This window comes from Loxodonta africana, chromosome 6 (assembly GCF_030014295.1).
Source record: "Loxodonta africana isolate mLoxAfr1 chromosome 6, mLoxAfr1.hap2, whole genome shotgun sequence".
Classification (NCBI taxonomy): domain Eukaryota; kingdom Metazoa; phylum Chordata; class Mammalia; order Proboscidea; family Elephantidae; genus Loxodonta; species Loxodonta africana.
This window is the reverse complement of record NC_087347.1, coordinates 118,014,780-118,158,958: the sequence shown is the minus strand read 5'-3', so window position 1 is coordinate 118,158,958 and position 144,179 is coordinate 118,014,780. Positions and strand designations below refer to the sequence as shown.

Genomic DNA, 144,179 nt, shown 5'->3' with positions numbered 1-144,179 from the left:
GGCTGTGCTATCCAGCCTACAAGCAGACCTGGCTCAGTGCATCCTTCAGGAGCACTGATCTTTAGTCTAGGGCTCGGGACAAAATCAATAACCCCACAATTGCGAATCTCAGAGAATCCTCCTAGTGGTTTCTGAGAGTTTGAGACTATGCTCTGCTGAAAGAGAAAATCCTTGTTGTTGGCTCTTAAAATGGCATTTACCTCAAGTTTTTTCTGCCCTGCATCTGAGGAAGGCCCAGGAAGCCCTGCAGACCCCTCATCACCACTCTGTTCCCTCTGGAAGTGACCAAACCTCCTCCTCACACTTTAGGGGCGTCTCAGAATGGCTTACGCACCTCTCTGCCCTGGCTCTAGTCAACGACACCATCACCTCCTGAGCAAACCAAGGCAATCGCCTCCTTCTAGTGTCTCTGCTCCCAATACTGCTCTCCTCCCCACTCCTTTCCCTACACTGTCAATAGGGAAGTTTTTCTAAACACTGGTCTGAACCAAGCATAAAAAGTCCAACTCCTTGTGTTGGCATTCATGACCCTCCCTGCTGTGGCTGTCACCTCCTTCCACTGTACCTCTGCATGCTCACCACAGCAAACCAGCCAACCAGATTCCAGCTCGTGGCACCCCACGTGTGTTAGAGTCAAACTGTGCTCCTTAGGGTTTCCAGTGGCTGATATTTCAGAAGTAGATCGCCAGGCCTTTCTTCTAAGATGCCTCTGGGTGGACTCAAAGGACCAACCTTTCAGTTAGCAGCTGAGCACATTAACTGTTTGCACCACCCAGGGACTCCTAGTTCCTCCCATGATTGGCCCCCTGCTTTCCAGCCATATTGTCACTCATTCCCAGCCTGTAATACCTTCTCTCCAAAGCCTCCTGTCAAAAACCCACTGGCCTTTCAGGATTGATCAAATGCCAATTTCTATCCAAAGCTGACCCCAATTCCCCCAGTGAGAATTAACCCCTCTCTTTATGCATGCCCGTAGGTTCCTGGGCAGTGCACAGTTTACGCTCGACTATCAACTTAAAGACTAGCAGTTCAAACTCACCCAGCAGCACTATAAAGGAAAGGCCCAGCAATCTGCTTCCATAAAGATTTCAGCCAAGAAAACACTACGGAGCAGTTGTACTCTGTAATACATGGTGTTGCTAAAAGTTGGAATTGGATCAACAGCAATGGGTTGGGTTTTTTATTTGTGTTTTGTATGTGCCCATAGTGCTTCTGTTTTTTCTCTCATAAAATCTTTCACAAGATTATCTGGTATTGGAGCTAATTCCATAGGAGTTTGTAAAAGCAGCCCCATTGCATTACAGTCTTGTTTCACAAGTCATGGTTAAGGTCCTCTGTTAAATAACAATACACCATAAGCAGCACACCAGTGGGTTATTCCCATGTTCTTTGCAACCTAAGAGTTTCTGTATTTAATGACCCTAATTAAAGCTCTTAGTATATCAAAGGAATTTTTTAGAAAAAAAATAACTAGCTTTGGAAAGCTATTATTTCGCCAAGCTTCAGTCATGTCACTAGGGAGGTGTGGAGGTGCAGGAGGGGTACACACCGCCCTGCCTGACATTGTCAGAGGGGTTGACACCAAAATGACCCCAGGGTCTGTGGCTGTGGCTGGAGTGGGCATGCAGATAACCGAGGGGAGGGGCCACCAAGGCAGTGGCATCACTAGGGTTGGTGTCACCGTTCACCCAGTGTGGTAACTCCTCACCACCCCACCCTACCCCCACCCCCCCACCCGCCAGCCACTAAGGTTGGTGTCACCCAGTGCCATAACTCGTCACCACTATCAGTCAGGATGTGGGCAGTAGGGCTGTGGCACCAGCCACTGGGCAGAGAGGAGGGTCTCTGTCTTGGCCAAAGGGGGGGGTAGCTGTAGGGGGCTGCAAGGGGGTACAACTGGGGGTCTCGGGGCTGGGGCCACAGAAGCCAGGGCTGCAGGGGTTGGGGCCATAGGAGAGAGTGTCGTGAGTGGAGTGGGGGGGCGGGAGGGGCAGGGCTACACAGCCCTGCTCCAGGGTAGGTTGGACTGGGCTGCTGCCTCACCAGAGGGAGGTTCTATGGCCAGCCTGCCCATGAGTGGAGGGAGGGGTGATGCCATGAAGTCCCACACTGGATGACACCAAGCTCAGTAAACACTGTGGGGTTTTTTCTACATAAAGTCTTCTTGGGAAAGCTTTGAAATCCTGAACCTTCCCCTGTAGTGAGTAGAAATGGCATGGGTAATGGTTTTCAAGCTCTTCTCTCTTTCTTTCCTCCTCCCCTCGCAAGTGAGAGTCGGTCTAGATGGTCTTCAAGGGTGGCCAGCTAAAGAACTTTGCCTCTTCATTTGTCTTCTCTCATTCATCAATCGTTCCCTCTCTCCTGGACAATTCTTCTTAGCTTATAAGCGTATGATAGAATATGCAAATTTAATAGCTTTCTCTTAATCTAATTTCCCCCCCTCCAGCAATAGAACCAACAAAACTTCATGGAGAGGGGTTGTCTATATACTCACTGTCGACTCCGTATCTCTCTTTCCTCACCTCTTATTCTCTATTTTTTATTAAATATACATTTATATTGCATTAGAAGTTTGGCAGGCAGCCCTCCTCCACAAAGTTATTCTTGGATCAAAGCTCACATTGGCTTTGCCAGTTTTAAAACATGGTTTCAAAGGTTGCTCTGGTCTTTGCCTTTCAGGAAGAGGGAAGGGTGGAGAGGAATGTGCATGGGGAGTTTTATGGACCAGGTCAGGAAGTAGAAAATGTCAGTACCACTCCTTCATTAATGGGTAGAGACGATGATGTGTCTTGCTTACCAGCGGAATGGAAGTGTTCACCTTTCCCTGCAGGGAGGCTGGGAAATGTAGATTAACCATGGAGTTAGCAGTTTCCCCATGTGGGTACCTTGAATTATCTCTTAGCTTATCTGTGTTTTTCAATTTTCTACAATAAACTTTTATTTCTAATGCAACCCACTCTAATCAGTTCTCCATCCTTACCTCTCTATGGAAAGCCCTATTGTCCAAGTCATCAATGGCCTTCACCTTGTCAGGTCCAAAAGATCTGTCCTCCTCTTAATCAGCCTTTCAAAATAATTCAGCACAGTTTAGTATTCCCTTTTGTAGAAATACCTGATTTATTCCATGACAAGAAATCTCTATTACCCTACAATCCATTTCCCACAATCTCTTGTAAATGCTGAACAGACACATCACTCTCCTGCTTAAAACTCAGTAAAGGTTCTCCTCACACTTTGAATGAATCCAGTTTCTTTGGCATGGCTCTCAAGGCACCACATCATCTGTCCATGCCTGCCTGCCCCTCCAACTCATCTCTGACCACTCTCTGTGTACTCACTATGCCCCAGCCACACCAGCCTTCTTCCTGTGGCTCAAACTTACCCCGCTTGGTCCCCTCCAGGGTGTCTTCACTTATATTCTTCTCCTCCAGATCTTTCTAAGACTGGCTTCTTCTCATTATTCAGTTCTCAGCCTCAATGTCACCTTCTCACCCAATCCAAACATGCATTTGCGCTACCGTTACCGCTGACATATCTGTTGTATCAACCTGTTCTGTTGCCAACATGACATTTATCATGTGATATCATCTTGCTTATTCTTTATTTAACTTCTATCTGGAATTTCCCACAAGAATGGAAGCCCCACAAGGACCAAAGGAGTTCTCTGCTTTGGTCACAAGTGCCATCAGACAGTGCCTGACACAAAGAGAATCCTTGATAAGTATTCACTGAATGAATAGATGACGTGGTTCAACAGTCAGGTGCTAAGCTTTCTGTAGAGACCTTTGTAATACTACTCAGTGAAGGATCTGTTTTCAGCTCAGACCACTACCCTGGATGGATCTCTTCCCACCAGAAAAGATTTAAAATGCCCTCTGACCACCATGGTACCCAGGACTGCTCATCACCTCACAGAGCACAGATGAGGCACCTCTCAGGGCCAGTTCTCATCCGTAGTAAAGCATGCAGCTAGCAAGCGATAAAATCTTCCCCAAAAAATTAGTTAAGAAAATTTGGATCCCTTAAAATAGGACTTTGGACAAGTGCACAAATAAATTCTAAGAACTCAGCACAGATGAGTTTAGCATATCTAGAAGAACATCCAAAATATCTAAAGGAGAGACTGTTTCCTTGGCCCTACTAATTATGGTTTCTAGCCAGTTTCTTGGTGTGAATTTACTATCAGAATTTGCTGTAAAGCTTTTCACATTTGTGTTCTACAAATATGCATGGTAAACTATATATAGGTTTCATTAAAATGGTGAAGGATTAGTCACTCTCAACAAATCCTGACTTAAAGAATATCTTAGGTATTTCATATAGACAGTAAAATAACAGGTGGGCCCTAACTGTACTTTCTTAAAAATGCAAATACTCTTTGACCCCACAATTCTTCCTTTAGGATGTTAACCTAAGGAACTAGGTAAGAATGTGAATTGATTTTTGGCTATAAGGATATTCACCACAATGTTATTTATAAAAGCAACCTAAATCCATAACGATAGGAGGTTGGTTATAGTCATTAAAAAAATTATTCAGTTGATAAATATTTATTGGCATGGAATGAGTTCATTAGGATGAAAAAGCAGGTTACAAGGCAATATGATCCTATTGTATTTATTATCTTAATACATATGTATGGCTAGATATGTATTAGGCAAATCGGTTGCAAAAAAAACCTCTTTAAAATCTTGAAAAGCAAGGATGTCACCTTGAGGACTAAGGTGCCTCTGACCCAAGCTATGGTATTTTCGGTCACCTCATATGCATGCAAAAGCTGGGCAATGAATAAGGAAGACCGAAGAAGAATTGAGGCCTTTGAATTGTGTAGGTGAAGAATATTGAATATACCATGGGCTGCTAAAAGAACGAACAAATCTGTCTTGGAAGAAGTACAACCAGAATGCTCCTTAGAAGCAAGGACGTCTCACATACTTTGGACATGTTGTCAGGGGCGATCAGTCCCCGGAGAAGGACTTCATGTTTAGTAAAATAGAGGGTCAGTGAAAAAGAGAAAGACCCTCAACAAGATGGATTGACACAGTGGCTACAACAGTGGGCTCAAGCATAGCAACAACTGTGAGGATGGCACAGGACTGGGCAGTGTTTACTTCTGTTGTGCATAGTATCACTATGACTTGGAAATGACTTGACCCTGACTTGACAGCACCTAACAACAACAACAATAGATATGTATCTATTCATTACATTTGTGTGTGTGTTTGACAGAAAGAGAGAGAATTTGGAAAACGGCAAGAAAGTCCACACACTGAACTGAGATTTTCCAGTGCAGTTTCTCTGGGTAATAAGATTATGGAAAGAATATTTCATCTGTGTTTTGTTTTCCTTTGTCCTGATATGAATTTTCTTTTTTCCTAAAGTGAGTATTTACCACTATTGTAATATTTGAAAAAGCTATATATTTTTTAATTAAAAATATGGTAGTGATCAGAGTGAGCACAATCACTTAAAAAAGACCCTTTATGATGTATTTCTTAATCCATTTATTCCACCTGAAGTGTCACACATCATACATACCTGAACTATGCACAAACCTTTAAGCTCAAAAGAGATTGGTAGAGTCCAATGAATGCCTTCAGTTCCAATCTTTTTTGACGCAGTCAGATGGCCGTTTCTTCTTAGCCTTTCATCTCCAGGAAGCCACACTCCCCTGGCTCTCCCCTCAGCTCTCTTGTTAGTATCTTCATTCTTTTTGCTGGGTTCTTCTTCTTCTGATTAAATATGAATGCTCCCAGGGCTCTGTCTTTGAGGCACTAACATGCTCCGTCACTTACACAGATCTATGGTTTCTACCACATCCTTTGTTCCATCGTAACGGCCCAGAGAAACCCAAACTCCAACTTCAGACCTAAATCTCCCCCAAGTCCTACAAATAACTCAAACTCACATGCCCTAATATTTCTTCCCTTTTCTAATTTTAATTCTTCTTTGATATTCACTACTACAGCCAATGAATGGTACAACTTGAGCCAGAAACCAAGAGACGTCCTAGACTTGCCTTTAATCCCTAGCCACTAACACTTGTTTTTTATGATAAGCCTTGGCCATTCCTACCCACAGAAAACTATTAAGCAGATAAGAAACATCTAGAACCTACAGCACAGGCAGAGGAAAGGGGAAATTGCTCAATCTAGGATTCAGACAATAGCCTGAGGGGTGTGACCTACCTTGTATGGTACTATCAGTGGTTCCAGGTGGTGATGGAGTCAGGGCTATAAAATTCCACAGTCCTTGGCCACTGTGGCCTAGTGGACATCTCACTTAAAATGAACTGACATCTTCAGAAGCCAGGGCACCTCTAGAAGCAAGGGAGGCAATGGGAGGCCCTTTATCCTTATCTCAAATATGGCATTTCATCTGCTTTCTTGAGGCTTCGCAAGTAAACCACAGTAAAAGCAGCGTTGAGTCAAGCTGAAGCCCTCGTTCTTATCAGACTTCGGCCTAACTCATTTTGGTCCTAGATCCCTAGACCCTGTCTCAAATCCTCCATCGTTAGCTCCTGCTCTGTCATTTCTTTCCTTGATAGTGCTCAGTTTCCAGTCTTCGCCCTCACTGGAACTCTCCCCACCTCCTCCCATTCTCCATGCTGCCCCAGGAGTGGACTTTCCAAAATGTAAATCAGATGCATTTCATCCACTGAAAATCTAGGTAGCTTCCTTTTATCCAGAGACCCTGGATGGTGCAAATGGTTAACAAGCTCAGCGACTAACCAAAAGGTTGGAGGTTTGGGTCCACCCAGAGGCGTCCTGGTGATCTACTTCTGGAAAATGAGACATTAAAAACCTTATGGAGCATTGAAAGCCCAGAATTCTACTCTGACACAGATGGGGTCACCATGAGTCAGAGTCGACTCTACAGCAAACTTTTTTTTCCCCCTTATACCCACAGGAACATGAGATCCTTTCCAGCCTGGCTCCTGCCTGTCTGCCCGCACCTCCACACCTTTATCCTGAGCACACCATGTTCTCTCTGTCACCTCCACTCCCTTGAACTGCTTCCCCCAACACCCAACACCCATACCTGCTTGAGGACTTCCCCCTCCCTGACACCACTTCTCCCCTAAAAGTTTCAGAGTTCCTCTCTACTTGCTCCTGTTGTACTTCATATCCCCTCCAGGGTGGCCAGATCACGCCATATACGCCATATTTTGCAGCAGATGTTTGTTGACCTCTCTATCCGCCATACGGTGATACAGTGAACAGTTACCAAGGATTCTGAGAAGATCCTTGGTAATTGTCATGGAGTCTTTTCCCCTTTCTCTGACATCTAACTGAGGGCTTAAATGTACATGTTCAATACATACACTTGAAGGATGAGTTTATGAAATAACGAACAAACAAAAGAATTACTAAAGGACACCAGTGAAAATAGACACTACCTCCAGGGTTAAAATTTGCTTCAAAAGTGCTCAGGAACCCTTGCGGCCTTGGATATGAATGGAATTGGGGGACCAAAAAGGCTAGAGAAGTAATTTGTGTTACACAGAAATCAAGAGAGTTGGGGTGATCCAGCAATGAAAAAGTATAAAACGCTGGACTGAGGAGATTTCCCAGTTTCTGTAATATTGATTTGGTGGTTTTCCAGCAGCCGTAAGAGGGAGACACTGCAGCTCAAACCTACCTTTTCTTAACAAATAAGGTCTAAAAGATGACCCAGAGAAAGCAAACGCCATTGAAAGTAACCTTCTACTAATCGGGGGCTCTGAGATGTGACCTGCCCAGGCAGCTATTGGGCTTCTTCTGCCATTTTATATTTTCTCTTTAATCAAGTCCCTGGATGCTACAGTTTTCAACTTGCAGAGATTTAAAAGGCTTTTTGATTAATGGACTTGATCAGTGTCGGTTCTTGTTTAACCACAGTGTTCTCCTCCATGTTTCACATTTCACACCCACATCACACCATTCCCCTTTTATTACAGGAACTGAAGAATGTGATGGCCTGCCAGACAGCAGAGTAATTTATGAAAAATATATTTTTAAAGAGAGAGTGTATTAAGCCTGAAAAGAACTCAGGAACTGTTGCTATTTTAATTTTAAACAGGCTATGCAAATAATTAAACGTCAGGTCATATTGACACCATCAAATTTAAGAAGAGTATATAGATGGATGATATAAGGAGCCCCGGTGGTGCTGTGGTTAAGCACTTGGCTGCTAACTGCACAGTCAGTGGTTCGAACCCACTGGCCGCTCCACAGGAGAAAGACATGACAGTCTGCTTCCATAATGATTACAGCCTTGGAAACCCTATGGGGCAGTTCTACTCAGTCCTATAGAGTCACTAGGAGTCGAAATTGACTCTATGGCAACGGGTATAGGTGGTACACAACCCCAGAGTCCCAGGGAATATTAAATCAGATTTATCAAGGCACTGAATCATATTTTGCTTTTGACATGAAACAACAGTATCGATTGGGTTTAAAATGAGCCAATTTCCAAAAATCCTCTATCTGCCATAAATGTTTCATATATACCTCAATTCTTTAAAAAGAGATAAAGAGAAATTGAGACAAGCTTGTAAATATATTTAAGCACTAAATCCCTCTTCAGTCTTTTATTTTTCTCAAGCTTCTCCTGCCTCACGCTTGCCTATTTCAAATATCGACTTCAAGCAGAAAGATAGATGGAAACAGCCAATATTCAGGGCTAAGCAAATGGATGCTGCTCTCCCTACTTTAGAATAGTTTAATTTGGACATTTACCTGAACTTCACTTGTAGGTTTGTACACTTGACCCTTAATTAGTCACACCACTGGGCACTATGTACCTTGTACTACGATGCAGCTTATTCCAAGTTAGCAGGCAACTCAAAAATCCCAAATGCATGAAAGGTCAGTAAATAAATATTTACTGTGCACCTATTATGTGCTAGGAATTGTGCTATGTCATCGAGGTTTCAAGATTAATAAGACAAAACAAGAAGGAGACTTCAACTTGCTTACTTTGGACACGTCATTGAGAAAGACCAATCACTAGAAAAGGACATCATGTTTGGTAAAATAGAGGGTCAGCGAAAACGAGGAAAAGCCTCAGTGAGATGGATTGATACAATAGCAGCAACAACAGCTCAAGCATAGCAAACAAAGATCATGAGAGTGGCACACAACCAGGCAACGTTTTCTTCTGTTATCCATAAGGTTGCCAAGAGTCAGGGTCAACTTGATAGCAACTAATAACAACGATATGCTTTTGAGGAGACACCGGTACAAAATGTGCCTTTCTCCTTTTATGTTGCTTAATTGATGGTTAAGGGAAATTCCTGTTTCCAGAGTACCTAATAACTAATCCTTAGGAGATGGCCAAGAATCAAGCTGGATGTAAGGAGGAAGCCAGTTTGGGATCCAGGATTGTTTGTCCAACAAATATTTGCAGACTAAATGGTTAAATGTAGTGTTTGATTAGTGATATCTGCCATGGGTATTGGAAGGAATAACAACCAATTTGGGATGAAAAAACCTTAGCACTCACTCCATGGCTTGTCCCTCCAATACTCATGGCAGACATCACCAATCAAACACAGCTTTTGACCATTTAGTCCACAAATATTTCTCAAATGTTTCCTACATGTCTACATTCTAATAAGCACTTGAGACTGCAGTGGGCGAAATAAACTAAGTTCCTGCCTTTCTTGGAATTTGCATTCTATACGGGGAAGAAGTCGATACACAAGAAAGATAATTTCGGATAATGAGAAGTTCTAGGAAGCAAGGAAAGAGGATAGCATATGGCTGAGGGCATGAAGGAGGAAGAGCATTTTAGGCAGCATGGTCAGTTCTCTCTGAAGAGGTCATATCTGGGGAGAGAGAGTAGAACCGCCGCATATGGTTTCTAAGGAGCAGCTGGTGGATTCAAGCTGCTGACCTTTTGGTTAGCAGCCATAGCTCTTAACCATTGTGCCACCAGGGCTCCTCATCAATGAGAAAGGGGCAGCCATATGAAGTCACTGACTCCTCCTTAAAACACAACTCCAGGCAGCCATTACCAGTCAACAGCTAATTGGCCATTTCCATGCTATGCGTGAGCCCTGTGCTAACTAAACATGCTGGGTCATGTAGCAGAATCTAAGAAAAAATGCATTCAGTGTAGGAATGGAGACACATTTAATAACATCAAACATCATACAATTCTGAAACTGAGCATCAAAGGAAGACTTGGAACACCTTTTGGGATCTGAGATTTCTCATCGGTAAAATAAGAGGGTGTCCAAGTTCCTTCGAAACCTAATGGTCAATAATTCTAATTACAAAGTGAAGTAGGGTTTTAAAAAATTGGAGAGAGAGGGTAGATTACACAGAGAAATCTTTCTGGAAAGGGGTCATTTGAACAGACAGAGGAAAAGGTAAGATGTAGCTGTGGCTTCTTGGAGGCTTCTTGGTGACAGAAAGAACCACAATCAGCTCCTGGTTTTACAAACAGCTTCAAAGCCCCCATCCAAAGCAGTTTTCACCTTTGGATTCTGAGTGAAACTCAATTGGTGTGGTATCCTCAGATATCCACGTACACAAAGTCAGCAACATTCAACCCTGCTGTCTGGTTATGTCAGAACATAGAGGGCTACGCACTGCAAACAAGAATGCTGTGAGATAAAGAGGTTTATTACAGATTTCTCAGAAAACTCTGGCTTTCACTGCTGCCAGCACGCTCAGAAGAGCCATAGGAGAGAGTCTAGGTGGCCTGGATCAGGACTCAGGTGTGTATTTAGACACATATATGATCTTACTTCACAATAACCTTAAAACCAGGACTCAAGTATATGAAAATGTGCCCTTTTTTTACAGGAAATAGTTCAAGTTTGGCTCTTCAGCCATAACCCTGATACTTATATGTTCCTGAGGTATTGTGAGTTTGGATGATAAATTATTGAAATTCACTTTGTGGATACAAAGTGCTTCATAAATATTTAATCTCCAGAGTGACTTCAACTTTGAATTTCTGACTCCATTTGGACTTCTCTTTAGCCGAGTCACACAGGGTCCCTGTTCTGCATGTACATATTTAATGTTCCACACTAGGCTCTCCACAGCTCCCCCTGCAACTGGTGGGTGTGGGCTTGGGTCTTTTACTGGGGCAGGGAGACCTGGACAAGGTAAGAACGGCATTGGGAGTGACTTAGGATTCAAGCACAGTCCCACCTATTTACCGTTTTTCCAATTTTCTATGCTCTGGAGCAAAGATAGAACGTCGCTCTCTGACCTATGCCAGATGACTGGGATAGATCCGGCTAAGGTTTCACGGTAGGGTGTTCTCTTCAGCAAAAAGTTCATGATACTAACCCAGCACTTCCCACCCACAAACTGTTCATCAGCCTAATCATGGCCACCACACCTAGGCCAGGAGCAAATCAGAAGGGTGACCAAGGCCAAAACATGTTCCCTGAGAACATTTACGTTATGGTCTCCTCTATAGCCTCCATAATGGCCATGTAGCATTAGGAAAAAATAAACCTTTGTTATTTCAAGCCACAGAGATTTGGGGGCTGTTCGTTAGTGCCAAATAACTTAGCCTCTGCTGACTTAACTATTTCCCATGTTTGATGAGAAAGTGTTTTATAAGTCCTGACAAATCTCAAAGAACATTGGTAGTTCCAATATTTAAAAGGAAGTAGGCAGCTCCTTTGCATAATAAAAGGGAAAACTGAGAGTTCTGGGATAGAATTTGAGGAAGAAGGTTGGGTAGAAATGCGTTAAAACACAGCCTCAAATGGAATACCAGTCAGCCATAAAGACCAACGACGTTCCGATACATGCTACCACACGGATGAAACTTGAAAATGCCAACTGAAGTAAGTCAGTCACAAAATGACAAATATTATATGATCTCACGTTTATGAAATATCTCCAATTTGGCAAATGTGTAGAGACCAAAGTTTATTAGTGGTTACTAGGGACCAGGGGGAGAGGAGAAGGAGGAGCCGTTTCCTAGGGGACAATAAGCATCTGAGAAGAAAACATTTGGAGATTTTGGGCGTCCAAAATTTCAGTGATGGTTGCACAACGTGATAAATGTAATTAATGTCACTGAATTGTACACGTAAAAAATGTTGAAAAGGCAAATGTTATTACACATAAACACTGTTTTATTGTTAGCTGCTGTTGGGTTAATTCCAGTTCATGACAACAAATTTTAAATTAATTTAATTAAAAAATTCCAACTCATGGCGACCCCTGTGTGTCAGAGTAGAACTGCTCTACAGAGTTTTCAAGGTTGTGGAAGCAGATCACAGGCCCTTCTTCCGAGGTGCCTCTGGGTAGGTTCGGACCACCAACCTTTCAGCTAGTAGTCAAGCATTTAACTGTTTGTACCACCCAAGGACTCCTATATGTACTTTACCACAAAAATAATTTTAAAAAAAGTCTCAGACTCAGCCATCAAAGATTTTCTCATTTACTTGGAAAGTAAATAAGGAAAAATGATGCTCAGTATCCTGAGGGCATAGAGGCCACTCTGGGTTTGGAGTAGGCATGGAAGAACTTCATGGGAAAAGTAGGGCTTGCCCAACCTAGGGATAGTCAAATAAGAAGGATCTAGATTATTCCAGGAATTCCTGGGTGGCACAAAGTGTTAATGCACTCAGCTGCTAACTGAAAGGCTGGAGGCTAGAGTTTACCCAGAGGAACCTCAGAAGAAATGCCTGGAGATCTACTTCCCAAAAATCAGCCACTGAAAACCCTATGGAGCACAGTTCTACTCTGACACACAGAAGGTCACCATTAGTCACGGTACTGGCTGCCAAGGGTGGAGAGAGTACACTCTGGGGAAACAGCATGATTAGGTTTGGTCTGCACTATCATTTTCCATTTTTGTCAGAGTCTCTGGCCCAGGGTTCCCTGCAGGCCAGCTGGACCCAAGTCAATAAGACTCTTCCGATGCTGAGGGATTGCACTGCAAGATGTGGACATTGGGGCCCCTCTTGGACCTCAGATGGGCAAGAAGTACGTGGCGAGGTGCAGTGAAAGCACTACAGAGTGGAAGGTCAGACACTTCAAAGCACAAACCCAAACTTTTTTTTTATATTGTGCTTTAGGTGAAAGTTTACAGCTCAAGTTAATTTCTCATACAAAAATTTACACCCATATTGTTATGTGACACTAGCTGCAATCCCCACCATATGACAGCACACCTCCTTCCCGCCTTAGGTTTCCCGTGTCCACCCAACGAGCTCCTGTCCCTTCCTGCCTTCTCATCTCGCCTCTGGACAGGAGCTACCCATTTGGTCTCCTGTATCTGCTTGGACTAAGAGACACACTGTTCAAGAGTATTATTTTATGTTTTATATTCCTGTCTAATCTTTGTCTGAAGAGTGGGCTTCGGGAATGGTTTTAGTTCTGGGTTAACAGGGCATCTGGGCGCCCTAACTTCGAGGTTTACTCCAGTCTCTGTCAGACCATTAAGTCTTGTCTTTTTACGTGAATTTGAATTCTGCTCCACACTTTTCTCCTGCGCCGTCAGGGACTCTCTGTTGTGTTCCCTCAGGGCGGTCATTGGTGGTAACCAGGAACCATGTAGTTCTTCTGGTCTCAGGCTGGTAGAGTCTCTGGTTTATGTGGCCCCTTTGTCTCTTGGGCTAATATTTTCCTTGTGTCTTTGGTGTCCTTTTCTCCAAGCGAATTGGGATTAATTGATGCATGTTACATGGCTGCTCACAAGATTTCAATACCTCACTCACCAAGGTGAAACCCAAACCTTTTTGCCAGTTTTGTTTGAGCCATCAGTGTTATGGTAAAAGCTCCTTGACAGAAAGGACCTGGCTCTAATCATCTTCACGTCCTTCCATCCCACATGGGCCAGCCCTGTGCTTAGCACATGGTGCTCTCGTCTGCTGTCAAGTCAATTCTGACTTGAGCAACCCTATAGGACAGGGTAGAGCTGCTGCATAGGATTTCCAAAGCTGTAGGGTCTCTATGAGTTGGAATCAACTCAACGGCAATGCATTTGGTTTTAATCTTTACAGAAGTGGACTCCCACATCTTTCTCCCATGGAGCAGCTGATGGGTTTGAACCACCAAACTTTCAGTTAGCAGCTAAGCACTTTAACCACTGTGCCACCGGGGATCCTGGCACATGGTCCATATACAATAAATATAGAATGTAATCATTGGGGCAAAGAAGTATTGTGAAACCCTTTCAGCCACTATAGCAACTCCTTTTGGCCACCAGGGGGCAGCATGAGTTCTTAAACTGTAATCTGTGGCCAGCGCCTTTGGAGTCAGGGTGGAACCAAGATTCCCAAAAAACAGTAGGTGCCAGGATGCCAGTCTCTGCCAACATTTTCATGGGACCATACCAATGAGGCAAAGTAGTAAAAAATTTTTGCATAAAACTATATTCATGTAATTAAACAGTTATCCTTTATGCAGAGATTGTCTTTTCTACCTTTTCATTATTTAAACATCCTTTTTTGTAATGTAGTGATGGTGATTGTATGTAATAGGGAGCCCTGGTGGTCCAGCGGTTAGGAGCTATGACGAGCTACGACTTCCAATGAAAAGGGCAACAATTCAAATCCACCAGCCGCTCCTTGGAAACCCTATGGGGCAGTTCTACTCTGTCCTATAGAGTTGCTGTGAGTTGCAATCAACTCGACTGCAACGAGGTTTTTTTTTTTAATATGTAATCGGGTTTTCATTTTATTGATCGTTAATTTCCTTATTTGATCAAATAAATAACAAGAAACTTTTGATGTTCCAGAGAGTTGTAAGAAAAATCACTTTTTAGGCTTGTGAAATCAAAAGTCCAAGAGCCCTTACTGTAGATTGTCCGATCAGAAAGAACATGAGGGGTGGGAAAAAAGGGGTACAGATCAACTTCACCTGTGGTTACCCCAGGTGGTGGGATGGTTTGCACTCAGCTTCTAATCTAACAGTTCAAACCCACCCAGCTGCACCACAGAAGAAAGGTCTGGTGATCTGGTCTGACTAAGATTCCCATTGCCATGGAGTCAATCCTGACTCATAGCTGGAATCATAGCAACCCTACAGGACAGAGTAGGACCATCCCATAGGGTTTCCAAGGAGCGGCTGGTGGATTCCAACTGCTGACGTTTTGGTTGGCAGCTGAACTCTTTACCACTGTGCCACTAGGGCTCCATCCATTAAGATTATAACCAAGAAAACTCTATGGAGCACAGTTCTACTCTGAAACACATGAGGTCACCAGGAGTCAGAGCTGACTCAATGGCAACGGGTTTGGTTTGCCTTTTTTTTTTTCTTCCTGCCACCCATTGCTTCTTCCTTTCTCCCTTGGTCAACTGGGCAGCTCAGCGTCCTTCTGCCCTTTCCCTGTCCTACCTCCTCCTCCTAGCTGAAACTTCTTCTCAGAAAAGACTCTGCTACCAGCCACTTACACCTCAGTGAGAATTTCTCCTCCCAGGAAAACTCATCTTCCAAACCTGATCTCTGACTACAGAAGGCAGGTCTGCATGGCCAGTTCAAGGGATTCCAGGCATCAGCAGACAACAGGAGGTACTAAATTTGAAGGCAGTCTGGGAGGTCTTGCTGCCTTAGGGCTTGCAGATCTCACTGCACTGGATTAGGGAGGCTGGAAGGGCCATCCCTAAAGCAGGCAAATCAGATCCTCAGATAGAGCGTCCCCAACTGCTTAGTCTTCCTTTTTCTTTCTGGAAAAACACAGGTCACTTCCACAAGCACCTGAATCTTCAGTCATAAAGTCAGAGAACCTTCTGTCTGTCAGACCAGTGCAGCCTGGGCAAGAGACAACACCCCAAATGGTAAAGGGTCTGCTTCGGTCACAAACCAAGAGATATTATCTATAAGCACATTGTGGAATACGGTGGCATTTTTAGCAATGATTATACCATACGAATCAACAGACCTGCATGAAGACCTGCCCCCAGGAAGGGCCTTGCTAGCACCCTGGTGGACACGGAAGTGCACGACACAGCACTGCCTTCCAGGAGCTTTCGCAGGTACCCCAGAGCAACTGTCCACAGTGGAAAAGCATGTTTGTCTAAACCAATAGGACTGTACAGCACAAAGAGTGAACCCTAATGTAAGCTATAGGCTTTAGTTAGTAATCTTGTATCAGCATTGGTTCATAACTGTAACACATGTACCCCAGGAATGAAAGGTGTCCCTTACAAGAAAAACAGCGGGGCAAGGAGGCATATGTGGGAACTCTATTTTCTGCATTATTTTTCTGTAAACCTACAACTGCTTTGAAAAATAAAGCTAAAACAAACAACAAAAAGAAAGATGACACCAAGCTTGGGGGACTTGGGAAGGCTCCATGAGCTGAGCCTGGAGTAGGAGTCTGCTTCTGACAGGGGAGCTCGAAAGGAAGGGCCTGCTCGGCAAAGACAGCCTGATCTAAGGAAGCATCGAGCGTGTTTAGGGTGCTGGGCCCAGTTCCATTTGTCTAAAGTATAAGACATAGGGCAGGAAAAGAGTGGGAACAATGAGGAAAGCAAGAGGACTTGGGAGCAGGAGGGAGGGGCTGGAATCCCACTTCCATCTTGGACCTCTCAGTGGCCATGGTTGACTTCCAAAGATTTGGCTTGTTGGCTGTCTAATGTGGGTAATGCCCCTATACTTCAGAGAATTCTATAAGAGAACTGGTGTGTAGCTGGTGTTACATTTCAGTGCACAAACTCAAGGGTACAAAAAATATAATGTTTATTTTTCTCTTAACTCGTTGCTGTCGAGTGGATTTCAACTCCTGAACTACCCTGCAGAGTTTCCAAGGCTGTAAATCTTTACAGAAGCAGACTGCCACATCTTTCTCCCATGGAGTGGCTGATGGGTTCGAACTGCCGACCTTTCAGTTAGCAGCTGAGCTCTTAACCATTGCATCACCAGGGCTCCTGTATTTATTATTTTTTTTTTTTTTTACTCAATTTAATTTCTGTTTCAAGCTCCCATTCTGCAGATGGTGGAAATGTAATTTCCTATAGTTCAGAACTCCCTGCCAGAGCTGCAGGAAGTTCCCATCAGAGTGGGGCCGCCAGCCCTCAGGGGTTCTCTGTCTGCACGGCATCTCCCCACAGCTGCTCTGTGGTGTCTGCAAGATGCTCCTCCATCATCCTCATTCTATACCTTCGAGTCCACGGATGTTCCCTGGTACTCACGTATCTCTCCAAGGCACCTGGGGCCATCTGTCTGCTCCCTCTTCTCTGGGGCAAGAGAACAGCCCCTTCTACTCTGGGATCTTCACATCCTTCTGTGTTCCACCCAGCAAAGGGGGCTCAGATCCCTCACTTCCACACCATACAAACCCTTCCTCCACATGGGGCTTGCCTGGAGGAAGACAAAAGTAAGGAGCCCTCCCTGGGCAGAGGCCATTGGCATCTGGCCCCTGACCATGGTCCCAGCCAGTCTCTTCTCTCTCCCCAACTTGGGCAAGTTTTATTCAATTACCCCATGTTCTCCTAAAGTCTATTGGTCTTTGCCTCTATAAGGCCTAAACTGAAATTCAAAAACCAAGAAAAGACTTCTTTGCCTCAGAACTTTGCCTTTTCCAACATGTCTCACCAAGTATATGGAGAGATAGGGGCCTGGTAAGGTAACAACAGGAAAGACTGATGAATCATTTGAAAACGTTCTCCCACCACCCAGTCACCAGCTCATTGTGTAAAGCTGTAGCATCGTCCCTGGTGTGTACACTTAAGTAACCAAGAGGCTTGCCTGGGACTGAGGGGGGGGTTTCCAGCACACAGGACTCTCCATGCTAAAGGCAGGAAAGTACCAGCCAAAACAGGACAAGCTGGTCACCCACAGTAAACACCGGTTACCTTCCCCATTCCAAGGAGGCTGAACCACAGGGGAGACTGTGGCTCAGGGCTTAGAATCTGAAGTGTTAAACAAATGCGGAAGTTTCTCCAACAAAGGCTTTCTTTCACAGGGCAGTTGGTGATAAAGTCAGGGCACTCCCACAGCGCTGGCAAACCCAAAAGGTATTTTTGGCAACTAGTGGAATAGGACAAAGGCACCACTGAGACCTCCTATAACCGGGACCGCTTGGAGCTAACCTCACAATATTTTCCTCAGATGCATGTTCCGTGACCATAGTTCCACAGGTCTAAAGTCACCCTGGAGTCCCTGGGTGGTGCAAATGGTTAATGTGCTCAGCTGCTAACCAAAAGGTTGGAGGTTCAAATCCACCCCTAGTCACCTCAGAAGAAAAGCCTGGCAATCTACTTCTGAAAAATCTGCCCTTGAAAACCCTATGAAGCACAGTTCTACTCTGACACACATGGGGTCACCACGAGCCCGAATCGACTCCACAGCACCTAGTTCCTTGTTACATGCTCCCGGCACCACAGAACAGGACCCTTCAAGCTCTGTTTCACGTACTTGAGAATAAAAATGCTGGTTTTCCCCCAACAGTCATCCTTTCAGCTTTCTTTCCTTTGGCCGTAGCCAGGGCAGGCATCTGATTCTGTTAGCTTGTTTCTGAGGTGCAAAACAGTTTGGATTTCCACAAGCTGAAACCTAATTTCTGGTCGGAAAGTACCATCTGGTGGATAGTTGTGAAACTGCTCACGTGCCGTGTTTGAACACGAGCATCTTAGGGTAGCTCACTTACGAGAACGCCAGTGGGAGTTTTACTCCAAGACTGAATGAGAGCACAGGGTTAAAATGCGGCTGTTTCCCTGAAATATTTGACTCCCCATGCAGACTCTCGTTCTTCTTAAACCAATCAGACGCATCTAGTAGCGTTTTCTCTCTTCTCTGGCCTCCTTTGTCCAGTTTACAATTAATTCAAGTTAGCTATTCATTGTCAGAGAGGCAGTGGTGCTTCCGTGGTAAAATTCTCACCTTCCATGAGGCAGACTCTAGTTCAATTCCCGGCCGATGCACTTCACACGCAGCCACCATCCATCAATGGAGGCCTGAGTGTTGCTATGATGATAAGCAGGTTTCAGTGGAACTTCTAGAACTAAGATGGACTAGGAAGAAAGGCCTGCCAATCAAATTCCAAAAATTAGCCGATGAAAATTCTGTGGATCGCAATGGTCTGATCCACAACTGATCATGGGGATGGCACAGGACTGGGCAGCATTTCTTTCCATTGTGCCTGGGGTCACCATGAGTTGGGGGCCAACTCCATACCAGCTAACAGCATTCATTTGCTTATCTTTATCATGAACATTTATCTGTGGACATTTATCATGAGAGTTGTCATATCTCATCCAAAGGCCACCTTCTTGTCCAGCAAACCCTCCATGGGCACATTCACACACTGCAGGTGATCTTTAGTCGGGGGTTATCTCCCCAGTTCGCCATCACCCCCTTTTCTGAGACACTGCACCCCTGACAGGGGCTCTTCCAGGTTTGTGCTGAGTCCCCCAGTCAGAGAAGATAGAGCAGGGATGGCATCTCACCCAGGCTGGGCAGCCATGTTCTCGCTGTCCTGCAATCTCGAACCAATATTCAGAAACCTTGAGTTAGCATGGCTAGATCTGAGGTGATGTAAGCTCCAGTACCAAGGGGCAGGCTTCTTCCACCTGGTGCCCAGGGAAGCAGCCAAAGTTGGCCTGCAGAAAGCAGACACCAGCCTGTAACAGAGCAAACTGAGGAGCCCCTTCTGCCTGTGCTCTAGAACATTCCATGTTCCGGGGCTGCCTTCTGGCCCTTGACATTCCTGTGTCATGCTGTGTCATAATGACAAACTCCCCTTTCTACTGAAGCTGACTCTGATGGTTACTCACAGATAGACAGACAGACAATATACACACGCACACACACCATGAAGAGCTGTCAGTAGAGCCCAAAGCCTGGGCTGGCAGATAGCTAAGATACCTGAGTTTCTCTTCCTGGTGGAATCAGGGACCCTTCTCCTCCAACAATCTAAGGACTTCATGTAAATGAAAAATTGCTTCCAATCAAGAAATTCCAAGGGACTCCATACTCTATATAACATCTGAGGTCAACAGTGAGATAAGTCATCCTGCCCTGGGTCTGTCTGAAGGTTCTAGCAAAGGCTGCAGCACAACTCTGCCCTTGACTGAAGAACAGGCTTTCTCCACAGGAAAGATCACCTTCCAGCCTGCAAACAGTTTGGGGAGGAAGTGACTGGAAGGAGACACTTCCCATCAGAACAACCACAGTACTAGTGGGATGAGAGAGAGATGGCGCAGTCAGATGGTTTCCTTGATTTTCCTGGGTTTCCTGGGAAGCTGATTCTGAGGAAAGTTTAGTAGACGGCAGCACACTTATTAAGTGGTACTCTTGGGGCCAGTATCTGTGGAAAGGCAGGGAAAGCAGCAGGAAGAAAGGGAGAAGCTGAGCTTTGGTGCAGGCCCCAGGTCATCCTTGGCTAACCCCACGGACAGATTTGGATTTAAATGGCCGGTCAGGTTTGCTCAAGTTGGGCTAAGATGGCCTGGCCTTTATATCCTGAATCAGTCAGGCATTGGACGTGGCCACCCCATGAAGGCCGTAACCTTGAACAAGGAAATTCTCTATAGTTGAGGCCTGTCTGTGGACAGGTCCCCTAAAAGTGGGACAACAACTCTTCTACTCAGAGTCCCCAGTCTGTGAAAACCAGCTGGGATCCTGATGTGGTCTTTACTCCTTCAGTGTTCATTCCCTGTAAGAGATGACATCTTCCTCGTTTTTTCTTTCTTACCGCTTTCAGTAGGACATTGACACTAGCACCTACCTAATGTAAATTAAACCATTTCCAATGGGCCAGGGCCTAGGGAAGAGATATTGGAGAGTCGTAAATACTTGTTCCCAGATCCTGCTTTTTGACTCTTCTCTTTACTGTACTATTCCTCCCTTTTTGTTTTATACTTTCTCTTCATTCCCTCCTTCTTCAGTCAGAGGGCTTTTGTTTTCCAGGGAAATATGCAACTGGACAGACTAATTCACACTATAGAGAGAATGGTTGCTAACTAATCATTCCTGTCCAGTGCAATCTTCTTCATTCTTGCTCCTCCATCCTCGATTCAGATGTTCACCACAACTGGATTTAAACAATTTTCTACCTGGTCTTCCTTTTTCATCTAGTCCATCGTGATCGCTGAAGCCAGATCGGTCATCCCTAATATCACTTTCCTCAAGTCACTTCCTTGTTCAGGAGACCACGGTGTCTGCCCAGTTCCTCAGATGCCCAGTACAACGCCAGGGAGCACTGAGCCAGCAGTGACAGACCCTTTGGGGCAATGTAGCTCAGAGATCAAAGCACTGCCCTGGGTCCCGTCTGCCTGGTGTGAACTACAGTTTGGCCACTTACTGGCTCTATGACTTTGGGCAAAGTACTTACCCTCTCTGGCCTCAGTTTCTCTATCCATAAAATGGAAATGAAAATAATAATCTGCTCTGAGAATTAAATTAGTTCATCTAGTTAACACATCTAAGGCATTTAGAATAGTGTCAGGCACATAGTGAGTGCTCAATGATACTAGCTAGAAGTACTATTATTAGTAGGATCCTGGTGGTGCAATGGTTAAGCTCTCAGCTGCTAACTGAAAGGTCGATGGTTCAAACCCACCCAGCAGCTCTGCAGGAGGAAGACCTGGTGATCTGCTCCCATAATATTAGAGCCTAGGAAACCCTATGGGGCAGCTCTACTCTGTCCTATAGGGTTGCTGAGTCAGAATGGACTCGTTGGCACCCAACAACAACTATTGTTAGTGCTATTACTCACTGAGCACCAAATAACCGAGGGACCTTGGACAAACTGCTTCACCTTGCTGGGAAGGGACCGCATTTTCCTCATCTTTAAATGGAAAGAATTGCCCACATCATCTCTATTGTCCCTAAGAGTGCCAGGATTCTGTTTCTCTCAGCCTCATCACACCATTCAAGGCCTACCACTGACATTCCCACACTGGGATACAATGGCAAGCAGTTTGCACTCACCCTTAGACAGGCCTTTGTTCCTACCTCTGCCCAGTCTAGAACTCGCCCTGGCTTCCCTTCATGGTTGCCAGTTTCAGTGGAGTATAGGGCAGTAAGTCTCTTTCGTCTTTGTATATACCTGGTGTCTGGAATATCTTCTTCTACATAGATGTCCAGGAGTCCCTGGGTGGTGTAAACAGTGGACATGTCTGACTGCTAACAGAAAGGCTGGAGGTTCACAATCACCCAGAGGTGCCTCAGAACTCGGCAACCGAAACCCCTATGGAGAGCGCAATTCTACCCCGACACACATGGGGTTGCCGTGAATCGGAACTGACTCCACAGCAAGTTGTAACACAGGTATTCAGGAAACCTCAAAGTGATATTGAGCGTGGAATATTTTTGGACACTTTCCTGCTATTCGTCTTCCCTGACTCTAACCCTCTGGAATCACTCTTGTAGCACAGGCACTTGAAACGCTCTGGCTTTGCAATTGCCAGTTTAATTTGCCACCATCTGTCATGGGGGCTGAGTTCCCAGAGGCCTGGAGCACATCATCCTCCAGGGTCGGTGCGGTGCCCCGGTTGGAACCCAGTCAAGGCTGTTCACGTATGAAAAAGACCAGCCGATGGTGGGCGGCTAGGAGGAAGATGAAAACTTCAAGGAGACAACCTGGTAGCCTCCACTTTCCGAACTGTCCCTTGTCAGTTTGCATGGGTAGAATTTTAGCAACAGATTTCTAAATATTTTGGAAAGTTAGAATCTTCGAGTACAGGAATATTCTAGAAAAATAGCCTCCTAAAAATTTTGTTTATTCTTTTGTACGTTATCACCTATCTCACCCACAAGTAGTTTGAGGACAGGCCATGGCAAGAGGTTGTTGATGCTGTTGTTTATTGCCATCGAGTCAGCTCTGACTCCTGGTGACCTTGTATATGACAGAAGGAAACACGGCCTGTTCCTGCACCATCTTCATGATCACTGGTATGCTCAAGTCCATTGCTTCAGTCACTGCGCATTTTGAGTGCCTTCCAACCTTGGGGGGTCATCTTCCAGCACCGTCTTCAATACTCTTTTGTGATCCATAAAGTTTTCAGAACTTTAATTTTCAGAAGTACATCGCCAGGCCTTTCTTCCTAGTCTGTCTTAGTCTGGAAGCTCCACTGAAACCTATCCACCATGGGTGACCCTGCTGGTATCTGAGATACTGGTGGCAGTTTCCAGCATCACAGCAACATGCAAGCCACCATACTATGTAAAATTGACAGACAGGTGGTGGTAAGAGAAGGAACTAACAAAAATTCTTAAGATCCACAGGTATTGGAAAACGAAGGCTGGAAAGTGCAATTTTTCTAGCAATATCAATGATAAAACCTATAATATCAAATAAGGAAGCTGCTACAATAATGACTGAGCTATATAGCCTTAGACTAGTATCCCCTACCTATCAAGTTGTTGTTATTCTTAGATGACATTGAGTCAATTCCGACTCACAGTGGCCTATAAAAAAACCGAACCAAACCCCGTGCCGTCGAGTTGGTTCCGACCTATGACAGAGTACAACTGTCCCGTAGGGTCTCCTAGTGCCGTCGAGTCGGTTCCGACCTATGACAGAGTACAACTGTCCCGTAGGGTCTCCTAGTGCCGTCGAGTCGGTTCCGACCTATGACAGAGTACAACTGTCCCGTAGGGTCTCCTAGGCTGTAATCTCCACAGGAGCAGACTGCCGGGCCTTTAACCATTACACCACCAGAGCTCCTTTCTACTAGGTTACCAGATACGTTTAAATATGCTTCAATCTGCATGTGTAGGCCTGCTACACCGGAGATACTGAGAACACTTTATGGGGTTTTCAAGGAACACAGCATCCCAGTTAAGAGACAGCTAGACTTCTAGCAACCTCAGCCCTCCAGAACACAGGCAGGACCCTTGAGGTCAGTTAAAAAACATCACAGAGTCGCCGCTACCAGGACCACCACTGGGGTGTACTCGAGTACAGAATAATTCCAGCCCGCGTAAACTATATGCTCACAAGCATCATGGCATTCATTGAGAAGCTGGTTCAATCTGGGAGTCCCTTTGTGCTACAGATACAATTCTGAAAAGGGCTTCTGAATTCAAAGCCTGGCAGTTCCCCGCTTCGCCCTGCCAACCCACTCAGCCAATGCTAATCTCAGTTAATGCCCTGGAGCTAGATCCCTGATTAATCTGATCAAAGGACCTGTGCCCAGCGTCTCCTGTCAACACATTGGAATTTGGCTTGTGCCAACCGCCACGAGTACAATAGACCAGTTAGAGATTTGACTCTTGATTGGGGGGTGATCTCTACCATCTAGCCTTGAACAGGAGGAAAGGTCACGTCTACATGTGCTGCTTTGAAATCCAATCTCCTGAACCCTAAGCCGGACATTTCATAAACCTCATGTGTTCAGAGTAAATACAGCAAAAAATCTCTTCAGGAGCCATGATGATGGCAAACTACAGCTGCAGCCACTCCCTGCTCCCCCCTGGAACGCCTCACCCATCCTCTCCCCCTCTATTCCTTTCCAAGAAGAGGACCTTCACTCTTTTCCAGAGCTAACCCACCCGCCTCTCACCCCACCTTCTCTCGCCTCCTCCGGGCACTTGCGTCAGAAACCACCCTCTCTCACCTTGCCTCCTGCACTTCAGCCCACAGGCATGCTCAGTAAACAAACCCACACAACCTGTTCTCCCTCCTTTCCCTCAGCCCTCACACAAACACTGAGCGCTTTTTCCTTCTTTAAGTTCACATTTTTTGAAAAAGGCTTTTTACAGTGATTGGCTCTGTCTCGTCTCCCTCTCTTCTTCCACAGCTCCTTGCAGTCGGCTTCAGCCCCCGTATCTCTTCTGAAGTCCATCCCTCAAAGTCACCAGTGATATTTCTGTTGAGAAATTCAGAGATTTTTTTTATTCCGTTTTCAACTTTGTCAGTTCTCTGCAGCTTGTGGCATTTCTGCCAGCTATCTCCTTAATAGCCTTTGCTTTCCTGATTCCCAAGCCTCCTCTCTCTCCAGTTCCCTTCCTGCTACAATGAATGCTCCCCTCCTGCCTTCTTCAGCTCCTCTTCCTCCTTAGGCTCCTGGCATGACGTGCTTCAAAGCCCTGTCCTTGGCTTGTATCTCTTCTTTAGCTTTCTTCCGTTCCTCAAGATGTCAACATTCACTTCTCTGTGTTTAGCTCTTAATCTTCTCGTCAGTTCTAATGATGCTGTTGACCTCGCAGTCTCTATTCCACCTGCCCTGTGAACATTTTCGCTGTTATCTTCCATTGTTGTCATCAGCTGCCATCCAGTCGGGCCCTAACAAATGTGACCTGAACAATGGAACAACACGCTGCCCTTGCCCTGAGCCATCCCCGTGGTCTTTCACAGATCAGACTGTTGTGATCCACAAGGTTTTCATTGGCTGATCTTCAGAAGTAGATCACCAGGCCTTTCTTCCTAGTCTGTCTTGGTCTGGAAGCTCCGCTGAAATCTGTTCAACATCACAGCAACGCACCAGTCTGCACTGACAGGTGGGTGGTAGCTGCACACGAGGCGTATTGGCCGCGAATTGAACCCAGGTTTCCCACACGGAAGGCGAGAATTCTACCACTCAACCACCAATACTGTATGATTTAAGAAAAAAAAAAATCCACTGCCGTCGAGTCAATTCCGACTCATATGTTATGACCCGGTAATTCCACTTCTAGGTATATACTCAAAAGAACTGACAGTAGGAACTCAGGCAGATTAGTCGTTCCCCACTGTTCATTGTAGCATTGTTCACAATAGCTAAAAGGTAGAAACCACCTAAGGGTCCATCACTAGGTAAACGGATAAACAAAATGTGGTGTATACATACACATGTGTATATATAAATATATATATATATAAGCCCATTGCCGTCAAGTCGATTCTGACACATAGTGACCCTATAGGACAGAGTAGAACTGCCCCATAGGGTTTCCGGGGAGCAGCTGGTGGGTTCGAACTGCTGACCTTTTGGTTAGGAGTCAAGCACTTAACCACTTGCACCACCAGGGCTCTGGTATAAATATCCACAGGGATATATATATACACACAGTGGAATATTTCAGTCATAAACGGAAATGAAGTCTCGATATATGCTACAACATGGATGAACCTCGAAAACATTATGCTGAGAGAAGTCAGACCCAAACCAGCAAGTACTGTATGATCCCACTTTATATAAACACTTAGAATAGGCAAATGTATAGGGGCAAAAGTTTATTCGTGGTTACCAGGGGCTGAAGCGAGAGGGTAATGGAGAAGTTATTATTTAAGGGGTACTGAGTTTCTTTTTAGGAGGAGCCCTAGTGGCACAGTGGTTAAGGAGCTCAGCTGCTAACCGAAAAATATGCAGTTCGAACCCACCAGCCGCTTTGTGGCAGAAAGATGTGACAGACTGCTTCTGTAAAGATTTATAGCCCTGGAAACTCTATGGGGCAGTTCTACTCTCTTATAGGGTCACTGTGAGTTAAAATCAACTTGATAGCAGTGGGTTTTGGGTGAGTTTCTGCTTAAACTGTTGCCATCAATTCGATTCCGAATCATAGAGATCCTATTGGACAAAGTAGAACTGCCCTATAGGGTTTCCAAGGAGTGCTTGGTGGATTTGAACTGCCAACCTTTTAGTTAGCAGCCGTAGCACTTAACCACTACGCCACGAGGGTTTCCAAGTTTAAAAAAAAAAAGGGGGGGGGGACAAAAAACACTTGAAAATGGCTAGTGGTGATGTTTGCACCATGTGGTGAATGCAATTAAAGTCAACGACAACAAAACAATAATACTAAGCAACAAAAGGAATGAACTACTGATAAGACACAATAACATGGATGAATCTCAAAGACACGGTGTTGACTGAAAGGATCTGAACACAAAAGAGCATGTGCTGAATAATATCTTTATATGAAATTTTAGAACAGGCCAACTAATCTATGGGGCTAGAACTCAGAAAAGTGGCTGCCTTGGGATAGGGAGAGGATTGACTGGCAATTGTCACAACAAAAATTTCTTGAATATTAGAAATGTTTTATATCTATAGAGTACGGGCATATGGGTAGTCCATTTGTCAAAGCACATCAAACTCTACACTAGGTCTATGAATTTCACTGAACACAGTTTAAAAAGAGATCAGAGATAGGGAAAGGGTGATGGGAACAATTAATTACCTGAGCACTACTGATGGCAGCACCCTAAAGAGGTAAACCTATTTCGGTTCAGGGAAACTCGCTCTGTCATGCCCGTAGGGAACCTGGAACGTCGTCTCCGAGGGTCCTAGCCTTAGCAAAACTTTCCATGACCTAAACCACAGGAGGTCACCAGGCTTCAAAGACGTCAGTTGCTACCATGGTGGAGTAGGTTAGGAGTCCTTCCCAAGCTTTCCAGGCACCTAGTAATCCATCCACATTCTAGCACTTTGTTGGAAAAGCGGGAGCACCAAATAATGACTGAGACTGAATTTTCCACTAGGCCAGCAAAATGGGACTTGAAACTCAACCTGAAGAAAATAAAGAAACGGGTATTTCTTGCACTCCAGACATGGACAACTGAGAGTACTACCCCCTACAAAGGTAAATACCTGTAACTTTTCTCCCAATCAATTCTTCTAACCCACTTCTAATAAAGTGATCTTTCTAGATCAGTTTTGGTCATGTCTTTCTCTGGATAAAACTTTGAATGACTCCATATTACTTTCAGAAAACCAAAATCTATATTCCTTAACCTGAAATCCAAGGGCTTCATCAATCTCTCATCAAGCTTCGCAAACTCATTAGCCAGCACTCCTAAGTAGGAAAGAGATTGAGAGAAACACTATATAGAAAATACTATTAACACCAGGCAGAAGGAATCAAGTTTTAAATACGTGTTGTCCTGTCTCAGAAAGCCACACTCTTCGAGATTATAGTTGCTTTATATACCACTTGGACAATGTTCAGAGAAAGTGAACAAATTTAATACTTATCTAACCTAAATATAATTACAAGTATAAACCTTTCAAAAGCTGGGATTTGTTCTAGTCAAGTTTTTCATAATATCCACACACAGTAAACACTTATATACATGTAAGCTTGGGGAAAAAATAAGATAAGCCAAGGTTTTAGGGTGAGACAGAACTGGATTTGAATCCTTGCTCTACTGTGTGTGTGTAGCAGACATTGTTGGTTGTGTATCCGACATGCACCCCCCTACCCTATCTGAACAGAGAGCCAGTGAGTCATCCTTTTCCACCTGGCCTTTCACTACACCAGTCACTGAAATGCCATTCAACTGACGGACAAGAGATGCAATTCTGATCATTGAAAGGCATCTTCTGGGAGACTTATGAGAGCGTTTCCTCTCTCTTCTAAAGGGCTACCCAGGAAGAGACATCTCTTACACAGCTGGATTTTACAATGTCTGGATCTGAGGCCTGGCACTGCAACAGCCATTTGCCAATTATGGGAGGGGACAGCCGGAGGACAGAGCCTCCATGCTGAGGAGGGTCCAGCAGAAAGGTGGGAGAAACTGGGTTCCTGAGGATGCCAGTGGACCACTAAATTAATCAGTCCTGGAGCTACTTGCCTATAGACTAATGCGACATGATGTTTTCAGTATTTAATTAATCCATTTGAATTAGATTTTTCTGTTACTTGCATCCAAAAGGATCTTACCGATACACCTTGGTCAAGTCTTTCATCCTTGCTAAACTTCAATTTTCTCTTCTATAAATAGGAGCCTGTTGCTGTTAGCTCCCATGGAGTGGACTCTGACTCACAGCAACCTCATGTACAACAGAACAAAACATTGCTTGAGCCAGCATCATCCTCACAATTGCCAGCATGTTCGAGTCCATCCTTGTGTCGATTTTGCCAATTCATCTAACCAAGGGTCTCTCGCCCACACTCTCCTTGGCCCTCTACTTCACCAAACACGATGTTCTCCTCCAGCAACTTAATCCCTCCTTTGATGACATGTCCAAAGCAAGTGAGCTGGACAATATTCTGGTAAATAAATACCCCGTGAACTCGGGAGCGCCACTGTGAGGAAAGAGCATGGGCTAATATTTTTTCAGCTACTCAAAAGGCTTTCTCTGTTAGTTCCTCCTTCCACTCATTTTCTGAATAGGTGAGCTCCCTGGTACCTATGTTTCAAGTAAGGGAAAGTTTTACTCTTGGTATAGGGGGAACCATGACATAGACCTCCTCCTGGCAACTGAGCACCAGAAATTTCTATTTTCCACCAATCCTCTACATAAATGTCGTGGTCCACAAGGATGTCACAGTTAGTAAACTGAGGCTGCTTTTTCTATGCTGTCTATTCAGATCTATTAATTTCTTCAGTGGTTTTCCCAAGTTATTTTTTCTTTCCTAAATTTTATTAAGTTTTTTATTGTTATTGAGAATATACACACCACAACACACACCAATTCAATAGTTCCTACAATTTAGTGACACCATTTTCTTCGAGTTGTGCAACCATTCTCACCCTCCTTTTCTGAGTTGTTCCTCCTTTATCATCATAAACTCACTGCCCCCTAAGGTTCCTATCTAATCTTTCAAGTTGCTGTTGTCAATTTGATCCCATACAGATAGTTCTTAAAGGAGCGTAACGCTCAAGGCAGACCTTTTTTTCACTAGTTAACCTAAACTACTTTTCAGTTTGAAGATGACTTCAGGGGGTATTTCTGGTTTAAAGTTTAATTAAAGATTATCTCAGGGCAATAGTTTCAGGGGAAGTCTACAGTCCATGACAATCTGAAATTCTGTTCTGCATTTTCCCTCTTTTGATCAGATTCTTCTATGGAATCTTTGATCAAAATGTTAAGTAATGATAGCAAGACACCTTCCAGTTCTTCTGGTCTCGTGGCAAAGGAGGCAGTTATTCACAGAGGCAATTAGCCACACATTCCATATCTTCCTCTTATTCCTGACTCTCTATCCTCCTCTGTTGCTCCAAGTGAATAGAGACCAATTGTTGAGACTTGGATGGCTACACGCAAGCTTTTAAGACCCCAGGCATTATCCAATGAACTAGGAGGTAGAACAGAGGCACTTAACATGTTATTAGGCCAATTGATGGGGATGTCCCATGTAACCACAACCCCAAAACTCCAAACCAAGGAACCAAACCCCATGAACTGTTTGTACATAAGCAGCCTCAGCAGCTCTTTTTTTTTTTCCCCCTTGGTCATTGTTGTAAATAATGTTCACACAAAAGTTCACACAACTTTTGCCAATTCAACTTTTTACACGTTTACAATTTCTTGAGAGCAATTACAATAATCGTCTGAGCAACCCTACCCTTAATGGGATTTTTCCATCACCATTAACCCTCCTTTATCCCCTTGCTCCCACCCCTGGTAACCACTAATAAACTTTGGTCTCTATGCATTTGCCTTTTCTTGACTTTTTATACAATCTTTGTCCTTTTGTGATAGGTTTATTTCATTCTTCCCGAGCTATTTTTAATTAATGGTTTATCTCACTGTGTCTTGATGGAAGCAGCGGATAAACAAATGTGAATGTGCAAATGTTTGAAAAGCAAATTAGGTTGGGGTGAGGAATTGAGCATTTACTTCTGCACATTTTCTACTGCAAATGACACTCTGTATTTCCTCAGAGTGGGATCTGACAGCATATCACCTCTCTGAGTTCTCGTGCATCTGTTTCATCTCTAACAATACTGGTAACTGGGGGCTTATTTGCTCTCACGGCACATTACGACAAACACATCCATCCATTGACATTTAGGTGACTGCAGACAAATGGAGCTATAAAGAGCTTCAATTGCACAGCGCCGCATTGCCTAAGGGTATTTTGTGCTTTATTAGGCAGAGGTGGGATTGTGATGAAGAGGATACCACAGACAATCTGTTAGGTTTCAAACTTGGGGAAAGTCTCGAGAAAATAACCAAGACAGGAAGCTTTTTGATTCAATATGGAAAGTAGGTATTGAACATCTACTGGGTGCCCAGTGCTAGTCCAGGCACTGAAAACGGTCAGCATTTTAAGCAGGGACTCCACTCTCCAGGAACACCTATCACTTTGTGGGAGACAAGTGATCTAAACACAAAACCATCAAAAGTGGAGGAAAAAAAGTGCAGGGATGTTATGTTACATGTACATTATGTAAATATATATGTTATATATTATATGTGTATTTATGTAAATACACCCACTGCAGCATATGGCATATATATTTATATAACATAGACATAACATACACACATACATATAATTCTAAATTGAGCTTTATCAAAAGAGAAAAAAATCAATATAGTTTACTTGGTCTTGTATCTGCAATATAAAAATAAACTGTTAAAAATAGTGAGATCTTATCAATTATTGATGCAACTGCCTCTTTGAGGGGTTCCTGACTACTCAGTTAAAATCCCTTTCTCTACCCTTTTGTGCTTTGCACTTGGAGTGTCCTTCTGTCCTTGCCCAGTCAGCCTAAGAGCTCCAGCAACAAGCATATAATCTCACAAAGTCAAGTCTACTAACCCACTGCAAGGAGGAAGGAAACCCTGGTGGCGTAGTGGTTAAGAGCTACTGCTAAACAAAAGGTCAGCAGTTTGAATCCACTTCTTGGAAACCATATAAGGCATTTCTACGCCGCAACGGGTTTGGTTTTGGTTTACAATGAGGAAGACTGCGCGAGGGAGGAACCATGGATTTGGGGGAAGGGTGGAGTTTAGGGGCAATCTAATTGAACTAGCCCTGTGATAGGCTTAGAGCAAAGCAGAGCTGCATGTAAAGGACTGAGCATCAGGTCTGTACTGCAAAGAGGACCTAGCATCCTGCTCCCTTGAAAACTATGAAGTTAAGATAGTTGTGGAATGCTGCCTCTAGGAACCCCTTGCCTGAAAGCTCTGCATCTCATTTGAAAACCACGGCTGCTTCCCTGTGTCAAAGTGCCTTAGGTAAAAGTGGGATGCTTCATCTGTACTGATACAATTTCCAACAGCAAAGTTCCAGAGTGTCTACGATTTTAGAGAACAAAGTCTCCCAGTAAGAAAGTGGTAGTCACTCAAAGAAGGGTGCTGTTAAGGACACATTGTAGCTGCACCGTGTCCTTGGGAGAAATATTGTTTCCTGTTAACTTCCTGGCTGGCTTTATCTGTGTCTGATGAAGGACCGGGAGATGTGTACTTTCTCAGTTGCGCCAATTTTTCCTTTGTCACCTCTATTAGAACATGAAGCTCACCCTGCCCTGCATTTTGGTCAGCAGTGCTCCGGACTGTCTCCACGCTGGGCTATAAATACACAGCGATCTAGCCCCGTCAAGGTCTAGCACAGCATCTCCCACATGGCAGATGCTCAGAATTATTTTTAGGACTAAATTTGACTACCCAGAAATACCAGTATTCCAGGTTTATCAAAGAGGGCACATCAAGGCCAAAAAAACCCGAAGGAGATTGTTGTTGTTGTTGTTGCTAGGTGCCATCGAGTCGATTCCGACTCATCGCAACTCTATAGAACAGAGTAGCACTGCCCCACAGTGTTTCCAAGGAGCGGTCAAGCCAAATGGCCAAGCAGGAACCTCTAGTAGTACAGCCAAAAGAGCTCCCTACCTGCTAAACTGAAGGCAGGCCAGTCTTCCTCAGTGAGAGGAAACATCATTTTAATAGAATTTCAATAAGAATTCATTCAACTAAGTTGCGGCTACAAAGGGAGCCTTCCAAGGAAACAGCTATGCACAAGGCCTTGTGTGTACACCCCGCTTACATAAACAGTATGACACTTTCAAACCAGCGTCTTTCAGATTGTGCCTTTTTTTATGGATGGTGACAGCCAGCCAGCTTTTCCTGTCTTAACCCACCCTAGGCGTACACTAATTGTTTAAAAAAGCATAGCTTACCAAGTTTTTATTGCTCAAATAATGTATGTTCAACCATCTCAGCTCAAATATACCATTAAACAATCACGCCCATTATAGAGAACAGAATGAAAGCATTTGGAGTGGACAACTGTTCTTAACCCCTCAGGACCCCCTAAGTGAGGGGCCTTTGTGTCATAGAACACTTTCCACTTCGTCTCATCATGGCATGTTAACACACTGCTAGGGGCTGTTTGTACATTGGTCTGGTGGGTGTGAATCAGAGGACAGACCGCACAAAAAGCTGTTGTTCACAAGACTGAAGGAAAGAGAAATCTCTCTATACGTTTACTAATTTTTGAATAAACTCACTGGGATCTGGGTGAAATGAGACAAAATGTCCCGTCTGACAGAGTTCTGCATTGCACTAAACTGCAAGCAACAAGTTTATCAGCCAACAGTTAGGTTACTAAATGGAAAGCATCCTTAAAGAAGTCCCTCCCGGGTGTTTGTCCGTGTCCTGGCCATCAGCCACGCCCAGGCTCACTGAGCTTCATCTCAGGGCTGACACATAAGACACACATTCAGAGCAGCTGTGATGACAAGTGCCAGCAGTGCCTCTTGATGTAAAAGACCCTTTTGTTTTTATTAATGTGTGCAGCCCCCTCTTGCGGCAGCAGCTACAACGCACATTTTACCACAGCAGGGTCCTAGAGCTTGGGGTAATTTGAGAAGCCTAAGGAAGGCTCCCTCACTCCAAATATCTGTTGTTGTTGTTAGATACCATCGAGTTGATTTTTGACTCATTGAGGCCCATGTGAGAGAGTAGAACTGCCCCATAGGGTTTCTGAGGCTGTAATCTTTACGGAAGCGGATCGCCAGGTCTTTTTCCCCCAGAGAGGCTGGTGGGTTTGAACTGCCAGCCTCTCAGTTAGCAGCCGAGCTCTTAACCTTTGTGCCACCAGGGCTCCTGAGTGTCTCTAGCCTACCTAAAAAACATGTTTGTGCTGTCAAAAACAGACAATTACTCCATTTCTCAGAACACGATTCTTTGTATGTAACCTCCGGCAGCTTTTACCTTCATCTGAAAGGCCATGCCCTAAACACACGACAGCCTGGGACGGGGGTATTCTTCAAGAGTTAGCTTTGGCAGAGAATATTTGTGCAGCATGCCCCAGGGAATGTATACATAAAATAGATATCTCATAAAATTTCTTAGTAGTTTAACTCCAAGAAATCTGTTAGAACATAAACCAACTAACAGTGTAAAACTTTACCTTGTGATTGTCCTGTCACTCTTTTACACCCCCAGACTCATGCTTGTGAAAATCCCCCTGAGACTGTGGTTAAGTACTCCCTCCCCCATTTTACTCTATAAATGATCCATCGCTCTTCCAGTGAACTGGACACACTCTGAACTTGCATTACACTATATTTCCCAGCCTGGCTGCTCTGTTTCCCAAATAAATCTCTTCGCTTTCACTTCAAAAAAAAAAAAAAAGAGTCAGCTTTAGGCTTATGATATTTTGAGTCCGTTTTGCAGGTTTTATAAGGACACTCTGGGAGAATATGACAGAACATGGAGGCAAGAAAAATGCTGGTTTTTTAAATATAAAAATGTAACTTTCTTTGCTTGCTACTTCGGCTTAAATGCCTCAACTCTCCACAGCCACTTACTTAAGGAGCTTTTTGGCACTACCTTCTGCTGTGGTTGCTCATTTCTAAGTCTGTAATGGGCCTAAGCAGGAGAGCCGCTCTGGAACAGGAAATGATCTAGCCAAGGGTGTAGGCGACCCAGAGTACACACATAATGCCTGTGGTTCTCAGAACACCAGTAATTTCGAGTTGATTCTTGATATAATTTTATATGCTGACGTTAATCAGTTTTAGAACAAAGATTTTCTGTGAGGAATAACTAACCACTCTAAATTACCATTAGAATAGAGAGGCGGGTATATCTCGAATAAGTGTATTATGAATCTAAATCTGAAATCACAATCCTCTGGCATGTTAAAGCTCACCTTATAAAGGATCTCTGGATCAGGGCGCCTATGGTTAGTTCTGTATGAAACAAAAGCAACATGGCATTATCTAGGATTCAGTTTGATACACGTAAAACACACTATACCTAGAGAAATAATTGAGTCCTGGATCATGTTACAAATCCGGAAATACTCCTAGCTGTTCTTGGTGGTAGCGAGGTTTCCCTTTCCTATTTTCTGGGATGGCTTATTTTAAGCCTAGCAAGATGGCAAAACTGATCAGTCCTCGTTAGGGGTTCCATATACCTTGTTTTCATGATCCAATCCCTCTCGAAGGTTCCATGCACCTTATTTGCATTGTTAGCAAACTGTCCAATCTCCTTGGTGGGTGACATGAACCTTATTTGCATAGTCCCACCCAATCACTTTGTAGGACCCATAAAACCATGAATGGCGAGAAGGGCCATATTAATTCACTGCACCACAACACCCATTTAAATATTCAGGTAGGAGATCAGTCTAACTTAACATTTTTTAGTTGACTTTGCAATTAACAAGGACCCTGGTGGCAAAGTGGCTAAAGTGCTCTGCTGCTAACCGAAAGGTCAGCGTCACAAACCCACCAGCTGCTCCACAGGACAAAAATGTGGCAGTCTGCTTCTGTAAAGATCTACCACCTCAGAAACCTACAGTACAGTTCTACTCTGCCCTATAGGGTCGAAATGAGTCTGAATCAACAGCAATGGGTTTTAGTTTGCAATTAACTTTACATCTGTTCAACCATCTCTATCACTGGAAAAATTGTACAGTGTCTAAACCAAAAAAAAAAAATTTCGAATGTTACCCAATCTCCTACCTTTTCTGGGTTTCCTTAAAGCAAGAACGTGAACATTTTTCTGTGGCTTGACTATCATCTTTTTAAGGTCCAAGAGGCAGGGCCCGTGTCTGTTTTGTTCACTGCTATATTCACTGCACCGGGAACCATGTTTAGCATACGGAATGTTATAGCTACTGGTCAATAAATCCCACTGTGATCATTGTTGATCTTTGTTTTTACTGAAGCCATAGGTACGTTGCTGAAAATGGCCTCCTTTAAACAAGAAAATGAAGTGTGTTATTTCTATAACCCAAATTCAATTTACTTCTGCTAGCAGCAAACTTAAATGAAATATATTCATTTATGGATAAAGGGGGAAAGAGAGACATCTAGTGGGTGGATTAAAGGACTAAGCTTAAAAGCCACTACCACCTGCCACTTCTTCTATCTCTTGCTAAGTGTCTTTGAGTAAGTCAATTGTCTAATACCTCTTCCTCTCTGTAAAACAGGTCAATGGCAAGTTATTGTTAGGTGCCACTTAGTTTGAACTCATAATTCTATGTACTACAGAACGAAACGCCGCCCGGTCCAGCACAATCCGCACAATCTTGCAGCCACTGTATCAATCCATCTCATTGAAGGTCCTCCTCTTTTGCTGACCCTCTACAAAGTATGATGTCCTTCTCCAGGGACTGGTCCCTCCTGATACCAAGTCCAAAGTACGTTAAGACAAAGTCTCACCATCCTAGCTTCTAAGGAGCATTCTGGCCGTACTTCTTTTGTTCGTTCTTTCAAGAATACTAGAATGTTGATGACTAAATGATGTCATTTCCTTCTTGAGGGCAAATAAAAGTGCTTACAACCATTTCATTCATGCTTCCAGTACCCTGAAGAATAATATACACAGAATTGCAACTTTCCATTTTATAAAGGTGAAGAAAGAGAAACCGGTAGGAAAATATAGTACTGCTCAGACCAAAGAACCATATTTCCTTTGAGATATACCAGGGTCTTGTGAATCTACACACAACTCCAATGTAACCTAAATGTGTGAGCCTTAGCAGATCCTTGATCCTGAGGCTAAAACATGCATACATGTTGGGACTGACCCACTTTTTCAATGGGCCACCTTGAGATGAATTTTGAAAAGACAACTATAAATGGATGTGTAAATGAGTTTTACATGCGGCCTATTTTAAAAACAGGTATCATCCTGCCTGTACTGTATTCTTAATTATGAGATCAAAACAGTGGGAGGACCAGAAATAACTATTTCCAAAAGTCCTTTTAGATTCAGACTTTATTCAACAAATATTTGAGCATTTGCCATGTCGCACCTTATATTTCATAACATTATCACAAGCGTCACTTTCATCTGTAGCCTAAAAATGCTTTCCCAGAATTTAAAACCAGGCTAGGTACTTCCTAACTCACAAAAGATCCAGTATGTCACTTCACAAGTCTAACTTTCAGTATTAGTGGAATCTAAACGCAAGTCTAGCATGAATTTGGCTGGCAGTACCTGGTCAGAATGTGAAAGAACTCAAACATTGTCCTTGGCCTGGACTGGGACAGTGTTAAGTCCCAATGGTTGCCCTGCATACAGTGCCCTTAAAAAAAAAAAAAAAAGGGATCACTACTTCATAAAGTCCAATCAAATAGGCTGGCTGGTTGGGTTTTAGGCTCTTGCTGTTAACTCCATATTTTAGCCTGTTAACTATGAGCATCATGTGTGATGTGGTAGACAAAGCTGTGACTGGATGCCTCTCTCTAGTAACAGCATATAGCATGGTAATGTAGTTATTAGTTCTCCCAATAAGCCAGTGTCTTAGTCGTCTAGTGCTGCTATAACAGAAATACCACAAGTGGACGGCTTTAACAAAGAGAAGTTTATTTCCTCACAGTAAAGTAGGTTAAAAGTCCAAATTGAGGGCATCAGCTCCAGGGGAAGGGTTTCTCTCTGTTGGCCTTCTCATAAATCTTCCCCCAGACTAGGAGCTTCTCTGTGAAGGGACCCTGGGTCCAAAGGAGGCGCTCTGCTCCTGGCACTGCTTTCTTGGTGGTGTGGGGTTCCTGTCCTTCTGCTGGCTTCTCTCTTTTATACCTCAAGAGATTGCCTCAAGACACAGTCCAGTCTTGTAAATTGAGTTCTGCCTCACTAACACAACTGCCATCCATCCTCCCTCACTAACATCATAGAGGCAGGATTTACAACATAAAGGAAAATCACACAATACTGGGAATCATGGCCCAGCCCAATTAATACACACATATTGGGGGGACATAATTCAATCCCTGACAGCCAGAGAGGCTAAGAAATGCTGCCAAATTTTTTGAGGGGGGAAAAAAAATTTAATAAACTATATGCTATTCAATATAAATAAAGTCTAAAAAAATCATTATTGCCAGCAAGTTCTATTCTGCCACTAATGACTTTTTGGCATGTACGAAGTTTCTCTTAAAATATTCGAGTCTGTTTCCTCATCTGTAAAATATGAGTTGAACTAGATGGCCAAACCATGAAAATTCATGCTATTGCTGTCAATTATGTTTGTGTGATTTCAACCTTGACTGCATCAATTTGTAAGTTTTTCAACAGACATCCTCCAGTCTCATCCCCCATGCTTCTCCTAACTTTATAATTGCAACATGCTCACCTCTCCCCCCAATCAGTAACTTTTATTCAAGTTTTTTTCTTCCATACCTAAAATATTTTTCCTACCTACTCTCCACGTACCAAAATTGTATTCATATTTCAAGGCCTTGGGGAAGAGAAATCAGTACATTCCAGTAGAAGCTGCCGTGTAAAGTGCCTTAGTCATCCATAAATACAAATGGCATCATCCCATCTGAGCATTAGGACATCAGAATATAAGTCTCAGATTTTCTTATTGTCCAAACCTCTGAACAGTGGATTCCTAAAGATTTGAGAAAGGCACCATGTATTTCTAATAAAAAAAATTTTTTTAACATGTATGGTTACAATTCCAATATCAACTTTCTAATAAGCCTCCAAAGAAGGTTAACAATTTACCAAGCCACTAGATCTTACTCATCAGAAATTAAGGAAAATTTTAATTAAGTCATCAGTTCTAAATTAATTGGTTTTAAAATAGGATTTAGAAAATTAAAATTGATCATTAAAGGCCAGGGCTAGAAATTAGCAGTGTTTCTACAGTTGATCTTGAATTTTATAACATTTCAGGGCATTTCAATTGTCACTATACAGCACCCTGATTTAGAGCATGACAGTAAGACATCTCAAAAGGGCCAAAAACCTGGTCCAAGAACTATGTAAGACCTACTTCAGAATATGTACGATTACCAATATTCCCCACTGTTTTATATAAAATATCGCCATTTTTAAGGCATAACCTTAGCGTGATAGATAATGTAGTACCCTGGCAAACATGGATTTTTTAAAGGAACAGTCACTAGTACAGTAGATTCTCATTACCCGCAAAGTTCCTACCTGAGGATTCCCCTACTCACGAAAATGTAACCTCACAGTCAATACTGCAGCACTTTTGTGCTCATTTGTGCATATGCGCGTGCGGAAAAACAGCAAAAATTCAAGCCTCTTGATGGGCTTGAGGTTTGAACCCACCAGCGGCTCCATGGAAGACCTGGCCAGCTATCTGCTTCTGCAAAGATTATAGCCAAGAAAACCCTACGGGGCAGCTCTACTGTCACACGGGGTCACTATCAGTTGAAAATCAAATGGACTCGATGGCACCTAACAACAATGCACAAAGGCTGTTTCAGTGTTCCCTAATTTAGTGTTCACAAGTACTTTACAAAAAAACCTTACTGTAAATAATGAGAAATCAACTGAATACTGACGTGACTCATTTTTATTTTCAAAATGAAAAATGGGTTTTATTCATTCATTCATCTGTCAAACATTTACTGAGTCACCACTATGTGTCATGCAATACATAAAGGTACTAGAAATACCAAATGAGTAAGACAGATTCTACTTTCTTCAACTGGTGTTGGGTATTAACATTTATCTTTATTTTTAAGTAAAAACTTCAGGAGCACACAAAATAACTAATTTTCAACCATAAGCCCACTTTATTTTGTAACAACTGTCATCTTACATAGCTAGATTTTTTTCCTCAAACAGTAACAATCATCTTCATAAAGAGAAGTTCTAAGCTAGTGATATCTCTCTGAAATCCATTCTGGACAAAATATTCCTCACTCCTCTGAGACTGTTTTTAGTATTACATTATCCTCTAAGCTCAGAAAGGAATGCTTCAGTAGAGTACCTAAACCACAGGAGCCGGTCAATAAATGACTCAGGGGGTTGAAGGCCCTAAATTTCATACTGTATACAGGTAACATGAGTCATAAATGTGAAACCTGATTTTGATTTTATTTTTTAATATGCAAAAAGTATGTCATCAAAAGTGCTGTGAACAACAGAAAACAGTCAAGAATAAACATTTGATGACTCAAACAGAATACTACTCTTCCTCTTTCAGGTTTTTTTTTTTTTAATTGCCACTTTTTCTAAACCATTCATTTTTATCTTTGTTCTTTTATTGCTCCTGTGACCACTGGAACATTGATACAATCCTTAACTCAAATAAATTTAATTTCAGCTCCCAAGTTCCAAATGCATCAGCTGAACTAGACCATGGCATTGAGAATACCAAAGACAACCACAGATTTTATTTTTGTTAAAATTTTAAAAAGACCAAAATTGTTGCCATCGAGTTGATTGTGACTCATGGCGATTCCGTGCGTTTCAGAGTAGAACTGCTCCACAGGGTTCTCTCTTGGCCATAATCTTTATGAAAGCGAATCAGCACACCTTTCTTCCAAAGAGCTGCTGAGTGGGTTAGAACTGATTGTAAACCACTTGCGCCACCCAGGCTCCTTGGTTTAGGTTATCAAGACGGGTTATAATACAGGGTCTGGTATACTGGAAAACAAATTATGCAGAAGAGGGTTAAGCATCTATCCAGTATTGAGGAGTTATCAACCATGAGTAGCAGAACTCCTTGTTCACTGAAGTCTAAAAATCTTCTCGGAGTCTCTAAGAGATCTATAAATTCTTGCTAAAGGTCAACTCAGATGTGGTAAGGACCTAATACAAAAAGAAAGTACTTATTTTCGGGATGTGTTGTGAAATTTTCAATAGCTTCTTGATAAAAACTCTGTCATTAGCCAACTATACATAATAAATGCTATTACACTGAAATGTTAGATTTCTATCTGAGTAGGAGAAGTTTCACTCCTACATTCTGCATGTATTTCAGTTTACAAGTATTCTAGTTAATATATTTAGTACCCAATTAACTTGATTTGGTAATCTGGGCACTAACAGTTAAAGAAGGTACTGCACCAGAGCTATAAAACATACATACGCATGGTAATTACGAACTACAAAAGATCAAGGAGTAGGGGTTACAGGAGTCAAGAAAATCAGGAAAACACTAGATTTTATTACTTACAACCCAGTATTTAGAGGAACAGCAACATTTTACAACTATATAGATAAGCTTTTAAACTGCAAATAATTTCTTCAATATTGTTATAAATACTCTGGTATATCCTTAGGTTTACCTGAGAGACAGTTTCTATTAATACAGATATAGTCACTAAAACTTTTTTTTTAAATAAGTTCAGTCACGTGCTGCGTAACATCTGTTTGGGCAACGCCTGACCGCATATACATGGTCGCAGGTTATAACAGAGTTCAGCAATTTCGATCGGAGAACGGGACGTAGCAGGCATAACCGGATGTAGTGAACACAGCAGCTTTCTGCACGTTAAGACAGTATGTCTTACACACAAAGCGACTGCACTGCCAGATATTAAATGGACAGTAGCTTGCAGAGGGACGTTATTTGTCCCAGCAAATAATATGGTGTTCACACAGCTTCCAAATCATGTAACATCTATCTCACAGAGCGTATCACGGATGTTGAGCGACACATGACTACACAGAACAAAGACTGAGATAGCCTATCATTCCGTATATTTCACAATATTACCTAAAGATATTTTTAGAAATATCTGTAAGAACAGTTAAGATCTTCCATTATTTCAATCTGAAGTAGCTTGAAAAACAAACCAAAAAATTGTACTGGGCACCTGAACACGCAACTACCTTATCTCCCATCAGAAAGGAAGATAGATCAGAAGAGCGTGATTACTTACAGAATATGCCATTTATTAAGAGTTACATTGTGAAAGCTTGCTTGCTAAAGAGAAGGCATCAAGTAAGGTAATGATCAACTATTTTAATTGTGTCCATTTATCTCTCCCAATTGATCAAAGCCCTGCCTTTTAAAAATGGACTGGTAACACTTTTACTACTACAAATGAAAAAGCTGGGTTATATTCTCACAACTCATAAAAACAGCATTGCTAATCCAGTATACACCTCTATCTTATATATAAATTGAATTAAGGCCCAGAGAGGTAAAGGAATTTCTCCAAGATTATGCAAATATACTTCCATGTTTCAACCAAAAAAGAAGGAAGGAAAAACCAAAGTTGAGGGATCTATATCACCAACTAGTAGAACCACAATAAAAATTTCAATCTCTGGCCTCAGTTTAGTGCTTTTCCAAGGTACTATGCTGCCTGGAAACCCTGGTGGCGCAGTGGTTAAGAGCTACACCTGCTAACCAAAAAGTTTGGCAGTTCGAATCTACCAAGCGCTCCTCGGAAGCCCTGTGGGGCAGTTCTACTCTGTCCTATACAGTCGCTATGAGTCAGAATAGACTTAACAAAAATGGGCTTTTTTTTTTTAATGCTGCCTGACATTGAATCAGTGTCCAAATTTGAATTCATCTTTGCCAAACTCCAACCAAGTGCACATTTACAACCACAGTTGCTGTAAGTTGAAGAAATGTTATATAATCACAGGAGAGATGTAAAGAAGCAGGAGTGCAGCTTCTACCATTTTATAGCTCACTTCTCTAAAAGTAGAGCAATAGGGATAGGGTATCAGGAACCACACAGGAAAGGCCAAGGCTTATTTCTCCAAGTAAGTGTAAGCTTAAAGTTAAGTTTTTGGCATTCACATTTTCATATTAACCAGTTAAGAATATCTTTATACACATATGCCTGAGATTGTAACCAACAGCTTTGTAAACATGTCTTGCTAGATTATTCATTTACTACTCAACCATCCTAGGTGGAAAAAAAGTATTTATAACAACACTAATAATACTTGAGGAAGCCCGAAGGATAAAATCTTCAATGCTTATCAACTTAGTTCTGTATCAAAAGATCTTTGAAAAAGCAAAGTGCAGAAGAGTATACACAGCAGTAAGCCCCTATTTATGTAAAATAAGGGAGCTGCATAGGTTTCTAAAAGCACAGAAAATTATAAGACCACATAAAGACATTTCTAATAAAACCAAAGAGTCAACAATGACGAGGAAAGGCTAGGGTGGGCAAAAAAACCTACTTTTCACCAAATACTTTTTGGTACTAGTTTGTTTACAATGTTTGTGTTAATGTTTCTTCAAGTTAAAAAAGAGATCTTTGATACAACTACTACTACTAGACACAGTCTGTTCATTACTCTCACACTCAAAGAATTGAGTCAAATAAACGATTAATAAAGTTTTAAAATCCAGATTCACTCTAAATGAAAGCTAAAGTTTACTCCCCAGTTCTATATAGTAAAAAACAACAAAAGTACTTTAATTGGTCTTTAACTTTTGGACAGAGGTATACTAATCTTATTGGTTATTTTCATGGATAGCGGAGTTCAAGTGTTCACTGATGTTACTGTTTCAGTTCTAAAAATCCTACAAAAACCAAACAGTCAACAATGAGAACGTTTAAGGGGACAGGGAAACTAGATTAATCAAAACAAACAACCAGAAAGGAAATAATGAGAATGTTCACACATTGTGAAGACTGTCATCAATGTCACTGAACAATTTGTGTAGAAATTGCTGAACGGGAACCTAAACTGCTGTGTAAACCTTCACCGAAAACACAATATTGTTTACAAAAAACCCTATATAGTATCTCCCATTTTAGTATTCTATAAATAACTGGCAAGATGTTAAGCTCACAAGAAATCTTCTGCCACGCATTATAGATTCCAGTGGATACCACTGTTCCAACAAGAATAGAAATCATCAAATACACAAACACAAAAAAGAATTACATTGCTTCAAAAAAAAAAAAAATTAGAAAAGGTAATTCAGTTTTAATTTATTTTCACCACTTTTTCTTCATGATTCAGATATTTTAAAATGCAAAGAAAATTAACTTTCCATGATATGTCAGGGACTGGCACTAAAAAAATTTTCAAACTGCAAATGACTTATACAAATGAAAATATCAAATGGAGATCCAGTTATCAAAATGAAAGCACTCAACATATTAAAATTCACAATTATTTGTATAGAGCACATAAAAAAGTCAGCTTGCTAACCAACTGTTGTGATTTTCAAGAACTACCACAGAGGGTAGAAGAAAACAGATTTATTAGTTAACTTATAAAGAGATTAAAGAGCTTGAAACAAGTATTAAAAAGAAATTTGTGCCTTTATTAGAATGGTGTTAGACTTTAAATACACCAATTTTGATAATCAAATTATTGTTTTGTTTTGTTTTTTATAAGAAATGACACTACGGAACCGCAATACTGGTCCAACAACAGTCTTATCTTTACTTTTCTTTCAGAGCAAAAAACAGAATGTGAGTAATCAAGAAGCACTAGCAGGCATCAATTAATCCAAGACACTAGCTTCTTAGTTCCAAAAGCACTTGCAACGAAAACCACTGGGGTGGACGGCGGAGGGGGATGGAAGCAACTGGTAATAACTGGAATCCCATTGAGTGTGTATGCCGAGTCTCATGAGGTTATTATTATTATTTTTTTTAATTTATCCTTTACTTGGTCACTTTTTTTTTCCTCAGATACTACAGTTTTTCTTCGACTTTTTTTCCTCAAAGTATAAAAAGTATGAAATATAAACAAGCTCTTGCACTGTACACTAAGAAGTGTACAATTCAAGCATTATAGAGCTATCTACATACTGATAAATCCCATCAAATCTTGGATAATTCAATAATATACAAAATATCAGGGCACACAAAGAACTAAAACCCACTTCTTTTTGTGACACATAAGATTCAAATATTCAATCTAAAGAAAAACACTTAATCATTTTGGCTTTCCTCTACATTCGCATGATGATACACTTATTAAAATATTCCTGTATAATTATGTTTGGTCTTATTATTTCAAGTCAGGTTTAAAACCTCAAAACCAGTCATCCAGACAAAACAGGCAATCAGAAAGATTATCTCTTCCCACCTCCCTAACCCCAATAACTATGAAGTCAGTTTTACGACATGACCCCAAACACTGGATTGTGACGACAAATGCTAGGTCCGATTTCTTCATAATCCTTTTTGGTGTGGCATACTTGGTAGAACTCAGGCTGAAAATAAAAGAACATATTTTTATAAAGGTCAAAAACCCTTAACCTTTAAAATAATTGTTTTGGTTAAATCTAAAGTATTTTTTATTAGACCACCCACTGTACTTGAACTAAGCTTATAAAATTCCAGCAACCATGACTTAAATTCAGCTATAAATCTGTATCAGAGCTGAAACGGAGCATTTAACATATGCCTCTCCTGTGCACTGCCCCCAAACACCTATTTTTCCTAGGATTATGGCATTGTGAGGAATGGAAGGTCGAGTCTCCAATGTCTAGGCTGTTCTACTACGGGTTTCCCGTGCTGTGTGCGCTGAACCAATAATCTCAAGTGACAGCATTAACCAAAGGTAGAGTAAACTACTCCTCGTCATGCTACAGAACCAACTGTGGCCTTCCTCACTCAATGTCTGGTAAAGACAGACCATTCTATGCGCTCTGTCACCTCATTTCTCAAAGGGGAAAATTACAAACTCAGCTAGGTTACATAGCACAACTGAAGATAACTACAATCACGGAACAGTATCATTTTTGCCTCCTATTCCTGAATGGTTTTAAGTTCAAGGTTATGCAGTTCTTCAGTAATTCAGATAAAAGCCGCTTCCTTTTAATACTGTGTACATTACCAGAATAAAGCACCAAAGAAGCTTTAAGTTGTTCTGATTTGGGGAGAAGGTTCTTAGTGCAATTCCCTTTACTCAATTTTAAACATCAACTTCCTATGCAATAAAACAGATAACTTTTACCTTAAAGCTTTTAAATATCTGCACAGAAAAAATAACTTGCTGATGTCTGTATTACCACAGGGTAAAAGAACTTTCCCTACAGAAAAATTTAAACCTAGTATAAAACAGTCACTCTAAAAAGATGTTTAGTAAGCTAAGAACATGAACATTAAATTCAAATTTCTACTTTTTAAAATACTGTGTGTGTATCCAATTTAAAAATTTTCCTACTCTTAATATTTAGATGAAATTTAGAAGAATCTACCTTATTCTTCTGAAGTGTCTAAGTATTGATGGATTCTGCTATTTAAAAAAATAAACTTTAAAAGTAAGCTTCATCCTACGTACCGTGGAAGCCAGCATTGATCCTCCAAACCAAACTGCATACCGCTGCATGTGGTGTGTAATGACTTGTACATCAATAGGCTTTGGCTGAAAAAGACATCAGATCACTTCAGTAGTAAATTCAACTCTCTCACCTTAAATGCACGTACACAAAAATAACATTTAAACTCAATTCACAAGATATAAGCCAGAAACAACTGACACTGGTTATCTACAGCCCAGGCAGAGCGGAAGCACTGTGGAGGGGATGGATCAGGACAGAATGGATGGAGGGGGAATCTATTTTGTACATTTCTGATTTTTAGAACCATGTTAATATTCCACAGATTCAAAAATAAATAAAATTTAAAAAGAAGGGGATGCATGGTGCAAATTGGGATATAACAGAAACAAATTACACTAGTACTATTTTAAAAAACACGCAGAATGAAGTAAAGGACTTGGAAACACAGAATCTTAACTATATACGTTCATGCTGAAGATAAAAACTAACCAAATATTGAAGTCAAATTAGTAGAGCTATTTTTCACAGTGGTATTAACAATTCTGAAACTATGTATGTATTCTCCTTGGAAACTCTATGGGACAGTTCTACTTTGTTCTATAGGGTTGCTATGAGTCGGAATTAACTTGATGGCAATCGGTTTGGTCTGGTTTATATATGCATTCTAGGACTGAGCAAAACATAAATATAGTGAATAGTGAGAGCCAGATTTCTGTCAGAGAAGAGAATTACAAATATGGAAAAACAGAAATCTGGAATAAACCCTGTGATATTTATTCTGGAACTGGAGGCAACAGATGAACTCATAGTTTTTCATTTATATAGCTAGAGAACTAGACATAGATGTGGGTACACACACACACACACATTCTAGCTGTCAGCTGAGCCGATAAGAAAACAATGAGAGCAGTACTAATGAGCACATTTAAGATACCTAAAACTTAAGTTTCTTAAGAGCATTCTCCACTAAAAGAAAACAAGCGTGGCTTGAAAAAAATGGCTGACTTTCAGGGCCTGAACAGGGAAAGCACAAGATGAGCTGTGCCAGAAAGTAAGGCAATGCTATAAGAATGATGGGGCTGCATGAAAAGGAAACAAGAGGCACTCTGAATGGCAGCCACTGGCCAAACCTGAGAAAAGTTAAGTGTCAAAATTAATGATACTAAGGGATTACAGCCCATAGAACGAGAAACCATGAGTTCAGGAATGAATGAATGAGATGGGAAAGCTCTTCCTTACAGTAAAACGAGAACTAAAAACACAGAAGGGATGGTGAAATTTGCAAAACACCATTTGGTAACTACCACAGTAATAACTATTTTAGGCAAGAATCAGCAATGGATGCTAAAACTTGTGGTTGACGAGAAACAGGATAATTACTAGTCCGACAGCATCTTCCCATAAGATTCTTATTAAATAGAAACCAAAAGACAGTAACTATAGTAACTTTATAGCAGAGAAACCTGGCAGACACATCTTTAACCAAGCGGTCGAAGTTCATCTACGGGGCAAATCACATCATATGTCCACTGCCAACAACTCACTGCAAAGGATCCAACATCACCTCTGTGGCATTACTGCCAAAAGGGCATAATCTGAAGCTAATCGTGAGGAACGCTCTACAAAATAAATGGCCTGCACCCTTCAAAAATGTTAAGGACATGAAAGTCAAAAACTACTCATTATTCCAGATTGAAGTGGCATAACTAAGTGAGACATGCAACCCTGGACTGGATCCAGAACAAGGGAAAAACCTTTTTTTCCTTTTGCTGTAAAAGACATTAGTGGGACTGCTGGTAGATTTGAATTAGATCTATAGCTAGATAAAGGCATTGTATGAAGGTTGATTTCATGATAATTATAACGTGTTGAAAGGACACGCTAAAACATATATGGGTAATGGGGTGTATTGCAACTCGCTATCAAATAGTTTAGAAAAAAATTTTGTATGTATATGTGTATATACAAGTATTCATATAAATAAAATGATAAAGCAAATGTAATAAAATGTTAATATTTGGGGAATCTAGGTGAACAGTATATGAGAATTCCTTTTACTAGTTTTGTAACTTTTCTGGAAGTATGAAATTATTTCAAAATAAAATGATTTAAAAAATTACATCTCATAAAAAAATATGGTTGTATACCAATTCTCACTGCAGCATTATATACAATAGCCAAAAGGTGGAAACAACCCAAGTGTCCATCAGCGGATGAATGGATGAACAAAATGTGGTATATTCAGCCATGAAGAGAAATGAAGTTCTGGTACGTGATACAACATGGATGAATCTTAAAAACATTATGCTAAGTGAAATAAGCCGGAAACAAAAAAGACAATATTGTATGACCCCACTTACATGATATATCCAGACATATCCAGAATATGCAAACACATAAAGACTTTATTAGTGGTTAACAGAGGCTAGGAGGAAGATGGAATGGGAAGGTTCTATTCGGAGTGATTAAAAACTTTTGGAAATATATAGTGGTCACAGCTATACAATACGATAAATATAACGAATGTTACTGAGTTCTACAATTAAAAATGGTTAAAATGGCAAATTTTTGTTATATATATATATATATATATTAGTTATATATTTACCAAATTGAAAAAATATATAAATGGCTTACTTGAAAAAAAAGAAGCTATTTTGTTGTCATTAAAAATTACAGATTTAAATACAGAATAAAGTCAGATATAGTATATAAAGGTGTACCTTAGGAAGAGCTATAAAAGTGAAGACATGTTATGAAGAGCTATAAAAACGATTATTAAATAAAATGAAAGGGAAGTGGCAGAGTCTTCCAGCACACAGTTTTTACTAAATCATTATTTATGTCAGCACAGAGTTGGTATCACTGATGGGAAAAATTCTTCATTTTTTATTTAAAAATGTACAAGAAGATTAAAAATGCGTTAAATAGTTTTTACTTTATTAAAATACCATACTAAAAAACACACATTTTTGTTTTCATTTCATGTTATCTGGAATGAATCATTAACAATTAGAGAATTACTTAGTATATCCACAACCAGACTATTAAGACAATCAACTTACTTCAACTTCATAAGTCTTCTAATAAAAATTGAGAAAACCAAAAACGTAAAATAAAAAATTGAAAAAACGACACAAGCTATGTTCACATAATCAACGTGATCAGTATGACTCTCAGCACAGAGAACTGGAAAGTGCACTGGTAAAACTCATTGACTTTTTTTAGGTAGGTGAACGAATTGGTTGGGACTGGGGCGGGGGGGTGGATCAGAAACAAAAGGTCAATATTATAAAAACACATTACATGAACAGATTGATTAAAAGTAGAAGTCATGCCAGTACAGAGACAGAGGCGCAACAATATTTCACTTTTCATCCAAAAAATATACCTTTTAACTGGAATGAGTCATTAAAAACTAAACCACTACTTAACATATCTACAACCAAACTATTAAGACAATCAATTTACTTCAACACTTAGTTCTAATAAAAACTGAAAAATGTGTAATGTGCATTAGGCTCACGTAATAAAGGACTAAGTTTATTTAAAATAAAGTTTAGATGCTGAAAACAGTTGTCATGCGATTTCTCAATACGCAGCAAACTCTAGACTGATATTCTTTACTTTTAAGTAATTCTGAATGACTGTGGTAGTTTTAGGTGGAGCCCTCATTTTTTGGTAATTTTCCAAGTTGAAACAAGTGTATTTTATTTAGCAACTTATCCTCTGTATCAATGGTTTGCTTCAACATTCTACATTTAACAAGGATAAAACATAAAATTTGCTAAAAATTTGTCTCATAAATATAGCAAGACATTTGAGAATTTAAAATTAAGAACTCTGATTTTTTGACAGCAAGCCCGAAGGTCCAGGACATGTCACAGAACGGCCACCTGGACGAACCGCTGTTTGCCCTCACAATGGGAGAAGGCGTGCTTAGCCAAAAAAACAACAGCATCTCTCCCGACTCTGCTTTCTCCTGCTTTCGTGATATTTATAATTTAGGAGATTCACAGAGAATATTATCTCTGGAGTACTGCAAAGAATCTAGTATATACAAGTTATCTGTGAGAGAGGTATCAAAAAAAATCTGACAGCTGTAACTAAGACAATTTTCCAGAAATGCAGACAATGGAGGACTCAATTCTCAAGAACACCATGGACATGGATCTACAACCACTTTTCATTAGAGTACTTGATAGGTAAGAAAGTAAGTATAAACACTGGCAAATATTCACCAGCCCTACTACAATAAACAAGGCACCCTCAACCTTCCCACCAATAATTGAGAAAACCAACCTTCAATCTACCACCACTCAATTCTTCACTTAATTTCAGCCTGGCATCTACAGTTCTTTTCAAATCTCTCTGCAAGCGACGTCCAAAATCCCTGAACATGGTTGAGCCTCCAGAGAGGACAATATTCTGTATTAGTGGAGAAGAAAAAAATAAGTATGACCTTTACTTAAAAAAGAAGAATAAATTTTAAATACTTAGTACTGAAATTCTATTATATCCTTTAAAAAAAGGTGTTTTTTTTAACTTAATATTTTAACAATGGATAGTAAGGTAAGTTTTTTTAAAAGTATGACCTTGAATAACAATTGGATTCTAACTACTGACCTTGTAGAGAGGACGTCTGACATCAATAGGACAATTCTGAATTACTTCATCTACAACTTCTGAGATAGGCTGTGTGAAGTCAGGATTAGCAAACTGAAAAACAAGTTGGGTATAAGATAGAGATTGGATCACTACTGACTTAAACATCACAACAAATTTAACAATGTTTTCAGTTCACAAAGACTTTTAGAAGCTATCAATTCTAGTCTCTGATTCAAATTAAAGAAAAATAAGGTTTCAGAAAAAATTAAAATGATGATATATACCATTCTGTAACCATCACAAGAGGCAAAAAATGTAAAGCCACACAAATACTATGAGTTGGCAAAAGTCTGGGTACATGGGAACTCTTGTACACTGCTGGTGAGAGTATATATAGACATAATCACTTTGGAGAGCAATCTGGCAATATCTGATAAAGTTAAAATGCGCACACCATTCACTTCACTTCTTAAAACTCAAGGGAACTCACACATGTGCACTGAGTTTCATAAAAGCGTATTCACTGCAGCCTTGTTTGTAAAAGCAAAAATAACACCTAAGTCTAATTAATAAGGGATGAAATAAATGTTACATAGCCATATGATGATATGTCACATAGTAACAGTTAAAACAATCTCTAAGTAGTTGACACTTGGAAGCAAAACTCATTTTTTAAAACACTAACTTCAAAAAAATGCATTTATGTACATTTTAAAAAACAATGTGTTTTATGGATACACGTACATGTAAAAATATGAACCATATATACACCAAATTCAGGACGGCAGTTATCTCAGGAGATCGATGAAGAATGAATGAAAAGAAGTAGAGAAAGGAAATTTTATTTCTTAAAAAAAAAAAATCCTTAATATGATAAATACTAATGTGTTTATTTGGGGTAGTAAATGTATGTGTTATAAAGCATGCTTCTCAGAAATTTTTTTCAAAACAGACTGGCTACACAGGCAGATGAGAGATAAAAAAAATTGTTTGACAATAAAAATCACAATGGAAATGGAAATATGAGGTTGAAAATAAATTTTAAAAACTTGATTTAATGGCCAACACTACTATACACAAAAAAGAAGCTTTATTCACAGAGAATACAAAATACTTAGGGAAGGCTTGCTTTCTTCTCCTTCATTTATTTTTATATGCATGCCTATGAGCTCTCCTAAACCATACTGTATATTTTCTGAGAAACTACATAACATAAAAACATGAACAAGTTTTCAAACGCTATCTATATCTTCAGTGTTCAACACTGGAAAGTTCAGATGCTCACACTTTTTTAATCTAACCCAAACAAAAAACAGTGAATCCTTCAAATGATACGGGAGCCGGGACACAGGAGTGTCTAAAATTATGGGGGGGGGGGATCCTAAAATGTTTTCCGCTCACTTGGGCAGTGACACAATTCATACAATACAAAAAACAGGTCTATTCTGGGAAAACATGGTGAACTGACCACACATTTCTAATTGTGCTCTCTTCCAAAGCTCTACTAAATGAAGAGTAAAGAAAACCTTTTTTAAAAGGCATAATTCCAAAAATGTGGAGAGAAGAGGAAGAAACATTAACAAAATTTGTTTAACTGGAATCTGGAAAGCAGATGGACAAGACTTTGTAGATCCTCCAAAACACTTAATAAGTCATCAGTAGGGAAAGCCAAGAACTAAGCTTTTTCATATCACAAATCCTCACCACCACCCCACCCCCACCTCAAAGACTTGATTATGCCACTGGCGTAGCTGTTAAGAGCTATGGCTGCTAACCAAAAGGTCAGCAGTTCAAATGCGCCAGGCACTCCTTGGAAACCATACAGGGCAGTTCTACTCTGTCCTATAGGGTTGCTATGTGTCAGAACCGACTCAATGGCAACAGCTTTGGTTTGGTTTTTGGTCACTCTGAAATTGAGGTAGAAGGCGGACAGGGAGGAAGGCTGGTTCAAAATCTGTCTGAAAAGCTGCTGAAGTCCCAGATCCCCTCCAAAAAAAGCAAACAACTGCTTCCTCCCCACCCCAGGAGAAAACTGGTAAATCTGTTTTCTAAAGAGAATAAAACAGAGAGTTCTAGGACTCGTCTATATAGCTGAAAAGTATTAAAAGCAGGGGAATTTTTGGTGAAGGTAATTCCGCCTGCTGCTCAAACACATGCCAGCCCTCTTTCCCTATTTGGCTTCCAGCCTTTATCCTTCCAGGCAGTAGTCTTCTCTGGGAACTGGACTGCCTGTAAAAGACCTAAAAAATTTCTCCAAAGAAAAGGCCATGGTCAATAAGCCCCACTCACAAAACTCAGATTTCCAATTAGGTTTTTAGTGTGTCCCTCTTAAAGTGGACCTGCAAGAATTATCAGATAGCTGAGAGTGTCTAGCACAAAAACATACGGATCAAAACAAAGAGAAAACTCAATTTGGAAAAAAGACTGCAGGAAGAAGAAAAGTTAAAAAAAAGAAAAAACCATGATTAATATTCTCAAAGACTTTGGCGGTGCCTCAAAAAGTTAAACACAGCATTACCATATAACCCAGGAATTCCACTCCTAGGAATACACCTAAAAAAACTGAAAGAAAAAACTCAAACAGACACTTCTACACCAAAGTTCACTGTATCAGTGCTCATAACTGTCAACAGGTGGAAACAACCCAAGTGTCCACCAACAGGTGAATGGACGATAAAATGCGGTACACACATACAATGAAATATCATTCCACTATAAAAAGGGATGAAGGTCTAACACAGGTACAACCTGGATGAACCCTGAAAACATTACGCTAAATCAAGTAAGCCAGGCACAAAAGGACAAATATATGATCCCACTTATATGAAAGATAAAGAATAAACAAATGCACAGACATAAAGTAGATCACAGTTACCAGAGAGGTTACTGGGAGGACGGGGACTGGGAAGTTATTCCTCAACTGGTACAGAGTTCCTGTCTGGGGTGATGGAAAAGTTTTGAAAATCAATACTAGTGGTGATGTTTTTACAACACTGTGAGTGTGATCAGTACCACTGGATTATACACTTACAAATGGTTAAAATGGAAAATTTTGTTATGTATATCTCACCACAAAAAAGAAATACACACACAGATACACCCTCAGAGAGCCATTAAGATATACAATCTTGAAATAAGCACAAAGTAGCATTAAAAAAAAAAAAAAAGGAATATTCAAAAGCAAGGATGGGTGAAGCTCTTGAAAATTAAGTATATTTTACCAGAAATTTAAAAAAAAAGCAATAAAAGGTTTAGAAGATAAAGTTGAATAAATCACCTGTACATTAAAACAAAAAGACAAAGAGAAATGATGACAGGAAAGTAGGCTAATATAAAAAGTCCAGTATCCCAAAAACAGGAGATTCAGAAAGACAGAACAGAGAAAATAATGAGGAAGTCATCAATTAAATAACTTAATAGTATTTTCCTAGAAAAACATGAGTTTCCAGATTCAAAGTGCCCACCACAACGGGTGAAAATAGAGCCCCATGAGGACACATCAAAAACTTTCAGAATGTTAGTGACAAAGAGGGGATCCTACAAGAATCTGGAGAGGGGGAAAAAAAGGTCTATACGTGGTGTAAGAATCAGAATATTTTTAATCTTGAGTTATAAAACTGAAAGGTAGAAAGCATTTCAGCAATGGCTTCAAGATGCTCAAGTAAAATGACTTCTAATCTAGAATTCTATACTCAAACTATCAAACAACTGTAAGGATAAAAATGAATACATTTTCAGACATGCAGGATCTTAAAAATTTTCATCCCCGTGCATCCTTTATCAGGAGCCCTATTGGTAGATGATTTCCACCAAAATACACAAGTGAAGAGGAAGACATGAGATACAGGAAAGAAGGACCCAACACAGGAGAGAAGCAAAGGATATCCCCAGAATGATGGTGAAAATACAGAACACTATATTAAGCGCAGAAGGAAACAGGCTCACACTGGAGCATATCAAAGAGGTTCTAGAAGATTAAATTGATGAAAAAATTCTATTCATGGGAATATCTTGAAAGAAAATTTATACAACTGATGGAAAGAGTCTGAAGGTGAATTAATGATAATTATTTAAAGACTAAACAAACTACTTATTAATGACTCCATGGAAAACCAAGTATAAAAGAGGAAAAGACTTCAAGGTTAACTATGTGGCTCAGATGTGAATAAAATTTTCTGGTCACAAAAATACAAGCACTGAACTTTTACTTAATTGAAATTACAATGTAACTACTAGAATGATATGAACTACGTGTGATGGAGCAGTAAGAATAGAAAAGGCAATCCTCCTCTTCAATAGCCAGAATCGACGGAAAATGACTAAAACCAAAAAAACCTGAAGTTGCAAGTATATCACTTAGCATAATGTTTTCAAGGTTATACTGCAATATAACCAAGCAATTTAGAACAATGAAGGCAATTACCAAAAGAATGAACTAAAGAGTTTGAAGTGATTACCTCTAGGAGTGGAAAATAGGGGGAGAAATATGGAGGGCACTCCAGGATTTTGTCAGAACTTGTATAAGTAGGGCTTTTTAAACTGTGCACATACACAGCAATTTTTAATAACCTTAAAAAGGGGAAAGAAATAACAGATTTCTCATAGAATAAACATTTCAGCTTCAGAGCAATTGTCCCTTAACTCAATGACCTTTAATCCACTTCTACTTCAGCCACTCACTGGTGTAACAACGCGAGAGGAAAATTTGCTCTGACTTCCAAATTACATGTGACTCTCCACCGTTCTGAATCCCCACTAAAATGACAGGAAGGGAATTAAAAATGAAAAGGAAAATGTCCAAGGACAAAAAGAGGAGACAGGCAAACAATAAAGTATTTCACTGTCTAGGAGAAAAAAATGGAATGTTACATCCTAAGTGCTACCAGAGGGGCATATTGTAAGTGAATCAATTCACTCTGTAGAACCTTCAAGAAGTAACAGGAACTGAAGGGGTAAGAAATCACACAAGGAAAGGTAAAACTGAGTTTTAAAAAAAGAAATCCTTAAAATTTTCTGTATGGAATAATGAGATCCCCAGGTTCACTTCCTGACTTTGTACAAGTAGGCAATTAATTCCAACTTCAATGAATAGACGAAAGAATGACCAGAAAAAAAAGCGAATTAAGAAACAAGGCAGAAGTTTAGGAAGAGCTATACTTTATGTGAAAAAGAAGTAGTCACATTACACCACTAGCCTCAGCAGTGAACTAGCATCACAGGTGTAATACCATAAATACTATAATACCATTGATTTACTCAGTAACTATAACCTAACACATGGACTGGCTGGGGGGAAACTGGGTCTAGAAACATTCAGCTAACCTAAAATAATGTTAGTAAATAAACTACTAATGTTGATATGTCAGAAAACAGCAATGTGACCACAGTATATAGAATCAGAAACCTGGAGATGACAGAAGAGCAATAATAGCTAAAGGAGCTGAGAGAGGTTGCTCTTGAAACACAAAGGGGGTGAAAAGCTGCAGCTTTTCTTCTAAGTCTGTCAGTTTCATCTGACATTCAAAACCATGTGCATATATTTTTTAATTAATTTTTATTTCTTAAAATACTTAACAAAGAAAATATGCCCTCTAAAATCTTAAAATAAAACTCCAGTATACCAGTCTAACCATAATTCCTTATTCTTCTGGGGTTCATTCCTTTGTTCCCAATTTATAATTACATCCCAATTCATCATAATCTCCAGTCCCTGCCTATCTTTCCACCTCTATTCAGCCTTCTGGATTTGTTGTCTCCCCAGCCCCACCCCAGCTAATGCTGCAACACTTCAAACCTCTGCCTTGTCAAAACCCTCAGCTCCTTCCCCACAGCGTCTGGACACTACTGAACAACTAAAAATTGGGGTACCTAACCTATTTTTAACCTTAGTGGATGAATGACACCTCAGCATAAAGAAAACAAAAATCCTCACAGCTGGACCAACAAGCAACAACATGATAAATGGAGAGATGACTGATGTTGTCAAGGATTTCATTTTACCTAGATCCACAACCGGCACCCATGGAAGTAGCAGTCAAGAAATCATACAATGTTGGGCATATATGCTGCAAAACACCTCTTTAAAGCATTAAAAAGCAAAGATGTCATTTTGAGAACTAAGGTGTGCCTGACTCAAGCCATGGTATTTTCAATCACCTTATAGGCATGCGAAAGCTGGACAATGAACAAAGAAGACTGAGGAAGAATTGACGCCTTTGAATTATGGTGTTGCCAAAGAATACTGGGTATATCATGGACTGCCAGAAGAATGAACAAATCTGTTTTGGAAGAAGTATAGCCAGAATGCTCCTTAGAAGTGAGGATGGCAGACTGTGTCTCGTGTCCCTTAGACATGTTATCAGGAGGGACCAGTCCCTGAGAAAGACATTATGCTTGGTAAAGTAGAGGATCAGCAAAAAAGAAGCCCCTCAAAAAGGTGGACTGATACAATGGCTGCAAGGATGGGCTGGAGCAGAGCAACGATTTTGACGATGGTGCAGAATAGGACGGTGTTTCATTCTGTTGTACACAGGGTTGCTATGAGTCACAACTGATTCAACGGCACCTAACAACAATAACCTCAGTGGTGCCTCAATGCTATTAATATCCATTCCTTAGTCACTTTCTCAATCCTTTCAATAGTGATTATAAAATGCACTATCCTCTCCAAGCCCTCCACTTTATGTTCAATCCTCCCAACACATCAGTTTGATTTTACTTCATGGAAAAAATTAAAACTGTGAACTATGACAATTAAATTCCACAACTGTCTACTTCCTTGCCCATCCTTCCCCAACTCCACATTTTCCTGCACCATACTTAACACCTTACTTCCTGTCACTGAAGTAACCCCTCTTAAAAACAAGTCTTATTATTGTAACTGACTTACTATTTCCCAGTAGCCACCACACTTTTCTTTCATAGTTACCTCTGAGAATGCTCAAACTATTTCCAATCCTTCACCTCTCACTGATTCAACATGCTGCCTCTATCATATCATTCCACTGAAATTGCTAGGATGGGTGCTAAAAACTCATGAGTACTTCCCAGTTTTCCTCTATTACCTCAAGACAGCAACTGGCATTATTTAACCTCAACTCCTTGAAACATTCGCTTCTCTCAATTTTATGACCACAATTCCTTGATTTGGCTTCTACCCCTCTGTATCCTTCAATATTCTTTGTAGATTCCTCTTACTTTGCCTATTCCTTAAGTGTTAGTCTTTGCTAAGGCCTCATTTTTCATCTTCTTCCTGCTCTACGTCCTCTCCTCTGTTCATTTCTTCCTTTGCCACATATATGGTGATGACATCACATCTGTGCTCACTCCAGGACACACAACTCATTTCGAACTGTTTTAAAAATGCAAAATAAACTCATCTCCTGTTTCTACTTTACCTACTCCTCCCATTCAAAATTCTTAATTTCAGTATCTAGTTGAAGTTACAAACCTAGGATCATCAAAGAACCTTCATATTCTTACTCCTCTCGCATCTAAGCAATCACTAAGTCCTGTTGGTTCTATTCTTTTCTTTCTTTCATTACCACCTTTTTCATTCTCATTGACCTACTTTAGATATTATTTTTTTCATCTGGAAAACTGAAATAAACTCACCTGTCTCCAAAACAATTCACATCTCTGTATCAATGGATTCAACCTAATGCTGCCAGAGTGATCTAATACTGTACATGAATCTAAGTATGTTACTTCCATGCTGAAGATTTCTGAATGACTATGTAATCCAGCAAACTCCCTTGCATAGTATATTAAGTCCTTCCTGATCATGATCCCTCATGTTCATGAACACCTATGCAGATCCATTACCTACTATTCCCTCACTTTATATTTTTATTATCCAGCTCTCTCATGTCCCAGACTTCTGCCCAATTTACCTCCTTTGCCAGAAATACACTCTCCTACCTTACCTGCTGGCAAATCCCCATTCATCCTTTAAGTCTCGGTTCAATCATTATCTCCTCTAAGAGATTTCCCTGGTTCTCCCAAGCCTACTTAGATGCTCTTTATTGCTATTCCCTCACCAAATACATTAAATTCATTAAAACCACCTATATCTGTCTATATATCCATTTCTTATTCTTTGAGCTCCATAAGAGCAAAAATATTATTTCATTTTTGAATATCTAATGTTTTAACTGATACTATGAAAACAGTATCTACTTAACATTTTGTTAACGCTAAGCGGTATTAAAAAACAATTGTTCTCAAAATTCGAGCTCATGAAAATAGACCACTGGCGAATGTTTTGCTGTGTATATTCTCAACAACAACAAAACAAAGAAACTAAAAGAAAACTATATGGAGCACAGTTCTACTCTGACACACATGGGGTCACCATGAGCTGGGGTCAACTTGATGACAACTTGTTTTTTCCTCTTCCCACCATGTTAACCTGTTTTAACAAAGGCAGTTTTCTCTTGAAAAATATGACTCTGTGGTTAAATGAGTCCCTTTATATGGCCTTTTGCCTTGGTTCTCTGGAAAAACAGCTTGAAAAAGTTTTTCCCTAGGGCAGTTACCTTTGCCCTACTTTTCTACCCCAGAGGCTTTGTTACTTTTTTCCATGTGACTGACATTTTCTAGGTAAGCTATAAACAACCTGAGGTTTGATACTTTTTGCCTGGCCCTGGGCTGCAGTCTGTATTGTGATTGGCCTATTTTACACACCTTGCAGGGATTGGTCAATATACTTATGCAAAGGAAGTGTCTGTGGCCTACTGAGAGGAGATTGGCCAGTTTGTTGCCATGGTGGGAGGGCCACGCCTTAAAACTGACCAGGAGTTTCCTTATAAACATGGTCGACCCTACAGAGGAAGCAGACTAAGAACAAAGAAGCAGGAAAGGAAAAAAAGACAAAGAGAGGAAAGAAGAGAGAAGCAGCAGAGAGAGAGGAGGCAAGGAACCTCCTAAAAGAGCTGTAACATGGGTCAAGAGCTATAACACTGGAAACCATGAGAGATCTGGAAGGGGCCCTGCAGCATAGCTGGTGGTGACACCTACAACCTGCTGCTAGGAATGCAGCTAAGAGAGCTGAACAGAGCTGCTACACTGGCTGTGAAGCGGGCCAGTCAGCAAGGGAGAGGCCAACAACAGGGAGGTCGAAGGCATGGCTGGGGGTGGGTGGGATGTACATGGCCAAGAGGAGGGCTGTCTGGAGTGGGCCAAGAGGTACCTGTCCTGATGGGGCTGAGAGGAGTCTTGCCCTGAGGGGACACGGGGGCTGAGAGGAGGCCTGCACAGCTGAAAGAGGGTGTGCACAGCCGAGAAGAGCTGAGAGAGCTGTCCTGAACTAAAGAAGGGAAGCCTTACAGACTTTGCCTACATGCCTCCTGATCCTGAGTTGTAGTCTGTTACTTCCTTATTAAACCACTTAACTGTAAGAGTAAGTATGGTCTGTGAGTTCTGTGTGGCCAGTGCAGCAAATTATCGAACCCAGCAGAGAAGTAAAGAGTGCCACGGGGAAGACAGCTGGTGTCAAAATTGGCAAAAAGGTTGGAGAGTGGAGGTATGTTTGACCTCATAGGAATCAGCTTTGTCCTGATGATAACTCTCATCATTCCCCCTTGTGAATTTAGGTATGTTCTGATGCTATGACCACGATTTCACAGACTCACTTTCAAAACAATTCTAATTCAAGAAAACTTACCTCTGGATGAAAAAAGATCTCAGGTCCCAAGAATCTTTCATAACCAACATCAATAGAAAATTCTTTCTTTGAGATAGCATTGATTCCAGTATATTGTTTAATCCACTTTGATCCATCTGTGTCATACTTGTTAAATTCTTTTACTAAATCTGGGCAGACATAACTATAGCGCTCCTAGAAAAACAAAGAAACAAAAGTAATTTTTTCCTCTTGTTTTAGGGGAAGTAAAAAAGGATTAAATATATTCAATAATCTAGAATCAAATGAAAAAATATCTACAGAATATAAATTCAAGAAATTAAGGTGAAGCACAATTTTATGTCAGGATATTATCATTATATGTGTAGTATAAATAAAAAGCTCATCTTATACACATAATTTCTGACTTCATACATCAACAGAGTAAGATCTGAGAGACTAAAATAGCTGATTTCTACTTTTTAAATATTGTTTCATGGAAACATTCATTAATGTCATCCAACATTTTATACTGTTTTAGTAAATAATGAAAGTTATATTTTAGAGAGGGAAAAGTATAAAACACACACAGACCTGAAGAATAAATAACAGTACAATCACACAAATTAATACAGACCCTTAATCCCTATCTGGAACAAAATTAATTAAGGTCTAAATAAATGAGTAATGAAAAAGGCTAAAAACATAAAAGATTCTATTTCATATTTTGTATTTGGTCATATGTACTAAGTAAAAGTTTTCACCAAAAATGCAATTCAAAATGTTACAGGTTATAACATTCTATTTGCAATTTATAAACTCCTGAGTACTAGCCTCATTTTAAAAAAACAAAAACACATTCCACAGATTTTTATGCATCAAGATAAATGCAAATATTATTACTAATTATCAAAAGAGCAGTAATAGTGACAAATGAAGGGTGGTTTGATTATGCTATATTAGGTCTTCTTTCTCCAAACGCTGGAAACTACAATTACATGGAAATGATGATCCTTAAAAGACATTAATTCAAATTAAGTATCAGTGATCACTGGAATAGATTTAAATGTCTCTTTTTTCTTTTTAACTTCACAGCTACCCCAAGGGTACTGAAAACAGCAGTCTTCATATTTTTTACATATTTAATTTTTACTCCACCAACTTGGGGTGCATTCTTGCAGCCATTTAGATCATTTCTTTATACTACCTAGGTAGTAGTTGACTTATTTTCTCTCCTTATCTTTGAAGAGTGATATAAAACTAAAAATCTACAAAGGGAAGCAAATAAATGAAGATATTCTCTGCCATGGCAGTTTTGCTTTTTTATATTCAAAACATATGTGAGAAATCCACTGCAATTTGTTAATACGTCAGCAAATGATAAATTTCAAAAGCAATGCTAAGCATTTTGATAGACTGCATGAAGCATTTATGTAATAGATTTATATAGGAGACTACTAAAATATCTTATATAGCATTCACATTTTTCTCCTATTTAACACATTGCTTGACTCTGTAGTAAAATAATTATATATTTTTACTAAAGGGGATAATCACAAATGTGTGTATAAAAGTCATCTGGTGTAAATGTTTTTATATGTTAGCTCTTTAAAATGTGAAATGAGGAGGGAATAAGCATAAGATGTTCTCCAATCATTTACATGCAAGAAATGTAGAAAAAAAAATTATATAACTAAGAATAATGATTTGTAACTAGCTAACAGAAGACACATTTTAAGCATTTTTCTTCCACTTAAGAACATTTCAGTATGTGACTTTTTTTTTATGTGTTATGTTATGTGACTTTAATTTTTAACTGAATTACACTTCCATCACTATTTTTTACCTTTACTGCCTTAGCAGTTTCCAGGGATTGTTCTGGAGGGATTCCTACTTCTCGGTCTCTCAACAGCTGCTGAATAAAATATGTTATATCTCGTCCTGCGATTGGAATGTGCTTAATACAGCTGCCAATCACATATCCTTCCGCCTAGACCAAAAAAAAAAAGAACCAAATTTATTTTCACTATTTTGAAAATTAATACAGCCTAAAAAAATGATTAAAGACCAATTTTTCAGATTAATGTAGGAATTACCCTATGAGAATTCTTCTAGACTTTATTCCTCAACTGTATTCCTCACACTTATCAATTTATAATACTGTACCAAAATTATGAACAATGGCCAGCAACTTAGATTTATTCTCTCACTGACAAGAGCTTATAACCATGAGTGAAATGACTAAACAAAATACACATAGCGAATTCGAAAAGATATGTATCAGATAGCTAACTCTGTATCGGATACACTATTATATTTAAATATATTATAATTTCAGTAAAAAGTTGATAATGCATTGTAGGAATATGATCAAAAGACTACAAAGGGGAAATTACCATAGCAGGCATCCATTTTACAAGCCTGAAGCAGTCCATGCACCATCATGACATCAAATAATTAAATGCCATAGAACTGGTTAACAGATTTATTAAAACAGATCAGAAGTACAACAAATAATGTAGCAAAATTAAATTTCACCAACAAAAAATATTAGGAATGTCCTCATCTGGCCATGCTATGCCATTACAGATTGAGATATACCCTGCTGCCTTAAAGAGAAAACTGACAGACAAGGGGCACCAAGTGGAATCCTCAGAAGGGTACTGCCTCAATAGTGGGGACAAACTAATCCTAAAGGCTGGTTTAAAAAAAAAAAACAGATTGCTCAAGTCGATTCTGACTCACAGCAAACCTATAGGACAGAGGAGAACTGCCCCATAGGGTTTCCAAGGAGCACCTGGTGGATTCAAACTACTAGCAGTTGTAGTTCTTAACCACTATGCCACCAGGGTTTCCTAAAGGCTGGTAAACGTGCTTAATCACATTTAGAAAGAGTCCTTTTAAGGATGAAACTGATTCCTAGTAACTTAACTATGTCCCAGGGAAAAGGCCTAAGACATTTAAAGGACTCCAAAAATCCAAGACCCAACAATGTAAACATAAGGTATCCAAAAAAAAAATTATCAAGCCTGCAAGGAAACAGGAAAATACAACCCCTGATCAGGAGAAAAATTAATCAGTAGAGAAGACATAAATTTCAAAGATGACAGAATTACCAGACAAGGATATTAAAACTGCTACTATAAATATAGTCCATGGTCAAAAAGGTCAACAAAAACATGAGAGAAAGGGAAGAAATAAAAAGTCCCAAATATGACTTCTAGAGAGAAAAATACAGTATCTATAATAAAATTACACCAGATGAGACAGTAGGTTACACAATTAAAAAAAAAAAAAATTAGTGAACTTGAAGACACAGAAAAAGAAACTACCCAAAATTATAAAAGAAAAAAAAAACACAAAAACTCTTTGCCATTGAGTTGATTCAGAGTTGGTCATAGTGACCCTATGGGACAGAGTAGAGCTGCCCCATAGGGTTTCCAAGGCTGTAATCTTTATGGTAGCAGACTGCCACCATCTTTCTCCCAAGGAGTGACTGTGGGTTGCAACCACTGGCCTTTCAGTTTAATTAACTGTTGCACCACCAGGGCTCTTCTCCAAAATGATACAAAGAGGAAAAAAGACGGGGGGGGGGGGGGAGGTGGGTGGGTGTGTGTATGTATATATATATATACATGAACAGAGCATCAGTGAACTATGACATGACCTCAAGCAGCCAAATATACATGTCAATGGAGCCCTCAAAGAAAGACAGGAGGGGTAGAAAAAACATTTGAAGAAATAATGGACAAAAACTTTCCAGAGCTGCAGAAAATCACAAATTCAGAAAGCAAAGATGCTCAATGAACCCCAAGGGAAAGAAACAAAGAAAATCAATTTAGGTACTGTTATGGATTGGATTGTGTCCCCCAAAAATACATGTTGTAAATCCTAACCCTATAACCTGTGATTACAATTCCATTCGGGAATGGGTTTTCTTTGTCATGTTAATAAGGCAGTATCAGTGTAGAGTGTATGTTAAATAGATCTCTTCTGAGATATAAAAAGAACAGGCCGAGCGAGCAAGCAAGCAAGCAGAGATGGGGGAAGATAAGACTTCAGGACACATGAAGATCACCAAGGAACCAAGGAGAAGCAGCTAAAAAAGACAAGGAAATTCCCCCAGAGCCAAAAGACAAAGAAAGTCTTCCCCAAGAGCCAGCGCCCTAGCCTTCTAAACTGTGAGAAAATAAATTTCCGTTTGTTAAAACCACCACTAGTGGTATTTATCTTACAGCAGTACTACATTACTAAGACAGAATTTGGTGCCAGAGTGGGGTGCTACTCCAACAAATGCTTAAAATGAGGAAGTGGTTTTGCAATTGGGTAATGAGTAGAATCTATAAGAATTCTGATGTGCTTCATAGCAGGCCCTAGACTGCCTTGAAAGGACTGTTGGTAGAATTATGGATGTCAAAGGCAATTCTGGTGACAGCTCAGAAAGAAGTGATGAGAACTATACAGTCTCTGTCATCTTGGAGAATACATATGGCACCTTAAACAGAAATGTTCCTAAAACTGTGAACATTAAATGTGCTTCTGGTAAGGCTTTAAAAGGAAATGATGAACATGTGACTGGGCAACGGAGGAAGGGCAGTGCTTTTTATGCAGTGGAAAGACTTGTCTGAATTATGTTCAAATGTTTGGTAGAATTTGTAAAACTGATGGCCTTGAATATTTGGCTGAGGAGATTTCTAAGCAAGATTTTGAAGGGCAGCATGATCTCTCCTTGCCCCTTACAGCAGAATGCTGGAGGGAAGAGATGGACTTAAAAAAATGAAGCCAGAAGTTAAAGATTTGAAAAATTCTTTTGTACAAACTAAGGACTAAAACTCTCACCAGGGACTTGATGACTCAAATTTTTTGTTAAAGAGATTAATGGATCTAACCAACTACCACAGCAGAAAATTCATCAGCTTAGCCTGAAGGGGAAAGGAAGGAAAGGGTGAAAGAAAGGAAAGCTGTCTGCCTCTCAGAATTCTACAGGTAAGAAACAGGCCAAAGGAGCTACATCCGTTGTCCTCCAAAAAAGGGACCATGCCTGAAGCAGCTCGGAGATCAGCAGAACTGTTGGAAGGAACACTGGAAGCAGGTTTTCAAGGGTGGAGCCATGACCTCCTAGGTTTCAAAGAGTGGAGCCAGAGTCTACTAGGTTTCAAAAGGTGGAGCCATAGTGTCCTACGTTTCAGAGTCAGATCCCTCTCTGGAGTGTCGGGTTGCCATTCAGGTGGGCCAAGACAATGCAGCTACCCAAAGCTGAGGAGACAAGGCTGCCATGCCCATAACCCAAGAGATGGGGTCACTACCTGTTAAGGACTGAACTGTGTCCCCCCGGAATGTGTCAACTTGACTAGGCCATGATTCTCAGTATTGTGTGGCTGTCCACCAATTTGTTATCTGATGTAATATTCCTATGTGTTGTAAATCCTAACCTCTATGATGCTAATGAGGCAGGATTAGAAGCAGTAATGTTAACGAAGCAGGCACAAACTACAGGATTAGGTGGTATTTTGAGTCAATCTCCTTTGAGATATAAAAGAAAGAAGTAGGCAGAAAGGATAAGGACCTTACACTACCAAGAAACACCAGGTGCAGAGAATGCCCTTTGGACACGGGGTCCCTGTGCTGAGAAGCTCCTAGACCAGGGGAAGATAGATGACAAGAACCTTCCCTCAGGACTGACAGAGAGAGAAAGCCTTCTCCTGGAGCTGGTGCCTGAATTCAGACTTTTAGCCTCCTAAACTGTGAGAGGATAAATTCACTTGTGGTATTTCTATTACAGCAGCACTAGATAACTAAGACACTACCCAAAGCTGAGGGGAAAGGGCTACCACACCCAAGGGGCGGGAGAATGGATCCTACCAAAGTTGAGGAAGTAACGTCAACATTCAGGTAGACTAGGACACTGGACCCCACGCAAAACCAAAGGGGCAAGATTTCCATACCAGTGGGCCTGGGAGGTGGGGACTCCACCCAGGGCCAAGGGGCCTACACCCAGAATCCAGAGAACATGGCTAACACCCAAAGTCTGGAGGGCAAGGCCATTGTCCAGATGGTTTCAGAGAAGAGAGGAATATTTTCAATCCTTGAGAGCTAATGTAATTTGTTCTGCTAGGTTTTGGACTTGCTTGGTACCCATTATCCCTTCTTTCCCTCCAATTTTTCCCATTTGTAATGGAAATGTCTGTCTTGTACCTGTTTCACCATTGTACTTTGCAAGCTGACAACTTGTATTCTAGATTTCACAGGTTCACAGATGAAGAGGAATTTTGCCCCAGAACGGAATACACCTCAAGTCTCACCCATATTTAATTTAGATGATTCAGGAGATGATTATTTTGGACTTGGAGTTGATTTAAGACTTTGGGATGGTGTAATGGGGTGAATGCGTTTTGTATGTGGGAACGACATGAATTCTATGGGGCCAAATCAAATTACTCAAAACCGGTGAACCACAAATAAAGAGAAAATTTTGAAGGAAGCAAGATAAGAAACAAAGAATGACAAACATAAGAATGACAGCAGGCTTTTTGTCAGAAACAATGTAAGCAAAAGATAGCATAGAGTGACATCTTTAAGACACTAAAAGGGGGAAAAAAGAAGTCAACCTGTAATTCTCTACCAAGCAAGGTATAATTCAAAAATGAAGGAAAAATAAAGATTCTTTCAAAGGATGTGCAAAATTTGATAGAATTCATAGCCAGAAAAACAGCACTACAATAAATATTAAAGGACATCATTCAGGCAGAATGAAAATGACATTAGAGCAAAGAGCAAATGGTATGTAGGTAAATATGAAAGAATTTTATGTTTTTTTTTTAAATCTCTTTTAAAGATAACTGCCTACTTACAATGAAACTAATTAATAACGTATTATGGGGTTTAAAATATGTAGAAGCAAAATGAATGGCAAATAGCATAAAAACTAGATGGGGGAACACGAAAAGTACACTGTTCTATAGTTCTTATTCATAAACTGGTAGAGTATTATTTGAAGTTAGATGGTGATAAGTTAAAAATATCTACTGCAGGGCTTTGAATCAGTTCAGCCTGGTTCAATCATGGTTGAGGACGCAACACCAGAACAGACCCAAATTTTTTAAACTTTTAAAATTCGGGTGAAGCAGAACAATAACTAGAATGGAAAAATTAAGAGTCACAGCCCTGCAAGAAACTTAATCCTCCTCTTAGAAAACAAAGGCAGCATATGCATTGCGTAGCAAACAAATCTCTTGCTTGTGGGATTCTGAGCAGTTGGAAACAGTGATCCTGGCTCAAAGAAGCGGCCGACCGCGCCACTTTGATTGGGTGTTGTACATTCAAATAATTCAATAGTACATTCAAATAATTCAATAATCCAATCTCCCACATCAGGCCTCTGAAAGGGCTCACCACAGCTCTTCCCAGTCTTCTATTCCAGGGCTTCAATCTGTAATTTTTTCTGTTCCGCTGGTTATCGTTTTGGTTTACCCAAATTTTAAAAATCCAGGTCTGTTCTAGTTTTGCTTTGTTAGCCATGACTTAACCAGTTCAAACTGGTTGAAAGCTCTGGATTACTATGAACCCTAGAGCGACCAATACCAAAAAAACAAACAACAAAGACATATAGCATAGCTGATAAGTCAATAAAGAAGATAAAATACAATCATAAAAATACTCCATTGATACAAAAGAAGGCAAGAAAGGAGAGAAAAGAGAACAAAGACTAAGAATACCCATTCTTAATATCCTCGCTAAAAGTCATTCTTTTTCATGTTGATAACTTCTATTTGCCAATTACCTATTCTAATATGAACCATGAAGATACTGATCTCACTGTTTAATTGTACAGATGTTAAGAAAAGACTGGGGTCAGGCTGAACCAAGTTCAAGTCCCAGTCCCATTATCCATTATCTGGTGACATTAGGCAAATCACATGTCTGCATTTTATAAACGAGGAAACTGAGGAGGATCTGAAAGTACAGTAACTGTAGATCATACATTGGTTCTAAGACTTAAATGAGAAGACACTATACTTCATTAAACCCCAAATACTATTATTTGGTGTACCACTAATAAAGAAAACTATGTTGCCAATTAAACTGTAAAAAGCCATCAAATGTTGGACACACCCTAATTTCCAGGATCTTAAATACAACCCCTCAATGGATAAATGAAATATGATACATTCATATAATGGAATATTAGGCCATAAAAAGAAATGAAGTACTGATACAGGCTACGACATGGATGAATCTTGAAAACACTATGCTAAGTGAAAGAAGCCAGTCACAAAAGATCACATACTATATAATTCCATTTATATGAAATGTCCAGAATAGGCAAATCTATAGAGATAGCAGATTAGTGATTGGCAGGGGCTGAAAGGATTTGGGGGATACAGAGTAACTGTTAATGGATACAGGGCTTCTTTTTAGAGTGATGATAAAATTGATTGTGGTGATGGGTACACACTGTAAATGTAAAAAACAATGAACTGTTGTACACCCTAAATGGGTGGACTGTATGGTATGTGAATTCTATCTCAATAAAACTGTTATTAAAAAAATGCCAGTTACTACTAATACTATTAAGACATCAGGAGGGTGGAGGAAGAGCAAGATTCTAATCCAAAGGTAGTCACTCTGAAGATGTAATCCACTGCTTGATGCATTAAAAAACAGATATGAGAATAATGAAAAAATAAAAGGTCAAAATAATTTTTCTTTAAATGGTATGCAATATAAAAATGATTTAAAAAGGTAAACCTCTATATATACCCATCTAATAATGAATGATCAGTATGAATTCTAGTAGTCATTCTGAATCTACTAAAGATCTACTAGATAAGATAAAAAACCTAACTTGTCATCAACAATTGGAAGCACAAAAGACTTCGCAGAAAAATGTCACCTGTGACAAATAATTCAATCTGATGAATTTGTTTCAGTATGCTTTACTAAACACAAACCATAAAGTATCAGCATAATCAGGGCTTTTTATTCAGTAAAATAAATCTCCAAGAGCCATTAAAGTTCATTTGCTTATAACTGCTACGTAGTTAACCTTTGTGCCCGTCTGAAATCTCCCGTTTATGAATAAGAAGGGCCATCAACTGGCTCACACACACTCAAACCAGAAAACAGATTCCACTGTCAAGATGCCATGATATATTTCCATTCCAGATACGGCAATTCATTATTTTTCTAATTGTTGTGCAAACCTACAGCAAAAGAAGCATTTTGGCATTTGTTTATAAAATCTTAATAATTTGGGCAAAATATAGCTATACAAACAAGGGGTTATATTACAGCAATTTTTTAAGGTATAGTATTTAAAGTTTTTTAAAAGTGGCATTAATTTGTGTAATTTAGCTTTGCCAGATGTATGTGATGTTCTATGCAGTAGTTTTAAAATATCCTTACCACAGGAATGACATGAGTGACACCATCTCCACTATCTATTACTGTACCAGTCAACGTCCGTTCTCCTACTTGTCTAGAGGTCCAGGACGCAGCTAAGGCAAGAACAGCCTTCAACAAAAAGAAATAAGACAGGCAAACAATAAAAACAAAGAATTAGAAAAAGTAGTTTACTGAAGTACTTTATTCAATTTCAAATGCAATTATCTGTGGAAAGAAAATACACAAAATTAATTTATATTATGCAATAAAATTGTCTATATCCTACATGTTTATTAAGAGAAACTTACAGGTTTGTATTTGATTTTAGTAGCTTATTTTTAAATTTTACGTATTTTAGTGAGAACCATTTTTCTCCTAAAACCGAAAGAAAAACATAGATGACTAACATGAAACAGTACAATACTAAGACTGCCAGGACTTAATCTATGTTTACATGGGCTGACCTGTCACAAACCAGAAAGTAAGATGAGATATGGCAGAGAAGTACATAATTACAGTAATTATTCAATTCATAAAAGGTTCTAACAATTATCACTCAATAATTTCGTATTTTCTAAATACAATATGCATTTAGGAATATGTAACAAGTTCTTCAACCACAGAAAAAGTCATTGTATAGCTTAAAAATTAAGAAATTAACATAGCTAATTCATTTTTAAGAACCCAGAGTTCTTATAATCTAAACCTCAAACAAGATACATCACTAACAATTAAAAACAGAGCTAAACCAGCTTTATTTTACCTATCTGCAACACAATAGCTGAAAGGGACCTAGAAAGATATCTAGGCCACCCTGCTATATTAACACAAGATCACACCATAATTAACGTAGGCTCAAAAAACTACACAGTATTTCTGAAGCTCTTACCATGAAAAATTCCATACTGATATTATAAAATGTAATGGTTAGACTTCACAGTGAGAGATTATCCTTCCTTTTTCGGTAAGTCCAAAACCCTCACTTTACAACCAGAAATTATCCTTTGGTCATTTTAAAAAGTCTTTTGTAAACAGCTAAGATCCCAAATTAGAATAGGTATGTATCAGCAAACCATGTTAAGAGTACTGAGCAACAAAACAAACAGAACAGACTACACGAGGACGTTAAGAGCACTCCGGATCACTAAATCACTGAGATACCAAGTTATGACTTCAGAAGAATGAAACGAAGCGCTCAGTACCATTGTTTTAAAGTAAGCTATATGTGACAATATCGTTAATTTTATACAGAGACAGGCCTCCTGTCTCTGTATAAAACGAATAGGTTTGTTATATTTAACATGAAGATAAGAAGACTCACAAATAAAAGATGAATTCCTCACAACACCTCACTTTATTCAGATTCTAAGAGCCTAAAACAGGCCTCCAACCCAAGCATACACTCCCTTCTATAAGGCACCCGATGTTCATACAATTTCTTATATATTCTCAGCAACAGAAAACTCAAAAGGCAGCTAAAGGCAGCTAATCAAATTTATGGACTGCACTGACCATTAAAAAATTCTTTGCTATCCTAAACCAAAATATTCCTCCCAGTAATTATCATTTATTGGTCCTATATACTGTGGCGTTATCTAAACTTAGTCTGATCTCAAAAAAATAAACATAGAGCTCAGCTTATATCACAGCTCACCACTTAACCTTGAACAAACTACCCTCAAATTTTAGTTTTCTGTCTCTGTAGAAAACGAAAATAAAAATACCTGTAATTAATAAGAATCATTAATTCATATGACTTATTGAGCACTTGTGATATGTCAGGTACCACATTTGCTATGGGATTAAAACAAGGAAGACGTGAGCTCTGACACTGAGAGGTGAGAAAGAACTTGTTTCATACAGATCTTTATATACCTTAAGTGCAATAAAATATTACAGGGATATATGATCGATGGTATATACAAGATACAGATATATCAAATATACTTGGTTTTTATGGGGGGAAAGGGCCACAATGAATGAGGATAAATGAGTATGTGTGTAACGTTCTTGGCACAAACATTCGATAAATATTAGTTCCCTTCTCTTTACCCTATGAAAGACCTCGAAATATCCAAAGACCATTAACTTATTTCCTTTAAAATTCTCCTTTTGCCGAATAAATACCTCCATTTCCCATAATATGGGTCCTAAATTACTGATTTAAGGCGAGAGCTATGATATCCTCTCAAGTTACGTTTAAAGACCTGGCAGAAAAAAGGGAAAAAATTATATATTTCAGGAGTAAATTAAGCTAGATCAAAATTTAAGAATCAAGCTTAAATAAATATGAACTTCCTTACCTGCACAGCAATGTACAAGCCTGGAACATTGAATGACTCAAACATTATTTCAGCAGTATATTCCCTGTTTTCTGGCGTATTCAGTGGAGGTTCGGTCTATTGAATTGAATAGGTAATATCACGTTATTTTGATAACTTTATAGGTAATTTTTAAATGAGGTGTAATTTATTTAAAACGTAATTAAAAGGCATTACACTTAAGAGATACAAAGACACACAGACCAAAGAAACTGAATTCTACTGAGAATTCAAACAGACCTACACATATAAGAAAACAATATGGTTATTCACATTTAAAAAGAAACCAAATCCTCGTAACACATTACCCATACAGATTAAACACTGAAAAGGAAAGGGTTACCAACACAACGTCCCAGGAAAGAAAGTCAAGAAAGAAAAGAAAGGTTACCGAGTCAATCTACTTTATAAATATGGTTTTATAAATGACAAATCTGCAGGCAAACACACCAATATTTGCTAGTGGGAGAATCCTCATTTATGGAATGATTTCAGCAGGACGTACTGGTCTGTCTAGGATTACGGCGAATAAGCCAAGATTCTACAGATTTATGGCATGGATTCCTGGGAAATGCTACTTAAGCCATGTGACTGTTCGAGTATAAAGTGGAGGTTTACACAGCTCTCTTGTGTGTAAATGATGTGACTGCACACATCACTTAGAAATTGCTGAAGTCAAATCTGGCCAGACATTTGCTAACAAGGCAAGAAAGGCCCTAGGGAACCGTGCTGGCAATCCTGTACTTCATGTTTTACCTATGCCTCATGATTATGCGACTCCTTTAAATTTTTAAAACTTGAAACTGGGGAAGATCTCTGATTCTTTTGACTCTAATTTAACAATCTGATCCTTTGGCTTATTTTAAATATTTAAATGTAAAAAGCAAAGGTTTTAAACTTTGCGAAATATAAAAGTGTTATCTTTTTGACCTTGAGATAAGGAATGATTCCTTAAAGAGCACAAATCATAAATGGAAAGATTGATTAAACTTTAATTAATTACAAATTAAATCATTTTTTAAATTTCCAAAGACATCATAAAGAAAAAACATAAAACCTAGTAGTAGATTTATCCCATACATAAAATCTTTAATAGCTGAACTACATCTTTCCATACATAAAGTATTTAATAGCTAATCTACTATTTAGAAAAGTTTTGGAACACTGTTCAAGAGTTTAGAGGTAATTTAGTGATGTATACATACAAAATGAAGCAAGCTAAAAAACCAAGGCATTTAAATTAAAAACTCCAGGCAAAACAAAAATTTTACCTAAAATAAAACATAATCAGGGAACCTCATAAAGGAAAATGCACAAGTAGCTAATAACCAAATCAATCCAAACCCATTGCCGTTGAGTCGATTCTGACTCACAGTGACCCTATAGGACAGAGCGGGACTACCCATAGGATTTCCAAGGTTGCTATGAGTAAGAATCGACTTGACAAAAGTGGGTTTGGGTAATCTTTATGGGAGCAGACTGTCACACAGTTCTCTCGCAAACTGGTGGGTTTGAGCAGTTGACCTTTAGGTTAGCAGCCGGGTACTTTAGTCACTGTGTCACCAGGGCTCCTCAAAGCACATTAAAAAAAAAAAAGTGCTCAACATCACAGTCATCAAGAAAAGGCAAATTAAAAACCAAATGAGAAACCTCACACCACCAGAACGGCTAAAACTAAAGACTGACAACACCAAATAATGGGTAGGATGTGGAGCTATCAGATCTCTCACAGATTGTTGGTGCATGTGTGAAAAGGTTTAACCTCTCAGAAGAAGTTTTGGAAGTTTCTAACAAAGTCAATCATACATCTACACTATGACATGGCAAGATCTATGTACTTACACATGAGAAGTGAAAACATGTCCACAAAACACTTGAACAAGAATATTCGTAACAGCCAAAATATTCGTAATAGTCAAAAACCAGAAACAGTCCAGGTAACCATTAACAGAAAAATAAGTAAAGTGAGATATATTTACACAATGAAATACTACTACCCAGCAACAAAAAGCAACAAATCACTAATAACTATAACAACATGGATGAATCTCAGCATTATGCTGAATGAAAGAAGTCTTACCACAAAAGCACATCTTGACAATTCCATTTACACGAAACTCAAATACAGACAAAATTAATCTATGGTAGAAAAAATTCAGAACAGTGGTTGCCTACAGGACACAGGGGCAAGGATTGAGTAAGTAGGAAATGACACGAGAAATCTTTCCAGGCTTATAGTAATGGTCTATATCCTGATAAGGGCTTAGGTTACACAGATACATGGATCTGTCAAAACCAGCGGTCAGCAAACTACATCCTGCATCCTATAAGCCAAATCTGGCCCGCTACTCATTTCTGTAAATAAAACTTTAATGGAACACTGCCACGTCCATTCATTTACATATTGTCTCCCTGGATGCTTTTGTGCTCTAACAGTAGAGTTGAGTAGCTGCAACAGAAACCACATGGCCCACAAAGGCAAAGTATTTGCTATCTGGCCCTTTAGTGAGGCACCTTGGTGATGCAGTCGTTAAAGCACTCTGCTGCGAACGAAAAAAGTCAGTAGTTTGAACCTACCAGCCACTCTGCAGGAGAAAGACAGTCTCACTTACTTGTTAACATCACAGGGGTAGGATTTAGAGCACATAGGATAATCACATCAGATCACAAGATGGTGGACAACCACACAATACTGGAAATCATGGCACACTCAAGTTGATATACATTTTTAGGAAAAACATTTCAATCTATAACACATACTTCAGACATGTTATCAGGAGGGACCAGTCCCTGGAGAAGGACACCACACTTGGTAAAGCACAGGGTCAACAAAAAAGAGGAGGACCCTCAACGAGATAGACTGACACAGTAGCTGCAACAATGGGCTGAAACATAGCAACGACTGTGAGGATGGCGCAGGACTGTGCAGATTTAGTTCTACTGTATATAGAGTCGTTTTGACTTGGAACCGTCTTGACAACACCTAACGACAACAAAAAGCAACTTAGTCAAACTATTCAATAAAATCTAAAACTGAAAAAAAAAAAAAACAGATTTACAGCTTTAGAAACCCTATGGGGCAGTTCTACTCTGTCCTATAGGGTAGTTATGAGTTGGAATTGACTCAACAAGAGTGGGTTTGGTTTGGTTTTTGGTCCTTTTAAGAAAGAGTTTACCAAGTCCTGGTCAAACCCACAGAATGGCAGGGTTAAGATGTGTGTATTTCATACTATATGAATTTTATAACAAAGAAATAAAAACATAAATACTAAACTCTAGTTGGTAATATTTAGAGGTGAAATGACTCCCATCTGCAACTCACTGTGAGGTAATTCAAAAAGCAAGGTACACTGATGGATGGATAAACATATGAACAGATACATCATAAAGCAATTATAGCAAAATGCTAATTATTAACTTTAGGTTGTGGCTGTATGGTTGTTCACTGTAAAATTTTTCAACTTTATGTTTAAGCCCTAGCCATAAATAATATTCACAAATTGTAATAATATATACAATAGTGATTTAACCAAAAACTGTGATGTAACTATACTGCGAGGAGGAGAAGAGAAGGATTTTGTGTTGAGGAAGGGGAGATAAAAGGCAAAGAACAAAATCCTGATCTTTCCTGCAAGGAAGTTAGTAACATAGTACCTAATATTAAAAAAAGAAAGAAATCTACTATTTAAATTTATGAGACAAACATCAGGAAGAAATCTTTAAAAAGTAATAGTTGCATCTAGGGCATACAAATCAAGGTTTGGGAGAAGTGAGAAAGGAGAGTGCTATTCTTTTTATTGAAGTCTTGTAGCATTGGATAATTTAAGCCATGAACATGCATTGCTTTGATTAAAAAAAAGGTTTAAAAAATTAAATTATATTTTTCTTATTGAGAATTACAAAAGAAATGATAATCAAGCTGTTTTAAAAAATGTTTCTATCATAAAAATTATATATTATCAAAAACACTTCTTAACTGCCTACTTTGAGCTTCAGTATACTACTATTCTATTGGAGTCCACAGCTGGATGGTCTTAAAGATGATAAAACTTTATGGCAAAGTCCTTTAGACATATGACAACTCAACAAACAATGAAGTATACCCTACTGAAAACAGGTGTGATGCAACTGCTCTCATTTAGTTTCTTCAAATATTTCCTTCATGAAACTGTAATTTATACTTACCAGAAGAAAATAATGATCTTCAGGTTCTGCCCTCAAGTATTTAAAGATCACTTGCTCCATAAACCTTTCCATCAAGTCCCAATCTTCAACTATACCATGGCGGATCGGCCACTATTTAAACAATAACAAAAAACAAATATTAACATAAAAAAGAAAACTACCAAAACAAACTCACTCAGGGAATATTAGACCACTGGTGGATATTCGACGAGGGTAGCATTTTCTCAGCTATGATAATGACACTGTGGATCATTTTAGAATATGAATACTTAAATACTTAGAGATGAATGAAATTATTTCTATAACATATTTCCAGATGGTTCAATAAAAACCATAAGGCAAATACAGCAAAATGTTAAGAATTATTAAATCTAGACGAAAGGTTATTACACCGGACTTTCTGAAATATTGTAACGATGGATAAACTTGGGCCATTAAAATTAAGCCTATGAAAATTACAGTTTATTATAATTCCCTTAGTGTTTTTAATTTTTTAGCTCACTCACAAATATTTGTTTTGTGTCTATAACAGAATGCTCTGTAAATATAGAGCTAGAATAATCATAAATCAAGTATGTAAAATTTCGTAAGAAAACTGTATATATTCTGAAACTGCGCACCAAGGCACTCCAGGGTACAACAACAAATTCAAAAGGGCACTACAAAGAAGTTTAAATTTTCCAGAGAAATACAATGATACTTGGCATCAGTTGCACACCGCAGTATCTACTAGTTCAAGGTAGTTCAGTTTCAATACTGGATCACACTGCATTCCTTTCAATAACATTTCTTTGAGCAACTGGGCTGTCAGTAGTTGCTGTGATAAAAGTCAAGTACCGACCCCTATCCCCCACCCCCCAAAAAAGAATCCACATAAAATAAGAAAGAAGGGTGGCATTCTGATTGCAGGTTGAGAAGTTGTGCAGTACCCAACAGTCACACAAATTCTAACAGTAAATAGTAATCGTGATTATTTAATAAAGAAATTAAAATATTTTCATTTCAATACAATTGTCTTACTTTTTCAAATGACTACCTAAATTGTTTTGATCTAGCTACCTACTAAGCAGAATTGTTAAGATACTTCTTTTGGTCTACATGGTGCTATGAAAAAAATTACTGAGGCACTAATACTGTGAATGACAAAGTCTGTGAACCTCTGGAATAGAATATAGTTTCATGCAGGCAGTACATATTCAACACCTAAGGTTCAAAGAATTAGTAAATGAACATATAAATATAGTCATTTACTTAGTAATTAAACCACTTATCGATTAATTCCTAATACCCACTTCTCACCCTAGCCTTCTAAATACTTTTTAGGGCACAAATAAAATGACTTCTACTACCTAGTTTGCTTTAGGGAAGGAAAAAAATGTACTTTTTTTAATCATTCACTTTACATGTTACTGGAAGTTTACAAATTTAAATGCTCTAAGTGTTGCGTATTCATTTATCAATTATTACTTTGCACCTACTGTGATCTATGGAAACAAGTGCTAAGAACATGGAAGCTCAGTCTAGTCAGAGAAACTGAAACAAATATTACATGATAGGTTATCATTTCAAAGAAAAAAAGTTTCTAAGACAGGATGACCAACTTGGCTTATGGGGAAAACAGAAACGCTTGATTGAGGAAGTCATATCTAAGCTAAGTCTTAAAGATACAACCTTTCCAGTTTTGTTTTGCTTTACAGAAGCAGTAGCACACCAACAGATGTCAAGATGCATACAAACACTAAACATACAAAGGCAAACGCTGCAGGTATTAAAGAGAAATAAATACAGGTACCAAAAAGGGCCCAGGGAAGGTTGTACAGAGTTACACCAGTTCTAGATCAAGGGGACTAGATTCTCAAAAACCGTACTTGCTTTGCATTTGAGATCCATACTATAAGAACTAGTGATTCAGAAGTTTTTAAGCAGGGGAATGACAAGAACAGCTTTAATTTTTAGGGAGATGATGATTATAAGAAGGCTGAAATGAACCTTAAGAGCCCATGCAGGAGAAAAGAACCCCAATTGTGATAGGGATGATGTAAGACAGACCAGATTCAAGATTTTCCAGACAGTAAGACCAAGGAAAAAAGTAAAAAATGTCAATAGGTTTCCAGCTTGAAAGCCAAGATGGACAGGACGCTATTAATTAAACAAAAGTTGTGTTGCATCATGTTTTGTCTTGTCTCAGAATAAGGATGGGTGGAGTATATGTAATGAATTCTGTTTGGGATATATTAAAATGAAGAGCCTGGGAGTAGGTACTTGGCAGTAGGTAGTTAGAGATACAGTTAAGAAATTAGAAATAGAGATCTAGGTTGTGGTTGTAGACAAAGGAGTGGATAAGATCACCGAAAGAAAGTCTTTAATTAAGGAGTAAAAGAGAACCAAGAACAGCACCTGGGGAATACTAACACTTGAGTAGTGGGCAAAGGAGGAGGCATCAGTAACAACAGGAAACAAACAAATAAAAAATGATAATAAACAAAAAGAACAGTCCGTATTAGGAAGAGAACCAACAGAGTAATTCTGTGAAGGCCAAAAAACAGTTCTAAAAAATAAGACAAACTAAGCAGGATAAAGGCCATTACATACAATGGGGTTTCACAAAGAACCAGTAAATGGTGAGCTTATCAGGTAATTTCAGACTAAATAAGAAAGTGGGAAATAAGACAACAGCTAAAAGGCTGAAAACACAAGGTAGGAACAGACTGAAAGAAGTTTTATCATTTTGGTTGGTTGGCTGGTTAGCTGGTTTGTAGCATTTGAAAGACTTAAAAACGACTTTAAGACAGAGAGGAAAGAGTCAGTGAAGAGAACTCTGGCCTTTCAGCTCACTGACTTCATCACCTTCAATGATTTCTATTTTCCATTTTGGCCACAGTTTAGATCTTATTGTCATATCATGCCTAAGTTCCTAAAATGCAAGCATACCTCTGCCTGATTGTAACCTCTCACCTTTCCAGCACACCCCACCACCTCACCATCCTTCTCTGATCACCGTTGAACGGCCAGTCCAGTGGCTGTTTCAGTTATCCCCTAACCATCAATCGCCCTCTACACAGTGTAGGTTTCATACCACGTCCTTTCGACAATTCACATTTCCTTTTGTCATCCCATATGCCAAAACCCAACCCACTGTGACCCTACCCTAAACTTCTCTGTACCCAGAATGCTGATGTATCGCAGACACAAACATATACGTGTTCAAAATCATAATCTAAATTCTCAAATAGACCTAACCTTGCCTGGCAAGGCTTTGTTTCTCTACTCTGTCCATCTTTACTCACCACAATGATGAATTTAAATGTTCTCCCTATCTCAGATTTGACCTTCTCCCTCCATTCCCTGAGCAAATGATGTCACCACTTATTTCAAAGAGAAAGCAGAAGCCACCAATCAGAAATTCAACTTCCCTCTACCAAATGTATAAAAATTAGTGATTCCACACTTACCCTTTTTTCTCTTTCACTTCTATTAAAATGAGATGCTCCAAGTATCAATTCGCTAATCTGTACTCTATATTCCATTCTATCAGCTTTCTCAGAGACCTTGCAATGTTGATTATGCCCCCTCTTTTGGGTTACTTTACTCTATCTCTAGCATTAGCATTTAAACATCTCTTTCACCTTAACCCCACAACCTGCCTCTCCATCTATTTCTCTCTCCCAATCACAGCCAAACCTCACTGAATAGTTCTCCTATTGCCACTTGTTCCTTGTCTACCATTCACAAACCACCCTACTTTAAATCCAGTCCCACTGCTCCTCCAAAACCATTCTCACTAAGGTTTTGAATAACCTTCCTGAGCTAAAGGCAGCAAATAATCTATGGGCTCTAGCTTACTCGATATTTTAGCAGCATTCTAAAGTTTATCATTCCTCTCTGTTTACACCTGCCTCTAATCATCCCTTCTTTGTCTCCTTTGCAGGTTTTACCTCCTCTACCAAACTTCAATAGTAGTATTACTTAGGATTTGTCTAAGGCCTTGTCTCGTGCTATACATTTCCCTATGTAATTTCACCCCTCCAGAGATAACTGGTATCTCCCAAATCTACAGCTCTGTTCTTGCTTCTGAGCGCCAAGACCCATATAGTTGGCTGTTTAACAGTGTATCAGATGTGTCAGATACTTCAAATGTTCAAAGGTCTCATGTTCAAAACTAAACTTATCCTCCCTTCATACACCACCCCAAGCCAAGTGTTTGTCCTTTAATGTTCTCAACCTCAGTCAGGAAACTATCAAGGAGGTAAGAATTACCCTCCATTACTAATTCTAGTTTTTCACTAATATCTCATTAATCACTCCATTTCTCATTAAACATCCACCTCTTTATTCTTGTTGAAAAAAGAAATCTTACATACATCTGATCAGGCCACTAGATTTAACTACCATTTTACAATAATAAAGGAAATAGAAGACCATGTTAAATGACACATTAAGGATGCAATCATTAGAATCCAAAATATGGTAAATTTTACAAGACAAATAACGAGGTTTCTTCAACAAATCATGACAAGAAAAAAATGAACAAACAAACAAAAAAATACAGGGAAGAGAATAATATATAGATAAAGAGATTTAAGAGAATTATCAACCAAATCCAATGAGTTGGCTGCTTTGGGTCTTGATTCAAACAGGGTAAGCAATACAGGAAATAATCAGGGAAAGCTGAGCACTAGCTAGATATTAGATATTAATAAACTGTATATTGCTTTTAAGTGTGATATTTATCTTTCAAAAAGTCCTTATCTTTAAAAGATAAGTATTTGCAGATGAAATTACATCTAGGATTTACTTTAAAATAATCCAGTAGGGAGGAGGGGAGTTCAGATAAAACAAGATTGGCCATAAGTTATAATTACTGGAGCTGTGTGATGGGCACAAGGGCTCATTTTATTCTTTTTTCTACTTACACATATAAAATTCTCCATAATAAACATTAAATGTGTTGTGCATGTGTATACACACACACACACACATTTCCGCTTCTCTCTAGCTCTACTGTTACCACTGTAGAACAAATCATTAATATCCCTTGCCTTAGCTATTATATTAATCAATTACCTGGTCTTCCTAGAATCATGCTTGCCTCCCCCAAATAATTTCTCTTCACTGTCACTGCAACCTGAGTAATCATTTTAAGTAATAAAACAGCCAATATGTAAGGAGCATTTGTTATGTTCAAAGCACTGTAAAAATTTCTTTATATGCACTATCTCAGTAAGCCTCACAGTAATCCTAATGTAATATCTCCATTTTACAAATGAAGAAACTGAGCCCCAGAAAGGCTAAGTCACTTGGATGATATCACAAAGCTAGAAAGCAGCAAAACCAGAATTCAAGCCCAGGCACTCTGATTTCAATATCTGTGCTTTTAATTACTAAAATTATTCCTCAGGTTAAAACCATTAATGTTAGCTATGTAACAGAATTCAAATTCTTCAGGAGAGCCTAACAACACTTTCCATGATCTTGTCCCAGCCTATCCAGCCTCCTCACTTTTTCTCCTCATTCTCTACGCTCCAGGTCTGTTGGTCTTGCAGTTCTAGGCTCCCTCATACTTTAAAGCCTTCCTACATACTGTTTCTCTGCTTAAAATAACCTGGCTTATTCACTTCACTCTGCTAACTCCTATTTTATTCTTTAGGCCTCAAGCTTAAAAGATTTTGTCCTCAAGAACTTTCCTGAATCTCCAAACTAGGTTAGCTACTCCTGTTATATATTTCCAGAGGATCCTTTTTCTAGCCCCCAACACACTTGTAATTATTTCTTCAATGTCTTCCTTTCTATCACATTATAACAATCTTAGAGTCAAGGAAGCTATCTTTCTTATTTACCACTGTACTTTCAGCACTTAAGGTTTTTTACACATGGTAATTGTTCAATAAACAATAAATTATGAGAAAAAGAGGTATAAAGAAGAAAATTGGCAAATGAGGCAAAGTCTATCTCTAAAAATAAGATGTTAAAGGTCAGAATAGTGCTTACCTTTTGGTGGGGAGGTGGTGACTGTGGGAGGAGACACAGGGAAAGCTTCAGACTTATAAGATTTGCTCTTTAACTTTTATGATCATAGTCATAAAAATTCTTCAAACTGGATACTTAAGACTTGCAAACTTTATTGTATATAAGTTATGCCTCAATAAAAAGGAAGTAGAAGAGAGAGGAGTAGGAAAAAAGAAAAGAGCAAGAGGGAAAAAAAGTAGTGCACTTCCAGGTGACATAAGCTTCAAAAAGGAGAAATGGTGTGGCCTTGAACGAAAATGGGAAAGAAATGGTCCAGGTGCGGGAGGTAGGAGAAAATCAATCCCACAACAGGCTCTGAAATCCGATGAGTGTGGAAACGTAAATATCGACCACTTTAAAAACCTAAAATTTTCCTCTTGTGGGTAAAAAGAAAAAGCAGAGTTAAAGTAAGATTGGGAGGGGGTCATCGGAAAGAAATTTCTATTGTGAAGAAGTTGAGGGTATTAAGCCTATTAACTGAGTGAAATTCCAGAGGTCACAATCACTGAACAAAACCATTTTTTTTTTTTAAAAGAAAATTTGCACTTATTTATACAAATCATAAAAACATACCTTTGTAGCATATGTAGGTTTTTCTATTGCTTCATCACCAATGAAGAAGTCTAGGTCGTCAACGCCTTTCATCACCCTCCTCTGAGCTTGGTCACCCACTTTTGCTGACTCCTTAATAGCAATACCTTTAAAACCAAAGTTATTTAGACATGTAAAAAAAATTATTTTCCTCAAATTAGACAAACTTTTAGCTTATACTTCTTTTATTACAAAGTGTTATGAAATAAAACATGACCAGTCGTATTTAAATTGTCAAACGAATGCACAAAGGCCATAAGAAAGCTGTGACAAAGTTCATTTAACACAATGAAATCTCAACTTCCATTCAGAGACAAGGCTTCAACTGTGGAAAGCTAAAAAAAGAAGTATAGCCATGAGAATGTTTTAGCTTTATTTTAAAAATCTATATGAGATCTACTGGGATTATGAGTAAAATTACACAAAATCAGAAAGGGAAAAGTGAAAAATAATGAATATAAAAAGAAAAACTGCCAATAGAATTTTTAAAAATGTCTTCATATTTTCTATCTTATTTGTACTAGCTATTATGGACTAATAATTTAAATATAAGATTGACATAGAGGTTTGTAAAAAAAAAAAAAATTTTTTTTTTTTTTTTAATACAACATAAGGTCTTAAATCATGTAGGTAAAACACACAACAATCTCCTTAAATAACACTGGAAATCCAGCATACACTTTCAGAGCTAAAACTTACTTGTTATATATTTCTTAAGTTATAAATTTCTAAGTCCTTCAAGTTAAGTAGTCTTTCATTCAAAATAATTTTTATCTTAATGCACTTAAATTGACCTGGCATTTAGCCATTACATTTTCATTTAATAACGGTTATATCCTCAATGGGATAGTAGAGAATAGTGAAAAAAAAAAAAAAGAAGTCCTACATCCAGTCAACTTGATGTTGACTCACCAGACCATAACAACAAGGTAACCTTTTAAATAAGAAAGGATTCAAATGTTCGGGGCACTTACCCGTTGCCACTGAGTCAATACCAACTCCTAAGGACCCTACAGGACAGAGGAAAACTGCCCCCACAGGGTTCCCAAGGAGCAGCTGGTGGTAAACTGCACACCTTTTGGTTAGCAGCTGTAGAATAGCTCTTAACCACTATGCCACCAGGGCTCATAGGCTATTACTGTGCCCACAGTAATAACTTTTTTAAAAATTAATAAATTTTTTAAAATTATGTTAATCTAAATTATCTCCGTATTATTCTGTGATAGTTTATTTTAATAATATTCATATTTATCCTTAACAGACTAACCATATAAGATACTATGTTAAGTTGTATACACTTAAGATAAAGAAACTTTTTTGAAATAACATACAAAAATGAAACAGAAATAGCTACATTTATTGTGAAGTTATCAACTGCTAAACACTGCTAAGCATTCTACATACATTATTTCACTGACTGCCCACAACGTATTTCAATCATGCCCATTTTTTCAAATTTAGCACCTATGTTAAAATCCCACTTTTAGTCAAAAAAATTGTTTTACATAAATTTTTTTTTTATATCCAACACCTAATATTATTTCCTTAAGAAAACAGTGCCTAAAAATAAAAATAAGGCTGTTTTAAATTATATTTAGTACCAACTAGACAAAAACCAGTTAACATCAAGTAGATTCCAACCCACAGTGACCCATGTATTTCACAGCAGAACTCTGCTCCAGAGTTTTCATGGCCTGTGGCCTTTTGGAAGCAGATCACCAGGCCTTTCTTCCAGGTGCCTCTGAGAGGGTTCAAACAGCCAACTTTTTGGTTAGTAGCCAAGCAGATTAACCATTTGCACCACCTAGTGACTACTCTCCAACCAGAGAGAGAGAGAGAGAGAGAGAGAGAGAGAGAGTGTGTGTGTGTGTGTGTGTGTGTGTGTGTGTTTGTGTAACTTTTCTTCAAAAGGCAGTTCTGGAAGAGGTAGAACAGAAAGGAAAATAGTAGCACAGAATATCCAACAGCCACTATTGTATAGCAATCAAATCTCTACACTAGCTAACCAACTATGTAACCAAGAAACCACAATGTATTTTACATTTTAACACCTAACAAACATTTTTTGGAAGGACAGAAAGAATTACTGTACATTTTTTCTCGTTAAACTTAGATGAATTTAGAACAGTAAAGCTATATCATCTTTTAAATCTTAGAAGTGCCTCTACATTCATCAGCAACAGAGCCAACATCTGTCACCAAATTCTCAAAATAGACAAGAAGCTATCAATGCACTGATACATGAATGTGGGGGAAAAAGCAAACCTGTCCTTCACTACAGACAACAAATACGCATAAATGCAGTATAAGAAAAAAGGCAATAATACCACCAAACTAAGACCATCACAAGCACATGTATGAGCTATTTCATCAGTATCATCTAAAATCCGTTCTAGGTATCGAAGCATATGATTTAGTTCTAAGTAACAGTCCAAGTTCTTATATAATCAATTCCTAAAAAAGCATGACAAAAAACCAGAAGTGCAGGTAAAATAGTTTTGTTTCCAAAGGGTAAAAAATACGTAAAATCTCTAAATACACTTCCCCTTTTCCATGAAATTTCAACAGTATATTTCTAACATCTCACACAATTTAATTTTGTTCTTCCTACACAGAAAACAAAAACAGTTGACCTGCTCATGTCCAATGAGTACCCAATGCAGTTTTTGGCATGTCTAATAATTTCTACCTTATCCTCAACTTCATGATTTTAAGACCTAAAGCTTCTTTCACTACTCTCTGCATCTTCCTTTTTCCACTTTCTTATTTTCATAAATGAAGAATACTTAATTATATTCAAATAGCTACAAGCAAGGTTATCTCAACTGCATAACACAGGTTGTTAATGAGTCTTCCTCCAATCCTGATGCCCCGTTCTTCTTCGTACAGTCCAGCTCCTCAGGTTATTTGCTCAGCATACAGACTGAACAGGTATGTCAAAAGGATACAACCCTGACGCGTACCTTTCTTGACTTTAAACCACACAGTATCCCCTGGTTCTGTCAGACTGACTGCTACTTGATCTAAGTACAGTTTCCTCACGAGCACAGTTAAGCGTTCTGGAACTCCCATTCTTTGCAATGTTTTCCATAATTTGTTATGATCCACACAGTCAAATGCCTTTGCACAAAACACAGGTAAACATCATTCTAGTATTCTCTGCTTTCAGCCAAGATCCATCCATCTGACATCAGCAATGATATTCCTCATTCCACGGCCTCTTCTGAATCCAGCTTGAAAGTCTGGCAACTTCCTGTCAATGTACTGCTGCAGCTGCTTTTGAATGATCTTCAGAAAAATTTTACTTGCATGTGATATTAGTGATTTTGTTCGATAATTTCCGCATTCAGTTCGATCACCTTTCTTGGGAACAGGCATAAATACAGACCTCTTCCAGTCAGTTGGCCAGGTAGCTGTCTTCCCAGTTTCCTGGCATAGATTACTTCACCACTTCCAGCTCTGCATCCATTTGCTGAAACATCTCAATTGGTATTCCACTGATTCCTGGTGGCTTGTTTTTCGCCAATGTCTTCAGTGCAGCTTGGGGTTTCTTCCTTTAGTACCATCGGCTCCTGATCATTTGCTACCTCCTGAAATGGCTGAACGTCGACCAATTCTCTTTGATAAGGTAATTCTGTGCGTTCCTTCCACCTTCTTTTCATGCAAGGAATATGGGATATCAGAGAATGGCTGAGGTCAACACCTCTAAAGGTGAGATGCCATCCTTATTTTAAAACATGGACATTCACCAGGGATGTCAACAAGTACTTGCTCTGCAAGCAATAACTATGTCCACAAACCAAAGGATAGTCTTTGCAGGTATGTGAAAGGGGACAGACTACTTAAGTTAGTTACAGCCATACACTGTCAAAAGCAATATCCTCAAAGCATAAAATTGTTTTTTTTTTAATTATCAGCTCACTCCTTTTTTCTTCAAGAAGAGATAATTGGGAGATTTGTTAAACAGAGAGCTGAGACGAATGATCAGGGGTTTGGGAATGGGGCCACAATTAGAATTTTGCAAACTATGTTTTTAAAGGACTTAATCTTACAGTGTCAGAACTGATCACCTTTCTTAACTATTAAGAAAAAGATCTTTCAATCAGCTCATTTTTGGTTTAAAAAAAATACTTACAGGAAGGGATGATGAACTGTGGTTCTGTATTTCCAGCATATCCTAGTTTTGTGTACCTGCAAAACAAAATCAAAAAAATTAAAGATTTTAATTTTACTAACATCTTGGCAATTATGAATTTAACTTCTAGACTTCCATTCTTAGACTGCTATGAAGAGAGATTCTGTTGTAATACACAAAATTCTAGAGTTTCAGCATATTTAAACATCTCCACTTTCAAAATTATCTTAAAATTATAAATGCTTTTTTTTTTTTTTATAGCTTTCAACCCAGAAATTCCACTTTAAGAAACTGATCCTACAGGGATAGTGATACATATACATAATGACATATATACAATGTCACTGGCCACAATCTTGATTATAACAGTAAAAGAATGGAAATACCGAAATATCCACTAAAAGATAAATTAAAAATTAGTTCAATAAACTATGGTAAATTCATGCTATGGAATAGTACGCAGCTATAAAAAGACTGGTGTACTGATATGCAACAATATAATGCATTGTTAATTGAACAAGGCAAGATATAAAAGTATAAAAGGGGTAAGAACATAAAATATATCTGGTTATATGTACAGGCACAAGGTATCTCTGGAAGGGTAAACAAGAAATAGGCCATCTGGATTGCCTCCAAGGAAGGGGACTAGGTGGGTGACGGACAAGGATGAAGAGAAAATTTTTTATGGCACATCATTTCATACCCTTTGAAAGCTTTACTAATTCAAAAGTAAATAATTTTTTAATGTTCTTCCAAGTGGATTTCAGGCTACAGTCCTTAAAATAACAGAAGAATAACGATAATGACAATGATCACAAATGCTAAAACCTGCAATTTTACACACCGCATGTTGGGGGTACGTAGAAGATAGGTGGACATTTTTTGGCTACAGGGGAAAAGCTATTAAATATAAGCAGGCTTTAAAGAGAAAGTAACAATATTTTATATTATTCCATATTCAGATCCAATGCTAAAAACTAGGAAGGTAAATTGCTGGGATAGTCTTGGATTCTAATAACATCTGCAGGAATTTTTTTCTACTTAAAAGGAAAGTAAAAATCTCTCTTTTGTGTATGTTTTAGCCCTAAAACTAACTAAATTCAAGAACTGAACATGCCAAAGAGTTCAAATCACAAAAATAAGGCGAAAACATAAACAGTTCAAAATGTGATACTGCTATACTGATGGAATCCCTTCAATGTCTCCACCACCCATGTTTTAAGAAAGAAAAAAAAAGGCTTTTGTAAAGGTACACAAAAGCCCTTAAAAAGAAAAAAAAAAGCCTTTAATATTTGGCCCCTGACAAAACTCCCTCTGCCAGCTGCCTTACCACATCAGACTCTCTAACCATAAAAACTCATTTCATTTCATGCTGCTAAGCCACTGTTAAGACATTCCTACTATGCGAGATGCTCACCTTCCACCCCTGAATGCAACTGTGAAACTCTTACCCACCTTCAAAATTCAGGTTAAGTATCACTACTTCTGTATGAAAACATTCACAACTTCCCCAGATAGTTGACTATTCTTGCCTTTATAAGTACAAGTATTAAATAATAATAATTCCTAATCCTTAATTCCATCATGTGTTTAAAAAAAAAAAAAAAAAGCTCAAGATTGTTCAGATTATTAAATAAGATAACAAGTAAAGCATTTAGCACAATACCGGTACATACTACACACTCAGTATATATAAACTCCAATTACTCTTCATATTCATCCTCTCCAAATTTTCCATTCCTCCTATAACCAGATAAAGGCCATGCAGATAACTAAACGTTGAAACTTTAAAATGCTTTTAGTTATAAGATACAAATTATCCCGACATATAAACTAATCCTTGGTAGAAGACTCTCAGATTGTAGCTTGTATCTGATAAATTTTTATCACCTTTCCACTGCCAAATATCTTTCTATTCTTCCAACCCAGAGTCGCTTGTAAATGTAAAGCCTTCAAGTGCGGGGGTGGGAGGGGGGGAGATCCAGTAGCATGTAGAGGCCAGCATGCTGCAACAGCTCACCCTCCTCTGAAGACATGAAAACTAGAACTAATTATAATTATTCAAATGCATAAAATCACCATCAAGAAGCAAGAATGATCTGGTCCCACTGAACTCACTGAAATTAACTGTAACCTAGCTGAAATAAGACAGTTTAGCATCAGTTTAAAACAGTAACCAAGAAAATACAGGATGAGAGGAATTGGGACCTACAGTATACTTCACTCCCCAGTAGACAAATGCAACTAACTGTATGTACCATGCCAAAATAAAGACTAGTTTAAAACGAGACAGTCTAAAACTGAACCACAATACCCTACTTTCTGGTCAGCACTTAGTGGAATGATTAATACCAAATTATTCCTTTGTATGATCCTTCATATTAATCCCTTCATTTTTATTCCCACTTGTCACCACAGAGGTTCAAGGAGTCATGCCCAACAATACCTTGGTTCTAATCATTTGCCACCTCTAAGGCCCCTACAAAAGATAATAAACCCCCTAAAAGCACTTCCTAACTCAAAAACCTTCAAATGATGTTCTATTACCCACAAGATTAAGTATAAATTAAGCCTAATTTTAAGTATCTCCGATCATTTGCTTTATGAATCCAGCTTAAGGCACATCTCCCCTTCACATATTATCAGTGCTTACACTACACCACTTCAGAAAAGCTCACAATTTAGGACTCCTCCATGAAGTTTTTCCTAATCGTTTTAACTATCAGTCGTCATTACCTTCAAAAAACTATCTGAACCACTCACCGAAAATGTATACAAGCCTATATTGTTATTTTCACATGTGTAAATGCCATCTCCCTGATATACTAGTAAAACAGTTAAAGGAGAGATCCTTTTACAATAGGAAATATCTTAAGAAGCCTGCATTTAACCAGCTCCTTAATGACTCAGACTGATCAACACTCCATTCTTGGCCAAAATCAAACTCCCTAGATTGAGCATATTCAGCACTATTACTTTCAAAGTGAATACCAAAAGAGGATCTACTGAACTTAATAAAATTGTTTCACACTGTCCATGAATCATCAAAACAAGTAGCCTCTTCCCTGAAATGCAAAAATGGCTCCATAAAGTTTTAGACTATATGGATGTACCATGGAAACCCTGGTGGCATAGTGGTTAAGTGCTGCTAACCAAAGGGTCAGCAGTTCGAATCCGCCAGGCGCTCCTTGGAAACTCTATCGGGCAGTTCTACTCTGTCCTATAGGGTCGCTATGAGTCGGAATCAACTCGACGGCACTGGGTTTGGTTTTTGGTTTGGGTGTACTATAACTTACTTAATTATTTCTACTATCTTTAAAGTGCCATAGCAAAATAATTCTTTAAATTTTGGGAGGACAAGAAATATAATAACTAATATTCTACTGGCTTCAATTTAAAATTTAAATAATATCTCAAAAGAACAAAATTATTTAAAGTCTGATATGGTATAAAAAGTTATACAGACCACTAAATGATGGTATTTGATAATTACCTTGAGAATAATATTTTTAAGAAGCACGAGGAGAAATGTCCCAGTTCACTTAACTTTAAAAGTTGCTTAGACTCTAAAAACAAATTTCATTCCTGGCTCAAAGAAAAATGTTTGTGGTACAGACTACATTCCAGAAAATACAGAAAGTTGTATCCTGAAATCTGCAGAGACCTGCTGAGTTAGACTCAACTGTCCCAAAGTCACACTTTCTCCAGCAGAGAGGAAAAAAGTGCTAGATAACAAAAATGAGAATTTCGCTATTTAAAAACACTCTTTATACTACCAGTAAGCTTTAAAAATGTAGAGTTCTGCTAACATTAAAAAAAAAAAAAACACAAGAAGCAAGGTTCAGAGATTAAGCATACAGGAAGTACATCACAAGAATAAAAAAATCAGAACAGGACTATAAACATCTCAGCCTTAAATGCTCTTGATAGTCACCACAGAGAAGAAACCTGGTACAGATGGCAGAAGAGTCTCTATCACTCTCACTCTGACTAAAACAAACTCCTTTCTCAGTTATTCAGAATTTGATAATCTGAACTCTTTAAATTGTAATTTAAATATGTGATCACTATTTAAACTAAAAGGTCTTTTTTCATTGACATAAAAAAGCTGAAATTTTCTGTAATAATATAAATTAATTTCAAATCAATCAAGCTTTTTTCATGTCAAATACTTCTCTAAGCATATGTGCTTGTTGCTCTCCTAGTCATAAAAATGTTTAGAATTAAAACTAATATTGACCAAACATCACAGCGAACCATTTTTAACCTTACTTTTTCTAAAGTGATTTTTTTATTTGTATCCATAAATCCTGTTAACATACTTTATTTTCCTACAACCTTTAAAATTTTCCGTAAAGTTCCTTCTGGTACTCAAAAAAAAATGATTTATATAAGCAATTTATGAAGGCAGTATCTATCAGATTATACAACAAAAAAGCATTCCCCTTTGTGTGCGCACACACACACATAGCCTTGCTAAATAACCTTTAGCAAAAACTCTGCCTTTGGACAACCAATAAACATTTTGATCTCATTTCTTTCCATTAAGTTTTTGAGATGCGATTAGATGGCTTGCATTTTTTCTAAATTTACCATTCAGATACATCATTTAGTGTAGAATTCAGCCTTGGGACAAATTCTCATATTCGTAAGTTTCTCTGTGAAATAAATCTAGAATCTTGACTCTAGAAACAAGAACGAATTCTTGATATAAAGCCTTTCAAGGTTCTATCACCATCACCACAGAAACGTAACACCTTGTGTTTCCAAAATATCTTATTTAAGTATTCATTTACCATTTTGAATTTTTTTCAATTCCAGTAGTCTGTGTTGGTGGTGGTTGCCATCGAGTAGATTCCAATTCAGTGAGACCCCACGTGTGCAGAGTAGAACTGCTCCATAGAGCTTTCAATGCTGTGACCTTTTGGAAGCAGATGGCCAGGACTTGGTACATCTTTGCAAAGCAATTAATGTTCTTGTAACCATTTTTCTTTGGGGATTCTAATTAGTGCTAGCAAGTGAGCTCAGTTACTAACATCCACAGATTCAATCCACAGTAAAAAAAATTTTGACATTTTAATGACATTCTAGATTGTTATCTTGATGTCATTTGATACCCATTGATAACAACATCCAAAACCAGCCCCTTTTCTATTTATTTTGCTTTACTGGGCTCAAAGAAAATGCAGACTGATAAAAATAAGTGATTCTGCAGCCATGAAAGTATTTTTGGCTTTAGCTATTACTCATCCAACCTTATAACTATCTTCAAGAGTTCAATCTCAAACTGAGATAGCACTTGCAAACACCTCAGTTAAATAATTTTCTGCTTAAAATAGGTGTTTTATATAAAAGTGATTAGATTACTTAGCACCACTGCTTCATTTGATCATTTCTGCAAGGAAATAACATATTTGGGCTACAGAAAAGAAGAACTGGTAAAATACACTATCTAAATTTGAGATATTCATCAATACACTACCTAACTAAAGACACTTTTATTTTAATGTTTCTTTCTTGTGAACCTTACTTCTTCTCAGTTTTACTCAAAAGTTGGTACCTGGAAAAAAAATAAAATGGGGTACAAGTCGCACACATTAAAGCAGGATAAATCTAAATGTACGAAGATTAAAAGAGAAAAAAAAATCAAACCATAACTTTTAAAAAGAAAATCTGGGGTAATTCCTTTATAACCTTCCAGTGGGGTAGGTTTTCTAACTATAACTTAAAATCCAGACACTATATAGAAAGGTTGATATTTCAACTGTGAAAATTAAAAGCTTCTTTACAAAAATACACCAAAAGTAGTCAAAAGAAAATTCATCAACAGAGAAAAATTATTTGTACTCAGAGACAAAGTTAATCTTAATATACAAAGGATACGCAGAAGTTGACAAGAAGGGAAGAAGGGAGGGAGAGAGGGAAAGAGGAAAGGAAGAAAAAAAGGCAAAGAACAGTAACCATCCACAGAAAAACAGAAATGGCGATTAAATGAAAAGATACTCAAGTCCATGGAATAAAATAAAAGCAAACTAAACGGACAGAGAGGAACTTTCATACATTCCTAGATGGAGTCCAAAATAATACGGCCACTTTAGAAACAGTTCAATGTTCACTTAACAGATGACCCAGCAATTCTACTCTCAGATATTTACTCAAGAGAAGTAAAAACATATGTCCACACAAAGATGGGTACACATATGTTCACAATAGCATTATTCATAATGTCCAAAAACTGGAAACAAATGTCCATCAACAGTAGATTAACAAGTGTGGTATATTCGTACAAAGTAAAAATAGTCCACACAGATGAACTACGAAAACGTAACCCACTCTCAAGGGAAAAGGCAATTCCAAGAAGACCCAAGTACTGGAATTACTAGATGAAGACTTGAAATCAATGTAATTCACCATATTAACAGAATGAATGAGTAAAATCAGTTCTCTGCTTTTTAAAACACCTTAATGACTGTCCACTGGTTTGATGATAAAGACTACTCCCCAACATGCTGCAAAATACTGTATTATGACCTACCTTCCCAGACTTATCTAAATATCCACTTTAACCTACATAACCCTCTACCCCAACAATCAACCTGTCATAGCTAAAGTAGAAAACATTTATAAAAGCCTTGCTAATTATAGTTATGAAGAGAAAACACAGTAAATCCTAGAATTTACCTATCTTTTCATTTTTGTGCTGTTTTGTTTTACTCTAATACTTGATATCTTACCTACAGGCCCTACAAAAATCTACCATTTTAATCACTCTTTCTGGATTCAGTTGATTTTCATTGTTATGATTCCCTGGCAGCATGAGGGGAGTCCTAAGGAATTCCAAACTGCTATTGCTTAATAAATTGTGTGGTATATTTTCAATATTGCTTTAGTTACATTTTACGTTGCCTTGAAATATTTAAAAAAAAAAAAAACAACTATGACCCCTAATCTTTTCTTTAATGTCAGCTATGAACAGGTAACTTGGGGGCGGTGGTGATTCAATGCCAGAATTCTCACCTTCCATGGGACAGACGCGGGTTCACTTTCCAGCCAATGCCCCTCATGCACAGCCACCACCTGCCTGTCAGTGGTGACTAGCATGTTGCTATGGATGCTGAACAGGTTTCACCAGAGCTTCTAGACTCAGACAGACTAGGAAGAAAGGCCTGGTTATCTACTTCTGAAAATCAGCCAATAAAAACTGTATGGATCTTAACAGTCTGACACACAACCAATCATGCAAATGGCACAGGACCCGGCAGCCCCACTGTTTATGAGGTCAGCATGAATCAGGGGCCAAGTGGTCAACAGTTAACAACACACAGGTAGTCCCTGGCTCATGACAGGTTCTGCTGCAACAACTCTGTTGTAAGTCAGTTCTGACGTAAGTAAAATACCTCATTTTTTGCAAGTTTTCATTATTACAAAAAAACAAAACCATTGCCGTGGAGTCGGTTCCGACTCATACCGACCCTATCGGACAGAGTAGAACTGCCTCACTGGGTTTCCAAGGAGCGGCTGGTAGATTCAAACTGCTGACCTTTCAGTTAGCAGCTGAACGCTTAACCACTGTGCCACCAGTACTTTATAAATCCGATCTTCATCTTTTTGAGTTGGAAACATTACATATAAACTTACAGGTAAATTTTTTATACAAGCATATATAAGAAATACACAAATCATAAAAATCTACTCCAGTGATGCAAAAAAGTTAGACCACACTGGCATTTTGTCAGCTGCAGCAATACTTCCATCTGTGGAAGGTTCTGGATCATATCGATTATCTCTGAGAATGGGGATGGCACTTCTGGTACGAAAATTAGTGAGAGTTGTCCGAATGGTCCTTTTCTTTTTTTTTTTTCTTCATACATTTCACAATAACATCTCAGTGATTATCAAATCTGCCTACCGACTTTAGCAAAACGATCAGCATTTGGGTCCTCATTTTCAAGCAACTGATGCCCCCGATTTAGTTTAGAAAAAAAAACCTCAGCTAATCCCTTCACTGTACATTTTTTTAACAACTCCTCTCCTTCCTCTTCCTCCTCATTTCTTTCTTCTTCAGCATTTCTTTCCTCTTCAAAATGCATTTCATCCTGATCTGTCAATTCCACTTCTTCGTAATCTATGACCTAGCTGTTCCACTTTGGTGATACCAAGTTCTAAATTCAGTGTTCTCGTCATATGAATGAGTTTTCCACCAATCTCTTCCATCATATTATCCTGATCAAATACGTTGAGTGCGTTCACATAACTCGGCAGTTTTGTCCATATCCCCTGCATGCATTTTCCCATAACTTCCTCCCAGGAAGATGCAATATTCCAGATACACTGAAGAATACTAAACTTTTTCCAGAAATCACATGAAGTTACCATAGCTCCACCTGTTGCAGCTACTGCCTGAACAAGTTGAGTCTGTAGGTAGTATGCCTTGAAGGTGGTGAATGTACCTTGCTCCACAGGCTGAATCACGGCTGTCAAATTGGGAGGTGGATAAGCCACTTTCAAATCTTGATTTAGGTCACCTACATGAGGAGGATGTCTTGGGGCATTATCAAGAAGCAGTACAATCTTGAAAGAAACTCATTTTTTCAAGGCAATAGGCGTGAACTTCTGGGCTGAAACAACTTAAAAATCAATCTTCGAATAACACAATTGTCATCCAGACCTGGAAGTTACTCCTGTTCTGGGCTGAGAGCTTATTTTTGTCAATGTTTTTGAATGCTTGGGGGTTTTCAGATGGTAAACAAGAAAAGGTTTTAATTTAAATCCAGAAGCCAAAAATTAAAAAATTTTGTTTATCTAGACTTTACAAAAAAAGTGAGAAGACATGCTAGCACAACTGGGAGAATATCTGCAGAAACCATATATCCAAAAAGAATCTAGTAACTAAAATGTATATAAAACTTTGACAACTTAACAAAAAGGCAAATAACTCAATCATAAAATGGGCAAAGGACTTCAGTAGACATTTCACCAAAGAGGACGTTCGAATGGTCACCAAACACACGAAAAGATGCTCAGCATCTTCAGCCAGTAGAGAAGTAAATCCAATCACGAGATGCCATTTCACTCCCACTAAAATGAGTAAGATTAAAAAAAAATAGAAAATAACAAATGTTGGCTAAGATGTGGGGAAACTGGAACCCTTACCCATTGATGGTAGGAATGCAAAATGGTACAGCCATTATGGAAAACAACATTGCAGTTTCTCAAAAAACTGTAACTAGACCTACCATAAAAAAAATTGATGGTAGGAATGCAAAATGGTACAGCCATTATGGAAAACAACATTGCAGTTTCTCAAAAAACTGTAACTAGACCTACCATATGACCCAGCAATTCCACTCCTAGGTATGTACCCAAAAGACTTGAAAGCAGAGACTCAAACAGAGACTTGTACACCAATATTCCCTATAGTACTATTCACAATAGCCAAAAGGTGAAAACAATCTAACTGTCCATCAACAGATGAAGAGATAAACAAGATGTGATACATACATACAATGGAATACTGCTCAGCCAGTAGGAGAAAGAAAGTCTTGATACTTGCTACAACATGGATGGATCTGACAGATATTATGCTGAGTGAAGTAAGTCAATCACAAAACGACAAATATTGGTTGACTTCACTTAAATTAAAAAAACAAGAAAAGGCAAATGTATAGAGAGCAAAGTTTATTAGTGGCTACCAGGGGCAGGAGGGAAGAGAAAAGGGGGTAATGGAGATGGAAAAATCATACTGACTAAGGGTAGGGTTGCACAGCCAATTAGTTTTAAATGCTACTGGTGAGTTGTATGCCTGTAAAAAGATAAACTGGCAAAAGTCGTGCCATAAACGTATTTACAACAACAACAAAAATAAAGAGTAGCTGCTGAGGCTGCTTATGTACAAACAAAACTTCATGGGATTTCGTTTCTTGGAGGTTTAGGGTCATGGTTACATGGGATATTCCAGTTAACTGACCTAATAACATGTTTAGTCCTTCTGTTCTATCTATCCCCCAGGTTGATGCATTGTGCCTGGGTTCTTATAAGCTTGCAAGCAGCCATCCAAGGCACAATTGGTCTCCGTTCGCCTGTAGCAACAAAGGAAGAAAGAGAGTCAGGAATAGGAGGAGGAAATGGAATGTGTGGCTAATTGCCTCCATAAACAACTGTCTCCTCTATCATGAGACCAGAAGAACTGGATGGTGCTTGGCTACCATTACTGAACATTTTGATCAAAGATTCTTACAACAATCCTGATTAACAGGGGGGAAAAGCAGAATGGAATGTCAAATTCTCAATGACTCCAGGCTTCCTGGGGCCTTGAAGGTTGGATGAACCCCTTAAACTACTGTCCTGAGATAAACTTTAAACCAAAACTATCCCCTTAAGTCTTCTTAAAACCAAAGAATAGTTTAGCTTAAGTAGTAAAAATGTCTACCTTGAGCATTATGCTCTTTTAAGAGCTATCTATATGGGATCAAACTGACAACAGCAACTTGAAAGATTATACAGGAACCTTATGGGGCAGTGAATTTACTTTAATGGGGGTACAACTCAGAAACAGAGGGTAAGACTGGTTGTACAACTCAAACCATGTAATCAACGTCACAAATTGGTACACGCAGAAACTGCAGAATCGGTTTATGTTTTGCTGTGTATATTCTCAAAGCCAAAAAAAATTTTTTTTTTTTTTAAATAAATCCAGCAGCATTTCCTCTAAGCAGCAGCATGATTCTATCTTCAAAAGCCTTGAAACCAGGCAACAACCTTGCCTCTTTGTGAATACAGGTCCATTCTGGCATCCTCCTATAAGAGAAGCCTGATTCTTCCACACTAAAAATCTGCTCTGATAGATACTCTTCATCTTGTATTATCTTGTCCAGCTCATCACTGAATTTTCTGCCAGCTTCAACATCAGTACTTCTTCAGTTATACTCACTTTATGTAAGCCAAACCCGCCTCTCAAGCTGTGAAACCGGCCTTTGCTGGCACTGAGGTACTTGCGGTCGTCTTTTCCTTGCTGTTACTTCAGCTTTTCACAAAGGCTATGCTTCTGTTTGTATTATCAGTAAACTCACAGGAATCTCCTTCTGGATACGGTCTTCTATACAAATAATCAACAGCTTCTCCATCTCATGGATAGGCCCTTGCCTCTTCTTTGTTAAAAATTATTGATTTTATGCCAATCGCTCCTTTAACTGCCTCCAAAATCCTATTGTTATCCTTAATGATTGTTGAAATGGTCAAATGAGACAGTTCTTCCTCACATGCTATTTCGCCAGAGTTTCTTTCCATCGACGGCACTGGGTGTTTCATAGGCCTTAATGATCTTCATATCTTTATATAGATGTCTAGAGCCTTCCTAACCTTCTTTTTGGATTAGAACTGTCAGCGGCATGACTTCTTTTGTTAGACATATCGCTGAGGGTATAAGCAGTGAAGGCGCTACAGTTAAAGAAACTTGAACAACTCGACTTCAAAGTAACAACTGATGCTTCTTATGGCAGGAAACACTGAATAAGGTCATGCTATATATTTTTTTTTTTTTATAGGCCTAGTCTACAATGAAGCTGGCATCAGTGTCATTAGCAATGAAGTCAGAGTTGTAATGGCTGTTGAGTGCCCATGCAGTTCAATTCTCACGTACTGTTTGAGTTGAACATTGCCTAACAACTTTCTACCCATCATGACTCCTGACACCGACATCAGTTCATTGCAGACCAGACAAAAGCCTGCTATATGGCAGTGTTTTGAGGAGTAAACTATAAAACTGAACATCTGAAAATGATAACATCAACAATTATGTGCTACAATACTGTAAATAGTACACATTATTAATGATAAGATATACCAAAAACAAAAAACAAATACTTGTAAATGCAGTTTGTCATAACTCGAATACTTTGTAAATCAGGGAGTACCTGTACTTAAAAAAAAAAGTGTCATTTTTTTTTTAAATGGCCTACAAAAAGCATAAAATGAAAAAGGCAAATCTATTCTAATTTTATAAAACTCATAAAACCAATATATTTTGAAAAGCTGAACAAAAAGTATTCCACTATTGCCCAGGGAAGCAAGTAAATACACAGAAAATCTCTGGGGCCTATAGCAGCAATGCAAAAAAATCTACAATGCTGATTTTGGCGGGGTTGGGGCAAACACGGGAGTACCTGGGAACTTCTTAGAGACGGCAGTGTAGTAGAGAGGAAAAGTCAAAAGCACTTTTGAGGCCTTCAAAGCCCAGATGACTAGGAGAATAGTAGTGGAAATGTAACAAGGCTAGGAGAAGAAATGACACAAGACAGATGAGCCTTATACAAGAAATGATAAGCAGTATGTCATGGTAGCCCCCGTTTGTCAGTCTGTCGTACCATGGGGCCCTGAGTGTTGCTGTAGTGCTGGAAGCTATGCCACCGGAATTCAAATACCAGCACGGTCACCTATTGTGGACAGGTTTCAGCTGAGCTTCCACACTAAGACAGGCTGCAAAAAAGGACCTGGCAGTCTATTTCTTAAGAGAATTATCCAGTGAAAACCTTATGAATAGCAGCAGAACATATGTCTGATATAGTGCCAGAAGATGAACCCCCTCAGGTTGGAAGACACTCAAATGATGACTGGGGAAGAACTGCCTCCTCGAAGTAGAGTCGGCCTTAACAATGTGGGTGGAGTCAAGCTTTCGGGACCTTTACTTACTGCTGTGGTACAACCCAAAGTGAAAAGAAATAGCTGCAAACATCCATTAATAATCAAAACGTGGAATGTATGCAGTATGAATCTAGGAAAATTGGAAACTGTCAAAAATGAAGTGGAATGCGTAAGTATTAGTATCTTGGCCATTCTGAATCGGACAATCACATGGTCTACTATGTCGAGAATGACAACTTGAAGGGGAATGGCGTTGCATTCTATCACACTCATCATCAAAAAGAACATTTCAAGGTCTATCCTGAGTATAACGCTGTCAGTGATAGGATGATACCCATGCGCTGACAAGAAGATCAGTTAATGATGAAAAATTTGAAGATTGTTAATCAAATTCTGCAGTCCAAAACATGCATATCAAACACGCAATCAGTATGCACTCATAATTACTGGTGATTGGAATGTGAACGGTCAAAACAAAGCAGGGTTGGTAGTTGGAAAATACAGCCTTGGTGATAGAATCCAGAAAATCAGGTGAATAGAAGCCAGAGATCACATGATAGAATTCTGTGAGACAAATCACTTCTTCATTGCAAATACCTTTTTTCAACAATATAAACGGTGATATACACACGGACCTCGTCAGACAGAATACACGAGAATCAAATCAACTAAATCTTTGGAAAAAGATGATGGAAAAGTTCAATATCATCCGTCAGAACAAGGGCAGGGGCCAAATGTGGAACAGACCATCAATTGCTTATATGCAAGTTCAAGTTGAAGCTGAAGAAAATTAAAACAAGTCCACTAGGGCCAAAGTACAACCTTGAGTATATCCCAACTGAATTTAGAGACCATCTCAAGAATAGACTGGATGCACTGAACACTAATGACCAAGGACCAGACAAGCTGTGGAATGACATCAAGGACAGCATACATGAAGAAAGTAAGGGGTCATTAAAAAGCCAGGAAAGGAAGAAAAGACCCAAATGGGTGTCAGAAGAGACTCTGAAACTTGCTCTTGCATGTCAAGTAGCTAAAGCAAACGGAAGAAATGATGAAGTAAAAAAGCTGAACAGAATATTTTAAAGGGCTGCCCGAGAAGACAAAGTAAAGTATCATAATGACATATGCAAAGATCTGGAGTTAGAAAACCAAAAGGGAAGTACATGCTTGGCATTACTCAAGCTGAAAGAACTGAAGAAAAAATACAAATCTCAAGTTGCAATACTGAAGGATCCTATGGGAAAAATATTAAATGACGCAGGAAGCATCAAAAGAAGACGGAAAGAATACACAGACTCACTACACCAAAAAAAAATTGGTCGACATTCAATCATTCTGGCTGTATTTCATCCAAGACAGATTTCTTCGTTCTTCTGGCAGTCCGTGATATATTCAGTACTCTTCGCCAGCACCATAATTCAAAGGCATCAGTTCTTCTTTGGTCTTCCCTATTCATTGTCCAGCTTTTGCACGCATATGAGGTGACTGAAAACATCACGGCTTGGGTCAGGCCCACCTTGGTCTTCAAGGTAACACCTTTGCTTTTTAACACATTAAGAGGTCTTCTGCAGATTTGTTGAATTAATAACGTGTACTATTTTTGTTACTATTTATAGTGTTGTAGCACATAATTTGCTGATGTTATCATTTTCATATGTTCACTCGAAGATGTTCAGTTTTATGATTTACTCTTCCAAACATGGCCATATAGCAGGCTATTGTCTAGTCTACAATGAACTGATGTCGGTGTCAGGAGTCATGATGGATAGAAAGTTGTGAGGCAATTTTCAACTCAAACAATATGCGAAAATTGAACTGCATAGGCACTCAACAGCCAGAATGCTTCTTAGAAGCAAGGATGGCAAGACTACATCTCATATACTTTGGACATGTTATCAGGAGGGATCAGTCCCTGGAGAAGCACATCATGCTTGGTAAAGGAGACAGTCAGCAAAAAAAAGGAAGACCCTCCACGAGATTAACTGACGCAGTGGCTGCAACAATGGGCTCAAGCAAAACAACAATTGTGAGAAAAGGCACAGGACCAGGGAGTGTTTTGTTCTGTTGTACACAGGATCACTATGAGTTGGAATCGACTCAATGGCACCTAACAACAACATGTCATGGTAGTAGCTGCCTCTAGGGAGAAGGAAAGTGGATATGGGGATCGTCACTGATAATGCTCTCTCGACCTTAAAAAATAAAAAGAAATACTACTCAGCCAGCAGAAGAAATGAAGTCCTGATACACGTTACAACATGGAAGGAGTTGGAAGACATTATGCTGAATGAAATATGTCAATTACAAAAGGACGACTACTGTATGAGCCCCCTTACGTAAAAAGATAAGAACGGGCAAATGCACAGAGAACAAAGTTTATTAGTGGTTACTAGGGGCAGGAGGGAGGGGGAAAAGGGGTCTTATTGCGTACAGAGTACTGAGCTCCACTGTATAGTGACAGAAAAATCACAATGATTAAGGGTAGGGCTGCACAGCCAGTTAGTGTTAAATGCTGTTGATAAGTTGCACACCTGTAAAAAAAACGAAATGGCAAAAGTTGTGATAAACATTTACAACCATGACGGAAAAAAAGAGTAGCTACTGAGTCTGCTTATGTATAACCAAACACCTCATGGGATTTGGTTCCTTGGCTTGGAGGTTTAGGGTCATGGTTTCATGGGACATCCCAGTTAAGTGGCTTCTGTTCTCCCTCTAGTTCCTTGCATAGTTCCTGGGGTCTTAAAAGGAGCCATCTAAAGCACAACAATTCATCTCTACTCACCTAAAGCAACAGAGGAGAGCCAGGAATAAGAGGAGGAAATGGAATGTGTGGCTACTTGCCTCTATGAACAACTGTATCCTTTGCCATGAGACCAGAAGAAATGGATGGTGCCCAGCTACCATTACTGAACATTTTGATCTAAGATTCTGAACGAGAATTTTGATCAATACAGGGAAAACGCAGAACAGAATTTCAAATTCTCATGGAATCCAAATTCTCATGGAGGCTGGATGAACCCCTGAAACCAAAAATTCCCCTCAAGTCTTCTTAAAACCAAACAGTAATTTAGCTTAACTGGTAAAGAATGTCTGTCTAGAGCACTGTGCTCTTTAAGATCTGTCTATGTGGGATCAAACTGACAACAGCAACTTAAAAGATTAGACAGGAACTATAAGGGACAGTAAGTTTATGACAATGGGGGAGGAACAACTCAGGAAAGGAAGGTGAGAGCAGCTGCACAACTAAAAGATGTAATCAATGTCACTGAATTATAAATGTACAAACTGTTGAACTGGTGTATGTTTTCATGTGTATATGCATACGTGTGGGCATATGTGTACTTACATAAGCATACATGTGTACAGGTATATATATTATTTGTATATATAGGTATATACATATGCATATGCATCCATGTGACTGTATGTACATATATTCAGATGTATGATAAAGCACATAGAGGGCACAGTTACGGATTGTTCTTAAAAATAAACACCTCATGAGACTGGTTTTCTGGGTTTGAATGATTAAGACCACAGTCTTCTGGAACATCTCTGTCAACTGGCATAGTACAGTTCATAAAGGTACGTTCTACATCATTGTTCGGTGGGTAGTGTCTGGGGTCTTAAAAACTTGCGAGCAGCCATGTAAGATACAACTACTGGTCTCTACTTGCTCTGAGCAAAACAGAAAGAAGAAAACCAAAGACTCAAAAAAGAACTAGTCTATAGAACAAATAGTCTACACGAACCATGGCATCATCTACCCTGGACCAGAAGAAGTAGATGGTGCCCGGCTACTACTACTGAGGATTCTAATCAAGGACACAACAGATAGACCCTGATGGGAGAAAAATGTGGAGCAGAACCTCAAATTCCAAACACAAAAAAATAATAAAAACAGATCTACTGGACTGGCTGAGACTAGAAGACCTCCCCAAGAATACTGCCCTGAGATACTCTTCAAACTTTGAACCGAAGCTAGCCCCTGAGGTCACCTTGTAGATAAATAACAAACTGGCTCACAAAATAATGAATATCACCCATCAGCACTGTGCTTATTTTAAAAAATCACCTACGTGAGACCAAGGGAGCCCTGATGGCACAGTGGTTAATGAGCTCGGCTGCTAACCAAAAGGTCAGCAGTTCGAACCCACTAGCCATTCCACAGGAGAAAGATGTGGTAGTCTGCTTCTGTAAAGATTTACAGACTTGGAAACCCTATGGGGCAGTTCTACTCTGTCCTACAGGGTCACTATGAGTTGGAATCGACTCGACGGCAGTAGGATATGAGACCAAGTGGTCAACAATTACTTTAGTACTAAGTGAGAATGTTAAGGGGCAAGGAATCTAGATTAATGGAAACGGAACCACCAGAACAGAAATAATGAAAATGCCCACGCACTGTGAAGAATGTAACCACTGTTGCTGAACAATCTGTGTAGAAATTGTTTAAAAGAAACCTAAATTGCCATATAAACCTTCACCAAAAACACAATAAAGTACTATTTAAAAAACATAACAAAAAAAATACACAGTACACTCTCTCTTCCCCATAAAATACACGCTGCTGTTGTTGTGTGCCTTCAAGTCGATTCCGAATCATGACAATCTTCACGGGAACAGATTATCACATCTTTTTCTGCAGAGCAGCTGGGTGGGTTCAAACTGCAACCTTTCAGTTAGCAGCCAAGCACTTAACTGTTGTGCCACCAAGGATCCTTATAATAAGTATATAACCACTAAGTTTTAAATGAAAATGGAGGGCTACACATGAATCCCGATACCTGCTTCCACAGTACCTCATTTTCAGCTTCATCATAGTTTTCTGCTGTTAGGAACTTTTAGAACAAAAATGTAATAGCTAATTGAAAGAGAAATTTGCCAAGTAGAATGGACAATATTAGCTATAAAGACAAATAGCAATTGTTTAAAAAGCTTTTCCAATTCTCTCCATGGTACTCAAATGTTTTTCCCACTACATGAAAGTCAATGTTTAAAGTGACACAAAAAAGACTGATAAACTGGAGAACAGGAAGAACCAGATCTCCTTATGTCAACCGAAACAACATTCTCCCCAATCCTTTTAGGTCTAAAATTTAAGAAAATCTAACTCCTTTTCACTAGCAGGGAAAAAGAACATTGACCTTAAACTCAAAATGACATGAGTAAAATGCTTATTCTACCATTTACTATCCTGTGATCTCTAAAACATAAGAAAATTATGTTCACAAGGTTTTGTCATGAGGATTAAATGAAGTAACAGTGGATGACACTAAAGTATTCAGTAAACATTTCCTTCCCCAGACCATTTTCCTTTATCCACAGATTCCTTTTATCCCTCTATCCATTCCTAAAATCATTCAAAGATTTTTGACAATGTTTTCCCAACTCTTTTACTATTCCTCCAGTCTAAACTATCACCATTAAAACACAGACAACAGCAATCAATACTTGCCCTGTGAAATCAGTCAGTACAAAAGGTCACAAACCATAAGATTTCATTCATATGAAATAGCCAGAATAGACAAACCCACAGAGGAAGTAGATTAGTAGCTGCCAAGAGTTGGGGACAGGAGAGGAGGAGACTGACTGCTAATGGATACAGAGTTTCTTTTAGGGTGATGAAAAAATTGTGATGATGGCTACAAAATCCTGTGAATATACTAAAAACCATGCAATTGTACACTTTAAGAAGGTGAATTCTGCAACTGGAAAGATTAGACAGGAAACAGGGGACAGTGCATTTGTTAATGGAGAACGAACAACTGAGAAAAGGAAGGTAAAAACGGCTGTACGACTCAAAAAAATGTAATCAATGTCACTGAATTGTACATGTAGATAATGCTGAATTTGTTTTATGTTCTGCTGCGTATATTCTCAACAAGTATAAAATATACTACAAAGGATAAACATTATAGTATGTAAACTACATCTCAGTAAGGCTGTTACAAAATAACATAAAATACTAGGCCCAGACTAATACTCCACAAATCTAACTATTATCACTCTTCCACTTAATGATCTGGAAGCCCTGATGGCGTAGTGGTTAAGACCTACAGCTGCTAACCAAAAGGCTGGCAGTTCAAAACCACCAGGTGCTCCTTGGAAACCTCTATGGGGCAGTTCTATTCTGTCCTATAGGGTCACTCTGAGTCGGAATTGACTCAACGGCAAGAGGTTTGGTTTTTCCATTTGACATAATGATATACATAACCCACTGTTCATCAAATCAATTTCAAAACATTCTGCCACATTTAAAATCTTTTTGAATAAAGACAGAATATAAACAAACTATTTCCGGTCCCACATCTGCCAAGAGATATATCTTAATTCCAGGTAGGGCAATCTCCTAATTGGCACCTCCCCCAAATATTAAGAAACTCCCTTCTGACTTCCCAGAAATCAACTTTCATCAATTAAATATTTACTGAGCATTATTAAAGACCTGCACTAGGCTAGGGGCACCTCGGAAGGCAGGCCTGGCGATCTGTTCCGAAAAGTCACAGCCTGGAACACTCCGGAGCAGTTCTGCTCTGCATACATGGGGTCACCATGAGTTGGAACTGACTCAACAGCAACTAACAAGGCTACTGAGTAAACGAAAAGACACAATTCCCGCCATCGTGGAGCTTTCAATTTCCTACACTGTTCTCTCACCTGGTACACTAGTCTTGTTCCCGCCTGTCTTAGTCATCTGGTGCTGCTGCTATAACAGAAACAACATCAAAGTGAATGGCTTTAACAAAGAGAAATTTATTCTCTCACAGTCTAGTAGACTAGAAGTCCAAATTCAGGGCATTAACTCCAAGGGAAGACTTTCTCTCTCTCTCTGTCGGCTTTGGAGGAAGGTCGTTGTCATCAATCCTCCCCTGGACTAGGAGCTTTTCAGCCCAGGGTCCCCAGTTCTAAAGAACACGCTATTCTGCTGGCATTACCTTCTTGGTGATATGAGGTCCCCAAGTCTCTCTGCTCACTTCTTAAAGAAGAGACTGGTTTAAGATACAACCTAATCTTGTAGATTGAGTTCTACCTCATTAACATAACTGCCACTAATCTCACCTCATTAACATTATAGAAGTAGGATTTACAACACACAGGAAAATCACATCAGATGACAAAATAGTGGACAATCACACAGTACTGGAATTCAGCCCAGCCAAGTTTACACACATTTTGGGTGACACAATTCAATCCATAACACTGCCTATCAATACTTTAGAAGCCCTAATGGCACACTGGTTAAAGTGCTCAGCTGCTAACCAAAAGGTTGGCAGCTCAAACCTACTAGCTAGAAAGATATGACAGTCTGCTTCTGTAAAGATTATAGCCTTGAAAACCCTACAGGACAGTCCTACTCTGTCCTACAGGGTCCCTATGAATAGGAATTGACTTCATGGCAACAGGTTTTTTTGGGTTTGGTGGCACAACAGTTAAGCGCTCGGCTGCTAAACAAAAGGTTGGTGGTTCGAAACCATGCAGCAGCTCTACGAAGAAAGACCTAGCAAACTGCTCTTACAAAGTTTAAGCTAAAAAGAAAACCTATTGCCATTGAGTCAATTCCGACTCAAAGCATCCCTACAGGACAGAACCGAAATGTCCCATAAGGTTTTCAAGGCTGTAAACTTTGCGAGAGCAAACTGTCATATTTTTCTGCTGAGGAACAGCTGGTGGGTTCAAATCAGGGACCGTTCGGTTAGCAGCCAAGTGCTTAACCACTGCGCCACCAGGACTCCTCACTGTAAAGATTACAATCTAGAAAACACTATGGGGCAGTTCTACTCTGTCAAAAATTGACTCAACAGCACCTAACAACAACAATCTACATCACAATCCTGCAAAATGGATGTTCTATCTCTGTTTACATATTGGAAAACTGGCTCAGAGTAGTAATCTCTTCAACAAAATACTGAAACTAGATTTGAATTTGGGTATCTCTCAGTCTCAAAGTCAATCTCTTTTCATCGGACCAACTGCCTCCCTTAAGCATAAGTGATTACATCCAAAATAAAACCAAAGAATTGACAGTATAGTTTCATCATGCCAGCTGTATGATCTTTGGGCAAGAAACTTATACTCTTGTCCAAGTTTCCTCAAAATGCAAAATGAGGATAATCCTAAGTACCTCACAAAGTTAGGCAATGAATAATATACATAAAGCAATCAGAATAGTTTCTGGTATACAGTATGCACAACTTAAGTGTTGCCTATTATTTTTAACGTCATATCACTATGGTGAATTCATCAAATACACTTTCCACTCTCATAAACCTGATTTACAACAGATTATTGCTTCATACTGCCTACAACATACACATCAGTATTAATATAGAAGTCAAGGACCTCTGGATGTCCATAATCTAGCTCTAGCATATCTTTCAAATTTAATTCAATTTCAGAAGCACTTACTGAACATATACCATTTATCTTTCCATATAAAACATTCCAGCTTTGGAATCAGCTAACATCAAAATTCAACCTTTATTTTGCCCACCTCACTTTCTTTCCTCCCACTGCCCTCTCACCTGGTACACTCGTCTTATTCCCACCTATCAATACTTCAGTCATCCTTAAAGGCCCATTTTGGTTATCATTTTCACCAAAAAGCCTTTTTTCATCTTCCCCAGAAAATCTAAATTTTCTTTCATCTATGAATGTTTCATTTATACCTGCCACAGCATTTACCATAGTGTCTTATAATTATTTGTGTACATGTCAGCTTCCTAAAGGCAGGCACCATTTCCTAGTCATCTTTATATTCCCCACGGGAACCAAAAGTACCTATGTGCATAGATGATGCTTACCAGATATTTATTGAGGACCAACTTCTCCAACTATAAACAAGCTGGATATATAAGCTACTTATTCCCTAATTTTATTTACATATATCTGCAGAAATAAAATACTAGGGCAGCTCAAATTCTTTTAATCATAACTCTGGCTTACCGTAAAAAAAAAAAAAATTTAAAGTCTGTGATTTCACTGCATTATCAAGTGGGGCCTACTTTCCAAAATATTCTATAATCCCAAAGTTACCTACTACACTTCTGTCCTTATGAAAAATCCCATATTATTCCTACCATCATCAATTATTCTTTAAAAAAAAAAAAACTGACCTTTCAGATGTTTGGATTTAACACCAAAAAATCACAAAAGTTTTTGCACTTTTGGAAAATAATGTTAATTTAATCCGCTAGTTAGTAATGGATCAAGCAGTTATCAAGCTAAAAAAAGGAATTTCAGGCAATATAAAGAAAAATCAGTAACATACCTCTCCATCCCCATCTTTTCTCTGGAGTAAACACTCTCAATTCTCTTTTCTGCCAGAATCTAACCCCCATTCCTATTCTGAGACCCATCATTGATTAAGTCTTGTTAGGAGGCAAAACCCCACATTCCATTATAAAAGGAAGGAAGTGATGTTCACTCCACTCCTGTCCGCTAGTATACAACACATGATCTGTGCCCAGCCAACCTGAGCTTAGGTCAGGACTTTGAATCTTGACTAAATAACTAGAAGATGAAGACACAGTTTAGAATACCTATTACTAGTGTCTAGTGGCAGCACCTTAACCAGACTTCCTGCTGCATGACTTTGGTGCTCCTTTTCCGAGTCTGGCTCTACAGCCCTTCTGTCACTTCTGTGATCTACACCATATCCTTCCAACAATTCCTTTTTCACTTATGTTAATCAAAGTTACTGGAGTCCCTGGGTGTGCAAACAGTTAAGCGCTTGGCTGTTAAATGAAAGGTTGGCAGTTCAAATCCACCCAGAGGCACCTGAGAAGAAAGGCTTGGCAGACTACTTCCAAAAACTCTGCCACCGAAATCCCTATTGAGCACAGCTGAACTGCGAAACACAGGGTCGCCATGAGTTGGAATCCACTAGAGGGCTACCGGTTAACCAAAGTGGTGTGTTGTTTGCATTCAACATTTTTCACTGATGTAGCCACAAGCTATACTTTTCTCATCTCTACTTCTCACACAGCCTTCTTATCAAGCAATTTTAAACCCTACCTCACTCTTTAAATAATCATAGTTTTGTTTCATTTTTTATTCTGTTTTTAAAAACTTTCTGGACAGCAAAGCAACTTGAATCATCCAAGGCAGGCCACTCACACATATAGACAACGGCAATCTAGGCATGGTTTTACCAAAAAAAAAAGAAAAGAAAACCCAAACCTTTGGTCGATTACAACTCATAGCAATCCAACAGAACACAGCAGAACTGCCCCACAGGGTTTCCAAGTCTGTAATCCTTATAGAAGTAGACTGCCACATCTTTCTCCCGTGGAAGGGCTGGTGGGTTCGAACCACCAATTTTTCAGTTTGCAGCCAAGCACTTAACCACTGTACCACCAGGGCTCCTTGGGAATGCTTTTAACTAGTTCTAACACAGTAAAAATTAGGAAAATAATCATTCTTAAAAAGACTAATTTCCAAAATCTATAAATCAGTTTATACCCCTTTTGAAAGCCATTTTGGAAAGCAATTAAATTCTCAGCTAGTCTTTTATATAAATAACAAATAACCAAAAAAACACAGGGGGGACAGGGAGGGATAGCCCCTTTTCTTTGCTCTATGACCTCTACTTTTTGATTATTATGATTATGAAAGAAAATTTTAAGATATTTTTCAAATTTAAAATATACAAGCTTTACTAAAACTTGTGTGCTTTTTGGATAAAATGCATCCAAACTTATATACTCCAGAGATAGCAGTCTCTTTATATCTATTTTAGAATGCTACTTTCTGGTAACCCATGTTTCCCTTAAACTACATATTCATTATTTTCAGAGACAAACATCAAACATTAAATCCTGAGTCAAATTAAAAAAAAAAAAAAATTTCTTTTTCAGAGGAATCTACTTCTACAATCCTATATTCTTACATTCTATTTTTTTGACTGTTCCATTTTTGTTTTGTGTGGTCATTAATGACAGAGGAATGACTTCATAACACATGTGTAGAGATACTCTATTATTACAGTAAAACCTGCCCAGAGCCTGTGTAAGGCAGAAACCTGTCGGAGAAGGAAAATTCAAATGGTTTTCTCTAAAACTAGCAATAGAAAAGTGGTAAGACTGCATCCTGTCAAAAGTGGACAACTTGTAAGACCCATAAAACCAAGGCAGTCCTGTCAAGTTCTCGCTCGCACAGGTTTCACTGTACCTATTTTCAGAAATACATAGGCTTTCATTTTGAAGTTATATAAGATTAAACATCATTTCCTTAACTGAGCTGTCCTGAATTAACCAGCAATTTGTCAGTTTTATCCAAAGTTAGGTACAATATATATTTGACAAGAGTCAAACAGCCAACAAAAAATTCTATGCCAGTTAACTTGCTTGTGCTCCAGATTAATCAAATAGATACATTGGTCACAAAGACCTCCATGTATGTTTCATATTTTGTACTAAAATCAGTAGTTCTAAAGATATTCCTTTTTTTAAACACATAATCTTAAGACAAACACTCCTCACAAGCTGGGTTAACAATGTAAGACTTTCCCAAGTAGCGAACAGTAAAGGAGCCCTGGTGGCACACTGATTAAGCACTAGGCTGCTAACCAAAGGGTCGGCAGTTGGAACCCACCAGCCACTCTGTGGCAGAAAGATTTGGCAGTCTGCTTCTGAAAAGATTACAGCCTTGGAAACCCTATGGGCAGTTCTACTCTGTCCTATAGGGTCGCTATGAGTCTGAATCAACTCGAGGCAACAGGTTTGCAAAGGGCAGTACAGCAGTGGGCTCTGGAATCAGATTGCCTCAGAGTTCAAATTCTATATGGACAACTTTACTGGGAAAGTTGCTTATACTTTCTATACTTCAGTTTCCTCATCTTTAAAATGGGGATTATATAACAGTACCTATTTCATGCAGTTTCTGAAAGGTTACAGATAATTATCTCAAAAACAAAAACTCTTAAAAGACCGTGAAATGACTAATTTGTACAAACTATTTACAGTGAAACCTATGAAAGCTGAATTCGACAGAGAGGGCCTTGTTCTTCCAGCTCTCACAAGTTCTCTCCCTTTGACAGGGTGCAGTCTTAGCACTTTTCTATCACTCGTTTTAGTAGAAAACATTTGAGCGTTCCTTCTCTGACAGGTTTCTGGTTTACACAGGCTCCAGCTTTTGCAGGTTTTACTGTAGAAAGTCTTTAAATAAATGAATTCCAAAACACACTAAAATGAATACGTCTAAGATGTAAATCCCTGAAACATTTTTTTAAAAAAGCATTCATCTTAGGAAAGTAATTTTTCCTGGCATCTACAGAGTGCTACTTTTTCTTTAAACTAAGTTGTTGAAAATGTTATGTTGGGGGAACACCTAAATTAGCTTTTCATTTGTGTCATATAGTATGCCTCTTTACAACAGTAACACTGATGAATTATGATACATGCGTTACACCAAGACTACTTTAACTATAGGTAACATACATTACCTGAGAAGAAATTATCAACTCCCGTAAGAGCCCTACAGGGTCACTATGTATGAGTCAGAATTGACTTGACGGCACTGGGTTTGGTTTGGGTTTTTTTGTTTTTTTTTTTTTATAAGAGCCCTGGTGACATAGTGGTTAAGAGCTTGGCTGCTAACCAAAAAGTCAGCAGTTCAAATCCACCAGCTACTCCTTGAAAACTCTATGGGGCAGTTCTACCCTGTCCTATAAGGTCGCTGTGAGTCAGAACTGACTCAAGAGCAATGAATGGTTTTTTTGGGTTTTTTTGTTGTTGTCTTTGCTTTAATATATAACAGCCTTTGTGGTACAGTCGTTAAGCATTCAGCTGCTAAACAAGAGGTCAGTGATTTGAATCCACTAGCCACTCAAACAGAGAAAAGACACGGCAGTCTGCTTCCATAAAGATTACAGCCTTGGAAACCCTATGAGACAGCTCTACCCTGTCCTATAGGGTCGCTATGAGTCTGACTCCACAGCAATAGGTTTTTTATAACTCATAAATACGAACACATAAGAAAACTTAAGAGAATTCAACAATGCTATTAATTAATAACTAGGAACGCTCCTGAAAGACATCTCTCCACCATGGACCTCAGCTTCATTTGAAATTAAGAGTGGATTAAATTATCTTCAAAGTCTTTTTTCAGCGCTACAATTCCATGTGAGTCATTAAGTACTTCCCTTAATTCACTAAAGCGAGTTTCACAAACACAGACTGTATTTAGGCTAATTATAATAACTCAGTTTAAGTAAGCAAGCATTTATATTCTAGCATGGACCAATACTAAAAATATTGCTTATATTTTAACCCAGTTTCAAAACCAACCCTAGGCTGTGAAATTTTCTGCATCTAATTCTCCTTTTAGAACTTTTATCTTCCCTGTAGCAACCCCTCATTCACACTAAATACTGTAACTGAAAAAGGCTGAAAGACGTACTTCTCAAAACATACTGACTGTATTTTCACAAAAGGCAAGAAGCCTTAAGCCAAAGAGAGAAAGTTTAAACACAAAATGTCCAGAGTCTCAGGACAGAAGAAGAAAATATTCTTCTGAGGTGGATACTAGAAACCCTGGTGGCATAGTGGTTAAGAGCTACAGCTGCTAACCACAAAGTTGGCAGTTCGAATCCACCAGGCGCTCCTTGGAAACCCTACGGGGCAGTTCTACTCTGTCCTTTAGGGTCACTATGAGTCGGAATCGACTTGATGGCAATCACTTTGGTTTTTTTTTTTTCAACAAGTGATGCTGAGCGGATCGGTAGAAGAGAAAAGGAGTACTTCTGACTCTACATTAATTCAAGACTGTCCCTTTCCTCACTGCAATGAGTAGTAAGGATGACTTGAGTTTAAATCAACAGTCTGGAAGAGATTTTGAGAACACTTTTGAAATAAGATTAGTAAAATTCTACTACACAGTCTTTTGGAAAATTAAGGTATTACTTGTCTTTTCTTTCTCGTATTAGTCAATTATGTAGGTATCTCCTATACGTTTTATAATATAAAAGCCTATATAAAGTTATGAAACAACCAGCACACAAATAATCACTATCCTATTTTGAAGAACGAAATTAAAACGTTAATTCAGTAACATCACCTTGCCTTGAACTGTTATTTAACAATATATGAATGTTGTAAGTGCTTGGTAAGCTATAAAGCACATTAATACAGAGTTACTATTAACTGCTTTGCCCTTGCCTCTTTATGCCAAAAGCTAAAGGGAATATGGAATGTCATAAAACCCAAAGCAAACCAAACCCACTGCCGTCCTGTCGATTCTGACACATAGCGACCCTATAGGACAGAGCGGAACTGCCCAACAGAGCTTCCAAGGAGCCCCGGGCAGATCCGAACTGCCGACCTCTTGGCACTTAACCACTACGCCACCACAGTTTGGAACGTCATAAAGGAGGCTACAAATTCCAATAGAATTACAGGGACACATTCGAATACTTTTTGTATAGTGGAATTCTGTTATAGGAAACATGCTGCTTGAGGCTACATTTTAGCCCTAGTCCAAGAATTTAGCTGTTTCCACATGTTGGGGGAAAGGGAAAATAAGGGACAATCAGGAGCACTGCGGAGGGAAAATCACCCCTACCTTGAACTAAATTCTCCTCCAGAATAAGGATTTTGCCTCTTAAAAAGTGGGATGAGATGGGAGATCAGCTGTCAGCATAACTGACCACTCACCACTCACAAACGTTCACAGGCGCTCACACATCCTTCTCGCTGTGATGCCCAAGAAGGTCATATAGCCACAATTTTTTTAAGAAGGAACATTAATATTCTATCTTCTTGTTCTTTCCTCTTTGAATTCTCTTGTTTTATTAGCTTCAACTTATAAATTACAATTTCCAATCTCCACCTCCATTCTTGAAGTTCCAGTATTTTTAACTTCCCCCAGGACACTTCTAATTACAAATTATCATTCTAATTCAGCAACAAATTCCAGTTTTATTCAGCTTCTCAAAACCAAATTCCTTACGGTCCCAATGACCCAATCTTGAAATCTTCATTGATGCCTATTTACCACCCACTAGAATCAACTATGAGTCAGAATCGACTCGAGGGCACTGGGTTGGGGAGAATCAACTGCCAAGTCCTAGCTATACCGCTTTCACAATCTCTCAAATCAGCAAAAACATTTCGACTGTGTAAATTACTATGGTAGGCCAGGCCCTGCAGGAGATAGGAATGTAAGCATAAGTCACTATTACTGTCCTTGAGAACTTCAATCCAATAAAAGGAGCTCACTGATAATTATAATTACACAGCATTACACTTTTACTATGTCCCAGGCAGTGCTGAACCCTTTCCATGCCTTATCTCAAAACAAATTCATAAGGTAGATACTATTATCTCAAAATTAAAAATGGGAAAAATGAGACCTGCATTGTTTTACGTATACAAGGTCATACAGCTAGTAACTGGTAGAGCATGAACTCAAAAGCAGATCTGACTACAAAGCCCTAACTAACCATAAACAAACAACACAAAATATAATTGCCAGAAGAAAGGTACAAACAAAACAAAAGCAATCTTTCTCAAATTTTTCTCTTCCGTTCCATTCCCACTGCAAAAACCCTATATCAGAATTTCTGCAAAGCTGGTGCTCAGTGGGCTGCTTAAGAGTCATCTAGGAAGACGATTTAAATAAACATTCCTAGGTCCAACCCTAGGGACTCTGAGTCACTGGGTACGGGGTATTTCTGATGCACAGTAAGCCATACTCCTAATTCCTATTTCTTCATTTACTCACTCACTCAACAGAGCGTTAAAGAGTTCGTACTATGCTCCAAATATCTTTTCTACATCTGATCCTGCTGCATTCTATTCCACAAATATTCTAAAAGCTCTATTTTCAACATTTCATTCCTCTACTTGAGAATTTTTACACCCTATCAAATAAAATGCCTTTGAAATCAAAACCTTGCTGACAATATAATGCAGACCTGGTACACGGCAGGTGAGCGATAAACGTTAGTTCCCTTGTTCTTAATTGCCATTCAGTAGGCCTCTGACTCGTGAAGACCCCAGGCACAACAGAACGACCCACTGCCCGATTCTGAGCCATGCCATCCCCATGATCAGTTGCAGGCCAAACAGTTGTGATTCACAGTTTTCACGGGCTGATTTCCAGAAGTAGATCGCCAGGCCTTTCTTCTTAGTCCATCTTAACCAAGAAGCGCCACTGAAACCTGTTCAGCATCATAGCAACATGCAAGCCACCACTGACAGATGGGTGGTGGCAGCACAAGAGTTCATCGGGTTAGTTCCCTTACACATTACATAACCCGGATCCACACTGTATTACACAGACCTCAAGTCGTAAGGAAGGGGGGCGTATCACGGTAGGACTAAACACAAGCAGCAGCCACTCTTCCCTTTCTTCTGTGTATGCTTTTCTTTTCCCTGCGAGAGATGCTCTCCTGTACATCTATCCAAACACAGGTATTCGGTGCTTAACATCCACGACAAAATAGGACATTTCACGAACACCACTTCCAAGCACGGAGACCGAGTCTGCGCTGTGGGGGCAGCCCGCTGCCTCGCAGTTACTGATGCTGATGCCTCAGGTGAGAGCTTGGTCCTGGCCCAATGTGCCTCAAGAAGGGGAGGTTCCAAGGTGCAGGCCTGGGCAGTGGGGGTGTGGTCTCAGCAACCCAGTGCCCTGCCCAGCTTCCCACCCCTCAAATGCCTGCCAACCTCAGGTGCTCAGAAGCAGGACTGGGCACCCACTCCTCCTAGTGGCAGGGGCACCTGTTCCCTCGAGTGGGGGGCTGCAGGTCGGGCTCACCGATGAGTCAGGCTGTGGGCATCCCCCCAAGAAAGGGAGTTTTGCCGAAAGCAAAGCAGTTTCCTGAATAAACTGAATGCTTCGAAGGTCAGCAAAGCAGGGGCAGGGGTTTGGGGACTATGGCTTCATGGCACATCTAAGTCGACTGGCAAAATAAAATCTATTAAGAAAACATTCTGCATCCCACTTTGAAGTGTGGCGTCTGGACTCTTAAGCACTAGCAAGTGGCCATCTAAGATGCATCAATGAGTCTCAACCTACCTGGATCAAAGGAAAATGAAGAACACCAAGCTCACAAGGTAATCATGAGCCCAAGAGACAGAAAGGGCCACATGAACCTGAGACCTACATCATCCTGAGACCAGAAGAACTAGATGGTGCCCAGCCACAATCGATGACTGCCCTGACAGGGAACACAACAGAGAACTCCTGAGGGAGCAGGTGAACAGTAGGATGCAGACCCCCCCTCCTCAATTCTCATAAAAAGACCAGACTTAATGGTCTGACTGATACTAGAAGGACCCCGGCTGTCACAGTTCCCAAACCTTCTGTTGGCCCACGGCAGGAACCACTGCCGAAGCCAACTCGTCAGACATGGATTGGACTGGACTGGTTGGAGAGAGATGCTGATGAGGAGTGAGCTACTTGCATCAGGTGGACACTTGAGACTATGTCAGCATCTCCCGTCTGGAAGGGAGATGGGAGGGTAGAGGGGGTTAGAAACTGGCAAAATGGTCACCAAAGGAGAGGCTGGAAGGAGAGTGAGGGCTGACTCATTAGGGGGAGAATAAATGCGAGTATGTAGTAAGGTGTATATAAGTTTATATTTGAGAGACTGATTTGATTTGTAAACTTTCACTTAAAGCACAATAAAAATTATTTAAAAAAAAAAAGGCATTTTGGTTGTGTTTTTTGCGGGGGAGGGAGTTGTCAGTCATTTATGGGGTGGGGAGCGGTGTTAGGAAAACAGCTCCTTTTATAAAAGGATACTGAAGGCTGCACGTGGAGCCCGGCAGGCGTCCCAGGGCACTGTCTCTCAGCCCCAATTTGGTGACGTGCTGTCAGCCTTGCTGGGGCTCAGGTTCCACAGCTCTTAGCCAACCACGCCTAGCCCGGCATACAGACCCAGGAAGCCCCTCTAACCCCCAACTTGGCCTTGGCTCTGTAGGGCCTGCCCTTGGGCTTTGGAAGCCTCCATCGCCGCCTAGGTCTGGCCTCCGATCCTTTACCCACTGCTTCTTGCGTACGGCCCCAGCAGGCTGTCTCTGCTTGGTCAGCCCAGGGAACATGTCCTCAACCAGCTCCTCACTCACCGCCTGGCGGAAATACTCAGCTTCATCCTCCTCCTCCTTAGGTCGGCCAGTTCCCTCCACCTACGGTGGGGCCCTAGTCCTCGGCATCACTGTGCCCATGCCCTCTTCTTGATCGCCAGGCTCTTCTTGTGGTTCTTCTGCCACTTGCACTGCATGTTGTAGGGCTGCTGGTCCTGAATCTGGGCCTTCAGCCGCAGTCTCTCCTCCTTGGCTGTCAAGATGGCCTACAGTTCCTCCTCCATCTTGAGCGTGAAACTGTGGACAACAGGTTCCCCTCTCTGACACCTTCCTGGATCCTGGTGAGCTGCAGCATCATCCGAGGGCCATCTCAGTGAGCAGCACTGCACTCTGCTGGGCCCCTATGTTGCTGTGCCCCAGTGGCCTGGGGCAGCTCCATAATGTGCTCGCCCAGTTGGGCTCAGCCTCATTCACTGATAACCAGGCCCATGCCTGTGGTCAGCAGCTCACTGATGTCCTGCAGACAGCTCGTGTTGGGAAACTTCTCCTGGAGAAGCTACTGCTGTAGATGCCTCAGGTTAGAGCATTACTGTTACACCAACTTGTGCCCACAGGAAAGACTCTGATGCTGTAATGGCAGAAATCCTGTTCATGCAAGTTGGAGTTGGAGTTGATGAGGAGGCAAGGCTTGATGGTGTTCAGGTTTACCACGTGCATACTGACGAAGGGGAACAGGTTCTGGAACTTATTGGCCAGGAGCTTCACTTACACGCCCTGGGGCCGAAGCTGTTGAGCACCAGGAGGGACTGGTGGGCCTGCACCTAGAGGGTGTGTGCCGGAGGGACACTGCCCTAGGGAAGTTACGTGGCACAGAACTGTACTTAATAGCTCAAATTCTACCTTCACAAAACTTGCCTGATTCTTCCGGACCACAATAATCTCTTATAATCTATAGAACAGCTACTCATGTCTGGAAAGCACATATTCAAACATTTGATTAAATACAATCTTCTACCTTTCTCCAATTTTTTAAAATGATCTTAGCTTTTGTTTCATTAAGATTCTTGACCGTAGACTATTATACATTTCCATTGTAATTCCAAGAGTGCCTGGGCAGCTGCTTAAGTATTCGATAAATCTTGATTTAACGATATCACTTTTTCTAATTGTACAAGTCAACCTTAAATTACTGTTTTCTGTGTTTAAAACATCATGAGTAAATTTCCTCAAGAATATCTAAACAATTCAAAATTGTCAATGGTTCATCCACTACGTAAGATTATGTAGTTTAGTGGCTCTTCCACAATTATTAGTATGATACTTGGGGCAAGTAGCTTAAACTCTTGAAACCTGAATTTTCCTGTCTGTAAAACAGAGATAATACTTCTCAGGTTGATGTAAAAAGTAAATGAAGTAATATAAAACATTTAGCAAAAAGTCTGACACACAGTAATCCTTGATAAATGCCAGCTATTATTATTTACTGATAAACAAAATCCAGAGTAATTTTTTTCTAGAGATTAAATTTAAGCAACTCGACAAGGAAATAGTCTAGGAATTCATATATCCAGAAAAAAAAATCTAAACTAAGTTAGAAGGATTCAAAGAGAAAGGATTTCCTAATGAATTAAATCAAGCTCTTAAATCTAGGATTATTTTTAAAAAGATTAAACAGGAATAAGAGGAGTAAGCTTTACTCTAATAAAAATAAAGCAATGTGCATAGTTCTGAAAAGGGCTTGGGAGGCCCCAAACTGTAAAAGAACGAACAGAGAGCTGAACTACAGGAAAACTTTTAAGTCCAAATAGCAACTCACACACATGCTAACTACATGACATTGTAAAAGTAACTTAAATTCTCTAATCCTGTTTTCTCACTTGTAAATGAAATTATAACAAGCTGCAGCAATATAAAACCAGGTAAATAAAAAGCCTAGCCAGCAGGTCCTCTCCACTAGTGGATCTTTCCATTTTGTCCTCAAAACTAAAGAGTCAGAACTGTGTTTTACAATAAGGCTGAAAAGTGCATTAGATACAATAGACACACAATCCAAAGTCAATATTTCAACACAAAATTGGCAGGCAGGAAAGGAAGAGAAAGATATTTTAGGTAAGTCTAATGACTTCTCAACAGGAGCATGTTTGTTAACACTTATTTCAAACTGCACACAAAACCCATCAAGGAATAAGAACTTTAATGAATGCTTTTTTATAACAAGATACTGTGAATGTTTTTGCCCTCCGGGGTGGCTAGAAAAACAGCACTACCATTAAACACTAGATACAGAATACCTATCTAAGAAACATCAGTTAGGCCTTCCCCCACCCACCCAGTTCTTGGACCAAGATCATCCCATCCCTAAAAGCCAGAATGCGGCCACAGGATGAATACAGTAAGCTGACTCACTAATTCCAACAAGACGTTTATGCTTACCCTTTATGACTGCTAAGATTAAGTCAATTAGGAAATCCTTAATTCATCCTAAATCTGCATATATCCAAGAGTTCTATAAGGCTGTATTAACCTCTGATATCATAATCAACAGAAATAATTTACTAATACAGTACTTATCAGGGGCAAAAAGAAGACATAAAAGGAAAAGAAGATTTTACAATGCAAAGCTCTATAACCAGGCTACAACATAATAAAAGTACTAAACACATTTCCTCATTTGGTTTGAACGTTGGACAAATGAGTAAAAACACGAAAAACACAATTTAGGACAATCTTACCTTTAGAAGTATAACAATGTTTTAAAAAATCGGATACTTTACTCATCTCTGGTAGCAGGTTTAAGTTCTGTAATTCAGTTTTTAAGCAATCAGATCTATCGATGGGAATCTCTGTGTTCAAATTTTATTCATTTCTTTTACAATAGAGACCAAAAAAGTGTGGAAGTGTGGTATGAACATGAAAGAAGTATTTCTTTCTGAATGCTTTTAAATATTTTCTTTTATGACCTTGGTGTAGATGATTCTTCTCCTTATTTTGAGTTTTGTTGGAGGATCCTTTATTTTGAGTTTTGGGATTCGGCTTCATGGTTCCTACATTTTACAGATTTTCTTATCTACTACCACCAAGTTTCAAAAATGACCAATTTTTTCAACCACCTTTTATCTAACTTATATAATGAAAAGGAATGAGCAACTTGATTCAGGTTGTAATTTTTCACTTACATTAAGTGTGTAATTGTAACTAGGGAACTAAGAGATGACTGTATTCTCTGAAGCACAAAGGAACACACAAATTACTTGATGCACAATTTCTATTTGGGGACCACAGTATTCTGGAACATAAAACTCCCCATTATGGCCTTAGACATGCCTGCCATTGGCCCAATGTCAGCTAGCTAACCTCTATGTGTTAATAAAACTGAGGCTGTAACTTTATAAGAGTTACACTGCACAGGCAACTAAAAAGACCAAAAAGTCTTTTGAAGACCAAAAGAAAGAAATCTCCAAAGGCAGAATTTCAGATTGCAGCACACGGTAAAACATAGTGAAAGGGCGAAAGGACTCCTAATCAGTTCCAATCAACTCATAGTGAGGGTCCAGTTAACAACCACTCATTGTTAGATCAGACCAAGAGCACTGACCAAAAAATACTAAAACAAATATCCTAGGTATAGACGAAATCCCTTCACTCACTCCTCCTGGTCAGGGAACATGTTTTACGCTCAAGGTTGCCCTTTCAGAAATGAGGTCATTTAAGGACAGTTAACTTCAATGAGATACCTATTATACTAATTCAAAAATTACCAAAACTGTACTTTCAAAGGGGAAAACTGAAAAGAGAAAGTAACACACTACTAAGATATCAGCATGTTATTTATTGTTGGGCAATTATGTATACTATTTTTATTGATAACCCAGTAACTTCTAAAGCATTAAATATTAATTATGTAGCACTATTTTTCATGTTAACAAAGCATGCTGGAGAAGAAACCTACTTAGGTCAAATCTAATTTTAAAACTGACCCTAAACATAAAACTACTCACTTACTAATCACAAAAGAGGGAAGGGAAAAAACATTGGTTCAGAGATATGAGACTGGATTAAGAGGGAACTATAACAAACTGTCCATTAAAAATACATACAAGCTCTAAGGCTACACTAGGCTGCTGTTTTCCAAGGGAAACGATGAAGAAGTCAGTTCTTTCCCTATGCCCTGCTGGAATTTTAGAAGCTGCCACACTAGTATAAAGTTATGACCATGAAGACAAGAAAAAAATTTACATTAAGCAAACAGTGAGGGGCATACCAATCCTTTTAAGTAATAATAATATTCTGAATAACGAAAGGCGGGCAATCCTCCCCTCATCACCACTCCCTCCCGCCCCCCCCCCCAAGAAAAAGCGCTGGAGTATTTTCAAGATTAAAGAGATGTAATAATTTATTAGCACAGTTGAAGGGTAAGAGAAAACACTTCCACTGTTTCAAAATAAAACAATCATTCTACATTAAAATAGTCTTTTTTCTATGGACGTATACAGAATGTGCTGTAAGTAAAATGCCCACTAATATTTCAAAAGGAACGTCGACTTTAATACCATTTTATATTTTGGTAAAACTACACTATAAATCTATCATAATCAAGTCCTTGTAAATTAAGCACATCCCTTTAATACCTGTTTTCCTTCCCGCTTCAAGATAACCCATCAGAATGAATGTATACAACTTATTTTTTTTCCTGGGTACTCGCCTTTCTCCCTCCCCGTGGCACACAAGAGCATTTTTTTAACTTTACATAAATTGTCGTTTAGCACCGGTAATTTGGTCTATTTAAAACCTGCTTCATTTTGTGAGTTCTAATAAGATGTGCTCAGGTTGGAAACGAAAAACTACCTTATAAGGGTATAAAAGACTGAAAGCAGGAAGAGGCTTTGACAAAACTAAGGAAGTTGCAGCGCGCTTGCTCACTGGGGGTACTTTTTTGAGGCAGGAGAAGTAACACATGACATTTTTCTCTCTCAAATTAAAATGTGACTTGGTTCACGGGTAAAGACGCAATGGGAGATGGAAATGAGCGGGAGTCGAAGAGGAAGAGGAGGTGGGTGGTCAAATGAAAGCCCCGTTCTGGCTTCCCATTTTAAGAGTCTTCCCTTTCCCCACCCATACCCTGGGCAGAGTGTTGTCACAGCAATCTTGCAAAACCTACGAGGAGCGCTTCTCTTTTCTCCCTCCTCTGCCAAGCCGGTCCCCTCTGTCCCCATGCCCAGGAGCAGGAGGGGCGCAGAGGGGAAGCCAAGCTGGGTGGGCCGGGCTCGGCCGCCAGCCCCACCGCGGCAGCAGCCCCGAGGTCCCCCACATCTTGGGCGGCGCTGCCCACCGCGGAGGGGGAAGGGCCTGGAGGGGTCGCGCGGGGGAAGCGTTCCCAGGGTCTTTCTCCGCCCCGCACCACCGCCTCGGTCCCAAGGGGCTGAAGCAAGGGGGGCGAGGGAGGCCCCCGGCTCCAGGCCCCACCCCTCACAAGCCGGTGAGACAGGGACTGACACAGCCGGCGGCGGCACCTCGCCGCACCATTCATCCCCAGGCCTGCTCCCACCCCGCCATTTTTCCTCCTCCGCCTCAGTTTCCCCACCCCCGCTTGGGAAGCCCATCCGCTCCCTCCCCGGCCAGCCCCCTTACCCCGTGCCACAGTCCACCACACAGGCCGGCAGCCGTCCCGCCATCTTCCTCCACGCCTGCTGCTGCCGCTGCCGCCGTCTGCTCCGTGCTGGTTGAGGCCGGGGATTGGCGGCGGGAGATGAGAGCTATCTGACCATCCACAGCCGGGCCGCCCTCTGCGTCTGGGGGGGGAGCCGGGAAGCCGAAGCAGTAGCAAGAAAGCAGCAGGCTGGGTCAGCGGCTACCACTTCCGCAACCAAGGCAGGCAGTCCCCGCCCTGCCCCGCCGCGGCCTCCTCCCTCTCCCTCTCCCCTCCTCCTCACTCTGCCCCCACCCTACAACTTCTTCCCCTCACGCTGCTTTCCCCGGGAAGCCAAGATGGCCGCCGGTGCCGACGCCCCGGCCTGGCCAGGCCCCGGCCGCGAGCACTCCCCCTTCCTGCTCCGAGCGGGCGGGGCGAGGGAGCATGCGCAGTAAGGCTGCGGCTACCGGCGGCGGCTCCCGTCCAGGCGTTCATGAGATGCACTTCGGGTTTTCCGCCAGCGTAGAGACGGAGAAGTGAGCCCGAGCCTCCAGCGCTCCTTCTGAAGCGGCGAGGGGCTTTCCGGTCCCTCCTTTAGGGTTTAGTTTCAGTTACTTTCTGCTAGGTTGAGAAGGGATGGAAGCTCACCGCGCAACCATGAATATTCTCCAGTGGCCGGGGGTGGGGCGGGGGGGGGGAACAGCCTAATCGAAAACGTTGTCAGCGGCACACAGCCATTCTTATAACTGGAGAAGCTGCTTTTCTGGGTGGAAAAGAGCGATATCGGAGGGTGAGCAATTGGGAAACGGGTGAACAAAGGCTTGCACCCTCTCTCTTACGTCTTTGTTCCAAGGTTTTATTCAGTTACGCTTGTGCATTGTTACAGGACATAGGATTGCAGGCTCTCCAGAGGGCAGGCCTATGTCCTCAAGGAGGGCAAGCCTCCCAGGAACATATTCTATGTAATATACACAAATAAGTCTTTATTAAAAGCTTTTGGACGAAGACGAAGATTTTCTTCTGAAGTAATAAGATTCTACTGACGGGATAATATCAAGGATTAACAAATAGAAATTTTTAAGGAGGTGAAAAACTGGAAAGCCTAGAGCAGTGGTTCTCAAATTTAAGTATGTGTCAGAATCCACTGGAGGGCTTGTTAAGACAAATTGCTGGGCCATGCCCCAGTTTTCCCATCAGCTGACCGGGAGTGGGACCTGAAAATTTGCATTTCTTGCAGCTTCACATCTGATGGTCTGGCACCCCACTTTGGGAACCTAGAAAGTTAATAGCTTTCTCCCCACCAGGTTTGTCTTTCTGAAAAACCGTCCTAGGTTTGCTTATAAAATGAAGCTGAAATAAAACTGCTTTTCCTAAGAAAGTTGATGGAATATGGATTTTTCATTCATTCATTTGACAGGTAAGTATTGCCAACCTACTCTATGGCAGGCATTGTGCTGGCCCTCGATAGTCAGTAGGGTGCAAAATAGATAAGGTCACTGCTTTCGTGAGGTTTGCAATTTAGTTGGGAAACTGACAAGCAGTGTTAAAAACAATAGAGCAGGAGGCTATGGGAAATGGGGGTGAGGAGTGGTAGATAGGGAAGGCTTCTCTATGGAAGTAACACTTAAAAGCTGACCCCTAAAGGATAAAAAAGGATAGTAGGAGTTAAAGGAAAAGGTAGGGAAGAAGCCAAGCCCTCCAGGAAGAGGGAATAGCAAGCTCTAGGGCTGAGGCAGGGAAGAGCTTGGCTTCATCCACAAATAGAAAGAAGACCTGAGTGGTCTAAGTGAGCCAGGGGAGATGAGAAAGAACCAGCTAATGCAAGGCCTTGTAGACTAAGTCTTTTAAAGTTTATCCTAAAAGCAACTTGAAGCCATTAAAGAAATTTAAGCAAGGAAATGTGACTGCTTTGTAGAGAATGGATCCATTAGGATCAGGAGTGAAGTGAATGGTATTGTGTCACGCATTGTGCGCTGCAGTTCAGGGATGGAGGCTAGTATCCAGGTGGGACCAGATAGGTGAGAGAAGACTCAGAAGCATGGTCCTCCTTGACTAGTGTCCAACATATCCACAGCTTCTCACCATAAAGTAAGCAAATAACTAATCCAAAGGAGGGAAAGGGGGTTTTTTCAGAGGTTATCTTCCAGGAAGTCAAACAGAAGTGGTTCTTCTTTCAGATGCATAGTTTTGTTGTTGTTTTTCTCTACATTTTAGAAGTAGATGCTAGGTGGGAATTCTTCATTACTAGCTCCACTATCGGGTAGTTAGGTCATTTGGGAGACCCTATGCCTGAAGATTGGCTCTGATAGAAGAGAGGGATGTAGCTTGGTAGGGGCAGAATAAATAAATGGAAACTTGTTTCCAGCAGTTACACATAGTTAAGAGGATTGAAACGATCATATCCAAGGGGTCCTAAGGGGAAAGGTTAGGAACTTGAGCAGGTCACTCAGCACAGCCCACACTGGTAGGCCATCAAGATGGCTGCCCATACTCAGGACTTGAGTTGTCATGGAAGTAGTTACACCAAGGGTCCAGGCAGGTAATGGTATGAGTGAAGGGGGCCAGGAGGAGGGTATGGCAAAGTGGAGAGCGCACACTGTGCCAGAAGGCAGTATACAACTGTTGCTGTTGGCTAATGCAGGCCAGGTGTTGCCACAGCCTGCCTATTTTCAGGAGAAGTATAGCATCTGTATTTGATGGTAACCAAGTTTCCTCTGCAGGCTGTATTTGACCTGTAGTCTGCCAGGTAACAGCCTTTGATTTGAGAAGCTATATATTGTTTGGTTGTGTGTTGCATTCAAATACGAAGCTCACATCGGTGCTAGGCTCTGTATCTCATGACATAGGCATGAGGAAACCTAGCACAATCTCTTTCACGCGGTCAAGACTTTCCCTTTTTTGTAAAGGCAGTGACTCTTGGAAGCGTTTGGAAAGTTCAAACTCTTGTTGGAAGTGTCTTTTGAGCTTGTTCCTCATAATCTGTGTACCCAAACACTTCACTTGCAGAAGACCTCTTCTGCTTCCTGCTTGCTGCCTACCAAGTTAGTTTTTTTTTTTGGTTTTATGCTGCTACAGTGGCCCAGCCTTCCTCAGCTGTGCAGCCTTCAAGTACACATCCAGCCGAAGTGTTTCTGACCACCCCATTTACATATTCATCCCTGCCAGTCACAGATAGAGAGAGTGTCAGAGCTAGAAGGCCTCTTAGAGATTATCTTTTTGGATATGAAAAGGAAATCTGTAATGAACAGGTAGAGTTTGACTGCCCAGCATCCATTTCCTCCATAATAGCACCCTAATTTCATTTTAGGCCAGGTCAACCAGGTAGGTAGGTGCTTGTTTTTGCCCCCACCCCCCAAAGTCTCAAGCATCTGTGAGTCTTGCAATATCCTAATAGATCCTCTTTTGCTTAATTAAGTTGGTAGTGGCAGTTCCATTACTTGCATCAAATTTAAGAACCCTTCCCTGGTGGCACAGTGGTTAAGCACTCACCTGCTAACTGAAAGGTTCCGTGGGAACAAGATGTGGCAGTCTGCTTCTGTAAAGATTACAGCCTTGGAAACCCTGGGGGGCAGTTCTACTCTGTCTTGTAGGGTCGCTATGAGTCGGAATCAACTATAGCAGCAGGTTTGATGTTTTAGGTTTATGCGATTTGGAAGCACAGAGAGTTTAAGTAATCTTCTCAAGACCTTAGAGAAACTACTAAGGAAGAGGCCAGACCAAAACCCAGTTTTAACCCCTTTTTAGAGCTCTTTAGTTGTATTGCCACAAGCATTGCTTCATTTTGGCTGATACAGTGGTTACTGGCTACCGTGAGATTTGCTACATTCTTCCTCTGCTTTAAGGCCAATTTAGCAAAGGTCTCTGGATTTTAAGAAGTGTCCAAGAAATTCACATATCGCTCAATCTCCATTATCTTAGAATGAAAATTATCATTTTTTTTAAAAAATCAATTTAGGTACTTATTACAGGGACAACTATTTGCAGACTGATGAAACCCACAGAGAGTACTGGTTAAGGACAGGTAGATAAATGGTCAAGAGGTTCATGCAGTCTAGCAGTCCAGCACCAGGGTCAGAGTGGGGCAGTTGTGAATCTTGGTTTCTCCCCCAAAAGCTGTGTGACCTTAGACTACTAACTTTCTTAGTATGTAGAGAGAACATTGAACCTGGAATCAGGAGACTTGAATTGAATATAAGTGCTCTTTCCCTTAATCTGTTTCTTTATCTAGAAAATTGACATGAATGCCTAAGCTATTGGGCTATTGCAAAGCTGGAATAAAATAAAATACAGATATAGCTATAGTAAACTACAGAAGGGTCTTATTGTATGCAGGTCAAGAGGTATATGGTTTAATTACAAAATAATGACTCTTTTACTCATTACATAAACACAGACTTAAACATCCAAAAATGTGTCCTCCTCATCACAGGAGTTATCTTGGCGTGTGCGCACTTTTACAGGGCTACCGTTGCTCAGAATATTTTTATAATGTCTCCTTTGGACTCACCTTCAGGGCCTTCAGCACATTCCTTCAAATATCTTCATTGCGGGCAAGCTATGGCTTTTGTGGGTAGATTTGATTTTTGAAATTGGCCAAAATTCGTTCCATCAGAGCCATGTCCAGTGCATAAAATGGCTGAACCAGAAGACTATGTTTTTTGATCAAAAGCTCTGTGTGACTGGTTTTCATATGTGACTTTCAAACTGCCTCGACCATGGGTCTAAAAAGGAATTCTAGAAATATTTTATTCAGTGGCCACATCCCTGGAATAAAAATATTGAAATACTACAGCCATTGAAAGTATAATTTCAATTGAAAGTCTATTTCACATAGTGATAATATCTATAGTGTTTGAAATGAGGTACAATTCTGTGGGCAGTCACCCTAGTGCTCTCACTGCCTGCAAAGAATAGGTAATTTATTTAAAATATGATTATCAATTTGAAAGAAAATAAAAGTTAGACTCCGTGTCCACACACACATCACATTACATATAAAAACAAATTCGAGATGGGTTACAGATCTCTAGGATAGAATCCATACTGCTCTCTGGTGCCTGCCTTCTCCCCATCTTGCCTCTTCTAATGCTTTAGCCACATTGGTCTTCCTGTTCTTGCATACCAAGGCCATTCCCACCTGCATCCTCTCCCTGGACTTCCTCTAGTAGTTAATTATTCTAGAAACAGTTTAAATTTTACCTCCTCAAAGAAGGCTTTTCTGAGGTAGCCTGCCTCTGTCATCACTTTCTACTATGTTTCCATGTTTTAATTCTACGGGGAAAATGTTTTGCTGATTTATTGGTTCATTTGCTTATCATCTATCCCTCCCAACTAGAAAACAGCCCCACTGGGGCTGAAGAGGGCCTGGAATATATTAAATGCTCAATAAATACTTGTTGAATGAATAACCAAAAAAAACCCCATTGCCGTCAAGTCAATTCCAAATCATGGCGACCCTATAGGACACAGTAGAACTGCCCCATAGAGTTTCCAAGGAACGCCTGGCGGATTTGAACTGCCAGTCTTTTGGTTAGCAGCCATAGCACTTAATCTCTATGCCACCAGGGTTTCCTGTTGAATAAATAGAATAATAAAAATACAAACTATAAATAGAGGAAAACTTTTGTATAACATCAAGGTAGGGGATACTTTCTTAAGTAAAACAAGAAACCATAAGGCATCAATGGGAAGATTTGATTACATAAACAATTAAATTTTCATTAACTAAAGATATGTTAAGCAAATTAAAGATTAGAAGAAAATATTTGTTCATACATAACAAAGGTTAACATCTCTAATAGTTAAAAAAAATAACCTACAAAGTGGTGAGTAAAAGGCAAAGAATCCGATAGAAACGTTTACAAAGGATAGTACCAAACTCTCCAAAGAGGAGATGAAAAGAGGCTCTTCATTGCTGGTAGTCAGAGAAATGCAAATCGGACAATGAGATACCATTTTTCTACCAATCAGAGTCACAACATTTAAAAACAAAAAATATCCAGTGCTTATAAGCATGTGGGGAATTGGACATGCTGAACACTGCTCCTGAGAATGTGAATTGCCACAACTGCCCAGAAATTCATCCCGCAATATCTATTAAAACTTAAAATTCACATACATTAGACTCAGGTAATCCCACTGCAATGAATCCTAAAGAAGTAAAAGCACTGCTGTCAAAGAGAGAAGATTATGATCATGAAGGATTATTTAAAAGTGAGAAGATTTTAGAAATATGATCTTTATTCTGAATGCCTATGTTGCTAGGTAAATATCAGGGGTTCTCTTAGAAGAAGGGAAGCCTGGGTTTTGAGGGGCAACTAGCAGTCTCTTCCGTATGCTTGTATTAACTTGGAGGCATAGGTAGCAGAGATTGATATTTATGCTTCCTCAGTAAGAGTACTTGGATTGTATTCAGGTGATAATGTGCTCAGCCAAAGCACTGCATTCCTCAGTCTTCTTTGCAGGTAGGTGTGGCTGTGTGATTAAGTTATGGACAATGAGGTATTAGTAGAACTAGTTGGGCAGAACTTCCGGAAAATATTTTTAAAGAAGGCTGACTCAACTAGGAGGAGCACCATTTTGGTTTTTTGCCCTTCATCTTTCTTCCTGCCTGAAATACAGATAAGGTAACTGGAGCTCCTCAGCTATTAGGGATGAATAGCTGATCTTGAGAGTAGAAGCCATGTCCTAAGGAAAGTGGAACAGGAAAATAGAGCCTAGCTTCCTCATGACTTTGAAATGCCATGTCTATTCTGGATATCCATCTCCAGACTTGTCTTATGTGAGAGAAAATAACCCTTAGCATTTAAGCCACTGTAATTTTTTTTTAAATTTGAGTTTTCAGTTATATGCAACAGAACTTAATTCTGACTGATAATATGTTAAGTGAAAAAGCAAGTTGCTAGTAGCAGAATGATATAAGCTCAAATGCTTACAGTTGATAGGTAATGTAGAAAGGTGGATTAGTGAAGGTGTAAATAATAGGGAATGGAGAGGACCATGTTAAACTGGAAAGCCCATGCAGCACCAATAATGCTGTTACCATATAGGCATTGTTGTTAGTTGCCATTGAGTTGATCCCGACTTGTGGCAACCTCAAGTGTGCAGAGTAGAACTACTACATAGGGTTTTCGAGGCTGTGATCTCTCAGAAGCAGATCGCCTGACCTGTCTATGAGGAACCTCTGGGTAGGTTCACACCGCCAACCTTTCAGGTAGTAGTCAAGAGCTTTACCATTTGCCCCGCTCAAGGACCTTATGTAGGCCATTCAAACCCACTGCTGTTGAGTCGACTCCAACTTATAGCGACCTTTTTTTTTTATATAAGACAGAGTAGAACTGCCCCATAGGGTTTCCGAGGCTGTAAATTTTTACAGAAGCCAGCTGCCATATCTTTCTCCCGCAAAATGGCTGGTGGGTCCGAATCTTCGATCTTTTGCTTAGCAGCCAAGCACTTTAACCACTGTGCCAACCAGGACCTAGATATTCCATGTTTTCCTGTTAAATTTCCCAAATAAAACATTTTTAGACTATCTGGGCTGCAGATAACCAGCTTTGATTTGTAGTATGATCTAACACTTGGAAAAATGCAACAAAAAAAAGGGAAGGAAGGAAGGCAGGATGGACCCTATGTATATGTATCTATTTATAAATGGTATAAGCATAGAGAAAACCTGGAATGGTGCACACCAAACAACGGAAATCTAAAAGGGATGAGATTGGAGGGGGAGATTAACTATCTTGTTATAACTCTATATGGCCTGTCTTATTATCTGCCGATGAGTTGGTTGCAACTCATGGTGGACCCTACGCACAATGGAACGAAATACTGCCTGGTCCTGCGCCATCTTCACAATTGTCGTTATGCTTGAGCCCGTTGTTGCAGCCACCATGTCAATCCATCTCATTGAGGGTCTTCCTCTTTTTCATTGACCCTGTACTTTACCAAGCATGATATCCTTCTCCAGGGACTGATCCCTCCTGATAACTGTTCCCACCTGTCGCCATGCTTGCTCCTAAGGAACATTCTGGCTGTACTTGTTCCAAGACAGATTTGTTCGTTCTTCTGGCAGTCCGTGGTATATTCAATATTCTTCGCCAACACCATAATTTAAATACATCAGTTCTTCAGTTTCCTCATTCATTGTTCAGCTTTTGCATGCATATGAGGTGATTGAAATACCATGGCTTGGGTCAGGCACCCTTAGTCTTCAAGGTGACATCTTTGCTTTTTAACACTTTAAAGAGGTCTCTTGCAGCAGATTTGCCCAATGCAACGTGTCATTTGATTTCTTGACTGCTGCTTCCATGGGTATTGATTGTGAATCCAAGTAAAATTAAATCCTTAATACCTTCGATCTTTTCTCTGTTTATCATGATGTTGCTTATTGGTCCAGTTGTGGGGATTCTTGTTTTCTTTATGTTGAGGTGTAATCCATACTGGAGGCTATAGTCTTAGATCTTCATCAGTAAGTACTTCAAGTCCTCTTCATTTTCTCCCGGTGTTTGCACATTATTATAACACTTTACTTTGTCTTCTCAAGCAGCCCTTTGAAATCTTCCGCTCGGCTCTTTTCCTTCATCATTTCTGCCTTTCACTCTAGCTACTCAGTATTAAAGAGCAACTTTTAGAGCCTGTATTGACATCCATTTTGGTCTTTTCTTTCTTTCCTGTCTTTTTAATGACTTCTTGCTTTCTTCATGTATGATGTCCTTGGTGTCATTCCACAACTTGTCATTTGTGTTCAGTGTGTCAAACCTGTTCTTGTGATGGTCTCTAAATTCAGGTGGGATATACTCAAGGTCGGACTTTGGCTCTCATGAACTTGTTCTAAGTTGCTTCAGCTTGAACTTGCATATGAGCAATTGATGGTCCATTCCCAAGTTGGCTGCTGTCCTTGTTCTGACTGGTGATATTGAGCTTTTCCATCATCTCTTTCCACAGATGTAGCCTATTTGATTCCTGTGTATTCCATCTGGCAAGGTCCGAGTATAGAGTCGCTGTTTGTCTTAGTCATCTGGTGCTGCAATAACAAAAATACCACAAGTGGATGGCTTTCAAAGAGAAATTTATTTTCTCACAGTCTAGTAGGCTGAAGTCCAAATTCAGGGCATCAGCTCCAGGGGAAGGCTTTCTCTCTCTGTCAGCTCTGGAGGAAAGTCCTTCTCATCAATCTTCCCCTGAACTAGGAGCTACCCCACACAGGAACCCGAGGTCCAAAGGACGCGCTGTCCTCCTGGTGCTGCTTTCTTGGTGGTATGAGGTCCCCAACTCTCTGCTTGCTTCCCTTTCCTTTTATCTCTTGTAAGACTAAAGGTGGTACAGGCCACACCTCAGGGAAACTTCCTTTATATTAGATCAGGATGTGACCTGAGCAAGGGTGTTACATCCCATCCTAACCCCCTTTAACCACAGGCAGAGATTATAATTTATACCACGTAGGAAAATCACACAATGGAGGACAACCACACAAAAGGGAATCAAGGCCTAACCAAGCTGACACATATTTTTGGGGGATGTAGTTCAATTCAGGAAACTGTTGATGTTCTTGAAAAAGTAGAACTTTGTTTATTACAGTGTATGTATATTAATTATTTTTACTTAAAAAAACTGGCAGCACAGTGGTTAAGCACTACGACTGCTAACCAAAAAGTCGGCAGTTTGAATCCATCAGCTGCTCCTTGGAAACCCTATGGGGCAATTCTCCTCTGTCCTATAGGGTCGCTATGAGCTGGAATCGACTCGAAGGCAATGGGTTTGGTTTGGGTTTTAACGAGGTAGGGAGAAAATTGCTGAGAAATTACCCAAACTGGAAGTCCAGTGCAAATGCCACAACATAATTGTAGAAACTTTTACGGTAATTCGATCTAAGAAAGTATCAATCTGTTTAGAAGGCCATTAATTTAATAGCAAATACCTAGAGGGAGACATACAAATTGTGGTTTGCACTGCCTTTTGTTAGTTGTAGCTGAACGGCGTGTCATGTATAAAACATGCACACTTGCCAGTTTGGAGAAAAAAAGTATTCCAGGAAATGGAAGGATAAAACGAAGCACATTCTTAGTTCTTTGCAATTACACTGTGGCCCAGTGTGTACATTGCATTTAGTTTTGCACATCATTTTCTTATTAAAATTGGCTCTAGTTTTAGAGCAGCCCAGATTTTTAAATACTCATTGCTTTTTTCTCCCTCTCTCTGAGGCGTTGCCATCCTCTCAAAACACGTACTTGAAAAATGTGCATGTTGCCATGTCAATCTCAGCCTCTGCAGTTGGTTCCAGTTTGATAAGAAGAACCTGCATCGTGAATACACTTTTTTGTGACACATCTTGTATTTTCATCCTCTTATAAATTTGATAGGCTGTGACACTTGTCACATTTCTGAAACAAGTATCCAAATTATAGAAGAAGCTAATACTGATAATATAATAGGTAACAAATTATCTGGCTGCTTTAGGTTTTGCCAAAACAAAGTTTATCTCACTTTCTCCTCCTGCTTTCGTCCCCTGCCCTACCCCCTAAGGAACATCCATTGTAGAATTTAGGCCTAGAGAATCATGATCTTTAAATGGCAGTCAGTTGCTCTCCCAGTGTATCAGTTCTCTTTCACAGAATAATAATTTTCTGGAAGGGACTTAATATAGCTCCCTAGTTTAGCAAATGAGGAACCTGGGGTACAGAGAGGTTAAGTGACTCATTTAAGATTTCACAACAAACTCGTGGAGCTCTTAAAAACTTCTTAAATATATCTCCAGAGATTCCCAGATGGTTAAAGCTGTATTGAAAATCCACACAATTCATGTTAAAAAAAAAAAAAAAAAGCAAATTTAATGATACTGATACCATCTGGCATGATGTCCCAGTAGTCAAGACACTTTTGGTAGTCAGTGAGAGAAATCAAACCCAAACCAGTTTAAGAATAAAAGTAATTTTTTCTTTAAAATGGGTGGAGCTCAGGTAAGTGTACATTCCAGGGGGACAATTGCATTCAGGCATGGCTGGGTGCAAAGGCTCAAAAATACTACCCAACTCTGCCTCTCTTTCTGTCTTGGCTTCACTTGCCATGGTGTTGACTTTATTCCGAGGAAGCTTTACTCAGAGTAGCAAAGATGGCTTATATTCTAGCCGTTTATCATCCCCGGTACAAGGGGGACAAAGATGACCCCTCTTTCTCAGTGGTCCCAGCGAAGGTCCTGGGACTAACTCATCGGCTGGCATGGATCAGGTATCCTTCCTGAATCCATCACTGTGACTCCAGTTACGGAAGCCTGGGCCACATGTTACCCCCATGGCCTCACCAGAGAGAACCACAGGGACAGAAAGTGGGGGAAGTGTGGTCACAGAGGGAAAAATTAGCACTTTTACCCAAAGAGGGAATAACGGCTATAAGGAAAATGAAACAAAAAATTTTTTTCAATAAAAATGCCATTTGCAGCTTTATTCACAATAGCAAAACCAAAAGTGCCTGTCAACAGATGAGTGGATAAGCAAATTGTGGTACATGCACCCAATGAAATACTACACAACCATAAAGAGCAATGATGAGTCTGCGAAACATATTATAACACGGATGGACCTGGAATGCATGATGCTAAGTGAAATAAGTCAAGTATATAAGGACAAATACTGTATGATCCATCTTTTATAAGAAGACAAGAACAGATAAAAATAGAACAATATTCAGGGTGGAACAGGCAGACTTTCCAGCGAGCCCTTTTTACAAAAACGACCCAAAAAAACAAGTGAATTGAGTATATTTGTGACAAACTGGGAGCCCTGAGCATCAAAGGCAAGCTTAGACAATGAACTGAGGGGCAGGGGGAGGAAGAGACTGTTCAGTAGCGGAGAGGAGTTACCGGACCTGAATCGTGGTGAGCCCTCAGGCACCATTCCCGGAGCAGTGGCGGTGGCGGCGGCAGGCTAGTAGTAGCACTGGGTCACAGTTTCCTCAGGAGGAAGCAGTGAGCCACACAGCCTACTCACACCTCTGGAACCTGAGGAGAACGGCACTCTCGGCAAAAGCTAAGTACTTGCGTGTATTTTACCACACCCCCCACCTCCACCCACAAGCCAGCTTCAGCGGCTAAATCCCTGGGCCTGAGATAGACCCTGGTGAGCACCTAGAGCCATCCTCCCAGCCTTGGGGAAGGAAAAAATTTGCAATTGCGGGGAAAAGATAATTTCCTAGCTCCATTAAACAGGGGAGTTCAGGACAGAAGCGGCTCCTGTCCAGGTATAAACCGTCCATGGACCTTGAGCACCTTTCCCTTCTTCATGGACCTGCATGGGCCTATTTCGGGAGAATAGGCCCTTGTTGGCAAACTCCAACCATTTCAGCTGTGCGGTGGAGAGGTGGTTGTTTGATGTTTGACATTGCTTTGCCTATTAAACAAGGTCCTCACCTACCCACATCAGGGACCTAAGGACTGGTAGCTCTGCTCAGGTCACCCAGCCATCCACGACAGGGCTGCAAAGATAACTGGTACCTCCCAGTCCTTACAACCAAAAACATTGGGTGCCCATGGTCCCTCTGCAGAACCCACCCACCAGCACGCTCTAGGGAATAGAGACGCATTTTCCTCAGAGACACTTGGAGGTGGGTTCTCAGCACCCTGCCTTGTTCAGAGCATGACCCCCTGCTGCAATCAGATACAAGTATATACGCCAATCACCCCTGCCCCTCTAAGACTGTAGGACAGAGCCTAGACCACATGCTTGATATCAGCTACCTGGAAACCTGAGCTGAATTCATACAAGAAAACTGAATGGACTCCTAGATTGATATACCTGATAACAGCTATAGCCAGCTGGGGAGAGGACACCAGAGCTCTGAAGGTGAAAATAATCAAGCTAGCTCACTCAAACAACCCATTTGGGTACACCAAAACAAAACAAAGCAAGCAGCTATGACACAGTAAACAAGCATAAACTAATACAATAACTTATAGATGGCTCAGAGACAACAGTCAATATCAAGTCACGTAAAGAAACAGACCATGATCACCTCAACAGGCTCTCAAAATAAAGAATCCAGGGATCTTCTAGATGAAAGTGCATTCCTGCAATTACTAGATGCAGAATACAAAAGTTTAATATACAGAACCCTTCAAGACCTCAGGAAGGAAATGAGGCAATACACAGAACAAGCCAAGGAACACACAGATAAAGCAACTGAAGAAATTAGAAAGATTATTCAGGAACACAATGAAAAGTTTAATAAGCTGGAAAAATCCATAGACAGACAGCAATCAGAAATTCAGAAGATTAACAATAAAATTACAGAATTAGACAACTCGATAGAAAGTCAGAGGAGCAGAATTAAGCAAGTAGAAGCTAGAATTTCTGAACTCGAAGATAAATCACTTGGCACTAATATATTTGAAGAAAAATCAGATAAAATAATTTAAAAAAATGAAGAAACCTTAAGAATCATGTAGGACTCTATCAATAGAAATAACCTATGAGTGATTGGAATACCTGAACAGGGAGGGATAACAGAAAATACAGAGAGAATTGTTGAAGATTTGTTGGCAGAAAGCTTCCCTGATATTGTGAAAGATGAGAAGATATCTATCCAAGATGCTCATCGAACTCCACATAAGGTAGATCTGAAAAGAAATTCACCAAGACATATTATAATCAAAGTTGCCAAAACCAAAGATAAAGAGAGAATTATAACAGCAGCGAGGGATAAAAGAAAAGTCACCTACAAAGGAGAGCCAATAGGAACAAGCTCAGACTACTCAGCAGAAACCATGCAGGCAAGAAGGCAATGGGATGACATATTTAAAAAATTGAAGGAAAAAAATTGCCTGCCAAGAATCATATATCCATCAAAACTGTCTCTTAAATATGAAGGTGAAATTAAGACATTTCCAGATAAACACAAGTTGAGGGAATTCGTAAAAACCAAAACTACAAGAAATACTAAAGGGAGTTCTTTGGTTAAAAAAGCAATAATATCAGGTATCAACCCAAAACTAGAACACTGGGCAGAGCAACCAGAAGTCAACCCAGACACAGAAATCCAAAAAAACAAAGCAAGATTAAAAAAAAAAAAAAAAGCCCAACACTCGGTAACTGCGATGTTATTATATAAAAGAAGACAACATTAAAATAATAAAGAGGGACTAAGAAATGTAATCATACATCTTCCATATAGAGAGGAAGATACGGCAATACAAAGAAATAAAACTTAGTCTTAAATTTAGAAAAATAGGGGTAAATAATAAGGTAACCACAAAGGAGACAAACTATCCTCCTCATCAAAATAAAATACAAGGGAAAAATAGAGACTCAGCAGAAACAAAATCAACAACAACAAATATGAGGAAAGGACAATACATAAAGAAAACCTACTCAGCACATAAAATCAAGTGGGAAAAAGAAACTGTCACCACACAAAAAAAGACATCAAAATGATAGCACTAAATTCATAGCTATCCATAATTACCCTGAATGTCAACGGACTAAATGCACCAATAAAGAGACAGAGAGTGGCAGAATGGGTTACAAAAAGAGAGAGTGAAGGGAGAGAGCGGGCTGTCTCATTAGGGGAAGAGTAATTGGGAGTGTGTAGCAAGGTGTATATGGGTTTTTGTGTGAGAGACTGACTTGATTTGTAAACTTTCACTTAAAGCATAATAAAAATTATATATATAAAAAAGAAGACCAATATTCATTAGTGGTTACCAGGGAGAAGAGGAGGAGGGGTAAGTACACTTTAGAACTTAGAAACTTGTTACTTTCACTTGTTACTTTTGGTGATGGGAGATATGGCTCCAATGTGGAAGTAGCGAGCATAACACAACCATAGTAAAGACAAGTGTTTGAGCACACGGAGAAGGAATGCTGACACATTGTGATAAATGTAACTAACGTCAATGAACAATGTATGTGGACATTTGTAAAAAATAAAAAATGCCATTTGCAACAGAGTAATGGATAAACAAAATGCAGTATGTACATAAAATGGAATGTTACCCAGCCATAAAGAGCAGTGAAGTCTGGGATGCATGCTACAGCGTGGATACATATTGAAAACATTTCACTGAGTGAAATAAGTCAATCACAAAAGGCCAGACACTGTATGATCCCACTTACATGAAATATCTAGAATAGGCAAGTGTATGGAGACCAAAGTTTCTCAGTGATTACTAGGCCAGAAGGCACTGAGTTTCTGTTAAGGGTGATGGAAAAATTTGGAAATGAATAGTGGTCTTGGTTGCACAGCATGATGAATGTAATTAATGTCATTGAATTAAGGGCACATGTAAAAAATGCAGAAATGGCAAATGTTATATATATTTCCACCACAATAAAAAAAAAAAAAGCTCTAAAAAATGCTGTTTGTACTTACATAGTATTATAAACTAATAATACAACTAAGTTTTAATTCCCTACTTAGTGGTTGGGAGTTCATAGCATTTTCATTAAAAACAAAACAAAACCCACACAAAGGAAGAGAATACTGTAGAAATAGATTACAAAGAAACATACTCCAAAAAAAAAAAATGATGCACTGTGCAGGTGTGTTTATACTGTCGGTCCATAAAGGAACACAAAGGCAAATAAAAAATAAAAATGGTGGACATCTGCCAAATGTTACATTAATCTACATGTTTAATGATTCCACCAATCCTGCACCGAGGAAGTAATCATGGTAACTTTGCAGCAGCATTTATTTTGCTTTCCATTTCATCCCAAATGCTGATGAACTTGCACTAACTACACCTAATAGTATTCCGTTGGAAGGTGTATGATTGTTCATTTCATAAGTTGTAATGGCCTCATGCACAGCCAATTCTTTATCATAGTATAACTAGAACGCTAGTCACTCATTGGTCCATTCATTCCTTCATTCATTTATAGTATGTGCCAGTTATGAACCAGGAACAGGGCTGAGATTAAAGATGTGAGTAATATGCAACCGCACCCCTTGAACAAGTCAAAGTTCAGTAAGGGAACAGACAAGTACAGTTTGAAGTATATCATGAGAAGAGATTTACGCTGGGCTTTGGAAGCAGATGATGACACATAGCTCACTCAGCTAAAAGATCAGTGATAAAGGGGTGAAAGAAAATTCTGTAGGGAATAACATGTTCAATGACACAGAGGCTTAAAAGAACCCTGGGTGTTTAAGAAATGGGCCACAGTTTCTTTGGCTGTTGTCTTAGTCATCTGGTGTGGCTATAACAGAAATACCGCAAGTGAATGGCTTCAATAAACAGAAGTTTATTCTCTCACAGTCTAATAGACTAAAAATCCAAATTCAGGGCATCAACTCCAGGGGAAGGCCTTCTCTGTTGGCTCTGGAGGAAAGTCCTTGTCATCAATCTTCCCCTGCACTAGGAGTTTCTATGTGCAGGAACCCAGGGTCCAAAGGACGCACTCTGCTCCTGGCACTGCTTTCTTGGTGGTATGAGGTCCCTGTGTCCCTCTATTCACTTCTGTCTTTTTATCTCAAAATAGATTGACTTAAGACACAATCCAATCTTGTGGAATGAGTCCTGCCTAATTAACATCATAGGGGTAGGATTAGGAAAATCACAGCAGATGACAAAATGGTGCACAATCACACAATACTGGGAATCAAGTTGACACACATTGTTTTTGGAGGACACAATTCAATCTATAACAGCTGTGCTACCGGGTGTATATAGGGAAGAGTCAAATGACGTTGTGTGCTAAAAAGTTTGGACCTTAACCTGTAGTTCCAAAACCCAGGTCTCCCAACTAGAATCAGGCTGATTGCCAAGAGTCACCAGGAGAACTTGTTAACAACGCAGATTGCCCCCCACCCCCACCCCCACCCAGAAATTCTGGCTCAGAAGAAATCTGTTTAGAAAATTTTCCCTATATGCTTCCGGAGCACACCCGAGTTTGAGAACCACCATATATAGGCAATGGGGACCAATCAGTCTATACTGGGACAGACAGTATCACATTTGGGAAAGATAACTCTTTGGGCAGTGGGAAGTGGCATTACAGCAGGTCAAAACAGGACATGGAGAGACCTGGTGGGAGACAGTTGTTCTGGAACTACTCAGAAGTGGTGAGCACCTGCACTGCAGCAGAGGCAGCGGGGGTGAAGAGGTGGCCAGTGTTTAGAGATACTTCTGAGAAATGTAATCGACAGGACAAGATGATCTGTTTGATGTGGGAAGTGAAGTGGGGAGGATTCTAGATTATAAAGAGTGCCCTTGAGAACTAAGAGGACTGAGAGGTAAACAGGAGGTGTGGCTGTGTGTGATGTTAGCTCAAGGTGAGAGATCAGGCTGGAGCTTGCCATGGGCAGGAAGCCAAGGATTAGGCAGGGTTATTTGAGATCCAGAGGCCCAGATCTGGGAGACTTGAGGTTGAAGACTTGCTACCACCCCTAGCCTGGGGATACTTCCCTTCTTTGTCACTCCTGAGGCTCTCTACTAAGGAGCCCTGGTGATGCAGTGATTAAGTGCTCAGATGCTAACTGAAAGGTCAGCAGTTCGAACCCACCATCTGCTCTGTGGGAGAAAGATGTGGCAGTCTGCTTCCCTAAAGATTACAGCATCAAGATCCCTATGGGGCCGTCTACTCCGTCCTCCTCAGTCACTATAAGTCTGAATCGACTCCTCGGCAATAGGTTTGGTTTGGTTTGGTGGCTCCCTGCTAGTCATCTGTCATAGCCCCTATGTTGTTGCTGTCAGTTGCCATCGAGTCGACTCTGACTCATGGCAACCCCATCACAATAGAATGAAACGTTGCTAGTCCTGTGCCACCTTCATAATCATTGGTATACTAGAGTCCATGGTGGGGGCCCCTGTGTATTTTGAGTGCCTTCGGGCTCATCTTGCAACAGTATATGGGGCAATATTCTGTTGTGATCCTTAGGGATTTTACTGGCTAATTTTTGGATACAGATCTCCAGATCTTTCTTTGTAGTCTGCCTTAGTCTGGAAGCCCTGGTGAAACCTGTCTCTCATGAATGACCCTGCTGGTATTTGAAATACCAGTGGCATAGCTTCCAGCATCACAGCAACATGCAAGCCACCACAGCAGGACAAATGGACAGACAGATGGTGGATACCCTCTGAGGTTTTCTCTCTAGTCTATAAACTTCCCAAAGCCAGAAACTATGGCTTGTCTACATGTTCTCAGAGCCTTGCCTAGTGTCTGCGTATATTTGATGCTCGCTAAACATTTCTGGAGCCCTGGAGGCACACTGGTTAATCTCTGGGCTGCTAACCTAAAGGTCACCAGTTTGAACCCCCCCCCGCCCACGCACTCTGGAGGAGAAAGATGTGGCAGTCTGTTTCTGTAAAGATTACAGCCTTGGGTATCCTAAGGGGCAGTTCTACTCTGTCCTATAGGGTCATTATGAGTCAGAATTGATTTGATAGCACAGGTTTGGTTTTGGTTTAAACATTTCTAGGTGAATGAACTGTGTTAATTAACTAGACAATCATAGCTAGAACAGCATCATGTACATCTATATGGTCTTTTGCCTTCATTTTTTGGTAATAATTATATAAACTTGTATTTCTATAATTCTACTTGCTTCCATTATTACTTTCCAAAATGCACACTTTGGTGATAAGAACAAGCCAAATGCATTGCTTTCTTCCAAACATTAATTATTGCAATTTACCTGTAAAATTAGTGAAGCAGATATCTCCTACAGATATTTAGATTCCACCAAAAAGCACTTGATTAATAAAAAAAATTATTTTTAAAACTTCCAACCTAATTATAGGCAAAGAATAATTTTCAGCTCAGTTATCCATATAGGCATGTATGGATCCATATAAGTATGTATGGATCTATTTATTTTTAAACAGAATGTTATAATCAATCTGAAAGTACCTGTTTACCATTTTCTCACACGACGCTGCATGGAAGAGAGAGACTTTGCCCAAGCCCCAAAGGAGTCACTACCTTGAAAGATAAATAAGGACAGAAAATGTAAGACTAACCTATCAGTTACATTACTCTTTACATGCTGTTATTGTATTCATCGATCGGATAATTCCTGTTTTGTTTATTCTCCATTACCTTTGCATTCCCTGTTACTGATAAGTGTTCTCTAAGGACCTAACAGGAACATCCTATGTATAGAAATTTCAAACCATCAGAAAACAAAAATAGTTATAACTTTTCTTTGTAATTTGCTTTCTTTAGATACAGAGCAAGAAAAGTAAGCAAGCTAATATGAGCAACTTCAAAATATAATTTCCAAGATGTGGCAGTTAACTTCAGATAACCAAAAAAAATAAAATAATAAAAAATAATAATAATAATAATAATAAAACAACAAAGATGCTGGCAAAAAACAAGGAAAATATTTTGTGGATTTTAGCACGTACAATTTAAGCTAGTTGTTTGAAATAGATTCCTATATCTGGATAAACAATTATTCCTCTGTAATTAGTCGGAATTGACTGGACCACAACGAGTTTGGTTTTTTTGGAAGCCTATCTGACCCTTTGTTACTTTCCTGTGTGTTAGTGTTCTGTCCCCTAACTCCCTGTTTCTCCTGATCGCCAACAGATTGTTTTAACCTTCTGTACTTATAATTTCCAGCACTTGTCTGTCAGTTTGTCCTACTGGGCTGGCGTGCCTGTTGCTCTGATCATGGAAGCTATGCCGCTGGTATTTCAAATACCAGCAGGGTCACCCATGGGGGAAAGGTTTCAGCAGAACTTGCAGACTAAGACAGGCTAGGGAGAAAGGCCTGGTGATCTGCTTCCAAAAATTAGCCAATGAAAACTCTAAGGATCACAACAGAATATCATTCCATGTAGTGCTGGAAGATAAGCCCTCTAGGTTGGAAGGCACTCAAAATACGCAGTGACCACCACGATGGACTTGAGCATACTAGTGATATAATACTGCTACGTGTCTGTCAGTTTGCTGTACTGTGGATGTTTGCACGTTGCTGTGATATTGGGAGCTATGCCACCAGTATTCAAATACCAGCAGGGTCACCCATGGTGGACAGGTCTCAGCTGAGCTTCCACACTAACACAGTCTAGGAAAAAGGACTCATCTTTCTACTTCTGAAAAGAATTAGCCAGTGAAAACCTTATGAATAGCAGGGGAACATTGTCTGATATAGTGCCGGAAAATGAGCCCCTCAGTTTGGAAAGCACTCAAAATACGAACTGCTGCCTCCTCAAAGTAGACCAAAAAAAAAAAAAAAAACCAAACCCGTTGCCGTCGAGTCAATTCCAACTCATAGCGACCCTATAGGACAGAGTAGAGCTGCCCCATAGAGTTTCCAAGGAGCTCCTGGTGACATTTTGGTTAGCAGACATAGCATTTAACTACTACACCACCAGGGCTTCCCCTCAAAGTAGAGCTGACCTTAATGACGTGGGTGGAGTCAAGCTTTCAGGACCTTCATTTGCTGATGTGTCATGACTCAAAATGAGAAGAAAGAGCTGCAAACATCCTTTAATAATCAGAACATGGAATGTACAAAGTATGAATCTAGGAAAATTGTAAATTGTCAAAAATAAAGTGGAATGCATAAAGATCTATATTCTAGGTATGAGTGAGCTGAAACAGGCTGGTATTGGCCGTATTGAAAAGGGCAATCATATGGTCTACTATGCCGGGAATGACAGCTTGAAGAGGAATGGCATTACATTCATCATCAAAAAGAACGTTTCAACATCTATCCTGAAGTATAATGCTTGTATGCCTACAAGGAAGACCAGTTAACACCACTATTATTCAAATTTACTAGCCAACCAGTAAGGTCAAATATGAAGAAATTGAAGATTTTTACCAAAGTCTACAGTCTGAAATTGATCGATCATGCAGTCAGCATGCATTGATAACTACTGCTGATTGGAAACTGAAAGTTGGAAACAAAGAAGGGTCGGTATTTGTAAAATACGGCCTTGGTGATAGAAAAGATGCCAGAGATTGCATGATAGAATTTTGCAAGACAAACCACTTCTTCATGTCAAATACCTTTTTCACCAATGTGAACAGCGACTACACATGTGAACCTCGCCAGATGGAATACACAGGAATCAAATCGACTACATCTGTGGAAACAGACAAAGGAAAAGCTCAGTAACATCAGTCAGA

At 39.6% G+C, this 144,179-nt stretch overlaps 1 protein-coding gene and 1 pseudogene across 1 annotated transcript; both read right to left on the bottom strand.

Moving 5' to 3' along the window:
• Positions 1 to 39,893: 39,893 nt before the first annotated feature.
• On the bottom strand, positions 39,894 to 123,295 carry ACTR3 (actin related protein 3). Its single transcript, XM_064287277.1, has 12 exons — positions 123,105 to 123,295; positions 86,803 to 86,858; positions 82,650 to 82,774; positions 76,071 to 76,181; positions 71,868 to 71,963; positions 69,586 to 69,693; positions 62,027 to 62,170; positions 60,223 to 60,396; positions 50,577 to 50,669; positions 50,253 to 50,378; positions 45,950 to 46,033; positions 39,894 to 44,876 (listed from the first exon to the last, which is right to left on the bottom strand). The coding sequence occupies exons 1-12, from the start codon at positions 123,146 to 123,148 to the stop codon at positions 44,781 to 44,783; spliced, it is 1,257 nt and encodes a 418-aa protein (XP_064143347.1). The 5' UTR covers positions 123,149 to 123,295; the 3' UTR covers positions 39,894 to 44,780.
• LOC111749484 (suppressor of SWI4 1 homolog) lies at positions 94,617 to 123,003 on the bottom strand (annotated as a pseudogene).
• Positions 123,296 to 144,179: the final 20,884 nt, after the last annotated feature.

What these genes read in the sequence shown, in the direction of transcription:
- ACTR3 (XM_064287277.1), bottom strand. Translation starts at nt 123,148, where the DNA reads ATGGCGGGACGGCTGCCGGCCTGTGTGGTGGACTGTGGCACGGG. An exon ending in AAACTGCTAAGGCAGTAAAG is followed by an intron (nt 60,397 to 62,026) that starts GTAAAAAATAGT and finishes TTGTTTTTCTAG; the next exon opens with GAGCGCTATAGTTATGTCTG. An exon ending in GATCAATGCTGGCTTCCACG is followed by an intron (nt 44,877 to 45,949) that starts GTACGTAGGATG and finishes TTTTATTTTCAG; the next exon opens with CCTGAGTTCTACCAAGTATG.